Here is a 123,010-nt window from a genome sequence, read left to right on the forward strand (position 1 = left end):
GGCATGCATGGCTTCCAATGGCACTGGGTCATTTGTGTTTATTGATGATGTGGCAGAAGATAGAAGCAGCTGGATGAATTCTGCAGTGTTTAGAGATATACTGTCAGCCCAGATTCAGCCAAATGCAGCAAAGTTGATTGGATGGCGCTTCAAAGTATAGATGGACAATGATCCAAAACACACTGCAAAAGCAACCCAGGACCTTTTGAAGGGAAAGAAGTGGAATATTTTGCAATGGCTGAGTCAATCACCTGGTCTCGACCCCATTGAACATGCATTTCACTTGCTGAGGGCAAAACTAAAGGCAGAAAGACCCACAAAGAACAACTGAAGACAGCTGCAGTTGAAGCCTGACAAAGCATCAGAAAGGAGGAAACCCAGTCTTTGGTAATGTCCATGAGTTCCAGACTTCAGGCAGTCATTGCCAGTAAAGGATTCTCAACAAAATATTAACATTTTGTTTATGATCATATTCAATTGTCCAATTACTTTTGGTCCCTTGAAAAAGGGTGGATGGCTACTCTTAAGAGCTGTAATTCCTAAACCCTTCCTCCAATGTGGATGTATGTGCCCTCAAATTAAACCTGAGAGTGTGCACTTTCAGCCCATATCCATCATATAACTAGAGCTTGAATATGTTTTGGTAAATACCTGAAAAACCTAAAATTGAGCCTGTGCACAAATATATATATGGACCTAACTGTACTAAGCTCTGCAGCAACTACACTTGTAGAGTGTGACTGTACTTTGAACAGTGCAAGGTCTGTTTGCCTTTAGTAAATCAACCCCTATGTGTTCATGGACAAATAGGCTTTTATTGAGTTGAATTGAGGGGCTTTGTTAAAAAAAATTCTAAAAGCTTCTGAACTCACGTTTAGGAGCAGCAGTGTATGAGGCCTAAGGGAGATTCACCCATTCCACTTATCACCACACCTGAAAGTAAAAGAAAATCCCAAATTATGGGTTGTCCCCAGAACAGGAATTGTGGGGATATCTTCCAATGTGGACACTAGTTCTGAGGGACTCCCTCACTTTGGAGGGATTTTCTCTCACTTCCTGTTTTGGCTATGGGACAGGAAGTGAAGGGAAACCTCCCAATTGGACACAAGTGGCAAAAATAAACCTTACAGGGGTTCTAACCTTCCTTTATTCTATGTAATAAAAAGAAAAAAAGGTTCGGACATTAGTTCTATTTCACCTAATGGATGTAGGGCAATTTCTTCTCAGCAGGCAGAGCTGTATGCCAGTGTGATGTTTAGGGAAAAGGAGGGAAAAGTCTGCTGTGAGATTTCTCAGCCCTTCCTTGGACTAGTCCCAGATTTGGGACAGAAGTCCAGTAATATTATGGGAAATGGTCCCTATGAGAGGAAAAAGGTCAGAACAGAGGTGTCCCTCCCATTGGTGTGATGTCCAGCCTCCAGAGGGAAGTTGATGTCCAGCCCTCTTTGTACACATGCCAAGTATGTGAGAGCCAGGCACTGCTCCCCCTCCTAATAATGACTGGAGTTATTTTGGAACTTCCATGTCGGATTGTGGTGTGCAGGAAAGAAGAAGGGAAGAGGGTGTGAGGTGAAGAAGAAGAAGAGGAAGGCTTCCAGGAAGAGGAGCTGAGGAATGAGAGCATGCTATGGCTGGCCCATATCACAAGACGGTATTAGCTGGGCTGTTTTCTGTCTGATCAGGTTTCCAGCCTCCCCCCTCTTCCAGCACTGCTGCTACCCTCCCCTTCCCAATGATGTCTCTGCCAGTGCTGCTTCCTGGCTCCTGTTGTCCCATGGCCGGGCTATCCTCCTCCATGGGCAATGCAGCCCCCACTTCTTCCCCGGGCGGGGACCCCTCTCAGCACCGGACACGTAGGGCCCGGGGGGTACTGCAGCCCCCGAGATGTTCAGCCTCCCTGGGGCTGTGCCCCCCTCCTCCTGTCAGCAGTAGGCGCCGAGCGGCTTCTGGACTCACTCTGCCTGGCAGACCTCTGCTCTCCCTCGGCTTGTTACAGCTCATCCTGGGCTGCTGCACGGTGGCCCTCAGTTTTGGGGCCCTCTCACTCAGCAAGAACCCCCAGATCAGGAGCTCGTGCCCTTTCTGGGCTGGCTCTTCGGTAAGTAGTCCTGCCTTTATCTCAGATAACCAACCTTTCCTCTCTGGGGCTTGGGGCTCATCTCTGCACTTGTTGGAATGAACTTTTCATTGTTGGACTCGGGCTGCTGCTACTACTACGGCTGCTGGGTTGTTTTTATAGAAATACCAGAGATGGACTAATAAGGACACATACATGACACCCCAGGACCGTCTACACACATACATACATACATACATACACACATACATACATACATGGGAGAATAGTGCACCCCTGCATTTGTTACATTATTACATAGAGTCATTGAGAGTTATAGAGAGTGATTGTTACACTGACACTGTGCAGGGACCCACACAAGTCACACATAAAGTAGGCATAAGGGCAGTCTATGTATCTACAAATCTGTCTACTTACCAATCTATCTACTAATATCTAGCTATCTATTTATCACTCTCTCCCCCCATACATGTATCTGTCTGTCCATCTACCCATTTATTTATCTGTCTATCTACCCATCTATCTATCAAACTATTAATATCTATATATATTTCTATTTGTCTATTTACATATTTATTAAACTTCTATCTATCTACCCATCTATCTATCTATCTATCTATCTATCTATCTATCTATCTATCTACCCATCTATCTACCCATCTATCTACCCATCTATCTACCCATCTATCTACCCATCTATCTACCCATCTATCTACCCATCTATCTATCTATCTATCTATCTATCTATCTATCTATCTATCTATCTATCTATCTATCTATCTATCTATCTATCTATCTATCTACCCATCTATCTACCCATCTATCTATCTATCTATCTATCTATCTATCTATCTATCTATCTATCTATCTATCTATCTATCTACCTATCTATCTATCTACCCATCTATCTATCTACCCATCTATCTATCTACCCATCTATCTAACTATTAATATCTATCTACTCACCCATCAGCTATCTATCTATCTATCTATCTATCTATCTATCTATCTATCTATCTATCTATCCAACTATTAATATCTATCTACTCACCCATCAGCTATCTATTAATATCTATCTATCTACCAACCAATCTATTTATCTAACTATTAATGTCTATCTATTTACATATCTATCCAACTATTAATATCTATCTACTTACCCATATCTATCTAGTAATATCTATCTATCTATCTATCTATCTATCTATCTATCTATCTATCTACATCTATCTATCTACATCTATCTACCCATCTATATATTTATTGAACTATATCTCTCTATCTATCTATTAATATCTATCTTTCTATCTATTTTTTTGTCTATCTATTTACATATCGATTTATCCAACTATTAATATCCATCTATACACCCATCTATCTATCTATCTATCTATCTATCTATCTATCTATCTATCTATCTATTATTATTTATGTCATGTACTTATATAGCGCCATCAATTTACACAGCACTTTACATATATATTGTATATTCACATCAGTCCCTAACCCTCAAGGGGTGTACAATCTAAGGTCCCTAACTCACATTCATACATACACATACTAGGGCCAATTTGACAGGAGCTAATTAACCTACCAGCATGTCTTTGGAGTGTGGGAGGAAACAGGAGTACCCGGAGGAAACCCACGCAGGCACAGGGAGAACATGCCATGGTTGGGATTCGAGCCGGCGACCCTAGTACTGCCAGGCAGAATTGCTAACAACTTAGCCACTGTGATGCCCATCTATCTAACTATTAATATCTATCTTTCTATTTGTCTGTCTATCTATTTACAGATCTATTTATTTAACTATTAAGATCTATCTATCTATCTACCCACCTTTCTATCTATCTATCTATTCCCCTCCCTCCTAGGTTGTAAGCTCGAAAGAGCAGGTCCCTCGAACCCCTCGTGTATTGTATTGTTACTTTCTTGTCTCATGTTCTGTCCCCCCTGCTACTGTACAGCGCTGAGCATACCCATTGGCGCTATATAAATACTGTATATTAATAATAATTATTATGTATCTCTCTATCTATCTATCTATCTATCTATCTATCTATCTATCTATCTAGCCATAGAACAGAGAATAGTAAGACATGCCACAAGTGAGTTTACTGTAAGTTAGGTGAGTGTTCATATAAACCCCAGCGTCTGTTAGACAATATTAAAGGACGACTGTTCTGCTGATTTATAAAAGAACCCTCTCAGCATTTCCTTTTATTGCGAAAAATAGCTCATGAGCTTTTTTTGTTTTGATGTCCATGAGTCATTGTTAAAATTGGAATACAGGTCAACTTTCCTCATTGTTTCTTTTGTTTTGTTGTTAGGGTCACTGATAGTACGTAATGATTGGTAGTCAGAGAGGCCCATGGTGAATGTTAGTATGAGGTCAACACAGCACATTGATCACTATGAGGAATGGAGAGTCAGTATTGACAGTGGGGTGAGCAGTGTTTACTTCTGTATGGTATCAATCTCTATACATAAAAGATCACTGTGTTCACTATAATACATCATTATCTTAGGTTGATAGCATTATCGTTTTAGACAACATTGCATAATTATCTTTTTTTATACATTTGAACAACGATTAGCAGTGACAAACCTGTGCTTTTTTTCCAATTAGAACAAAGCAACAGGTTTTCCTAATGTGTAGTCAAATTATTTTAGCTGTTGATAGTGTAAAGCCAGCCATAGATGGTTCAAATCTCAGCGATTTCAGCAGGCACCAGCTGAGATTCGAACTGACTGTGTTGATGGGGGAATCAAGCGATTTTCTTTCTCACTGTTGAAGGAACAAAAATCATATTGTCTATGGCCTGCTTAAGTAAGGTTTAAAGCCCCTGTCACTTTACCTTTTGCTGTGGGCAGTAAGTGCCAGATCTAGTCTGTCTGATGTGGGGGTGCAGTAAAAATGTTGGGGGGTGGAGGATGGGAGGGCAGAAGACAGGCAGTACAGTGGAGGCTAGGGTTGGCTTTGTGGGGGTTGCACAACTAAAATCTGGGGGGGCATAGCCCACCCCAGCACCCCCCTAGATCCAGTCATGTATGCAGTTGGGGAACACAGGCAGTCAGAGCAATTTCTACAAAGTGAGGGTAATCCCCACTGGGACAGGTGTACCCATTAGAAGATATGCTCTGTGGTGACAACTTCAAAATGTTGAATTTTCCCTTTATTTCTGTCTCAGTGACAATGGTAACCAGGACAAATGGAGAAGGTAAATTTACCCAGTTGGGACACAGGGAGCCCTATAAAATTTCTGGGAGTTCTAATCCTTTCCTACACTGTCCTAAATAGAAAATAATTGGCAATATGGCCACTGTATAGGCTAACTTTTTAGATCCAGTTACAGTCATATTTAAGGTGAAACGTGCAGCATGGTTGTGGGTGGACTCCCACCCCTAAAATGACCTCCCATGACAGCATACAAAGGTTCTTTCCCCTTTACCCCTCCCCCCTTCCTGGTAGCTGTCAGCTTTGAATTTTGCATGTCTGTGCAGGACTCTACTCACAATCCACTGATCATGGTTGCAATGCTTTTCAGGCTCATTAAAGAAAAAATAATAAATGCACAATTTTTGGTGCAAATTTAGGTGAATTGGATTGAGCCTTTTGTTGCTACCCAATTCCTTAGTGTTGGAAACCCTTGTAACCTCTCGCTGCCAGGTCCATACAGGATACATTGTGCAAATATCACGGGGCCTTAAAAATCAGTAGCACCTTCTTTTCATTTTACTGGTCCTATGCTTTCAGAAAATGCATGGTTTGGGGTGTCTTTTACAAACTGAAAGCTGTAAGGGAAAAAAAAGCAACGGAAAAATTGCAAAAATGGCCTTGCCACATAGGTTTAAAAATGGAGCGCAGGGCCTGTCAGCGAAAAAGTTAAAGTATAAAAAAAATTGGGCTGATTCCTCCATCCACACAAACTAGGTTGATGAAGGCATTTCCTTCTCTCCCCAGGATATTGTATTCCTGGACTTCTATTGAGTGGAGACGATCACACACTAAGGCTGGCCATACATTATACAATTTTCTTTAGAAAATTGCTTTAGATTTAAAAAAAATCATATAATATGAGGTCAAACCTAAACAACACTTTCAATTGTATCCAATTAGGCGGGCCCTTGCGCTACATAGTTGAAGGTAAATCTAAAGGAAATTGGGCAGAAATTGGACAGAAAATGGGAAGAAAATTGTATAGTGTATGGCCAGCCTAAGTGAAATTTGTCCAGTCCGTGCTGAACCAGACACATTTTAATCGGTCTATGGCCAGATTAACCACTTCAAGTCCGCACACTTTCACCCCCTTCCTGTCCAGGCCAATTTTCAGCTTTCAGTGCTATCACACTTTGAATGACAATTGCGCAGTCATGCAACACTGTACCCATATGAATTTTGTAGCATTTTTTTTGAGACAGATAAAAGTTTATTTTGGTGGTATTTATTCGCCACTGGGATTTTAATTTTTATGCTACATAAATGAAAAAGTACAAACATTTTGAAAAAAAGTGTTTTTCATATACAATTTTGAAAATAAATAATCTTGCTTCATAAATCTTGGCCAAAATGTATTCAGCTATCTTTTTAGTACAAAAAAAAATAACCCACATTAGTTTATAACCAAAAATTTTAATTTTTCGAAACATTTTTATATTTTTATTTTATTTTTTTATATTATTATGTTTTTTTTTTTTAACATACTGTCACCCTAGCAGTACAGTCTCACCATAGTGACACTGCACTACTTGTGGGGGGTGATGAAGATTTTTTTTTCTTTTTTTACACTGATTGCTTTTACACCCATAAAGGCTGTAAAAACATTCATTTTCCTTCTCTCTGGCTGCATTCTTGCAGCCTTTCAGAAATACTGAAATTGATTGGTCACAGCTTGTCACATGGTACAAGACTGTTGTGAATAGCTTTGTACTAGATGACCTCTGTGATCATTCACAGATTTTACAAATAGTAAGCAATAATGTCAGGAAGTGACATCTTGTTTACTACTGCTCTCGAAAGAGCAGGGCCCTCGAACCCCTCGTGTATCGCATTGTATTGTTACTGTATTGTTGCATGTTCTGTCCCCCTTTGTAATGTACAGCGCTGAGTGAACTGTTGGCGCTTTATAAATACTGTATAATAATAATGTGATCACTGGCCAATCAGGGATCACATGAATCGGGGCCTCGTTTTGGTGTGCAGGTAGGGGAGGTCCCAGGATACCTACCCTCCAAATCCGGAGGACACAGCGGGCACCGGATCGCGGTGCCCAGGGAGCGTGCAAAGGCAGTGAATGCGGGGGCCATTTATAAACTGGAACCCGCTTTGGCACTGCTCCCGTCTATCCGTTTATGTACATGGGCCGGACGGGAAGTGGTTAAAGGTCATCACACACATTACAATTAGGGCTGCCACCTTATCCCTTTAAAACTGAACACATATTAATTACACAGGCTCTGAGGCTAATTTAATGCAGATAAGGCAGTAAGTGAGTTTAATTACCACCTTAATCAGCCACAGAACCTGGGTAATTAATGTGTATCCGGGTTTAAAGGGGATGAGGTTGCAATCCTAGTTACAATCTGACTGTACAATCAATTTTAGATTAACCAAAACTATATACCAGGAAAAAATTACCTAAATTATTCAATCAATCTGCATCTAAACAGGCAGAACCTTGTACAACATAGCTGTTGGTAGATCTAAAGAAGAGTCTACAGAAAAATTGTAATGTATGTGGTGAGCTTAAAGCCAACAATTTTATTTTTTATTTCAAAAAGAGCAGGGAGGGGTGTCTCATTTGGTAGATTTCTCTACACTTCCTTCACTGTAGATACACAAATTGCAATCAAAACCCAGCAGCAGTTCTAACTCTTCACCGGTCTGTCTAAAACTTTAATAAAAATAAAAGTTTGGGGTTTAGATACAATTTAAAGTGAACCTGTTTCTTTGCTTTTTGTTTTGTTTTAGAAACTATGGGGAAGGGTTTCAACTACTTGCAGCCTGTCCACAGTAGTTATACTTTGGGTGAGCAGCACAGCCCCGCCAAATCATGTACCTTTACGTCAGTGGGACGATTTTGTCAACAGGTTCAATGATTCATGTTTGAGACCTGCTGATCAGCTGTGTCCAATCACAGTACAGAGCCCTGTGTTTTTAAAAACACTCAAGGCTTTGTACATTGATCAGCGATCTGGATGTTTCTCTTCCTGCAAAGCAGAGAGAAAAAACATTAAGATAGAAAAGTAAAAGCAGCACACATTACACATTGTTAGGCAGATATTTAACCTCTTGATTGCCCCTAGATGTTAACCCCTTCCCAGCCAGATTGCCTGCCACCCTATCACAGTCACTTTATAAGTTGCTGATCACCTCATTATCAGTATATCGTCATAGCTGTGTAAATTCCAGTATATGTACCACAGTTTGTAGACTCTATGACTTTCGCACAAACCAGTTCATATACTCTTAGGCTACGTTCACACTAGCGTTGTGTGCAGGCGGCAGAGAGGCGTTTGGGAAGCGTTTTTACCGCTTCCCAAACGCCTCTGCCAATTCTGCACATTACAGCACATGGTGCTGTTCTAACAGGAGCGTTTGCGTCACGTTGCGTCGTGGCAAAACGGACGCCTCTGGTCGAGTCAGGAAGCTTTGAAGCCTCCTATTCTCATCTATGGTGCCGCTCCGCAAACGCCCGGCCGGCGTTTGCGGTGCGGTTGCGACGCGTTTGCGGGGCGTTTGCGGAGCGGTAACACCACTCAAACTGCATTATAGGCGTTTGTGGGGCGTTATTAATGCTCGGAAAACGCCTAGCAACCACCGCTAAACCGCGCATGCTGCGTTTGCCGAACGTTAAAAAACGCTCCGCAAACGCCGGACCAACGCTTGCCAAACGCTATAGGGGCGTTTGGCAAGCGTTGGTAAAACAGCCTAGTGTGAACGAGCCCTAATTGGGATTTTTTTTGCCAAAGACATTTAGCAGAATACACTTTGGCCTAAATTTATGAAGAAATGTGATTTTTACATTTTTTTTCAGTGGATGTTTTATAACTGAAAATAGAACTTTTTTTTTTTTCAAAATGTTGTTTAACCTCCCTCCAAGGTAAGTGCAGAAGGGATCCCAGAGCAGCGCCGCAGGGTATTCCCGAGTGTAGCTCGGGGTAAAATTTCAGTACCACAAGCGGTAACCCCGAGCTACACTCGGGAATACCCTGCGGCGCTGCTCCGGGATCTCTTCTGCACTTACCTTGTCCTGCGCTCCCGTGATGTCCCTCCTGCAGTGTCCCCTGTAATGTAATCCGGCCGATGCCGGCATCTGTCTTCTGGGTTCCGTCCCCTGCGACGTCAGGACGTACGGGGGATGGAACTAGCGGGAAATTTAAAAATGACAAAAAGTGACATTCACTAAAATCACATAGTAAAACATTACTGTATCAAACCATTTCACATACATTTTGTCCCTACTGCTTTGTCCTGTGTCCTGCCTGCATTTTTACTGTTCTTTCTGCCTGGAAACTGAGAAAAGTCCATGGCGTCCAAAAAGCGTCCCTTTAGGTCAAAAGTGGTTTTAGACCAGCTAGAGAACAGCGATAGTAAATTAGAACCACTTGCAAAATTGAGTGATAATGATTCGTGGGGAAATTCGTCATCAGACACTGAAAACGATTTTGAGACTTTGCTCAGTGATGTGCGAACTTGGCGCTATATTTCAAATTTCAGTGTTTTTGGTTTGATTATATTATTGAATTAAATTTATTATTATTATATTATTTTTTATGATTATTTATTAAATTATAATTTATGATTTCGTGTTTCAAATTTTAACATACCTGGGATATTTACTAGACTCTTGTTCGGACAGATTTCAGTGAGTTATTCCTAAGAATTACAGGCCTACAATAAAAAAAAAACATATTTCCATGCAAAAAAATGTACCGCTTTGAGCACAGAAATATGGACATAATCAGACCGTTAGGGAGGTTAAATCACAAAAAAATAACCCATTGGTGATCAAATACCACCAAAAGAAAGCTCTAGTTGTGTGAAAAAATTATAAAAATGTAATTTGCATTCAGTGGTCATGAAGGGGGTAAAACCTTCTGGAGCGCAAGTGGTTAATATTTGTGAAATTTGAATACTGCTATCTAAATTGCCCTTAGGGAGATCTTCCTTCACTTTCCCCTCACAGAGACTTTCCTAATCTGTCCAAAGCTAAATGAACATATTTCCAATCTAAGGCTAAGTGCAACGCAGAATCAGGCCTGATCCCATTTCTTCAGTGATAATAGAAAGCTGATATTTTATCACATGCACTTGGTTATATATAGAATTGTGTGGCCGTAGTCATGAGGCAATATGAAAAGTAGCCTTTTAGGTCACGTGACTGAAATCTGGCCCTAGATATGAGACACCTGGGAGGATTTTAATTGATAAGTAAACTAATGAAAAAAAAAAGGCCATTTATTTTAATTTAATAAGAATAGGGTTGGATTAGAACCCTTGTCAGGTTTGTATTGGTATCCGTGTCCTGCTTAGGTAGATGCACCTTCCCTATTTGTCTTGGCGATCATTATCACAAAGACAGATATAAAGGGAAAATTCTAAGTTTTACAGCTGTCACCAGAACAAGAGGTGAGGGGAAAACTTCTGAAAGGGGCATTAGTTCTGGTGACAACTGTCTAAGGCAGTAGTTGTCAACATATGAGCTAAAGGGTGCCTCACATGCAGCCCCTGACATCACCAAAGGGCCGCACATGTTATTCAGTATTTGTAATGCATGAGAGGACTGTCAGAGACTGCAGACCTAATAGAGGAAACGAGGGTCAGACAGTGTGGACAGGATACATTTTTGGCTGGGGATATGCTGCAGAATACAAAATAAAATTGGGAACATGATACATGAGGCTAGTAGAGATCAATGATATTATCCTAATCAATGTTCCCAGTATAAATTGCTGAGGTCCATGGGCCACACATCAAATACCAAAGGGCCACAGGTTGGGCACCGGGGGTCTAAGAGGTGATTTCCTCTACCTATAGATTTTTCTCTTACATCATTTAGCATCTATAGGACAGGAAGCAAAGGGCAATCTTCCCATACCAAAATATTTGTTTTTTTGTGGCATGGCCTTTTAAATTAATATTGTAAAGCTTTGCTCAATAATGATTCTAACTGTAAATCTTATATGTATTGCAGGTTATTTTGTCGGGGATTATAGGACTAACCACATGGAAAAAGCCTATGGTTCTTCTGGTAAGGTAAAACACACAGATACAGATTAAAATTTATGCAAATCCTAGAACAGAACTTTTCTGCTCTCTTTTGGTCTGTGAATACACTATCGAAAGCATTTTTTAATTCTGTTTGATAAGTGCATAAATACCTGTAGATTTTGCCAGAAATTCTGTAGGGGTTATGTGGTCAGTGTTCTCTGGAATTAATTAGAAATTAAGTAGGCAGAGCTGACACCACATGCCTATGCTTTCAGAGGTAAAAATTCACTGTGTTGTCAGCTCAAACAGGAAGGTAGAAATACTCTGGCACATCAACAGGTATTTTTCTGTATTTGCAGCATGTTTAAAGGGATAAAACAAGGGGACATGTGCATGTATTGTAGAGATATAATGAATATGTTCCTTTTTTATTTTTCCTTAGGTCCATATATATTTGGACACAGGCACAATTTTAGATTTTTTCAGGTATTTCCCAAAACATATTCAAGCTATAGTTATATAATGGATATGGGCTGAAAGTGCACACTCTCAGGTTTAATTTTGAGGGTATGTACATCCAAATTGGAGGAAGGGTTTAGGAATTACAGCTCTTAAGAGTAGCCATCCTACCTTTTTCAAGGGACCAAAAGTAATTGGACACTTGAATATAATCATAAATAAAATATTCATTTTTAATATTTTGTTGAGAATCCTTTACTGGCAATGACTGCCTGAAGTTTGGAACCCATGGACATTACCAAAACTGGGTTTCCCCCTTTTTGATGCTTTGCCAGGGTCTAACTGCAGCTCTTTACAGTTGTTCTTTGTTTGTGGGTCTTTCTGCCTTTAGTTTTGCCTTCATCAAGTGAAATTGTTTTACAGATGACGTTGTGTGCTTTGGATCATGAGCTGTTCCAAGCCTTCTCCACTGTTTTCTTCTCGTCATTCTGGTACAGATTAATCTTAGTTTCATCAGTCCAAAGAATGCTTTTCCAGAACTGGTCTGGCTTTTTTGGATGTTTTTTGGCAAAGTCTAATCTGGCTTTTCTATTGTTCAGGCTTATTAATGGTTTGCACCTTGTGGTGAACCCTCTGTATTTGCTCTCGTGAAGTCTTCTCTTGATTGTAGACTTTGACAATGATATGCCCACCTCCTGGAGAGTGTCCTTCACTTGTCTGGATGTTGTGAATGGGTTTTTCTTTACCATAGAGAGGATCCTGCGCTCATCCACCACTGTTCTCTTCCGTGGACGTCCATGCCTTTTTGTGTTGCTGAGCTCACCAGTGTGTTCTTCTTTGCTCAGAATGTACCAAACTGTTGATTTGGCCACTCCTAATGTTGCTGCTATCTCTCTGATGGATTTGTTTTGTTTCTGAAGCCTTACAATGGCCTGTTTCACTTGCATGGACAGCTCCTTTGAATGCATGATGTAAGTTCACAGCAATAGAGTCCAAATGCAAATACCACACTTAGAATCAAATCCAGACCTTTTACCTGCTTAATTGATTAAGACATAACAAAGGAGTAGCCCACACCTGGCCATGAAACAACTTTTGATTCAATTGTCCAATTATTTTTGATCCCTTGAACAAGGGGGATGGCTAATCTTAAGAGCTGTAATTCCTAAACCCTTCCTCCAATTTGGATGTACATACCTTCAAATTAAACCTGAGAGTGTGCACTTTCAGCCCATATCCATTATAGAACTATAGCTTGAATATGTTTTGGTAAATACCTGAAAAAATCTAAAATTGTGTCCAAATATATATGGACCTAACTGTATGCTTTCAAAAAACAGAAGGAAAGGCAAATGCTTCCTTTCATTGTCTAGGCTAGTATTACTTTGCCCAAATGTTTTTAAATCAACTTCAGTGTCATTATTAAATGAAAAATGTAAAAGAACCAAACTTATGCAACAGAATGTAAATGGATTGTCAAAGCTTAAAAAAAGTTGGTCCTACTCACTCCTACCTTGTCTATCAACTAGACTGTATGAATGGTATCCTGATGTGCTATGATGATTGCATCCCTGGACACTCTTTTTCCAGGTGTGCCTCCACTGCCCTTAAAATGTATCTAAAGGCATATTTTTTGTTTTGGATACAGTGTTAATTGATTAGGACTTCTGGCAGGTTTTATTGGCGTTCATATTCCCTATTTGGAATTTTGCTATCCAAAGTAAAAATCAAGTTTTGGCTTTACACTGGTCACACAAGTTATAATATTATTATGCACTCTTCTTTTAAAGGTACAGTCTACGTTTTTAAAAATTAATAAATGCACCCACATAAAATAAATAAATGTGCATTTATTAAAGGATAAATTAATCTTTTGAAAAAAAATAATAAATGCACATTTTTGCAGGTAAATAAATGAGCAGATCGCAGGTGCATTGTCAGGCTCCTGCAAACTCGCAGGATAGCTGTCTGCCCACGACACATATCAATGTTGCATCTGTCCCCTGCTGGCACTGCACTGAGATCTGAGCGATCAAACAACACAGATTGTTCAGTTCTCCCCTCCGCTTTGAGCAGAGAGCTGTGATTGTTATTCATTGGAGTGCTGGGCTGTGGAGGCGGCCGGAGGGGCTGGCTTAGGCTCTCAGTGGTTTGCTGAGAAGCTGAGCCAGCTTCTGGCCCTGGTATTTGACTGTAAAGTCAGTTGAAAACAGGTCACAGGAGTGTAGAACAAACTGCACTCCTGTGATCCTTATGAGAAATAGGGCAAAAAAGCTTTGGCTATAATGTCTCCTTTGAATAGAAGCACAGAAAAATAGGAAAGTCAGAGGTGAAATGCCAGTGCAATAGAGCACAGAATTCAAAACCTGAATACTATTTCATAAAATAAATAATGATCAGTTTATGAAACGTGCAGCGAACAAAATTGTTGATGTTGCCAATAAATACCAAATCCAAAGCTTTGTTTCACTATTTAAAGTGTTTCAAAATGAAATCCTGCATCTGGTTGATGTGGAAAAATTATTTTGTTTGCAGATACTGTTACAATTATGAAGTTACACATATTATCATTACAGTTACTTATATCATTAGATATGTTTATTTATATAGTGCTTTAAGTAGTTTACAATCTAATGGAAGAAGAGATAGATACTGAAATGAAGGGAAAGTTGTTGAAAAATTGTTCAGTTATGTCTTTTGTCCCTTTTTTATGGGCTACCATACTACTGCAAGACTGGTTTATGAAAACTAACCCAAAGTATAAATATTATTTACAGTTAGCAGTTAAAAAAAAGCTGTAAATAAAATAAAAACTATGCCATGTGCAGTAGCTCCAGGTGAAAGCCATTTTCTGTGTAGGAGCCATAGAACTGCTTCTGAGATTCCCCCTTCCAGTGCACCATAATTGTCATCTGTGATTAATCATACCAGCATTACAGTATACTCAGAAAAGAAGTTGGCAGCTCTAGCTGTCAAAAAAGCTGTCTCAATCAGTGTTTATAAACAGCAACACTGTTTATAAGCTCCAGACGCCATTATACAAGGATACATGTTGTTACTTTTGTATCTTTCTGTTCATTCATCTGTAGATCAAAGGTATGAACTGAGATCTGCAGATGATGTCATTTAAAGCAACCTGACAAGTAAAAACATTTTTTTTGCTTTTTTTTTAAATGTTCATCTGTTTACTCCTTTATTAAATTTACTCTAAATAGTCCTAATGAACTCTTTAGTCTCCTTTTCTCTTCAACTATTATTTTCTTACTAAGTTTTTTTTTTGTTTCTATTTTAATAACTTAATACTTAAACTTTTTTTGGTTTTGTTTTGTTTGTTAACATTTTTACACATTTAACATATAATTGCACATTTCCCATTTTAAAAGTTCAAAACTTAAAAAAAACCCCACTTTATTTCATTTGCAAATAACTTTGCAATGCTTTGTAATAGAATCATAATTTTTGTGTCATTTTAAACAGGACAGACTACAGAATACAATTTTATTTGCAGTAACACTATTTTTAAACTAATTGCTCAAAAAAAAGGAAAAAGTGCATTTTGTTTAGTTTTGTTGTGTTTTGTCATCTAAGGATTGGGGAAAATCACTGTTGAAAGACAATATCATGAAAACAAAGTATTGCTTGTCCTTAAAAAAACAAAATATGTATTATCTTATTATCTTTAGTAATGACAAAGTTATTGCTGAATAAACAGGTCCATAGCGGAATTGTAAAAAATTATCTGGTCCATAGGGGGTGAACAAATGTGAGAGATGAAGTTCATACTTTTATTGCCGTTGCTCAGACACTACTCACATTCAGCTGCTGAGAACAAGGAAAGGATGAGTAAACTTCGATTTCTTCTACGTGACAGCACTGAACCAATCACCAAGCATTAGCACTGTCATATGACAGGAAGGATAGTGAGTCACGTGCTCCTCCACGCCTCCATACCTAGAAATACCATAACAAGGGGGAGGGAGGGAAAAGCAAATACAGATGTGCTTAAAACTTTGCATACCCTGGCAGAAATTTTGGCTCCGATATTTAAAATATGACTGATCATACCAAAAAACGTTTATTTAAGATTAGTGATCCAAATCCACACCTACCTATCATCTAACAGTACACGATCAACAGAAACCCTCTGGCTGAATGTCTATTTACAATGCTGTAGAGGGAAATACCCTGATAACTGAAAACACCTCCCTCACACATAAGGATGGTCTGTGGATCTACACCTCAATATACCTTTTGGTTCGATCCTGTATATATATTTTAAGCTCTAATAATACCTGTCTGGCTTGGCTAATACATGAGGAGGTAATCCCTTCTTTACCTCTTCCCCCCCCCCCTTTTTTTTTTTTTTTTCCTTCCCCAACCTCTTTCTTACTGCCTTTCTTTTTAACCTCCTTTTTTCACACCTGTTATTTACTTGTATCACTTAGTCTCTACCAGCCAAATAGAACATTTACCTGTACACAGTTATGACTAACTTTATCCATAGCATATACTCTAGTGTGAATATGTAAACAATGAACCTCACGATATCCAATGCTTTCCCCGCCCCTATCATCACACTACCTCACCATTAAAAAGTTGACGAGAGTCAAGACGAGATAACACTCACCAACACTACTTCACCCATTTGCCTCTTGTTATCCACCATTTTGCATTGTATGATTGATGTAATGTTTTACACCACTTCGTCTTGTATGACTGTTTACAATTTGCCCCGTCTGCGAAACGGGAAGCAACATGTTATGTTGCTGTTTTGACTGTGATCTATGGCTGTACATGCTCTAAATGCTTTTTTTTGTCTTCTCTTATAACAATAAAGTATTTTTGGAAGAAAAAAAAAAAGATTAGTGATCATATGAAGGCATTTATTATCACATAGTTGTTTGGCTCCTTCTAAAACCATAATGATAATGGAAATCACCAAAATGGCCCTAATCAAAATGTACATAATCTTGGTTGGGCCTTGGTACAGACACACAAGGAGACAAACATGGGTTAAAATGGCAATTAAAGGTTAATTTCCCACATCTGTGCCTTTTTAAATTGTCATTAGTGTCTGTGTATAAATAGTCAATGAGTTTATTAGCTCTCACGTGGATGCACTGTGCAGGCTAGATACTGAGCCATGGGGAGCAGAAAAGAACTGTAAAAAGACCTGCATAATGAGGTAATGGAACTTTATAAAGATGGAAAGGATATAACAAGATATCCAAAGCCTTGAGTATGTCAGTCAGTACTGTTGAATCACTTATTAAGAAGTGGAAAATTCAGGGATCTCTTGATATGAAGGTCAGGTATACCAAGAAAGATTGCAGCCACAACTACCAGAAGAATTGTTCAGGATACAAAGAAAAATCCACAGATAACCACAAGAGAAATACAGGCTGCTATGGAAAACGTCAGTGTGGTTGTTTCTAGGAGCACAATAAAATGACACTTGAGAAAAAATACAAAAATGAGCTACATGGTCGAGTTGCCAGAAAGAAGCCTTTACTGCGCTAAAGCCACAAAAAAGCTGGCTACAATATGGCTGACAACACTTTGACACGCCTCACAGCTTCTGACATACTGTAATCTGGAGTGACAAGACCAAAATAGAGCTTTATAGTCTCAACCATAAGCGCTATGTTTGAAGAGGGGCCAGTAAGGCCTATAGCAGCAAGAATACCATCTTCACCGTGAACCACTGTGGTGGCTGACTGATATTTTGGGGGTGTGTGGGCTCTAAAGGTATGGGGGCTTGTGAAAGTTGCTGACAAGGTGAATGCAGCAAGTTATTTGAAAATACTAGCAGACCATTTACATTCTTCTGCACAAAAGCTGCACATTGGATGCTCTTGGACTTTCCAGCATGACAACGACCCTAAGCACAAGGCCAAGTTGCCCCTCCAGTGGTTACAGCAGAAAAAGGTGAAGGTTTTGGAATGGCCATCACAGTCTCCTGACTTTAGTATCATAGAGCAACTCTGGGGAGATCTCAAACGTGCGGTTCATGCAGGACGACCAAAGACTTTGCATGACATGGAGGCAGTTTGCCATGACAAATGGGCAGCTATACCACCTGTAAGACTTTGGGGATTCATAGACAACTATTACAAAAACTGCACACTGTCATGGAGGCTAATAGGGGCAATACAGAGTATTAAAGAGTAACATTTTTGTTGAGAAAAAACATTTCCCTCTGGGTGAGCTATGCACATTACAAGGATTATAACAAACCTTGTTGCAGATTCCTACCTTTTGCTATTCTGAAGAAAGAGTTGTTTTGTTTGTCTGTGCCCATGTGGAAAGTGAATTTAATAAGAGTATCTTTATAATAATCAGCTGCTGCATTTGCAGGGCTCTAATGAGGAAAATTGCAGGGTCTGCATTCCTTTATTAGTGCTTTCCTATTGGAAATATCTCACCAAAAGATTACATTTTTGTTGCAGGGGATACCAGAAATCCGATTTGTTTCTTAGTGCAAACTCAGTGAGCCAATCACACAAGCAGGAAATTATGTTTCTGGGGGGGAGGGGGAGGGTGCTCTGTACACAATCTGTGTACAAAACGCCTCCTGGCTGCCATATTGAATTGCATTTTACAGAAAATTTCAGTGCTGCAGACTGAAAAGAAAAGGTCATTTTAATAACATTCAATTACAATATGACTTGTGTCGCGATTTTACATTCTGTTATTTTTTTCATTTGCTATTTTTTTTTCCCACGGAAGTGGAGTTACCCTTTGAAAACTAAGAGTATGCAGACTTTTGATCAGGGGTCATTTCAGTTTACTTGTTGCCATATTTTGTTTTATGATTGTGCCATTCTGTTATGACCTACAGTTGAATATGAATCCCATAAGAAATAAAAGAAATGTGTTTTTCTTTAAAAATTTCCAAGGGTATGCAAACTTTTGAGCACAACTGTATTTGCTGCTATGGAGAGGTGATTAAAGAGAACCTGTTATTTTGGCCTGCATGGACAAAGTACAGTCTCTTTTGGTCATAAAAATATTTTGTTAATTATGCTGTTGCTGTTATTTGTGAATTGTCATAAATGTAATCATGCAGACTTTTAAATTATTATTAGGTCCGCTTTAGTGAGAAGCTATGGTGATAAACTAGCCTGTAGTTAGCATGAGCATTTTAGCACTGTTTGTGAATATTTCTAGTTGCCAGTTCAAACATATATTTGCATTATTCGGTATAATTGACATTCACATAAGTCTGCATTCCTTCTTTATGTTAGACTGAATTGGAAGTTATGTAGTACTGAAATTTAAATCTATATTCCCTGCAGATTTGTAAAACTCTCAGACTTATTCATAATTATGTTGTAGAATATTTATCTCTGATTGCGGTGTTGATTTGATTTTTAGCAGCTCTTCCACTTCGTAGTGATTTTCTGCTAGACACTCTTCTGTACTGTGTCTGTCAGTACACTGTGTATGTGTCTGATGTAGATTCTGCATGACCCAGATTGTTAAAGCTCTACATCTGCACTTTTATGTAGTTTAGCTTACTAAATCACTAGATTCTAAACCCAGATAATCAAGTCTACATGCCTAATGTGGCAGGATTGTTCAGTACATCATACAATCATCACAGTCTGTGCAGCAGTTAAAATGTTCAAAAATCCTAAGGTTGCTATTTGACACCAAGAAATTCCAGATGGTGGATGATCATGGAGTGACTAATCCCTGACCAATAGTCAAAGTTTACAAGTAGATACATGCAAAAAGTTCCACAAGTCTTCTTTGGTGTGTGAATGACCAGTGTTTTTGCTGAACAGTGTGTACGCATGGACAAACCCTGATTGTCAATACGTGCATTATTGGTTTTCAGCATGCACTGAAGTTTTTGTTGTCAAGAATCTTTGCACAAATAAATTATTAGTGATATTATTTATGCAGCAGTATTTTCTTGATTATTAAAATTCAGCCTGCATAAAATGAGATTTATATTTCCCTTTAGAAAACCCATAGTGCTATGGAAATCTTCTATGATATAGAAACATATACACGTTTTGTCAGGCAATCTGAGCAGAAAAGGATTGTGAAGGGCATGGTGGTATGCAAATGGGTGGATTATATAGGGTTTTAGGGTGAGCAATATGTGCAGGATTTGCATATTAAGGGTATGCCCATGGCCAGTATGTGCAGGAGAGGAGAGCCAGGGGGTATGACAGCAGGCAGTGCAGGACAAAACTGCCAGAGAGTATGGTACACAGCAGTATGTGCAGAAGAGGAGTTTGAAAAGTATGAACATGAGCATACATAGAAATGCAGTTACTGTTGCAGATCATTCTTTAAAGCTTCTGCTAACATGGGTACCAATCCATGTACTGCTAATGTATTGGTTCAAAAAGATAAGGTCACAAACCGATCATTGCCGCAAAAAAACTTTAATTAAAAACTTTAATTACAATCCAACAAAGTACATCAGATATCCTAGACTTCTTTAAGACATTTTTTTTATACTATAGCACTCATTCATAAATGTAATAAATCTAATCAGTCTATATAGAGTATCATCAACCCTCAAGACAAGTCTGACAAGTTATCCACTTGAAATCAAAATGTAGCTAAAACATCAAAAGTGCTAAAACATGAATTAAGAGCATTTACATGCACATATACAAAAGTTCTCAAATATATTGGTATCCTTTATACACTGCTCAAAAAAATTAAAGGAACACTTTTTAATCAGAGTATAGCATCAAGTCAATTAAACTCCTGGGATATTGATCAGGTCAGTTAGGTAGCAGAGGGGGTTGTTAATCAGTTTCAGCTGCTTTGGTGTTAATGAAATTAACTACAGGTGCACTAGATGGGCAACAATGAGACAACCCCCAAAACAGGAATGGGTTTACATTTGGATGCCACTGACATTTTTTCCCTACTCATCTTTTCTGACTGTTTTTCACTAGTTTTGTGTTTGGCTAGAGTCACTGTCACTACTGGTAGCATGAGGCGATACCTGGACCCTACAGAGGTTGCACAGGCAGTCCAACTCCTCCAGGATGGCACGGTGTCTTTGAATTTAGTCCTCTGCAGGTTGATAATTTTCATTTCCTTCAAACGATGGGGCATCCTTACGTTCCTAACACATTACCCAGTCCATATCAGTATGGATATCCAGCATGATTTTTTTCCCCATTGAGATCTGATGTGTTTTCAAAGTGTTTCTTTCATTTTGTTGAGCAGTGTACTACTCATGCCAGTTCCTTAATGAAGACTTCACTGTTTTCTGTCTCACATAATGATCTATTAACTTTATAAAACAGCCCTTAAGGCAGATCCATCCTAAGCTGTGCAAGAGTGTGCACATCATTTATAGATGTAAATAATGTCCCATTATTGGTTTTATCCAGGAGGAATTCTTGTGTACAATGTGAAACTCCAGTACATCTCTCTCCTACACAACTGGAAAAAAACATCCTCCTTTCTTACCAGGCTAGATTTTCTCTATTCCCTGAGGATACATTTAAGTCATAGTGCTCCACTAAGTGTTGTTCTACATCCATGCTCCTCTCTTAGGCTGGGTTCACACTTATGGGTGTTTGGGACATGTGTGTAAATCATATGCTTTCCTGCACCTGCAGCAAAAATGGGCTGCTGGTAGTAGATGTGCGGGGGTACCATTAAGAATTAATGGCTCACTGGAAAATTTATAGCACTATCATGTGGTTTCCTTGTGGCTGTGATTTTAGACACAGTGCAGGTACATTTTCCATACATTTTCCACAAGCAGTCTATTCAAATGAATGTTCTGCTGTGTTCACATAAATGCAGCCGCAGGGAAACCGCAACAGTGTGAACCTAGCCTTAGTAGCCTTAGATGGTATGATATAAATAATCCCTCAGTCTGTCTATAATCGTTCTTTAGGTTCTTCACAAAATGTGAGAAATAAAACACAATGTCTTATGTAAACATGCTGTAGAAATGTATCCTAGTTACTGTCCTTTTGCTTATTCAAGGTCAACCTGTTTGTAATGCTGTCTGTGGTCTGTGTCCTTCTAAACTTGGCTGGCTTCATCTTGGGATGTCAAGGTGCGCAATTTGTGTCCAGTGTCCCCAGCTGTCAAGAGGTAAGCCAGCTTCTTTAATTCTTGGTTGAGAATGGTAATCGTAGTCAAGTGTGAACGAAACCCAAATTGTGAAGAATTTTGCTTTTTTTCTTTCTTCTTTTTGCAAACACAACCTATTGGAAGATTGTCTTTTTATATGAACAATATAGTAATTCAATCAAAAACTGCATAGTCTGCCTGCTGTGGGTTGGATATTTTGAATCAAATCCTCATATTAGGTTTAGAGTTGAGCTTGTCATCTCAGTTCACTGTCTATCTTCGGTAAGTAACCAGCTGGCATCTGTGTAGCCTGAAGAATTTGCCTTTGTGTCTCCAAAACAGCACTAGAAAGCTGTGCTACATCTAATTCTGAATCCTAACCTGAGCCATGGGCAGAATTTCAGAGGTCGCAGTGGCAACCACACCTATATTCCAGGAGGCCAGTGCACCCTCGCTGTCACATTAGGTTTTACACTGCATCACTGGAAAAAAGTGCTTGCTTGCTGCATAGGTAATTCAGTAAACTCAGAGGGCCTGGGCTGGCCGGGCAGGGGCCCTCTCGAGCCTGTCCCAGGCCCTCTGAGCTTCTTGTTTCACCTACACAGGGTGACAGGGTAAGCCCATTCTCCCAGTGGTACACTCTCTGCTTAGCCCCTCCGCCCAGCCCAGTACAGCCCCTCCCCACCCTGCTTATCTGTGCACACAGGAACACATTACTAGGGCGGAGAAGCGAATGGGCAGGGTATCCCAGCTGCCCTTGGCTCTCACTGTGGAGGGGAGATCACCCATCCTGCCCAGCATGGGCTTTACACCAGACACCAAGAAAAAGTTTACTTGTGGCTACCAGGTCCCCTTCACTCTGTGGATATGAGATGACTAAGAGCCCAGCAATAGGACATGGTGGAAACAGGACATGAAGGAGGGTGCAGGACATAAAGGTGGGCATAGGACTTGAAAGATGAGCCCATGATTATAAAAAGGGCTCAGGACATAAATGTGGGCACAAGACATGAAAGTGGACAAAGTAGGCATGAAGGTGGGCACAGAACATGAACAAGAGTACAGGACATGGAGGGTACAGAACATGGTGGGTACAAGACATGAACGAGGATGAAGATGGGCATAGGACTTAAGGATGAGCATAATACAGGCAGGAATGCACAATCTGCAAACTTTGTGTACAGGTATTCAAAAGAATTGGAGAAGTATGTAAAAATCTGAACAGTTTCCCTAAAATCTTTTGAATTACCCTATGAATATGTAAATAAAGATACGAAATATCTTGTAAGCCACTTGGAGTATTTTGGCGAGCGATGGAAGTACCATGGCACGGTGGAAGCAGTGGGTGGTAGTTTTTATTATGTTTTCCCTACATATTGCTGCCTTTAACAAGGTTCACCCCTCTCCAGCAGCTTTTTTTCTTCCTCCAACCCTATGTCATTGCTGTGTCCTGTAGTAATGTAAGGATCTAAAGATGAAACTACAGTGCACAACAGGGGACATCCCTGGAAGTGTTGAATGCTCAAGCGCCTGACTAATGCAGGCCATAGATGGGTCGAAAGTCGGCCAATTTTTCGGCTGAAAAAAAAATCAGCTGATTTTCGCACTGTTGATGGGTTAATTGGTCGGCCGTTTTTCTGGATTTTGTCAGATTTTTTTTGATTGGTAAAGTTGGAAAAAAATTGTCTGATTTTGCCGATCGGCCGATTTTCGTGGCAATGATAGGCTAATCGGCCGATCTTTTTACCGATAAAAAATCTGCGCATGAGCCATGACCTGCAAGAAAAAGAAGAGGAGGAAGAAGAGGAAGAAGAAGAGAAAGAAGAAGAAGAGGAAGAAGAAGAGAAAGAAGAAGAAGAAGAAGAGGAAGAGGAAGAAGAAGAGAAAGAAGAAGAAGAAGAAAAGAAAGAAGAAGAGAAAGAAGAAGAATTCCAGTCCTCTATTATATTTGACATTAAAAAGTATTGCGGTTGCAACAATGTATCCATTTGTATCCGAAAAAACCCATCTGTATCTGAAATGGATACAAATAGATACAATGTTGCAACCGCAATACTTTTTAATGTCAAATATAATAGCGGGCTCTCTGCAGGGACAGAAGTAATTAAATGTCGGCCGTAGACGGGAAGAAAATCGGCCGATTTTTTTTTACTGTTGGTGGTAACGTCGGCCTATTAAACGACCGATTTTTCGTTTTTTTGTTAAAAAAACGGCCGGTTTTCTCCCGGTCTATGGCCTGCATAAAGCCTAGAAAATACCACTTTCAAAGAAATCTTATGATAATCTGATCGTTAGTACACAGCTTTGATCAAAGGGGCAAGCACAAAAAATTTTCTCATACGATACCAAATTGTACGATTTTTGTTTAATCAGTACAGTTTTCGTCTGAAAATACAACACAAATGCATTACATCTCTTCTGAGTTTTATTCTGTCGTACAAGAGTTTTTGTACCTTTAGTAACCTCTTCACTTTTGATATGAGACTAGCATGCAAAAAAAAAAAAAAAAATGGATGATCATTCGTCCAATATTTTCATCGTGTGTATGGGGCTTAAGGCTGCACATTGAAACAGAAGGTAGGAGACATGGGCTGCTGAAGAGGTGAGTATAGTAGCTCTATTTATTGCAGATAATTATTATCTGGGATTGTTTAGGCCAGCAGTGTCCAATCTGTGTCCCAAGACGGCTATGAATGCGGCCCAACACAAAATTATAAACTTGCAAAAAATTTAGATTTTTTTTTAATTTATTTTTTTTAAATATGTTTACACTTAGTGAGCACATGCAGCTGAAGAAAAAATTGACAGTGTCTCTTTACCAGACTTGTATAAGTTTTAACTTCTCAAAGAAAAATATCCCACTTTTCACAATCACGTCTTATTCAGGTCATCAGTTTTCAGCAGCACCTATTTTTGTGAGCAACTATTTTCAAGGATGAAGCACACAAAGGACAAAATTAGACCGGAAATATCTGATAAGTACCTTGAAAATTCATTGAAAATTGCTACTACATCCATCGAACCAGATATTGATGTGTTAGTTTATCAAAAGCAGTGTCAAAAATCAGTAGTTTTATGTTGCGCTCTTTACTTTTTAATAAAACATATTACAAAAAAATGCAGTTTTATTACTTAGATAGGTACATTATCTATATCAGTGATCATTAACTTGTGATCTGCCTGACTTTTTCTGCTCATCACCTTTCCTAGTGTATTTTATGTGTAGCCCAAGACAATTCCTCTTCTTCCAGTGTGGCCCAGGAAGGTCAAAAGGTTGGACACCCCTGTTTTTTTTTTTTATAACAAACATGTCAATAGTTATGCATCGTGGAGCCCCGACCCTCCTTTTCTGTGGTCCCCCGCCAGTGCTCCTAGCCCCCCCCCTTGCTGAGTGCCCCCATAGCAAGTCACTTGACATACAGAATGTGGCCCTACCCCCGCTCCCTCCTCACTGGCTGTGATGGTTCCCAATGACTCTCACTGCTGTCTCTGAGCCAATGGGTAGGGAGAGAGAAGATAGAGCCACTGGTATTGGGAATATCACTGGATCGCGATTGGCCTCAGGTAAGTAAAGGGGGGGGGGTCCACACAGAAGTTTTTTTACCTTCATGGAAAGAATACATGAAGGTAAAAAAATAAATCTTCAGCCTTTAGAACTACTTTAAGAATAAATGGCAATGTACATTTACATTTACCATTCAGTGTGATAATGTGCATTAAACATGGGTTTTATCACTTGTGATCGAAAGCCAAAAGTTGTGAATTTAGCCATAGGGCACTTTCACATTGATCCATTGTTGATGCATTTTGGGGTTAAAGTGCAGAAGAAAAATGCATGAAAAATGTATTACTTTAAATCCTTTGGAACTCTTCAGGTGCAGTGCATTTTTAAAAGTCCTGCGTACTGCATTTTTGGTGCATTTTTAATAATTGCACCTCCCCATTGAAATAAAAGGAAAACGTATTAAAAAATGCACCCATGGTCTGTTTTTGGTGCGTTCTTTGAGTAACATGTCCAAGTTTCACAGGTGCGGGATTGGAGTCAGGAAAAAATTCATTAAAAACGCAGCACAAACGCATATACATTCTTACCATTTTTTTTTAACGGAGCAGTGTGAAAAAACCCTGAAGCAACCTTTACACACAGGTCTCTCCCCTGTGTGTAAAGGTTGCTTCAGGGCTACCGATCGACGTACCAGCAGCTTGAACCGATTGTTACTGGGTCAGGTTAATTATGCAATTAACCCCTTCACACTGCCACCACCTCCTTTTGGTTCAGAGAAAGAGGAAACTCGCAATATCGCTATAACACTATAATAATTGAAATAATTGTCAGCATAACCCGGTCATTGACACAGGCCGGTTATACAGAGAGTTAAACCAACAGTAGCGTCTCTTTAAAGGCAGGGATTCGTAAATTGCAATTAAGAGTTATAGAAACAGTTCAACACTTTCAGAAGAAAGATTTATTACTAAAAGGGTCAAACAGGTGCAGTAAAATATTTACAGAGAAGATGTAACTAAGATATATATCTATATACATAGAAAACAGCACAGCAAAGAGATAACAGGGAGAAGTTAAAGGGTTAAGTTACTTGCCAATAAGCCTTAGATGGAAGCAGATCACGTTTCAGAGCGAAAGGTCTCCCCAGGTGGTATATTGATGTTAAGAATGGGAGATGTCTTTAACTTAAACTTCCTTAGGCTTGACAGCCTGTTTTAAAGTTTCCCAGCAGGGGGTGGTTCTGAAGTGAAAGACCAATCCCCTGTTTAGGGAGGGATCATCAGGCGGAACCCTAAACTGGAACCAACATCTTTCGTAATTCATATTCTGGTCTATAACTTTCCATCTGCACAAGCGACAGTCCTCCCGCGGGTATATTATTATGCAGACAAGTCTGAGGATTATTTAGATATGAATTATGAAATTATATAATGCACGGTTCACACGTTCTATTTTTCGGCTTCCCTGATGGTCTGGGATAATCGAGTGACCCGTCAAACTGTTCGCCTGCTCATTGGCCATCTGATGAGGTGTCCGGTTTTTATGTAAGTCTCTCATATTCCAAGATATGAGACATAGGGGAGAAATTGATTTGAGAAGTGTTCATCTAATTCTGTCACCGACACTGAGCTAGGTTTATTAGCACAGAGACCCTTCAACTCCTGGGAAGGCTCCTTATCTTGTTATGAGGTGTGAAATTATACAGGTACTTTGGCCAGGGAGACTCCAGCTCTCTGGGGAAAACTGGTCCTATCTCTTCCTAGGTGAGAAAGGATACAGCTTTCACAGACAGCTCGGCACCAGCTAGAAATGCCTTGCCCGCCAGTGACCCATAAACAGTACACATACACACACTGGCCAGATGTCTCCTCTCAGTGAGAGGGATGGGTGGAAAGATGAGGGGAGAAAATGGAGATGCCTAACAAAATGGTTGAACCGCGTCCATCTCTGAGGCGCACGTTTGCGACAGAGACATACCCAAAAAGACTGTAGTTGTAACTGCAGCAAAAGGTTGTTCTATAAAGTATTGATTCAGGGGGGCTGAATACAAATGCATGGCCCACTTTTCAGATATTTATTTGTAAAAAAAAGTTTGAAACCATTTATCATATTCCTTCCACTTCCAAATCATGTGCCACTTTGTGTTGGTCTATTACATAAAATCCCAATAAAATACATTTATGTTTTTGATTGTAATATGACAAAATGTGGAAAATTTCATGGGGTATGAATACTTTTTAAAGGCACTGTATGTTGTTTTATATTGTCTTGATATCTTATGCACAGCTGCTCCTAAATAAAGAATTTGTAAAAAAAAAAAAAAAAATTATACCAACTTTATTGACTTAACACAAAAAAGAAGATTTTCCGTTTCTAACCATAAGCATTATACATTTAGGGTTATATTTCTATTCTATTTTTATTTTTCTTGTTATGTACCAGTTTAAAAATAGAGTCTTCATCTTCCTGAAAAGCTAAACATAAATAATGTGTATATATATATATATATATATATATATATAGAGAGAGAGAGAGAGAGAGAGAGAGAGAGAGATAGAGAGAGAGAGAGAGAGAGAGAAAGTGCTCAGCATAAATGAGTGCACCTCAACAGATTTGTCAGAAAACCTTTACTTTCCTTTCAGAATCCACATTTTCTATGGGACACTATACTACAAAATACTCCCACAAATGCGGGCCATTGATTGCAAACTAGATTTGTTCATTTGCACACACAAAAAAGTATTTTTCCTAACAAATTCATTCAAGACCATGTTGCAAAAATGAATACACCCCAATTAAAGTCTTAGGCTGGCCATACATTATACAATTATCTTCCAATTTTCTGCCCAATTTCCTTTAGATTTACCTTCAACTGTGTAGTGCAAGTGCCTGCCTAATTGAATACAACTGAAAGTGTTGTTTAGGTTTGTCCTCCTATTATATGGTTTTTGGTAAATCTAAACCAAAAATCTCCAGATAATTGTATAATGTATGGCCAGCCTAAGGAGCAAAGCTAAACTTTAGACGACAAAATCCTAATTAACAAGAATTCAACTACAGGTGAGTCTAATTATTCATTAAACAGGTGTCCAACAGACAGTTGATTATAAAAGGGCGTTACTTAACAAAGAAAACCCCTTCCCAATTCATGCTGTCAGCAATGGCACAACATGAAAGAGAAATGTCACAAGGCTGAGAAAGAAAATAATTTCTTTACACAAGAAAGGTGAAGGCTACAAGAAGATCAGCAAAGCTTTACTTATCAGTCAGAATACTGTAGCAAAAGTGATACAAAAATTTAAAGAAGATGGAACTGCAACCATCTCATGGAGACATCCAGGCGTCCACGGAAGTTAACATCTTGACGGGAGCGTCTTCAGATGAGAAGGGTTGAAGAAAATCACCATGTAAGCTCACTGCAGTTAGCTAAAGAAGTAGAAAGCCAAACTGGGGTGATTGTTTCCTGTAACACAATGCAGCTTACAATGCAGAGGAATGGCATGCATGGGTGTCATTAATGAGGAAAACCTCTCCTAAAGCCCATGCACAAAAAAGCTAAAATTTGCCAGGGCCCATGCTGAAAAAGAAGAAGACTACTGGGACTCTGTACTCTGGAGTGATGAGACCAAGATAAATGTTTTTGGAACTGATGGCTTCAAAACTGTATGGGGTCGAAAGGTGAGGAGTACAAAGAAAAAGGCATGATGCCTAAAGTGAAACATGGTGGTGGCAGTGTCCTTCTGTGGGGCTGCATGAGTGCTGTTGGTGTTGGGGAGCTGCATTTCATTGATAGAATCATGAATTCACAGATTTACTACTCTATATTGAAAGAGAAGATGCTACCATCACTATGTGCCCTATGTGGTCGTTGTGCACTTTTCCAACATGAAATTTATCCAAAACACACATCTAAGGCCACTGTTGCATTTCTGAAGAAGAACAGGGTGAAACTGATTCAGTGGCCAAGTATGTCTTGTGATCTGAACCCAATCCAACACCTATGGGGAATTCTGAAGAGACAAGTTGAGCATCACTCTCCATCCAGCATCCAAGCTCTAAAACAGGTCATTCTTAAAAAATGGAAAAAGATCAATGTTGTAATATGTCGCCAACTTGTTCATTCCATGCCTAAAAGACTTGGTGCTGTCCCTTCAAATCATGGAGGTCATACAAAATACTAGATGGAGTAGTGTTTGTTGTGGGGTGTATTCATTTTTGCATCAACTAATGTGAGTAAAAGTGAAGATTTTGTAATCCAAGTTATATTATTAATTTTACTTTCATGTAATGAGCTAAACAAATGTTCTTTGAAACTCAAAAATTTGGAAATTGTTCTTGTGTTCATTGAGAGATTGATAAAATCTTACTTTTCAAAAGGGGTTTAGTCATTTATGCTGAGCTTTGTGTGTGTGTGTGTATGTGTATATATATATATATATATATATATATACACACACACACACACACACTGTATATAGTCTCTGGACATTGGGCATAAATAATGTGCACTTAGATAACTATCACAAGACTATAAATTGTAAGGCAAACACACCAGTGCAGATTGTTAACTAGATGTGTATATTAAAAACGTGTTGTCATTGTTGTGGCACTTTGCTTTAAAAGCATCAATAAAAATGAACAATTAACAATGTGAACTGTACATGGTTTCCGTACTCAAGCACTCATGATGTAAATGTTGGGCTCACCAGCATCCTGTGAAGACATGTTATATTGTGATTGTTTTTCCAGTTGGGCCAAGCGGATCTTCATCTCCTGTTATCCATTAGCTGACTTGCATTATAATGAGCACTTTACTTACAGGAAGAATAGATTAAGTGCATTAATGTATTATTTCCTCATCTATTTAAAGAGGAATCCGAGCTCCCATCAATGTTCCTAAACAACAAAAAAAAGTACTTGAACCTCCACATTGTAATATGTTACTTTCACAAGATATAAGATTTACAGCACAGATCCATTTATTTTTATTCTACGAAGCCCTGGACCTTTTCTTCATTAGTTTGATATATATTGCGAAAGTGCGGGGCCCTGCCACTGTGGAAATGTAGGAAAAAATTACACAGGATTTGCATTAAGGTTTATAGCAAAGTTTCAGAGTATAATTTCTCAGTGGAGAAAGCTGTGTTTTTGTCTTTCTCTAAATTCTGTAGACTCGGATTGGGGCCTTGAGTTTGAAGGTTTCAAAGTGTCTTGGGTAGGAAGGAACACAGGTGTGCAGTTTATACGCTAAGCTTGAAGATAGCTCAGGGCCCCTATTTTGGAGACAGGGCTCCACAGAGGATGTCTCTGCCAGGGATCAGAGGTGTCCTGGTCAGGAGTCAAGAGACAGGAGGTCTCAACCTGGAGGCAGAGGTGCCGCAGCCAGAAGTTAGGTTGGCTCCTATCGGGGTGTCGGCAGAACCCCTACCCAGAGTCCAGGAGTGGGCTGTGCAGCAAGGCCATGCAAATAAAGGCTGAGTGAGCCGAGAGAATACAGTCAGAGGGACTGGTAAGAAGAGCAGTGGTGCTGCTGACAAGGGAGCCAGGTGACTCGTCATGTTCAGTTGACTATACATGTTGATGTGGAAGAAGCCCTGCATGGGCTACTGATGTGTATGTGAGCTTTCCATTTTGTTTAACAAGTTCCCGCCCAGCCTATAGTCAAATGACAGTTGGGCAGGACTGCTTTAAATCTGGGTGGACGTCATATGATATCCTCTCAGAACACTCCTCACGCAGGCCCAATGGGCTGTGCTGCGGCACGATCTGTCAACAGATCAGTGTACTGGGCCGCTGCCTGTACCATGTGATCAATGAGACCAATCATAGCAGATCACATGACAGTTGTACACAATGGATGGTGTTCATTCATGCCATTCATTGTGTACTATTGTGTTGTTTTCTATGATTGGCCACGATGATTATATTGTACATACAGGGGCTTTCGCAACCCATCTGTACCATGTGATTAGTTTGTGCCAACCACAGCTAATCACCATAGTACACACTGAATGAATAGATTTCATTTAGAAAAAAATTATCATTTCTAACAGTGAGTATCACCGTTATAAGCAATCATAGTGTGTAAAGAAAAAAAAAATCTTGATCACTTCCCCAGAGTAGAACAGTGTTACTATGTGAAATGAATACGGGGTGGTTTTTGGATTTCCCCCCTACATATAATAAAATATGTACTATCTTGTCGGTCCCTATAATAGCATATCTAACCTCTGACAATACTGATGGTACTAATATATTACAATATTTACTGTAATAATAAACACATGTTGAAAGAAGTAAAGTCTTATTTATTTACAAAGAAAATACAATTCTACAATCTAAATGATTATTATAGAGCATAAAGAAAAAAGCAGAGCAGAGATAATGTTACGTAAGTCCGTCCTAAGTGTTTCAGTATCTGGCTGGGCTCTGGGTAGAAATAGAACACAGGCAGGGCCAGACCTTGAATTTAAAACACTCACAGACACAACCCACATGAACACACTTGACCCTCCCTGTGTAGTCCACCGTCCAATGAATGACAATCCATAAATTATAAGGAGCTGTCAATTCTAATGAGCAGGAAGTAATGTGCTACCCTGAATCCTCCAGGAAGTATGTTGTTGTCTCCACCCTGGGGCTCTGCTATATTGCCAAAAATGATCAACATTCCAGTCCACATCTGGTTTCTTCCTTCTTGCTAGAAGGAATGCAATCAGTTATTATATTTTTTGCATCACCAGGGAATCTGGGTTGAGGCTTTCTTATCTCCATGCCCCACCACTAGGGGGGGGGGGGGGTATGTGTGATCTCCCAAGACCAGGATTTTGATATGCAATCTTTTGTTACACACACCCTGTTGTAAATTCTTGTGTTACTGACATTCCAAGGTAATATCCAACAGGCCATCTTTGTTAACCAGGCAGTAAGAATCCATAACGTCTGATATAAAAACATGTTGCCTTCCAACACTATGGTAACACTGTATTGTTCTGGTCACAGTATATATATATCATAAAAAGTTTAAATAAATATTTAAAAAATTATGTAAACATTTTTGTTTTTTTTACTTACTGTTACTAGTCAGTAGCCTCGATCAACGCCACACCAGTTATACTATGACGCTGTACTACACTGTTGACAGTATGTTAAAAAAAAAGTGAAAAAAACAATTTATTTGAATCCAAAAAATTGTGACAAAAAAAAATGGCTTCAAAAACTCGCCATGCCGCTCATTAAATACCTCAGACTGTCTACTTTCCAAAAAGGGGTCATTGGAGGATATTTGGACTGTCCTGGCATTTTCAGGACTCGGAATTAATTGATTTTCAGATATATTGATTACCGTATTTTTCGCCGTATAAGACGCACTTTTTCTTCCCCAAAACTGGGGGGGAAATGTCAGTGCGTCTTATAAGGCGAATATGGAGCGGCCGGTCCGGTATTTCCACCGCGGCCGTGTCAGAATACCGGGCCGGCCGCTCAGCTCTGCAGCGGGACCTTACCTGTTCCTCTATCCAGCGGCGTGCTGTCTTCCCGGCTTCTGTAGTGTGGGCGCTGGGCATGACAGCCGGGTGCCAAGTGCGCATGCACAAGAAGCGGTGCTTTTTGTGAATGGTAAGGCGGTACCTGGGACACATGACAGATCCCAGAAGCCGCCGGACCAATCACAAAGCGCAAGTGCTTCTCGCTCATGCGCACTGGGCACCCGGCTGTCATGCCGAGCGCCATTACAGAAGCCGGGAAGACAGCGCGCGGCTGGATCGAGGAACAGGTAAGATAAAAAAAAAACTCTGCGGAAGTAAGAGCGGGTACCTGTCAAATTCAGGTACCCGCTCCCCACCTCCCCAAAGGTCAGCAGTCACAATGAGCAGGTGATCAGGAACCAGTTTCTGGTTCCAGATCATTTATGTCAGACTTGGGGCTCTCAGTAAGAGCCTGTTTCCTGTGTTAGGAGCGCGATGTGCTTCCAGCACAAATATATTTATACATACGGCCTCACGGAAGAAGACCCACTTCAGTGAGGCTGCATATATGTGTACATGCAGCAGCAAGGGGTTAAATAAGGTGTATTATTTATTAAGTATTACACAGTGCATATCATAGCTAGTGGTGCACCAAAATGAAAATTCTGGTGCCGAAACCGAAAATTCAGGATGCACTTGGCCAAAAATCGAAACCGAAATGGGCAGTTTTTAAAAATGAAATATTAATTAAAAAATTTAATATTCTAATTAAATATATACCCCAATTTTTTGGTAAAATATGAAAGAGGATGTTACGGCAAGTAAATAAATAACCAACATGTCATGCTTTAAAATTGCGAACGCTCGTCGAATGTTACTTAAAAATCTCCATGGGTGATGCTTTAAAAATTTCCACAGGTTAGCAGTATAAAGTTACAGAGGAGTTCTAGTGTGAGAATTATTGCTCTTGCTCTGACGTTCGTGGCGATACCTCACATGTGTGGTTTGAACACTGTACATATGTGGGCATGGCCTACGTATGTGTTCACCACTTCATGCGAGCATGGGGGGACGGGGGGCACTTTAAACTTGTATTTTTTATTTATTTTTTTTTACACTGTCCCTTTAAAAAGAAATTTAATCACTTTTATTCCTATCACAAGGAATGCGTTCATCCCTTGTGATAGAAATAATCAGTGACAGGTCCTCTTTATGGAGAGATATGGGGTCAATAAGACCCCACATCTCTCCTACAATGTAAAGTATTAGATCAAAAAAAGCATTGATCTAGTGCTTTCAAAAGAAAAAAAATGGTATTGTTTACAAGGCAACAGAAGTACATCGCTCCAGTCCTCCAAGGGCTTATAGTGGAGGCCATCTTTCCTTCACTAATCACTATGCCCAGCGTCAGGATCGTTTGGTGGTTTCTCAGGTAAGGAAAACTACCGAGCGGCGCCCAGTGATGGCAGCGGCTGGCTGTGGCGAGGGGGGTGGGGTTATTTTCGGCACCTGTATCAGTGCTTTTTTTCATATCGGCCAACGGCAATCGGCGGAGCTCTGTGTCCCTCGGACACAGCGGATCACCGATCCACGGAAAGAGCCGAAGATGTCGGCTCAGTCTTGTGATCAGCTGTGTCCAATCACAAATGTAAAAGATGTAGTGAGCGCTTCTTGTATAACGGTAAAAATAAGCAGCTAAAAGCACTAAAAGGAGATCACAACAGCCTCAAGTAAAAGTAGATAAATATAGTGCAGCGCTAAAAATAACAAGCAGAAAATTCGATCTAGAAAATTCTGATCTAGAAAGTTCGATCTAAATAGTTCGTTCTGAAATTGGTTATCAAAAGTTCATTTAATCAACGATATAGTAGATTGGACACAGCTTATGAGAAATCCGGAACAAATGGCAGAAATGCGCACTCACCGACCGCGCATAGGAAATGCGCATGTGTATATTAAATTCCACAGAGTATCGATCTCCCTCAGGAAGGGGTGTTATCAAGCGATGGTCAGCTGGGCTCACAGAACCTCCCAAGGATCGGGATGGATCGGCCGGATAAAGACTCCAGGTGAAGGCTTCCCTCCTCTGGATGAAGTTGGAAGCTGTGTCTGCTGACCCCTCAATAAGGGGCAAAGAGTGGGAGAGTACCCATAGTGTAGTATGTCAAAAAAGAACTTTATTGGTAATAGACTTAGTGCAGGGTATATCAGTAATAATGCTGGCAGATGACCAAACATATGGGGTAAATTGAAATAAAAAGCAAAACCACTGACCCTGAATGAAGTGGCCGCCAGACCTCCTCGTGATCTGGGCGGCAATAAGGCGTCACAGGCTGTGTCCAATCACAGCTGATCACATGTAAACAGGGAAATGCCGGTTATTGAGAGGAGAGCCGGTAATCGGCATTCCACGGAGGGGACATGTACACAGATCATCAGGGCACTGATGATCAGTGTGGCCCCAGAAGTGCCACCTGTCAGTGTCCATCAGTGCCAGCTGTCAGTGCTGAACAGTGCCAGTGCCACATCAATGCCACATATCAGTGCCTACCAGTGCACATCAATGCCACATATCAGTGCCCATCTTAGCTGCCCTTCAGTGTCACCCATCAGTGCCAATCAGTGCCGCCTATCAGTGCGCATCAGTGCCGCTTATCAGTGCCAGTTAGTGCCGCCTATCAGTGCCAGTCAGTGCCACCTATCAGTACCATATATCAGTGCTGCCTTTCAGTGCCCATCAGTGATGCCTGTCAATGCCCATCAGTGCCACCTACCAGTGCCTCCTCATCAGTGCCCATCAGTGCATCTTATCAGTGCCCATCACTACAGCCTCATTAGCGCACATCAGTGAAGGAGAAAAATCACTTATTTACAAAATGTTATAACAAAAACTAAGAAAAAATGTTTTTTTTCCCAAAATTTTAAGTGGTTTTTGGTTTGTTTAAGAAAAAATAAAAAACCCAGAGGTGATTAAATAACACCAAAATAAAGCTCAATCTGTCACAAATGTTTTTAAAAATATTTCATATGGGTACAGTGTTGCATGACTGCGCAATTGTCATTCAAAGTGTGACAGCGCTGAGAGCTGGAAATTGGCCTGGGCAGGAAGGGGGTATAAGTGCCCTGTAGGTAAGCGGTTAACAGTGCTCAGGACCATGGGCTTCAACAAAATGGCAGCCTCCAGTAAGAAGAAAAAGAAGCAATGCTAGAATCAATTTACAGCACATATTAATTTTGGTAGTATAATTGTTTTGAGTAAAGTTCCACTAACTGCATCAAAACCGCACCGGAACAGAGTGTGGTGTGAAATGTAAGCAAAAATGTATCCAGAATGCATCCGGAGTGCGTTTTTGGGGTGTGAACTGGACCTTAATAAAAAAATATTAATTTTAACAACTGTAGCATCAGGCTGCAACATAACAAGATTGAACAAGCGAAGGGGGTCTGAATACTTTATGAATGCATTCTAGTCTAGAGTTTCAAAATTGGACTGTAAGTCCTTTGTTAAAAATGTCAATTTTCTTTTTATTAGCAGTACATTTAAGTGGAGAATTATATTCTCTGTGCTAACAATGAGACAGTAACTTTATAACATATAAAATTTTAATTCATGTATTTACTCCAAAGCGTGTTGCTACATGCAGAGTTTAAAAGCAGGAGGTCAAATTTACTTTAATCTGGGAAATTCCTTTTAAAAGGAGGTCTTCAGCAGATATGTGGTGTTCATATACTGAAAATAAAAGAAAGGCAAGGATCCTCTACCTTATGCCTTTTCAGCTTACTGTAACAAGGAGTAGATTATGCTCACATTTTTTAAGGAACTCTTTGACTTACAGATTTGTCTTTACAGGTAGGACTGGCAGACGATAAAATGTGTATATGCTGTGAAGAATCTCACGCTAACAAGTGTCCTGAGAATGGAAATGTTCTGAAGCTTGTCAAGATCCATTCCTGTAATGCAGTTCATCTCTTATTAAAGGTATCACTAACGGGCAAATGGAATAAAAGTTATATTATGTACATTTTAAATAAAATGTATCAAACTAGCTACGTTTTTGGGTCAGTTTTACTATATACACCAAGGGTCGGCAACCCTCGGCACGCGTGCCAGAGGTGGCACGCAGCCGCATTTATGGTGGTAGGCGAAGGGAAACTTGAGAGGCCTATCTCCCACACAACAAAACCGGCTGGTGGCAGCAGTTCTATGCATAGAAGCTAGCACAGATGGCTGCCACCAGCCTCAGTTCCCACCCCCCACTTTAGCTGCCAACCACTGCACTAAAAACAGGGATGCTTCCCGCTGGCTACAGTTCCCCCCTATCCACTTCTGCTCCGGCCCCCCACTTCAGCTCCCACCCACCTCACTCTGCCGCATTGAGCCTGAAGCACTGTGGAGAGTAACACCTCAGGTTTCCTGCTCTGGCTTAGGACAGGTAATTACAGGACAGCAGCACTCTTTTAGCCTGAGCATTCCTGTAAGCCTGCCTGCTCACACCCTGAGGGCCATTCCTCTTTTTCGGCAGCAGCATTAAAGAGGACCTGTGGTAGCTGCTGTATCTGTTCTAGTTTTGAGACACAACTATTTGAATAGCTATTGGGAACTACTACTTTAGAACAAGGTTCAGAAACTACTACTTAGAACCAATAGAAGTTCCAAAGTAGTAGTTACCAAAACTTGTTTTAAAGTAGTAGTTCCCAATAGAAGGAACTACTACTTTAGAAGAGGGTTTGGTAACTACTTTTTATCTTCTCTGGTAACTACTACTTTTAGAAAACACTAAAAAAAGGCTGGTTCATACAAAAATGCAGTGCGGAAAAGGTGCATCCAGTGTGCATTTTCTGCATTGCATTCGATTCTGCCTCCCTTTCAGTCTGCATGTGGGTGCCTATGTATTGTTAATGGCTCCCCAAATGCATATTGCAAACGCAGTACCATGTGGTTTTGGTGCAATGCGTTTTTGCACAATCCAGTGCACTACTTTTCACGTGGTCTACATGCATTGGGACTGATTTAAGGTCTAAAGGTGCAGAATTTGGGGCTCATTTGAGACCTGAAGGTGAAGAAATTGGTCTGAGGTATTGGGCCTGATCTAAGATTTGAAGATGTAGAAATTGGTCCTGATCTGTGGTGTAAAGTTACATGCAGTGAGGCTCATATGAGATCTGGAGGCACAGAAATTGGGCCTGATCTAAGATCTAAAGGTACAGAAATTGGGTTTGATCTGAGGGGTGAAGGTGCAGAAGTTGGGCCTGATCTGAGGTGTGAAGGAGCAGAAATTGGGGCTGATCTGAAGTGTAAAGGTGCATGCACTGGGTCTTATGGGATCTGAAGGTTCAGAAATTGGATCTGATCTGAGATCTGAAGGTGCAGAAGTTGGGCCTGATCTGAGATCTGAAGGTGTGGAATTTGAGCCTGATCTGAGTTCTGAAGGTGCAGAAATTGGACCTGATCTGAGGTGTGAAGGTGTATTTATTATGGCTCATTTGATATCTGAAGGTGCAAAAACTAGGCCTAAGCTGAGTTGTGGAGGTGGGGAAAAAGCTCTGAGGTTTGAAGGTGCAGAAATTTGGTTTGATCTGAGGTGTGAAGGTGCATAAACTGTGCCTTATCTAAGGTGTGAAGGAGCATGAACTGGGAGATCTGAAGGTGCAAACATTGGGCCTGATCTTAGATCTGAAGGTGTATTCATTATGGCTCATTTGACAACTGGAAATTAAACCTAACCTGTGAAGTTGCAAAAATTGGGTCGGATCTGAGATGTGAAGGTGCATAGGTTGGACCTGAACTTAAGTGGGAAAGTGAAAAATTGGGGCACATATGAGATCTGAAAGGTGCAAAAATTGGGCTCTGAGGTGTGAAGGTGTATTCATTATGGCTCGTTTGACATCTGAAGGTGCGGAAATTGGGTCTAATCTGAGGTGTGGAGGTGCAGAAACTGGGCCTACTCTGAGGTTTGAAGGTGCAGAAATTGGGCCTTATCTTAGGTGTGAAGGTGTATGCACTAGGTTTCATATGACATCTGAAGAAATTGGGTATTATGGTGTTTGGGTATTATGGGTATTGGGTATTAGGTGTGAATGAGCATGTTCTGTGGCTCAAAAGAGACCTGAAGGTGTAAAAATTGGGTGTGAGCTGGGGTGTGAAGGTGAAGGGATGGGGGATTGATCTAGAGTGTTAAGGTGCATGTAATGGGTCTCATTGGATCTGAAGGTGCAGAAATTGGGTCTGATCTGAGATCTGAAGGTGCAGAAATTGGGCCTGATCTAAGATCTGAAGGTGTGGAATTTGAGCCAGATCTGAGTTCTGAAGGTGCAAAAATTAGGCCTGATTTGAAGTGTGATGCATGCACTGGGCCTCATTTGAGCTCTGAAGGTGCAGAAATTGGGCCCGGCCTGAGGTGTGAAGGTGCAGAAATTGGGCCTGATCTGAAGCGTGAAGGTCCATGCACTGGGGCTCAGGCCTCAGGGTGTGAAGGTGAAGGGATGGGGGATTGATCTAGAGTGTTAAGGTGCATGTAATGGGTCTCATTGGATCTGAAGGTGCAGAAATTGGGTCTGATCTGAGATCTGAAGGTGCAGAAATTGGGCCTGATCTAAGATCTGAAGGTGTGGAATTTGAGCCAGATCTGAGTTCTGAAGGTGCAAAAATTAGGCCTGATTTGAAGTGTGATGCATGCACTGGGCCTCATTTGAGCTCTGAAGGTGCAGAAATTGGGCCCGGCCTGAGATCTGAAGGTGCGAAATTGGGCCTAATCTGAGATCTGAAAGTGCAGAAATGGTGTGGAATTTGATCCTGTTCTGAAGTGTGAATGTGCAGTAATTGGGCCTGGTCTGAAGTGTGAATGTGCAGAAATTGGGGCTAATCTGAGGTGTAAAGGTGCAGAAATTGGGGCTGATCTGAGGTGTGAATTTGCAGAAAATGGGGCTGATCTGAGGTGTGAAGGTGCAGAAAATGGGGCTGATCTGAGGTGTGAAGGTGCAGAAATTGGGGCTGGTCTGAGGTGTGAAGGTGCAGAAATTGGGGCTGGTCTGAGGTGTGAAGGTGCAGAAATTGGGACTGGTTTGAAGTGTGAAGGAGCATAAATTGGGGCTGATCTGAGGTGTGAAGGTGCATGCATTGGGGCACACGTGAGAGCTGAAGGTGCAGGATTTGGGCTGAACCAAGGTGTGAAGGTGAAGAAATTGATGAAAGTAGCCTTGGCAATGCTCTCTGCATTTGGATCTGTGTGTTTATTTCTTATTATTCAAGTAGCTGACAGCATTTACTTTATAAAAATTCCTTTTCGTAATTGAGAGTGTGAAATTGACATTTATTTTTATGTAGCCGGCACTCTATGCTCAAAAGGTTGCCTACCTCTGATATACACTATTAGCCAATAGAGGGAGACACTACATTACTGTTACTATAATGTACTGTTAGCCGCTAAAGGGAGACTGTACAAATCTTTGTTTCTTTCTAATCCATTGAGGGACAAGGGAAGCCTTCAACCTTCAGGTAATAACTCAGACTACAGGAAGATTGACCACTGGCAAGAAAAAAAACGGTTAACTCTTTACGCCCCATTAACTCAACTGCGCGAAAGCAAAAAGCTATGCTTTAATGACCACACACCGCATGTATGCAGCAATGTTTTAGCGCTGGGAGCACACTCACAACACAAAGACCAAGCTGCTGAAAATTGCTCTTGTCCTGAGTAAACATCAGTAGCTAGAGCGGGTCAGTTTTTTTTTTTTGCTATCTATGTCTCAATGGGAAGATTTTCCTTCCATTCCTGTCCCATAAGCAAAATAGGAAGTGAGATGAAATCCCTGCATATTATTTCCCTGGGCCCCCACAAGTAACCAGAATTAGTGTCCCCATTGGAAGATTTCCCCTCTATTACTTTTCTGGGGACAAACCAAAATGTGGGATTTTCTTTTACTTTTGCTTTCAAAGATAATGATAAACAGAACAAATCTCCCTAACGGGCACAGGCAGCAATACAACTGTTCCAGTCCCTCTCCACTCTGTCCAAAACTAAACAAAAAGTTTTGCCTTTAGTTACACTTTAAGAACCTCCCTTTAACTTAAGTAAAGGTTTAGGAGTGTTCAGACTAAGCTCCCTAATGTTGGCGAGTTGGACCTTCCTCTTGGCATGCTATATCTGTTAAAACGTTCTCTCCATGAAGTCAAGGGTCAGATATGCTAGGCTTAATTTTTTTCTGCAGTCAATTATTTTTTCCTATTGAACATGGTAAGATTGTTCATACGTCTCCATAGGAGCTGCTTTTTTCTGGCAGCATTACTTGCCTGTTAAACATAAATAAAACAATGCTGCACTGCAAATAAATAAATGAATAAAAAGCATATACAGTGAGGAACAGAAGTATTTGAACACCTAAGAAACAGCAGAATTCTGGCTCACAAAGACCTGTTACTGTGCCTTTAAAATGTCCACCTCTACTCCACTCATTAATCTAACTTAGTAGCAGCTGTCTGAGCTCTTTAAAGACACCTGTCCACCACACAGTCAGTTAGACGCCAACTAGTACCATGGGCAAGACCAAAGAGCTGTCAAAAGACACCAGAGACAAAATTGTGGACCTCCACAAGGCTGTAAAGGGTTACGGGGCAATTGCCAAGCAGCTTGGTGAAAATAGATCAACTGTTGGAGCAATTGTTAGAAAATGGAAGGGGGTAAAGACGACTGTCAGTCTCCCTCGGACTGGGGCTCCATGCAAGATCTCACCTCGTGGGGTATCACTGATAAGAAAGGTGAGGAATCAGTCCAGAACTACAAGGGAGGAGCTGGTCAATGACATGAGAGCTGGGACCACAGTTTCAAAGGCACTGTCGGTAGAACACTACGCCGTCATGGTTTCAAATCATGCATTGCACGGAAGGTTCCCCTGATCAAGTCATCACATGTCCAGGCCCGTCTGAAGTTTGCCAATGACCATCTGGATGATCCAGAGGAGGCATGGGAGAAAGTCATGTGGTCAGATGAGACCAAAGTAGAACTTTTTAGTCTAAACTTCACTGTTTGGAGGAAAAAAGATGAGTTGCATCCCAAGAACACCATCCCTACTGTGAAGCATGGGGATGGTAACATCATGCTTTGGGGGTGCTTTTCTGTGAAGGGGACAGGACGACTGCACTGTATTAAGGAGAGGATGAATGGGGCCATTTATTGTGAGATTTTGAGCAACAACCTCCTTCCCTCAGTCAGAGCATTGAAGATGGGTCGTGGCTGGGTCTTCCAACATGACAACGACCCGAAGCTCACAGCCAGGATAACCAAGGAGTGGCTCCGTAAGAAGCATATCAAGGTTCTGGAGTGGCCTAGCCAGTCTCCAGACCTAAATCCAATAGAACATCTTTGGAGGGAGCTGAAACTCCGTGTTGCTCAGCGACAAAATCCCTGTTGCAGTGTGTGCAAACCTGGTCAAGAACTACAGGAAACGTTTGACCTCTGTAATTGCAAACAAAGGCTTCTGTACCAAATATTAACACTGATTTTCTCAGGTGTTCAAATACATACGTTCAGCAGTGCAAGACAAATAAATTCTTTAAAAATCATACAATGTGATTTCCTGATTTTTTTTTTAAATTCTGTCTCTCAGAGTGGGAATGCACCTACAATGTGAATTGCAGACCCCTCGATGATTTCTAAGTGGGAGAACTTGCAAAATCGCAGGGTGTTCAAATACTTCTGTTCCTCACTGTATGAAGGTGTACAGGGTGTAGTATACACTAAATATTAAATGAATGTCCATAAACCAAGTCCATACTAAGTGAAATAATCAGTGATATTGTGACCAATCCAACTCTTCACAGCTCATTTGCTTCTTCATGTGCTCAAAACCTGCACCATTAGATAAGTGCTATAACTTAGCTTTGATCAAAAAATGTTGTACTTTAAAACAGCATCAAGCCAGATATGGGATCCGGTTTAAGGGGGGGGGGGGTTGTTGGAGGTCTGAGATAATCACCCTTAATAGAGGAGAGAAAAGGACACTCCAGTATGTACTAACGAGGGTATCTTTATGATGTTAAAAAGTATTGCGCTCACATGTAAATATATTTAAAAACGCCATAACCCAGATAAGAAACATCACCAGATAAGCTGCACTTCCAGGTAGTGTTAGACACAGTTCACATCTGCCCATGGCCATGCCCTTACGCGTTACATCACGCCCACTCTTCATCAGAGGGATTACTTTCCTGTTGAAAACACTAGTTGTTAGTCTGGTTTTCTCCAGTTCAGGTAGCATGTTTGTTCAACCTTGTTCAACCTGCTCGATGCCAATCATTGCTTTTCGTAGCAGTTTCCTCTTAGCTTTGACTATCTGTCCTGATCTGGAACACCAGGTTGATCGTTGGTGCTCCCTTTTAGTTTTGCTTTGGCCTTTTTTTCATCTAGCCTGGATTCAGATTTTGATTCCTTCAGATACATTTAGTTTTCTTTAGTTACATAGTTAGTCTGGCTAGAAAAAGACAAAAGTCCATCCAGTTCAACCATTAAAAAAAAAAAAGTTATAATCCTATACCAACAGTTGATCCAGAGAAAGGCAAAAAACCCAGCAAAGCATGATCCAATTTGCTCCTTTAGTAGAATTATCTCGACATCTGTTGGACCGTGCAGTGGCTGTCGCCCAGCTCTAAAAGTTGGACTTATTTTAGCTGTCCAATTTGGTTGAATGTTCTTAATTTCTCAGGTCCCTCAATGGACAATAAGGAAAATTAGATTTTTAATTTACTGTAAAATCTTTTTGAGGGACACTGTTCCCACCCCCTGTGTTATTGGCTCTCTTTACTGCTAGCTCACAAAACTGAGGGACGATGGTTAAAGGCAGTTATACAGGAACTGGCTTTTTGATTGCCAGTATCCGAGCATCCTATGGGCAGTAGTATTACCTGATTGGGAATTTTTAATTCTCTTTCTTCAATGGGCTTCAATAAAAAGAATGTATGGTTGCTTTTCAAGCATACATTCTTTAACAAGAAAAACTTGTCTTTGAATGGTATGTACAGTTAGTTTCATTAAATATACTGTATCTACAAGTTGATAATAAGTCATATAGACTGTAATAGATTGTGCGCCCCTTGAGGGTTAGGGACTGATGTGAATGTACAATATATATATGTAAAGCGCTGCGTAAATTGACAGCTATATATAAGTACCTGAAATAAACAAATAATAGAACTGTGCAACTCAGGGCACTTCAAATTGCAAATAGACATGTTTACACATAGTAAATGTTCTTCCTTGAGGCTTTCATCAGCGCTCTGCTTTGAATAAAATTGATCCTGACAGGATGTGACATAATTTGAAAAACAGAAAATATATTTGCTAAAATCCTCATGCACACTGGACATTTTTACAGCTGCTGTTTTTGGCTTTTGACATTTTTTTCTATAGCCAGTAAACTCCCCAGCAAGTTATCCTATGTCTCTATGCACACATAGACTGTAATCAACGTTTTTTGGCTGGGACGTTTTTTCGCTGGAAAAAAAACCCAGGACTAGTGGATTTCTAGAGGAGTTTTTTTAGCTGTAAAAACCCTTGAAAGCTGAAAAACGCAGTAAATCGCGGAAAACCAGCATTTTTGGACTTTTTTTTGACCAATAAATTAATTTTTTGGGGGTTAAAAAAGAGGCAAAACGCAAACGTGGCAAAACACCGCTAAACTGCTAAAAAACTCACGTTTTTTACGTGACTTTACACAGCTAACGTTACCAGCTTTATTAAAACTCCCGTGTGCATGGAGCCTTAGGAGGACCTTTTATCTTAGAAATTAAGCTGTTAGGACTTCTCAACTTTCTGTGTGGAAGAAGGTTTAGATTATTAAACACAAATGCAGTTCCAGTCCAGCATGACATGGCTGCATACATTTTGAAGACATGGACACTCCGTAAACAGTAAATGTTTTTTACAGAAAGGATGTATGTTTACTGAAGTTATACATATATGCTGAGTGGGTTTTTCTTTGAGGAAATCATTTTTGTTGGATAATTTGCCTAGAAAACTTTACTGATTGTCTTCATTCACAGATAAAGGGTCATTCACTGACATAAAAACTAAGAGAACACAGCCAAATATTGGCTCAGGGCCCCATTATCCACACACAGGGCCATGATTGGAGCCCCTGGGTAAAAAAGCATGAAGATTACAACTAAAAGATAACCCTCTACATCTGGTGCTACAACAGTCCCCTGAATGAAACTGAACAAAGGTAACCTATTGCAACAAACACTAATCGCCAGAAGAAACCATATGTATAGGTTGCCACTGCACACATACAGTATCAGTGAGATGGGCCTGAGTGCGCTGCAGAGCCTGTAGTACATATAGGCCAACAGAGAGAGCGACACTCGCAAGTCTTGAGAGGTGAACACACAGTGAAGGTTTTATTTTGACATTTCAGCGAGGCACAATCTTGTCTTCCTCAGGTCCTGAGGAAGACAAGCTTGTGCCTCGTCGAAACATCGAAATAAAATCCTCACTGTGTGTTCACCTCTCAAGACCCATCTTCACATCTGTGTGTTGGGGGGAATGCAGATCACGCAAACAAAATCGCATTCTGCAGAACACAGAAGCGCAGGTTCTTATCATTGTTGCTGTGCAGTAAAATTAGTTTCCATGACACTCCAATGCACGCTGTATATCCACTTGTTCCTGCGCCTATATGATATGAGGATTATACACACACTGTACAATTGCTTGTTAATACAAATTGCTTATCAGCCAATCACATGGCAGCAACTCAATGCATTTAGACATCTAGATGTGGTGAAGATGATTTGGTGAAGTTCAAACCGAGCATCAGAATGGGGAAGAGAGGGGATTTAAGTGACTTGGAACGTGGCATGATGGTGCGAGGTGGGCTGATCTGAGTATTTCAGAAACTGCTGATCTACTGGGATTTTCACACACAACCATCTCTAGGGTTTACAGAGAATGGTCCGAAAACGAGAAAATATTCAGTGAGCGGCAGCTGTATAGACGAAAATACCTTGTTGGTGTCAGAGGAGAGTGGGCATTCAAATTCAGCAGCGACATTCAGATGGTAGGGTCAGAATTTGGCATAAACAACATGAAAGCATGGATCCATCCTGCCTTGTATCAACAGATCAGGCTGGTGGTGGTGTTGTAATGGTGTGGAAGGATATTTTCTTGGCAGTAGCAAGGTGTACCTAATAAAGTGGCCGGTGAGTGTATATTACATTAACTAATTGAACTGTATTATATTTGGGATTCTCCCATGTCTGGATGGATCAAATTCTATAAAACGTTACAACTGATTGAATGCAGGAATAGCTAGATGTTACAGTAAAACAGGGGTCTCCAAACTATGGCCCTCCAGCTGTTGATTAACTGCAAGTCCCATGAGGCCTTGCAAACTCTGACAGCCACAGGCAAGACTCCCAGAGGCGGAGGTATGATGGGACTTGTAGTACTTCAACAGCTGTAGGGCCATAGTTTGGAGATCCCTGCAGTAAAATATACAATTTGCCATTGGTACAGGCTATTCCTAGAAAGCAGCTTAGTGCACAGCAACATCATTCCTGTCTGGTGGCAGACCAGTGGGACCTTTCATCTTTGGTCCATGGGCTGTGACCATACTGGGGTGATCACTCTGAATGTGGATTTCACATGGATATGGAGTGTGGGCTGTTTGTTTTAAAATATGTTTAAAGTGTCAAATAAAGCTTTTCTTCTATATATATATATATATATATGTATAAATGTATATATTACGATTAGCGTTTGATACAATGGCTATATACGTTTGTTCAGTTTCTTTCATGGAACTGTTGTAGCATCAGATATAGAGGGTTATCTTTTAGTTGTAAGTCACTGACATGGTGCCATTGTTTCAGGATTTCTGGCAAGGAGGTCTGTGTTTTGTTGTAGCATACATTAACATTGTCAGGGACAGGGTGACCTTCCAGTAATATAAGACAAAGAGGTTGATTTGTGCTGTAATGTTCCAGGAATTTAGTAGTCGTCTTAATTTACCAATTGACTATGCTGACACTGCACACTTCAAAGTCTAATAAAGGTTGAAGGGGTGTAAAGCAAAGACTATGTTCATTCTTTATGTTCCAGCAAGAATCTACCTGCTTCCCATTTTACAGATTATAATTTAGCAATTTTCCGTATCAAATAATACCAGGTTTTTAAACTTTTTTTCATCTTTTTATTTGCTCGTCTGTACCCAAGTAGAAAACTCTTAAAGTAAATGGAAGGTCATTTTATAATTCAAGCAATAAAAAGGTGCATTTTAAACGTTATGTACATATATGCATAAAAAAAAAAAATACTAAATAGGTTTATTTTATTTTTTGTATTGTCTTATTTACTTGGCTTAATGTTACATTTAAGCTCTGGATCAGTTATTCTGTAGTTGTCACGGTTTGTGTCTTCAAATCAAAAGTTGAGGACCGTACTCCTTTCAGTGTTCGAGCTTGGCGATGCACAAATCACATTAAAACAATTGTAGTACTACCCCCTTAGGAGACTCTAGAAGATTTGGGTCCCTCTATAGTCCTGCACAGCCAGGCATCACACATCTTCACACAAACTTGCATCCAGAGTCAAAAATCAGTCCTTGCGATTTGCTTCTGTTGTTTTGTTTAGAGGATTTAACCTGGGATAGGGTTAGGGGTATACAGGATGCCCAAGGGTACCGATAAACTGAGGACAACTTCCTGAAACTATTTACAAGTTTTCACCACTACACAATCTGAGTTGAAGAGCTAGCCAGCGTCTCCTTAGTGTACCACCCCAGACCTTAGATGAACTTCTCCTCTTCACCCAGCAATCTGGAGGTATCCCTGAACAGGGGATCCAGTTCCTGTCACTTTAAGAGATGAACAGTCACTGGCAGGTGGCTAATCTGGTTTTCCACCAGAGTGCTCCTTCCTCTATCCACCCAGGGGGTGTAGGTGTACTCACTCAGATCCTCTCCTGTACCACTTGTGTGTTGGTGGCTGCTACCAGGCCTATCAGCTAGGCTGCACCTTCCCTGCCATACAGGTGTTCCTCTTTTAGGGGGCCGGTGAGCTCTGAGCTTTCCTCCTTTCCAGCTCCAGGCCTACATGTAGGTCCCATCCCACTGGGCCTCTTCGCAGCCTCCTTCCTTCAGCCTCACATCCTCCTCTCTGTCTTCCACCCGAACTCTCCTGCTACTGAGCAGGCTCCAACATTTTTAAGGGTGTCCCAGTCCCTTGCCAACATCTTGTTGGGGATTGGCTAGGATCCCTCAAAGTGCAACCAGCCACTCCTCAGATCTACCCACTGCCTCCAGGGCCTTCCTCCAAAATCCCTAGAGCAGGGAGGAATTCCAGGAGAGCTGGCCTGCAGAGCATCCCAGCACTGACCACAATTTGACCCCCCTCTGGCTATTACACCCAGACTGCTACTCATCCTCTAACCATTGAAGTCTAGCTCCCTTTAATTCAATCCCCACTGAAAGACAGCCATGTCCTCATTGGCTGGGGGAAAAAAAGAACAAAATGGCTCCTGAGCCCAGGAGCAGGGCATCCTATACAAAAAATATGTAAGGGGAAAAAGGGTACAAAAACTGGGAAGGGGAAATAAAATATATACAAATAGGTTAGTCAGTAGAAAAATAGATTTCAATATGCAAAGTTACATTTTTACAACCTAGCTACCTCTCTGCAGCTAATGGCAAAGGCCAATTTTTTTTTTGGAAACATATATACAATGACATATATACACAATTAGAGCAAACAATCGAGTGCCTCAACTTCAAGGGAAACCCTCCACAAGCTTAATAGAGGTCTTCTGTGCTGCCAACAGGAAAGACGGCCGCCTTGAGTAATCTGCAAACAATAAGGTAGAAGACACCATAACAAACATAGCCTAGATACTGGCAAGATAGATAATAAAGCACTTCAGCATTGCATTCTAAATGAGCGTTACTTTAAGTCCTTAATTGATTTGAGGAGGAGCCCCTCCTAGGAAAATAGTGGCACTGAGCGGTCTCCTTGCAATCACCCCTAGACCAGCATATCTGGGAGTTAAGAGTCGGGCAAAGTCCGTAATACGCAGGACACAAAGGCCTACTAGACTGGGATCCCGCTTTGGTATTAGTAGTATTTCTATGGGCTGGGCAGTCTTACCATGGTGCCATCAGGTTTCCGGGTGGCCACAGAGTAGCTTCGGTTAAGCTGGCCAGTCTACACAACTACCACCGAGTCCCTGTAAATAGCCCAGCCTTTGCTCCATTCTTGCTTGATATCCTGAAAGCGGGCCCAAGCTTCCTTCAAATGAGGTCCTCTCAAGTGTTTCGGGACATGCATGTAGTCCCAGATCAAGTCCAACTCCCATTGAGCCCTGGACTCCTCAACTGTGTCCATAACTTGTACGGGTAATCTAGTCCCCACTCCAAGTTCACCCTCTTCTGTATATCCCTTTACAAATGGGAGAAGTGAGGAAGAAACTTTTTGTCCCCCAGTCCTGGCTGCACACAGGACTGAGGAGAATGGATGACCCACCTCTGCAGATCAGTAGACTTGGCTTTGACCTTAGGCCAGGGTGAGGAGAAGAATTTGGGTGGTTGGGCTTGGGTAGGTATCCCTACAGACTCTGATGTGCTGGAACATCCAGCAGAGTCTGGTGTGTAAGGGGCTTCTGACGTTCCCATCAGCGAATCCAGCTCTTCTGTGGTTCCCCCCCAGTCCCATTCTTCCTCTGTTAACTCTATAGACCACCCTTCTTGCTCGATCTCTAAAGGTCCAAACTCTGCCAACAGCCTGGGTGACTCACAATCTACCGCTGACACTGTCCGCTGGCTCACCTGACGATTGTGTGTACTTGCAGCTATGCTCTTTCCAGGCAGACCGGTCAGGGCTGGTGGGTGAAGCCAGTTGTTCCAGGGCATCTGCTGATTCCAACAGGGCAGCACATGTGGGCACCACCCCTCCAGCAACATCTTCGGGCAAAGGGTGGATAGTGGTTGGTGACCCTCCTCCTCTGTAAGGGTCCGCCAAAGGGGCAGGGGAGTCGCGGTCCCGGGACTTGACCCTGCTCTGAGATTCAGAAATCAATCTTTCTCCATCCTTCTGATTCAGGCCCTCTGGTCTCTCTGTATACTGTACCGTTAGCAGGTCCACACTGTGTATGGGACGCAGCTGGTTAAGTGGCTCTTTACTGATTACAGCAGGAACATTTGAAGCATAGTCTTTTGTTGAGGACACCTGTTAAGCAGTCAATAGACATTTGCAACCTAAAGGGCCATCTCGGTTGCTCCGAGTAACAGCAAAGCACAATGTTCTGACTTTAAGCAGGTTAATCAAAGCACAGTCCATTGACCGGCCATCTGTAGAGCAGCAGGGAGATCTTAAGTTAAGCCCGGCGTGGCTGCCAAGAGCGACAGCAGTAACATAAACTCTTTCTTGGTTAATCAGTTGACAGGAGTAATGGCAGGCAGGTTGCTAAAGGAAAATCCCGTTGTGGCCCAAAACATAGGCTTATTTGACTAACGTGCCATTGCAGTAATTAATGTGTGTATATTTATTTATTTCAGGTACTTATATAGCGCCCAGGGTGGATTTGATTTAAATCAAACTGATTTAAATCACGATTTAAATCACTAGTCAGTAAGGCTTGATTTAAATCCTAGTTTTCTACATAAAGACTAATTCTTGCTGGTATAACTTTAATATGCAAGTAGATGAAGATTTTTAGAATAACAACTTTTCATATTAGTTTTTTTATCCCCAGTTTAATAGGTTAATCATTCATATTTGGACAACTTTTCTGTTGTACTTAGGAAGGAGAAAAATAATCATTACCTTAATAATAACAATTTAAATAGATTTATTCAACTAAAACAATAACATTACAGCATATGTTATTTGCTTAAACAAACATCCATGTTTGTTAACTAATTTGGCTAAACAAAATATCTATATTTTAAGAAACTTAGACTGTCAGCCCCTTCCTCCTCACACTTAGTTTCACTTTTTTCTTGTGCAGGTCTATTCCACTCCAAACAATCAGAAAAATATTGTTTCTATTCTATTCACTGAACTTCTTGAAACTTAGCACTGAAGGGGTTGAATCTGTATTCATAGGTTTGTAGAAGTTAGGATTAAGGTCTTTTTCTTAACTCTGTTCATGTTATAACATTTTTGCTGTGAAAAAGAGGCATGTGATCTCCGCTGAGTCAAATTCAGTTTTGAGAACTGCAAAAGTAAACCAAGCATCTGTGATAATATCTTGTAGGCAGAGAAACTGCCCAATAATCTTACAGAAACCTCTGGAAGAGCATGACATTGTGAATGGATTAATGGAATTTATTTACCAAAAAAATTAAAAAATTAAACATATACAGCCTTATTCTACATAATAAAAAACTAATCGTTATTTCATGATAGAATAACCTTTGGATGGTAATATATTTTCCTCAAAAAGCATTTTATTTAAAAAAATCCGATTTAAATTAAAAAAAATCCGATTTAAATAAAAAAATTCTGTTTTTTTTGATTTTTTAAAAAAAATCATTGATTTTTATCCACCCTGATAGCGCCGTCAATTTACGCAGCGCTTTACACATATATATTGTACATTCACATCAGTACCTAACCCTCAAGGGGTGTACAATCTAAGGTCCCTAACTCACATTCATACATACACATAGGGCCAATTTAGACAGGATCCAATTAACCTACCAGCATGTCTTTGGAGTGTTGGAGGAAACCGGAGTACCCGGAGGAAACCCACGCAGGCACAGGGAGAACATGCAAACTCCAGGCAGGTGGTGCAGTGGCTGGAATTCAAACCAACGACCCTAGTACTGCCAGGCGGAAGTGCTAACCATTTAGCCACTGTGCTGCCCAACATATATGTTTGCAGTAGACTGCTGGCAACGTCTCATCATTTTTGTGTTTGTGTTCATTTACGCTATTGTGTTGTGTCAGTCCCCTCATGTTAATTTTCATTGCATTAAGGCAGTTTTTTCATTTGAATGGACTGCCTACTGCACCAAAAAAGGTTCATGTTGCTTTTTTGGCAGCTCAATGCTCATCTGTTGGTTAGGTTAATTGGGGTACTACTCAGAATGGTACCAATGCAACATAGTGCAGTAATGTGAATAAGTCTTTAAACCAGTTATTAAACTATGAAATGTATCTGAAGGATATACTAAGAAATTAGTCTGTCTTGAAGTGGCAGAGCCTATGTAAACAATTTTAAGATTGCTCAGTCATCAGATATCTAACCCAAAACTTTCAGTAAATGTTAAAACTATGCTATAGTTTAGTCGTTTTCAATGTTCTTTTGTCTGTTCATAAAAAACACAAAACATTTCAATCCTGATGGCATTAGCACGTTAATTAACTGGTTTAGTATTTTGACAACTTTATTAACTACAGCATAGTATATACTGTATGAGGTTAGCATTCCTGTCTCTCTTCTTTGAAATGTGGCTTTAAAGCACACTTGGGACTGAGTGTGTTCTCTCTGTGTTTTATGGCTTTCCTCCCACTATCCAAAGTTGAAAAAAAATGTTTTAGTTCAGTTCATTAGTACAACCTTCTTTTGTACTCCTCTGAGTTCTGAAAAATGATGCACTGTTGGAAAAGGTTCCAAAACAGTGCTTGGATTTTGTTTCTATAGACCAGTGTTTCCCAACCTTTTTTCAGTCAATGCACCCTTTAAAATTATGGCCAGTCTTGAGGCACCCCAATCTAAAATGGGGTGCCTCTAGCCTGTCCATAATTTTAATAGGGCACCCCATTCTAAAATGTGAAAAACTATTCTAATAGCAGCAGCAACATCCACACGTGTAGGACACCCAACATTAGAGGTGATTTATTCTTCCACATCAAATACACTTTTTCACACTGGTACAAATACTGGTACTGGTAGTATTCCAGTGTTTCTCTTCTCCCTCAGTTTTCTCCATCACTGAGCTAATGAGACCCCAGCACTGATGAAGAAGGGCGGGGGAGGGTCAAACTAGGATGCTGTGCAGGCAGCTGACATCCTCCTTATCTGATGATGTCATTGGTTTTTAGAACACTGGTGGCTAGAATGTCGCAATGGTTCACAATGAAAACCTGTGGCTTTGTGTAACAAAAAGGCAGGCTTGTTCTACCTGCTGGCTTCTATACATATTTTGGGATTTTTTTTAGACATTTTGCCAAGGTACCCCTGAAGAAACCTCAAGGCACCCACCCGGGGCACCCTGGTTGAGAAAGGCTGCTACAGGCAACAGCTAATGTTAGATAAAATTAAGGTGGAAAATTTAGTCCTGATAGATTACTTCAGGCTGGCCCCTTATGTATAGCTATGTAAAACATTAAAAATAAGTTCCTACACTTTTTAAATCCAGTAATGTACTCTCTCGCCCTGTTCTGCGCATGCTCAGTTGCTCTCTCTTCACAGTCCTGTGTCTAAAATCAGAGTCAGTAAAGGCGGATCGACTGACAGCTTTAAGATTTACTGTGGCTAAAGGGAGGAGAAAGCAACAGAAATGGTACAGACTGCGCTGAGGGAACATAGAGGGAGAAAAGAAAATCAGGAGAGATGAAAGGACAAACTCTGGTGTGCAAAAAAGCTAAACTTACAAGGATAGTGTCTTATCTTATTACCCTGATTTTCTCTCTATTCTTCCTGATCAGCAGCCTTTGAACTTCAAGTGGTTTTAAAAGGCAAAAGGTTTACCTTACTGCATTCTTTGACTGCTGCTGCTGTCAATCAGAGCCAAGAATGAGGAGCAGGAGGCGGTGCCGAGCCCCTTTTTGTGTGTCCTATGCTCTGGGGGCACTAGCAGGGGGAGTGGAGCCAGGAACACAAGTGATGAATCCAAGAAGGGGAGCATTGGGGCTGCTCTGTCAAAACCATTGTACAGAGCAGGTAAGTATGACATATTTGTTATTTTAAGAAAAGAAAAAAGTTAAGTATCACTTTTAGCACTGTTAAACTTCTCTTAGCCTTCCTTTTTATCTCAGCCAAGACATACACCCAAGGCTGGAAATGTACATATTTTAATTGAAGAACGTGACATACAGTTTTTGACACCAAGGAGAGAGGAAGAGTTACCAATAGAAATTGAATGCTCTGGGCTTCAACAAAATGGTGGCTTCCAGCAAGAAGAAGCAGGAGCAAAGCTGTAGACATTTTACAGCACACACTAATTTTGGTAGCATAATTATTAATGTGGAATGCATGTTCTTTTGTTAAAGAACATTACTTGTTATCAAACTGCTATGGGTAAAGTTTCTTTTTAACATTTGTAGTTAGCTTAATAAGAATTTCTCTGTCTAGATTTTACAAGGATGCAGTAGGAGCTCATTTATCAACAAGGGGCATTCTCGCCAGTATGAGTTGCTTGACTGTCCTCAGAAAACCAAAGGTGGATCTGGAGCCTGTTTATACTAGTGCAGTGGTGGGCAACCTTTTTTTTCAACTGAGCCAAATCTCGCCAAAACCACGATTGAAATTTATTTTGAGAGCCACATTTTTAAAACTGAAAATACATAGGATGGTACACTGTTTTTAGTTTCAATAAGTTTTTATAGTAATTCATCCCCCATATAGTAATTCATCCCGCATAGTAATTCATCCCCCATAGTAATTCATCCCCCATAGTAATTCATCCCCCATATAGTAATTCATCCCCCATAGTAATTCATCCCCCATATAGTAATTCATCCCCCATAATAATTCATCCCCCCTATAGTAATTCATCCCCCATAGTAATTCATCCCCCATATAGTAATTCATCCCCCATAGTAATTCATCCCCCCTATAAATTCATCCCTCATATAGTAGTAGTAAGTAAGTAGCAAGTAGTAAGCCAAGTCCCCCGTGTCAATTCACTTACCTTTGCTCCGCGCGTTCCTCTCGCCGTGTTCCCGCGCCGTTCCGGTCTTCAGGGCAGACTGTGAGAGGAGCCTAGCTCCTCTCACGTTCGTCACGCTGCCCCGCCTACACACATCCTGACAGCCAATCACTGGCTATCAGGATGTGAGTGGCAGCGAGACTGGCCAATCATTGCATTTGAGCGCGCTGCCCTGGCTGTTTTTTTTTGGATCACGCTGCAGAGTCCCTGCCGCCCGAGAGGAGGGAGGGGAGCAGGCGCTCGGCACACAAGAGCCGCATTAAAGCGTGTAAAGAGCCGCATGTGGCTCGCGAGCCGCGGCTTGCCGACCACTGTACTAGTGCATTGGAAAATATATATGTGTTATGTTAAAGTTCATAAAAACATTTTAACATTGTGTGGCGAAATCTAACACACCTCAAGATGCACTTTATGTGCATTTTACATGATTAATTCCTCTTTTTTTGTTCAATTTACTCCCTGCAAACATTTGAAATTGTGGATATGTGACTGAAAATGCCCTAATTTGCAGTGAGTTTTTAAAAACTAAAGGTTGTTGCAAGCGGGTTTTTAAATAAAAATCTACACACTGTACAATACTGTGCATTGCATTAATGTGAAAAGCTTTGGACATCATAATGGAAACTATTTTACCTGCTCTTTTGGGCTACTGTAAATGGGCGTTGTAGTGAAGTGGTGTGAACTGGCCCTATTATCAGACAAGAATACACATTTCAGGTGTAAGTCACAGCTAATTGTAGCTAAATATTATTCTCTTATTCTGCCTTTAGAAAGTGTTTTTTGCTCTTTGTGCCCTGAACGCTTTGACAACCACTGTGTGCCTAGTAGCAGCAGCCCTGCGATACCTACAGCTCCTCACCACTAGAAGACCCTGCACAGTAAGTGAGTGAAATGTTTACTAACATATATCAAGTTCTTATATGGTCAACTGAAAGGACATGAAAAGAAACCAGATTATTTAGAATTCATACAGTTAGGTCCATAAATATTTGGACACAGGCACAATTTTAGATTTTTCAGGTATTTACAAAAATATATTCAAGCTATAGTTATATAATGGATATGGGCTGAAAGTGCACACTCTCAGGTTTACGTTGAGGGTATGTACATCCAAATTGGATGAATGGTTTAGGAATTACAGCTCTTAAGAGTAGCCATCCACCCTTTTTCAGGGGACCAAAAGTAATTGGACAGTTGAATCAAAAGCTGTTTCATGGCCAGGTGTAGGCTACTCCTTCATTATTTCTTCATCAATTAAGCAGAATGTACCAAACTGTTGATTTGTCCACTCCTAATGTTGCTGCTAGACTTTTTAGACTTTGCCAAAAAACATCTAAAAAGCCAGACCAGTTCTGGAAAAGCATTCTTTGGATGGATGAAACTAAGACTAATCTGTACCAGAAAGATGGGAAGAAAAAGAGTGGAGAAGGCTTGGAACAGCTCATGATCCAAAGCACACAACGTCATCTGTAAAACATGGTGGAGGCGATGTGATGGCATGGGCATGCATGGCTTTCAGTGGCACTGGGTCATTGGTGTTTATTGATGATGTGACAGAAGCAGCCGGATGAATTCTGCAGTGTTTAGAGATATACTGTCAGCTCAGATTCAGCCAAATGCAGGAAAGTTGATTGGACAGCGCTTCACAGTACTTTATTATTATTATAATACAGGATTTATATAGCGCCAATGGTTTGCTCAGCGCTTTACATTATAGTGGGAGACAATACAGTAACAATACAGTACAATACAAGAGGGATTAGAGGACCCTGATCCTTGGAGTTTACAATCTAGGAGGGCGGGGTGAGTGGTACAGTAGGTAGTCACTGTGGGGGATGGAGTGGTTGGAAGAATAGAGGATACCAGAATTAGCAGAGGGCGGGATAGGCTTCCCTGAAGAGAAAGGTTTTCAGTGAACGCAGAAAGGCAAGTAGAGTAGGTGATCTGATAGATTGGGGTAGGGGGTTCCAGAGGATGGGTGACGCCCTGGAGAAGTCTTGGAGACGAGCATGGGAGGAGAAGATAAGGGAGCTAGAGAGTAAGAGGTCTTGCGAGGAGCGGAGTGTGCGGTTTGGGTGATATTTAGAGATAAGATCGGTTATGTAAGTTGGGGCATTGTTGTGGATGGCTTTATATGTCATTGTCAGAGTTTTGAATTTTATCCGTTGGGCAACTGGGAGCCAGTGGAGGGATTGGCAGAGAGGGGTGGCAGATACGGAACGGTTAGTGAGGTGGATGAGTCTGGCAGCAGCGTTCATGATAGACTGGAGGGGGGATAGTCTACGATGAGGTAAGCCAATGAGGAGGGAGTTACAATAGTCGAGGCGTGATATGACAAGGGAGTGAATGAGTTGCTTAATGGTTTCCGGGGTTAGGAACGGTCGTATCTTGGAGGTGTTGCGGAGATGAAGTCTACGTGATTTTGTCAGCGATTGGATCTGGGCCTGGAAGGACAGATGGGAGTCTAGGATTACCCCTAGTAGCCTGGCGTGAGGGGATGGACTGAGGATGATGTTAGCGATAGTTATGGTGAATTCAGTGGGGGTAGCGCAGGCAGGGGGGAATACTAGGAGCTCAGTTTTGGAGAAGTTGAGTCTGACAGTTATCGAAAACACACTGCAAAAGCAACCCAGGAGCATTTGAAGGAAAAGAAGTGGAATAATCTGCAATGGCCGAGTCAATTACCTGATCTCAACCCAATTGAGAATGCATTTCACTTGCTGAGGGCACAACTAAAGGCAGAAAGACCCACAAAGAACAACTGAAGACAGCTGCAGTTAGAGCCTGGCAAAGCATCAGAAAGGAGGAAACCCAGTCTTTGGTAAAGTCTATGGGTTCCAGACTTCAGGCAGTCATTGCCAGTAAAGGATTCTCAACAAAATATTAAAAATTAACATTTTATTTATGATTATATTCATTTGCCCAATTACATTTGACCCCTGAAAATGGAGGGAATGTGTATAAAAATGGTTGCAGTTCCTATAATTTGTACTTGATATTTATGTTTAACCCCTTGAATTAAAGCTGAAAGTCTGCATTCAAATTCATTTGTATGGTTTCATTTTAACTTATTCTGGTGGTATACAGAGCCAAAAGTATTAAAAGTGTGCCTGTGTCCAAATAAAAATGGACCTAACTGGATATCTGTTCCTTTAAATATGATACATAGCGATTAACCCTTTAGAGGAAGCTAAGCAAAGCTCGGTAAGCCTATGTGGTAAATGTGTTTGCTCAGTCTCTTAAGGCCTAGTGACAGCTGTATGTTTTCCTGCATTGAAACACAGGAATTTTACAGCTTGAAAATGCATTTCAAGTATAAATATTTTAGTGGCTGATTCATATCTATGTACTACATTGTGTTTGAAAGGTAAACTACATGAATTCATTTATACATACCCCAATGCATGCAAAAATGTGTAAATGAGCTCAACATATACATGGAAATGCTTTCTGATCTATCATTTATCAAATTACTTGTGCAACAAGATGACAGCATAATAGCATGACTTTTTTTTTTTTTTTATTCAAATATTTATTAAATTTTCACATTTATAATTACATATAAAAAGAGAAAGGAAAAAAAAAAAAAGAAAAAAAAAACAGGGGAACATGAAAGAAGAGCATAATGCATTTCATCTACATTCTCATATAATATTTTTACTCTTATTTTCTTTCTGTTACCTCCTTTTTCTTCCTTTCCCTTCCCTCTACCCTTATGCCCTACCCCATCCCTCCTCCCTCCCACTCTGCATTTTTCTCTTACTTCCATCTATATAAAATTAAGAATCTTCTCCTGGCATTTCTTCATATATATTCCTATGGTGTACAAAATCTTCCCATTTTTCCCATCTCCTGTTATATATCTCCATCTTATCTTCCTGGGTATAGTATAGTTTCTCCATCCTACTAATCTGATTTACTCTTTCTACCCAATCCTTCTCTTTCGGAACTTCCAAGCTATGCCAGAATTTGGGTATCAACCCCTTCGCTGCGTTCACAAAGTACCATATACCCGAGTTTTTATATTTATTCACTGGTAAATCTGTTTTATGTAATAAACACACTTGTGGGTCTAATCCTATCTTTATTCCTGAGATTTTCTCAATTAAGTTGACTGTTATCTTCCAAAAATTTTGTATCCTTGGGCACTCCCACCAGATGTGAAACCATGTACCAATCTTTCCACAACCACGCCAACACTCTTGTGTTTTCTCTATATCTATTTTGTGCTCTAGAATTGGTGTAATGTGCCATCTTACTAAACTTTTATAGTTTACCTCCACCTCTCTCATACTAGTGTTCTCGTGCGTGAGTCTATATATCTTCCTCTGTTTATCCTCATCTATCTCCACTCCTAAATCCCTTTCCCATTTTTCTATATAGCTTGGTTTTAATTCCGTAGCTAACTCGGTAAGAATTTTATAAATTTTTGCCGTGCCCCGTTTTCCGTCTCCCCGTGATTCCAGCAACCTCTCAAACATGTTCCACTCCTTTCTCCCTCTTATGGGTTTCGGAAGACTCTCAACAAAGTGATTTAATTGGTGATATTTCCACTCATCAATCTTAATAAAAAGTTCCCTTCCACTCTCTTTTAAGTCTTTCAATGTTTTCAACTTCTTTCCATCCATAATATCCCTTAGTTGAATGTCTTCCTTTTTAATCCATTTTCCCATACTCCCTTCAATACCTGGTGGGAAGTATTCTATATTCCTTAGTGACATTAATTGTGAATTAAAATCCCAGTGCATATACTTGTGTAAATTGTCCCAAACCCTTAAAACGTTCAATGTAAACACGCTCGTGGTTTCTTTTAAACCTCTATATTGTGTTGGTGCCCATATGTTTCTACTCAGGTCAACTCCGCTCAAGTCATTCTCTATCTTTACCCATCTTTTCCCCCTTTTATTGTGTGTCCAATCATAAATTCTTGCTAAAACTACAGCATTATAGTATCTCCCAAAGTCTGGCACTCCCAGTCCCCCTCTCTCTTTTCGTCTACTTATCAAATCATACGATATTCTAGGTTTTTTATTTTTCCATATAAATTTTGTTATCATCCTTTTAATTTCTTTAAAAAATGCTTCTGGGAGTTTTATTGGGATCATTTGATATTTATACAAAACTTTGGGTACAATTATCATTTTTATCAGATTTATTCGTCCTAACCAGGAGGGGATTCCTCCTCCCAATTTCTTCAGTTCCTCCTTAATCTCGTTTAAAAGGGAAATATAATTTAATTTATACAATTTTGAATATGAAGCAGAAAGTTTGACTCCTAAATATTTTATCTCTCTATCTCTCCATGTAAAAGGGAATTCTTTTTTTATCTTTTCTTTCTCACCATTCGGGAGATTTATATTCAAGATCTCAGTTTTTGTCAGGTTGATTTTTAGGTTTGATATTTCTCCATATTCCTTTAAGCTTTTCATTAAATTCGGGAGTGTTATCCTAGGATTACCCACATAGAACAACAGATCGTCTGCGAAAGCTGCCACCTTATGTTCCGTTTCCCCTATTTGTATTCCCTTTATATCTGCATTCCTCCTAATTGTTTCTAGTAAGGGTTCCAATGTTAACACATACAACAAAGGGGACAGTGGACATCCCTGTCTAGTGCCATTTGACATCCTTATAGGTGCCGATTTTTCACCATTGACCAAAATAACCGCGGATGGCATTTTATACAATTTTCCTATCCATTCCCTCATTCTACTACCTACCCCCATGATCTCTAGGGTGTCCATCATAAAGCTCCAGTTTACTCTATCAAAAGCTTTTTCAGCGTCGATCGAGAGAATCACTGCCGGGGTTTTCCCTTTCTTAGCTTTCTGGATCAACAACAGAGTTCTAATTCCGTTATCTCTACCCTCCCTCCCTGACACAAAGCCAACCTGATCTCCCTGGATCCATTCTGGCATTAAGTCTTTGATCCTATTTGCTAAGACCTTCGCATATAACTTTGTATCTACATTTAGGAGTGCAATTGGCCTATAACTTGAACATTGAGTAGGATCCTTCCCTTCCTTGTGTATAAGTGTTACATGAGCTTGTAGGGATTCCTGTCTAATCTCCATTTCTCCCCCCAGGGCATTCATATATTCCTTCAACTTTGGTATCAATAGTTCACTATATTTTTTATAGTACCTCACGGTGTATCCGTCCGGGCCAGGACTTTTCCCCACCTTAGTGTCTTTTAGTGCTATTTTTATTTCCTCCTGTGTGATTTCTAATTCCAGGGATTTCAATAGATCTTTATCTATCCTTGGTAGTTCTGCATTTTTTAGATATGCCTTTCTTTTTTCTCTGTTCTCATTTTCACTATTATTTACTAAGTTTTGAGACTTAATATTATACAACTTATTGTAATACTCCTCAAACACCTTCCCAATCTCTTTAGTAGAGTGAGCCATTTCTCCCTTGGGGTTTCTTATTTTTTCTATGTAATTTCTAGTTTTCTTTTTTCTCAGGGCCTTCATTATATATTTTCCTGGACGATCTCCCCATCTGTACCTCTCCACTGCAACTTTATTAAGTACTCTCCTCATCTCTTCTTCCATTAATATCTCCAATTCTTTCTTCTTTCCTATTATCTTCTGTCTTATCTCACATGTTATTCTATTTTTATGGATCTGTTCCAGGTCATTTATATCTTTTAAGAGCCCTGTCATTTTCTTACTCCTTTCTCTTTTCTTTTTTGCTCCTAACGCAATCAATATACCCCTAATATATACCTTATGGGACTCCCAGACAGTGGCCATTGAAACATCTCCTGTTTCATTCTCCTGAAAATATCTTTCCATTTCCCGTCTGATCTGCTGATCGATCTCTTGATCTAATAGAAGGGCCTCGTTTAATCTCCATCCCACCCCCCTTGTCAGTTGTCTCCCCCATCTCACCTTCATTATAACTGGGGCATGGTCTGAGAGAGTCATTGTCTCTATTTCTACTTTGGCCACCCTCTCGATAAGTTGATGTTCTACCATTATATAGTCCAGTCTTGAATAAATCTCGTGTGCATTAGAGAAGAAAGTATAGTCTTTTTCCTTTCCATGCATTATCCTCCATATATCCACTAGTTGCCCTTCATATATCTCCTTCTTCAAAGTCTTCATAGACCTACCTCCCTCTCGTTGCACACGAGATGTTGTATCCATCTGTGGATCTAAACATAAATTCAAGTCTCCCGCCATTATCAGTCTTCCCTTTTTAAAGTCCCTCAATTTTCTTAATATCCCTTTCAGGTATACCTCCGGTCTCTTATTTGGGCAATAAACATTCGCCACTGTACACTCTATTTCCTGTAATCTGCCCCTCAGAAACAAGAATCTCCCCTCAGGATCTGTCTCTCTCTCTTCCACCTCCCACCTTACGTTTTTAGCGAACCCAATTGCCACCCCTTTGGCTCTCTTAATTGGGGAGTCTGCATAAAACCATGTTGGATAGTTTCTAGTATTTAATTTGATATTTGACTTAATCTCAAAATGCGTCTCCTGTAAAAAAACTACCGAGGCTTCTCTGTGTTGTAACTCCTTAAATAGCTTAAATCTCTTCCCAGGACTATTCAACCCTTTTACATTATATGTTATAAATTTTATATCTTCCATAATTCTTGAGTACATCTCGTCCCTATGCAGAGTATTTTTAAAACCTTCCCCCTATACCATCTTTTACCTCCTCCCCCCCCCCTACCCTCCCTCTTCACCTCCCCCCTCCCCTGCCCCTCCCTCCTCCCTCCCCCCTCGAACCCCCCCCTCCCATCAGGCCTATTTTTTACCATCTAATCCTTTGTGAGCTTACTGTCACATTTGGATCTTGGCCCTGAGGTTGAACTCTAACCTTGTACGGTTCACCGTCCCTCCATTTCCCTCAATGTTCCCCTTTCTATCCCTTCTTTATTCTTTCTTCTAATTTGCTGCCATTGCTCTTTTCCCTCGACGTTTTCCCCTCCCTCAACCCCCCAACCTGGAACCTCTACTTTTTGAATGTTAAGTTTGTCAAAAAAGTCTCTCAAATCCTCAGGAAATCTCAGGTATGCAGTAACTCCATTCTTCCATCCGATTAGACACATTGAGCCGCTCCATCTATACTGTATGTTTTGTTTTTTCATCTGTTCTATTAAGGGTCTCAGTGATCTCTTTCTCCATAATGTCTCAGGTGTCAAGTCTGCAAAGATTTGTATATTTTTCCCTTCATACTCAATATTATATCTTCCTTTTGTCTTCTTCCATATTTCTTCTCTCTCTCCAATTTTATTAAATTGAACCACTACATCTCTCGGTCTCTCTTCCGCCCGATCTCGTTGGGCCTTTCCTGATCTATATATATTGTCCAATATGCATGTCTCTGTTCTAGGTCTACCCATAATGGAGTTTAAGATTTTTTGTATCGTCTCTCTTAATTCTTTATCTTGTATAAGCTCCGGAATTCCTTTTATCCTGAGATTTTTTCCTGTGTATGTTACCTTGTATCTCCAGTTTATATCCCAGTTTTTTTTGTTCTTGCCTAATCTCTAGTATCTGATTATTCAGTTCAGAAAGAGTTTGAGCATGTTTATTGATTTTTTCTTCTGTATCTTCTACTCTAGTCAAGAGATGTCCCAGATCTTTCCGAATAATTCCCATTTCCTGTTTAATTGATTTTTCCAAATTTTTAAACATTTCCGCCATTTCCTTTTTATTTGGGATTTGTAGTTCTCCTTCATTTTCCTTTGACTCTATTTCTCCTGATATTTGTTGATTATTATCCATTTCTACTGGAGATCTGGCGCTTTTATCCATACTGTTCTCCATTATACTTTTTTCACCTGCCCCCTGAGTTCTTTCTGGGGTCACATTACCTTGAGATGTAAATTTTCTAATTGTTCCTGATTGGGCGTGTTTAGGGGCATTCCCTTTACTATTTTTGCTCTTCATATTTTTAACTGTATCCGAGTTCTCTTTTTAAACTTTAAGATATATACTGATAATAAGTCCTTTAGGTAAATTCTACTTTCTTCAAACTATTTGGTGGTTCCCCCTTTTTCTCTATATATATTTCTTCTGCCACACCAAGAAGCTATCCATAAATAGATTTAATATATAATCCAGATAGTCTCACTCACCCTCCTTCCCGCTGCTTCGTTCCAGTGAGGCTGTCAGCATTCTGGTGTGGCTCTGCTCCTTTTCCCTTCAGCTCAGGAGGGGAGGGGGGGGAGAGGGGTTAGAAGAGGAGGGGGGGGAGAGGTGAAGGGGGGGTTTTCCGAGGCTCTTTTCTTCTCTCTCTCTCCGTTTCTCTCGTGGGTACCGACGGTCATGTAAATCTCTCTGCCCGAGCGGCTTCAGTTTCAAAGGAAGCCAGCCGTTTCTCTCTCCCTCCTCTTCTGTTGGGTCGGAAAGCCGGGGTCTCCCTCTGCTTCAGGAAGCCGGCCGGCTTCTCCGTCTCCCAGTACTGCCCTTCGGCGGGTCACGTGACCACCTCCCGTCACCCGCACTCCCAGCAGTCAGAGGTGAGAGATTCCCAGCCGTCTCACCGTCCAGAACTCCCGCAGCTCCGTCTCCTCCACTTCACTCTCAGGACCCCCCCTCTGCCGTAAGATCTCAGGCGGGGAGTTTAGCAGCTTCCATGGGGAACGTCAAGGGAAGGAGGGCGGTTATCCTGCGGAGAGCGCTCACATCGCTCTCTCTCACACCGCCACGATTAGGCTCCTCCGCATGACTTAAACCATAATGCTTGTTCTTATCGTTGTAACAGTTTATTAAAGTGTAAAGGCAGGCCATACATTATGCTGTTTTCTTTCCTTCAACAACGGGTTGAAGGAAAGAAAATATCTCTATTACCAGTGTGTAGGGGAGAATCCCTCCCGCTGTGCTATTTTGTGATAGCAGAAGGTTTCCCTACTGTTAGAATACAATGATCACTGCCGCTGGCTATAGCCACCGGCAGTGATCATACAAAAAAAAAAAAACCCGACAGGCCCGTGTTACAGAAGTAGAAAGATAGATCGCGTTCAGTACAACCAGCCTGCCTATAGATGGATCATGGTTTTCCTGATGAACCCGCTGAATTTCAATCTGTCTATGTTCGGCATAAAGCACACAGGCTGCAACAAGTGCATAATCCTTCATAAAAAAATGCAGTGTATTGAGCCACCAAACAAGCTATTTTTTAATCATGGAGTACAAATAATGAATATCCTAATCACCTTTAAATGGTCATAGCTATCACCAAACAGTCACTTTAAAACACACCTTTTTGTAATATGCAGTTAGATGTTAGTAATAGTAACTGAATAAAACTGTCTGAAACAATGATACATTATATGTGTGTGTGTATACACATATAGTTATGGCCCAAAAAATTGGCACCCCTGCATTTCTGTCAGATAATGCACCACTTCACCCAGAAAATTGTTGCAATTACAAATGTTTAGGCATTCTCATGTTTATTTTCTTTGTTTTGGAATGACACAAAAAAGCGGAGAAAAAAAAATAAACAAATCTGACACATTCCACGCAAAACTCCAAAAATGGACTGGACAAAATTATTGGCATATTCAATTTAATATTTGGTAGCACACCCCTTGGAAAAAATAACTGAAATCATTCGCTTCCTGTGACCATCAGTGAGTTTCTTCCACCTCTCTTCTGGAATTTTGGAGCACTTTTCTTTCACCAACTGCCCCAGGTCTCTCAGATTGGAAGGGTTCCTTTTCCCAACTGCTGTCTTGAGATCTCTACACAGGTGCTCTATGGGATCTGGACTCATTGCTGGCCAGTTCAGTACTCTTTGTCTTAAACCATGTCGGGGTGCTTTTTGACATGTGCTTTGGGTCCTTGTCCTGCTGTAACTTCTGATGGAGACCCAGCTTTATGACAGTGGGCCCTACATTGCACCGCAGAATTCTTTGGTAGTCTTCAGATTTCATAATTCCATGCACAAGGTCAAGACATCCAGTGCCTGCAAAGCAACCCCAAAACATCAGTGAACCTCCACCATGTTTGACTGTAGGGACTGTTTTCTTTTTTTTTAAAGGCCTCATTTTCTCTGAAAACAGTAGAATGATGGGCTTTACCAAAAAGCTAATTTTGTTTCATCTGTCCATAGCACATTCTCCCAAAACAATTTGGTTTCCTCAGGTAAGTTTTGGCAAACTCCAATCTGGCTTTTTTATGTTTGTGTCAACAGTGGGGTCCTCCTGGGTCTCTTACCGTGTCCCTTTTCATTCAAATGGCGACATATAGTGTGAGCTGAGACAGTTGTATCTTGTGCTTGAAGGTCAGCGTGACTTTGTCTGGAAGTTGATCGAGGTTCTTAATCCACTATTCAAACAATCCTTCATTGCAATGTTTGATCAAGTATTTCTCTTTCGTCCACGTCCAGGGAGATCAGCTACAGTACTATGGGCTGTAAAATTATTGCGCACAGTGGACACAGGAACATTATGATCTGTTCATTGATACAGGTGAGTATAATTACAAGTTACAGGAGCATCACAAACTTGGAATGCAATTAATTCTTATAATTTTGAGAAGGTGCCAATTTTGTCCAGTCCATTTTTGGGGTTTTGCATGGAATGTGTCAGATTTGGATTTTTATTTCTCCACTATTTTGTGTCATACCAATTCAAACAAAAGTAATAAAAATGAGAATGTCTAAACATTTGTAATTGCAACAATTTTCTGGGCGAAGTGGTGCATTATCTGACAGAAATGCAGCGGTGCCAATATTTTGGGCCATGACTGTATCTGTGTATATATATATATATATATATATATATATATATATATATATATATATATATATATTAGTAATTTTAAAGCTCATCACATGACTTTAGAGTATCAATAAATAACTACACAATATAGCAAGCTAGTTAAAAATACTGATTACAGTAATTTACCTATTTTATTATTAAAAATGTAATGGATTAATTTCATGTCCTGGCAAAAACTGTATTGTGGAAGGAAGAAACAGAAAAAATAGGTCCATCCCTTGAGCTATCAAGACTGGATTTTACATATATATATACGGTGCACCTAATGCTATCATTTATCATTAATATTTATACCATAAAAACACTCTCCCAGAACACGAAAAAATAAAAATAAAAAACATTGATAAACAAAAAGTCATAATAAAGGTAGCATATTCCCTCTTAGGATCGCAAAGTGTCTAGGTCTCCAGTTTCTTAAATCAAGTGGCTTACTTCTTTACCTTCTTTGACTATTTTTTCTTCCCTATTGCTACACCTTAATTGAGGAACATAATCCAAAACCTGAAAGCAAAACTGTGAAAAGGAATGTCTCTCATGCACAAAATTGCAAGCAACAGCCTGATTAATCAAATGATTATGCATGGCAGACTTGTGAGAGGAGATTCTACCTTCAAGTCCTGATGCACATTGGTTGTTTTTACAGCTGCTGTTTTTGGCTTTTGACATTTTTTTCTACAAACTCCCCAGCATGTTATCCTATGTGTCCATGCACACATAGACTGTAATCAATGTTTTTTGGCTGAAAAAAAAACCCAGGACTAGTGGGTTTCTAGAGGAGTTTTTTAGCTGCAAAAATGCTCTAACACTAAAAAATGCTGCAAAATACGGTAAAACGCCACAAACTTGGTAAAAAAAATAAATGCAAATGCAGAAAAACGCCGCTAATCGCGGCAAAACGCAGTTATACACTAATGCAGAAACGCTAAAAATAGCTGAAAAACTCATGTTTTTAATGTGACTTTACACAGCTAATATTACCAGCATTATCAAAATGCCCAGTGTACATGAGGATTAAAGAATAAGTTCACCTTTTAACAAAAAATAATAAATGTAAATTTTTTTGCATTATTTGTTTTAGAAGCCTGGAAAGCATTGCATCAGCAAACAGCAGATCGCTGGTGCCATGCAGGTCTTCTGCAGACTTCAAGTGTAATCTGTCTGCTTCCACCTTGTACAAGCATACAGTTTTACAGACAGGAAGAAGAATCAAATGAACTACCGCAGCGCTTGACAGTGCCCTGGTAGTTCACTGAAAACTACAAGCCAACTTGTAGTCTTCCCATTCACAGAACACTGTGAATGGATGACGGGGCCATGCAGGACTCTGGCTGCACAGCCATGTCATCCATTCAGCTAGCTGTCACAATGCGGGGGCTGGTACAATTGTAACATGTTATACCCTGAATGGGTGTAACATGTTACAGAAGGCGAATTTATCCTTTAATCTGGATTGTCTCCCCAACCTAGACAACCTGGACACTTCAAGCAATATACTATATACTCAAAGGGGCAGAAACCTTTGATTTTAAAGGATAGGTTCACCCATATTCAGAGTGTAACATGTTGCTGTTGCAGCAGCTCCCGGAACCCCCCACCCCCTTTCCCTGACTCTCCTGTTATGACAGTGAGATGGGGATCCTCTTCCCACATGCAGTCACAATTTAAAAAAAAAAGGTGCCCGTGAGGGGCTCCATCCATCCGGCCACATCATTCATTAACTAGAGTTCTGTGAATGGGAGAACTACAAGTACCGACAACCAAAAAGGCTTGTAGTTCTCTGAACTCCCTAAAATCGTGGGCCTTTTGAGCCAATGTCAGCTTTATCAGGTTTGTCATGAACAGAAGGTTCTTTCTAATGGTACAAAACTATGCTGATCAGTGCATTCTGACAGTGGGGGAGTCCCCCACTATCAGAATACAATAGAGCAGCAGAGAGCAATCCCTCATCCACCTCAAATGTAAGGATGGGGGAATCAGTTAATTTCTGGCTTATTCTCAAATCATTTTAGGTCTGAAGATTACACAGCACCCCCTAACATGATATATTTTCTGAAAGCAGAGACCCTAGAGCAGTGGTGGGCAACCTTTTTTTTCAACTGAGCCAAATCTCGCCAAAACCACGATTGAAATTTATTTTGAGAGCCACATTTTTAAAACTGAAAATACATCCCCCATATAGTAATTCATCCCCCATAGTAATTCATCCCCCATATAGTAATTCATCCCCCATATAGTAATTCATCCCCCATAGTAATTCATCCCCCATATAGTAATTCATCCCCCCTATAGTAATTCATCCCCCCTATAGTAATTCATTCCCCATATTGTGTCAATTCACTTACCTTTGCTCCGCGCGTTCCTCTCGCCGTGTTCCCGTGCCGTTCCGGTCTTCAGGGCGGACTGTGAGAGGAGAGGTGTTCGTCACGCTGCCCCGCCTACATCCTGACAGCCAATGTTTGCCACGCTCCGCGGGCCGGATTAAAAGGTCCGCCGGGCCGTAGTTTGCCCATTGCTGGGCTAGCTGCAGAGTCCTGACTTTTGGGGCGGCCACCTGAGAGGAGGGAGGGGAGCGGGCGCCCGGCACACAGAAGAGCCGCATTAAAGTGTGTAAAGAGCCGCATGTGGCTCGCGAGCCGCGGCTTGCCGACCACTGCCCTAGAGTATAACATTTTTTAATGTTGCATGATATAACCGCAAAATTTCAGTAACAAATACAAGTACGTTCATTTTAGGGCACAAATAATCAATAAATTACCCTATTTTTTTGTAAAATATAAAAGACGAGGTTGCACCGAGTAAATAGATATCCAACTTGTCAAACCTTAAATTTGTGCGCGCACGTGAAACAGCGATGAACTTCAGTACACTATATTTTCTATAGGTCAACACTTTTAAAGCTCCTTATTGGTCATCAGTTTAGTGTTATGGAGGAGGTCTGGTGTTAGAATTATTGCTCTCATTCTGGCATGCACGGCAATATGTGACATGTGTATCGCAATCTACATTTTCATGCGTAGGTGCCCCAGTGTGTGCTTTTATATTTGTACGTGCGTATGTTTTTTTTGGGAAGGGATGGTATGTGCTTGGGTGTAACTTTTTTTTGTTTCATCATTTAGGGGACAAAGTCCCCTATGTGATGATTTTTTGGTTGAAGGTTCTTTATATTGTGGCATCCAGGGTCTAAAAGACCCTGCATGTCTCCCCTGTGCTCCACTGAATGTAATGCGGTGCACATCGCACCGCATTACATTCTTTACCAGCTTCCATGGAATGTTTCAAAGGGGTCCCGGAAGTGACATCATAACATCACTTCTGGGTCAGGACTAGAAGAGGAGGGGAGCGGACGTGTCCGCTCTCCTCCCTCCTGTCTAGCCGATGGTGATGAGCCAGTCCCGGGCTCGCAGATGGGCAAGCAGAGCCCAGGAGACCTCACGGGGGGGAGACGCTGACATTGTGTGGAAGCAATTGGGCGGCAGCGCTGCCAACCAAATGCTTCCACCTGACAGGTGAGCCCGCTGCTTGCCCGCAGCAGAGCTAAAGGTAGAAAAAAAACTACCTGCCCGACGCCTGGAACTACATGTCCCGGGAGTCCTTCAATAGGAATCAAACATCCCTGACAGTATGTCTTTCATCTGTATATTTAGCTGTATGTCTGCAATTCAGCTTTGAAGTCTTTGATTCTGCTGTTAAGGGTTAAGCGATTCTTTCTTTTTTTAGGATGAATCCCAGGTGTCTGCAGAGGAAGTAGAAGAGCAAGAGCGGGTGCCAGACCCTGAAGATTTTGTTCCACCTGCACCCCCACCTTCATATTTTTCAACATTTTATTCCTACACTCCTAGAATGACACCAAGGTAAATTTTATGGGTTTCTACTAGTGATGTTACAGAATAAAATAAGTCCCCCTAGTATTAGTTCTAGGTAACATTTGGCTGTCTGCAGACCCACTTTGTGCCTCAGAAGCCGCTGCTGCAGATCCTGTGTATGCTTGCTAACATTGTATTGTTACAACATATTTACACTGGTTTTTTTATGTGCAGGCAAAAAAAGTATTATTTCTAAATAATGTAATTTAAAGAAACCACACAGATTAAAAAAAAACAGTACACTGCAGTACCTTGTGAAGAAATCAGTTTGGCCTGTTTGCTAAAACTTCACTCTGTAGCAGTGCTGTTTGACATCTTGGGCTGCTTGAACAGTGTCTCCCACTGCTGGCTGCTGTGGATCCTGCTGCTGATCCCTAGTCACTACAGGACACTATAGTGACATAAGGGTTTGCAGGAGGAACCATACTGATTAGCAGAGAACATGCCATTTTACATACCCCACACCCAGACGTTTTGAATGAATGGTGGTTTCCAGTCAAGTGATCACTGTCAGCTCCGACATAAAGATCACATGCAGTGCTTCACTGATTAGAAATAAAGCCTTCAGCCTGCAGATGAACACTTCCATCTTATGGCTGCAATGTTCATCTGCAGTGCCATGTTTTTAATAGTTCAACTGTTGGTTACAGTTATATTATGAAAAAATAACACATTTAAAATAGAAAAAAAAACATACTTTTGTGCTTTTTACATGTTTGCAGACAGCCTGTAATGACAGCAGAGTTTACACCAAAAGACGGAGCTCCAGACAAAATTCATAGGTTTAATGATTTACTATTGGTTTCTTGTAGCTGTTTCACAGGCATAATTCTGCACCATCTTTGCAAGCAATTCAGACATTTGCAAACATCACTAAACCCTGATCAAGGGGGAGCATGCTTTGCCCTAAAACATGTTGCCTGTTTTGTGAATCATTAATTGAAAACTTCTGTCTCCTTTCATTTGGCTCCACACGTCATCCCTCACTGCTATTTTTATTATTATGATTGTGCTGAAGGGCATACAGGTCTTAGCAGAGCCCTTCAGTATATTTGGACAAATGCAGGAGATTTTCCATCTTTTGTGCATGCACATGGTAAAAATCCGTGTGTATGCAGATGTGCCGCAGGGCTCCATTGGGACCGAAGTCCTGTGGCACACCTGCACAGAATGGAGGAGGGAAGGGAGGCATGGGGCATGAACATTATGCTTGCTTATGTAAGAAATGTGGAAATGCTGTTTTGAAGCACTAAAAAAACCCAATGAATAGCCAAATGTGAGAGAGGGAGGGGGAGGAGGCAGAGCAAAATTGTTAGTTTCAGGTGAAGGTCTGCTTTAAAGCTATTTTGGACTCCTTTGAGAATTTATTCTGGCACTTCTTATTTTATTTTAAGCTGTGAGTGTCATTATAGGGTGTCCAATAAAGGTTAGCCCTGGTTACATGTGAGCCACCTAACCAAAGCCAGGGATCTTTTCGAATGATTGTTGTCCTTCCCTTTACTACTCTGTGGGATTGATTTACTAAAACTGGAGAGTGCAAAATCTGGTGCAGCTCTGCATAGACACCAATCAGCTTTCAGGTTTTTTTGCCAAAGCCTAATTGAACAAGCTTAAGTTAGAAGCTAATTGGCTATCATACACAGCTGCACGAAATTCTGCACTCTGCAGTTTTAGTAAATTAACCTCTGTATAAACCTGCATTGAAATCCCAGCACCTCTTAGTTGTATCCCCTTATAATAAAAAAACAGTATTTTTATTACAATATATTATATGTTCATGAAAATATACATAAAATTGTACTAATTAGTCACATGGGTCTTGTTAAATTAACAGACACATGTTGATGCTGTAAACTTTGGCTTGAACATCTAGGCATCAATGACTGCAGCTCAGGGTTATATATCAGTATAGGTTTGCTTCAGCATAATTGCATTATTCAAACATATTGAACGCTCATATGTTTTTATCAATACTCCCAGCTTATTAAATTCCTTTCTGTGAAATTGTACTGGCTTTTCTTGGCTTTAGAAATCTGCACGGTTGTATTTTCACTGCTAGTGATGAAAACTGTTTAGAGAACACTCATTTGTCTGCAACATCATCATAAGAGGATTGCTATAGTGAAAGTTCAATTTTCCTTGCTGTTAAGATCAGAGCAGATGTTTGTGTATCCTGAGCGTTTAATTATTTGTAATTGATTTTACTGGCAAAGAATACATTTTCCACTGCTTTCTGAGTACTTTTTGGCAAAGTCCTATTTAACCATAAAAGTGACAAAAAAGGAAACATTTGAAAGATGATTAGCATTAAACCATTTGCCTGTCTATCACAGATGACAGTTTTTTACTGAAGAAATGAGACATTTCCCTGGAAGCAGTATCATCATTTTTAAAGCTGAAGTTTAATCTGTATTAATTTTTCCTTCCCCAGGTCCTCCCTCTCCCCTTCACGAACATGCAAATTGCATTTTTAAATACAATCTATCAATTTTCATTACATACATTATATTCAACCCAGTTACATCATCAATGGGCATTTGTGCTTTTCTTTGCAGTGCAGGAAGATCATGGCTGGGGGCCAGCAGGGTGCTGTACATAGATCCCTGAAAAAGCACCCTGCCTCAGTACTCCTCAGCTCTGATGCAAGCAGTGTGCTTCCTCTTGAACAGTTAGGTAAATCTAAAAATGCTTTTATGAGTGGGAGTCAGTGGAGAAGTGGTCATTACTAGGCAGGCTTGCATACACTTTATTGCCATAAGTATTGCCTGCCTTTACACGCACATTAACTTCAATGGCATCCCAGTCTTAATCTGTAGGGTTCAATATTGCGTTGGTCCAACCTTTGACACTATAACAGCTTCCACTTTTCTGGGAAGGCTGTCCACAAGATTTAGGAGTCAGTTCATGAGAATCTTTGACCATTCTTCCAGAAGCGCATTTGTGAGGTCAGGCACTGATGTCAGATGAGGATTCCTGGCTCGCAGTCTCCGCTCTAATTCATCCCAATGGTGTTCTATTGGGTTGAGATCAGGACTCTGTGCAGGCCATTCAAGATTCTCCATCCCAAACTCACTCAGCCATGTCTTTATGGACCTTGCTTTGTGCACTGGTACGTAGTCATGTTGGAACAGGAAGGGGCCAACCACAAACTGTTCCCACAAAGTTGGGAGCATGACATTGTCCAAAATTGGCCCCTTAAGCGTTCCCTTCACTGGAACTAAGGGGCCAAGCCCAACCCCTGAAAAACAACCCCAACCGTAATCCCCCCTCCTGCAACGTTAGACATGGCACAATGCAGTCAGGCAAGCACCATTCTCCTGGCAACTGCCAAACTCAGACACATTCATTGGATTGCAAGACAGAAAAGCGTGATTTTTCACTCCAGAGAACATGTCTGCACTGCTCTAGAGTCCAGTAGCGGTGTGCTTTACATCACTGCATCCGACGCTTTGCACTGCACTTGGTGATGTAAGGCTTGGATGCAACTGCTCGACCATGGAAACCCATTCCATGAAGCTCTCTACGCACTGTTGTGCTGAAGGCCATATGAAGATTGGAGGTCTTTAGCTATAGACTCTGCAGACGGTGCCTTCTGCACACTGTGTGCTTCAGCATGCGCTGACCCCGCTCTGTCATTTTATTTGGCCTACCAGTTGCTGTTGTTCCCAGTTGCTTCCACTTTGTTATAATACTATTAACAGCTGACCGTGAAATATTTAGTAGCAAGGAAATTTCATGGATGGACTTATTGCACAGGTGGCAACCTATCACGGTACCGCGCTTGAATTCACTGAGCTCCTGAGAGCGACCCATTCTTTCACAAATGTTTGTAGAAGCAGTCTGCATGGCTAGGTGCTTGATTTTATCCACCTGTGGCCATGGAGGTGATTGGAACACCTGAATCCAATGATTTGGAGGGGTGTCCTAGTACTTTTGGCAATATATTGTATGTCCTAGGTAACTCCTACCTGTGATACTGCCCTGCCATGATTGAAGGAACTGAAATCAAATGAATGAAAGGGGTGAGGAAGGGACAAGTAAAGTTGGGGTGTATAAGTCTAGATGAAGCAATGAAGCAAGCTCTAGCTGACTTGCTGCAGCTAATCTATACTATGAGAAGCTTACAGTGTGCAGTGAAATCAGAGTACAGAAGCAGTAACTTTACAAGTGAGCAAGACTGAAGGTATGGCTAGAGTTTAACTTTAACCCTTTAATTGTCAGGCTTTTTCTCCCATTTTGCACTTTACAAGGCTTGACTAATTGTGCGTCTTTTCTTTTCCAATAATCTTTATTGAAAAATGTCAGTATTCATGCAGAGGAGGTATTAGAAGAACACACAAATGTCCTCAGTTAGCATTGTACACAGTAAAAGGGTGGTGTCCACCGGTAACAAAACAGCATAATAAGTGATGAGAACATATGAAAACTGGATGTCATTGAGAAAACATTATATGTGGTCATATATGTTCCCTGGGGCAGCAACTGACTAAGGGGAGGGGGAGGGGGAGGGAGGGAAGGGAATCCAATAGCCCCAGACAGGTTTGCCATCTGTTTACTATAAAAGAAATTTGGAGGTCCACCCATGATGGCATAACATCAAAAAAGAACAGTAGAAGAGTCCATCTTAGCACAGAAAATACAAGGGTCCCAACCAACTATATAGGAGAATATGAGACCTTATGACTTGCAGACTCATTGGGAATATGCTTAGAAAGGGTCCATATAACCTTCTGGTCATATAAAGGCTTGAAAGAGAAACCCGAAAAAAAAAGGAGACGAGGAAAAAAAAAGGAGACCAGGAAAAAAAAGAAAGGGAGAGAGTCAAGGGGAGAGTGGTACCCTAAAAGAGGAAAGGGAACAATAGAGAAGAAAGAGTACCCTCCCATTATGTAGGTGACTGTAAATATTAAGCCATGGATTCCACACCCTATTGAATTTGGCTTGTTCACTCTGTAAAATGCTCACCAGTTTCTCATGGAGCATGATCCATGATATAATTCAGTGTTGGGGATTTCCAAGCCCAAGCTAGTCATTTTTGCAGTCAATAGAATATTAAAAATTAGACTGGGATTGGGAGTCCCCTCTAGTATATCATTAAACAAGGCTGTTTTGGTATTCTTGGGGATACCAATTCCTGTCACAAAGCAAATCAGGGTAAATATCCGTATCCAAAATAATCGGGCTCTTTGGCATGTCCACCAAATGTGGTACATTGTGCCTTCACCCCACATCTGCGGAAACAAAAGGACAACTCTCCCTGCAATATCATGGTGATTTTACATGGTAGCAAATGCCATCTAGAAAACATCTTATAATTAGCCTCCACCAATATAGTGTTCATAATTCCCCTGTGCATCGTGTCTGACCATCGAATCCAATCTGATTCCTTTTCACATGCACATTACAGCCAGGAAAGTTTGAAAACAATGCCATTGGTTTTTTAAAGGGGCGGGAATTATCAAATTGAAAGATGGCACTGTGGATTCTGTATGTCTCATGCTCAAATGTTTACAAAAACAATATTTTCAATACAAATACACTAAAATCTTTATTGGCATATACAAACACCACATAATTGCTACAATTCCTGCATTATACAAGACAAAACTGTTTCCAGTTCATAAATAAATGTGTAAATTATTTGATTATCATGATATGTAGCATTCCATATGTTATTTGTTACCTAAAATAATGTACCATCATGGTGTTGGAGGGGAGCTTATTGGGGATAATGCAGGGTGTGTTTGGTACTGGAAGCATGACTTGGTGCAGAGGTATAAGGCAGAGGCGGGCATTCCAATCATGTGATTGCTGTGATTGGCTGTCACCGCAGTCACATGATTGGAAAGCTCTCAATCGCAGTTATTTATCGGCAGCGTTCTGCAACATGTTAGTTACTGTGCTAGTTGCGCATGCTCTCAGCACAGTAAGATGTTTACATACAGATGCATATATGTGGCCATTCGGCATCAAACCCACCGGCCGAGAAGTTGCATATATGCGTGCGGCTGGCAGGAAGAGGTTAACATTATGGTAAAAGTTATACCCTTTACTGGCTAACTTAAAGTCCAACTAAATCCAAAAACAAAACATTTTAAAAATTGTAGCTTGCCAGTCATTGGAGGTGGTAGCTGCATTAGGTTTCCTGTTTTCAAGCTTGACTGCATTTATTTTCAGATTGTGATCAGCCAGTAACAGACCTAGGGGTTTATTTACTAAAGCTGGAGTTTGCAGGATCAAGCTCACTTCTGCATAGAAACCAATCAGCTTCCAGGTTTTATTGCCACATCTTAATTGAACAAGCTGAGGTTAGAAGCTGATTGGTTTCTAAGCAGAAGTGAGCCAGATTTTGTACTCTCCATCTTTAGACTGGCAAAGGGATCTAAGGAATTCTGAAAGCTTGCATCTATAATAACATAATAAAGTCTCCATTTAAAAAATGTGTACAGGCAGGCTGTTTATTGCATTGAGGCCTGAAATGTCTCCAGCAACAAAATAAACCTACTGTCATGCTCGCAGTCTTCCTTGGAATGTACACTGAGCTGTGCATGCACAGCTCAGTTTTCATTACGGCACAGATTCTGTGTGCCAGGATGACTGAACTCCTGCACACTGCCTGTAGTGAAGCATCCCGTTCCGGTCAAAGAGGACGGACACAGACACATTTGATCTGCAAAAATACATAAGGGAGTTTTTGTAAACCATATAACAGCTAGGGTTTTGTTCAGTTTATACAGAGGAGCCACATGTGGCTTAAAGTGTTACTAAACCCACAACAGTAAATTCAGTCTGTATATGCAGTAAAGCATGCTTGTTATACTCACTGTGGAACCTAAGAGGTAAATGCTGTTTGATCCTGATTTCTCTGATCCTCCCCTTCTTCCAGTGTCCGCCTCGTATCTCCTGATAAGACATATCGTGAGGAGTCACTCTGCACATGCTTAGTTTGGTGTGTATTGCTAGAGATTTTTTTTTTTTCTTGAGAGAGTGCATGTGATCAGCACAGGGCCAATTAGCACTGTCCATAAAGAGGTAAGGGGTCCTGCATCTTCCTAGAGCAGAATGAAAGCTCCTCCTACAAGCTTTAACATGTTCTCGGCTGGACACTGATAGAAGACGCAACACTGCTTTAACTGCTAATGAAAAAAGGTATTTAGCAATTTATATTTACTAAAATAATTGCATAACAATGTTCTGTATGCTGTGGGAGACCAGATATAGTAAATGCAGGGTCCTGGGTTTAGTAACACTTTAACAATACCGCTTTAACTTTCAAAACCTAAACAGGAAGTACATTGTTTTCTCCAAAATAATAGGTGCACTTTAAGAAAAATTAAAGAGGAACTTCACGGCCCCTCTCCCCCACTCTTTCCCCCTCTTACTTCTATAGCTGGGCTCTGCACAGATAACATACTCACACACCCACCAGGGATCCACCGCTTCATACAGAGTTCCATGCCACCATCGTATTCTGGTGTCATCTGGGTTTCCGCAGCCCCCTCCTTTCTGATAACATGCATGCACTGTTGGCTGGCCGAGAAGAGACGGCTAGCCCCCCTGATGATGTGACGCAGCCCCATGGGCTCCTGGGATGCATGACATGAGTATTCCAGAAGCCTGCAAGCAACTGCAACATCATTCTCGCCTAAGGAAAATACAGGAAACACAGGGATGTGTTCCCCAGAAAAAGGTACAAAATAATACAAAATATTCAAATGTTACAGAAGAGGGTGTAGGAGGTGAATTAGAGAAAGTGGGTGAGAGGGCAGTGTTCTGCGTTAAGTGTCCAACACCCCCTGTCAAATATTACCTGTTTAACAATGGTGTAATGTTGCACAATTATCAAATATGTTAAAAGAAATAAACAAAATGATCTTGCCAATAGACTGTTCTTGTCCTCTCTGCAGAATGTCTGGTAATGAGGTGATTCCTCTACCACATATCTATGGATCCAGATTCAAAGGGGTTGAAGTGTTTTGTCCCATGGAACCACCTCCATCTTATGAATCTGTGGTTGGCCAGAGTAATTTACAAGAGGTACTTGTTTATCTACTCTATTATCATTTAGTTTATTTTTAGATGTTTAAAAAGCTCTGATATCAGAATCTACAGATAGAATATGCTTACAATCATCTGGTCTGTTGTACTGCATTGCAACAAACATGCTTTCAACAAAAACTTTTCAACAGAAACTACAGGAAGGTTGTATTTGGATGTCAGTTCTTCAAAAAAAATTATGTGTGTACTATATTTGAGAGCTTCACAGTGATCAGTTAAGAAGTCAAATGGTCAGCTAAGATGTCACATTTTTAAAGGATATATCAAGCTCAGATATCATATTCCTGATATGTGCCTGCAGTACCATGTATTTGTATGAAAAAGTATCATGTTCTCTTTGTATTGCTTGCTTTGTGTGAAATCCCTGGTGTTCCTGCCAATTCCTCTGCTTTATTATTAAAAACTGACCACAATAGGCATGAGAGCACACCATGGTCAGTTATATAGCTGTGCTGGGAACACTGCGTGCACTCCTCCAATGATCAGACTTTTGCTGAAATGCCCTTTCCCACGCACACAGCCATTTACTGGAAAGATCAGTGTGCTGCTGCTTCCTCTCCCCTAGCTCTCTAGGATCCTTATGCAGCTGAGAACAGAGGGTATATGATCGCTTATAAAAAAGGGAGAAAAAGGTATTCATGATTTTTTTTTATATGTATAAATGTTTTGCCTTTCATTTTAAACTAAATGGATTGAATTACAGGGTGAAGGTTTACATATACTTTGACTTTGCTGCTAATTTGTTAGTGTAGTGTTTGTGTCAGATTGTTGGAGGTTGTGTTTAGCAGGGAGATTCTACTGTAAACCAGACCCTTGAGGGGCAGTTTTAGAAGGGCTGAGAGAGACTAATGGAGATTTTTGGAAAGGTAAATTTACTGGTATAGTAATTAAGACATTGCATTGCAATATATAGTGCTATTGAGCTTATTTATTTAGATTTAGGGCTCTTCCACACGGAGCAAAGTCCGCTCCAATGAGAAGAGGATCTATGAGCAGATCCCCTGCTGATTGGAGACAAGAGGGACAGATGTCACATCTGTGGCCCTTCAATTTATGCAGAGCAGACACGGGCAGGCCACATTGAGCTGTATAGGCAACTGGGTGTAAATAGACTGCTCGGTTTCCATCAGGCTACCTCCCATTCTGTACACCAGAATGGAAAAAAGATGCAGTTCTTTTCCATTTTTTTTTACCGGACCTGGTTGGACACAGGTAGACGGGTGTAATCAGACACAAGTTTGTTACATCTGCCAGTCCATAGAACTCCATGGGTCTTTGAACAGGTCCACCTGCAAAAAACTGACAGGCAGACCTAATCGGAGCACCCGTGTGAAAAGGTCTGTAAGGTTTACAACCACTTTAAATACAGTGCTGAAAAAAATTAAAGAAACACTTTGAAAACACATCAGATCCCAATGGGGAAAAAATATCATGCTGGATATCTATACTGATATGGACTGGGTAAAGTGTTAGGAATGTAAGGATTCCCCATCGTTTGACTGAATTCAAAGACACCCCGAAAAATCAAAGTGAAAAAATGATGCAGCAGGCTAGTCCATTTTGCTGAAATTTCATTGCAGCAACATAAAATAGTACTCAGTAGTTTGTATGGCACCCAGGTGCTTGTATGCATGCCTGACAATGTCAGGGCATGCTCCTAATGAGACAACGGATGGTGTCCTGAGGTATTTCCTCCTAGATCTGGACCAGGGCAACACTGAGCTCCTGGATAGTCTGAGGTGCAACCTGGTGGCATCAGATGGACTGAAACATAATATCCCAGAGATGTTCTATTGGATTTGGGTCAGGCGAGCATGGGGGCCATTCAGTGGTATCAATTCCTTTATCCTCCAGGAACTGCCTGCATACTCTGAGGCCGGGCATTGACGTGCACCAGGAGAAACCCAGGACCCACTGCACCAGCGTAGGGTCTGACAATGGGTCCAAGGATTTCATCCCAATACCTAATGACAGTCAGGGTGCCATTGTCTAGCCTGTAGAGATCTGTGCATCCCTCCATGGATATGCCTCCCCAGACCATCTGACCCACCATCAAAACGGTCATGCTGAACGATGTTATGGGCAGCATAACGTTCTCCACGGCTTCTCCAGACCCTTTCATGTCTGTTACTTGTGCTCAGGTTGAACCTGCTCTCATCTGTAAAAACCACAGGGCACCAGTGGAAGACCTGCCAATTCTGGTGTTCAATGCCAAATGCCAGTTGAGCTCTATGGTGCCGGGCAGTGAGCACAGGGCCCATGAGAGGACGTCGGACCCTCAGGCTACCCTCATGAAGTCTGTTTCTGATTGGTCAGAGATAATCACACTAGTGGCCTGCTGGAGGTAATTTTGTAGGGCTCTGGCAGGGCTCATCCTGTTCCTCCTTGCACAAAGGAGGAGGTACTGGTCCTGCTGATGGGTTAAGGACCTGCTAAGGCCTCTCCAGCTCTCCTAGAGTAACTGCCTGTCTCCTGGAATCTCCTCCATGCTCTTGAGACTGTGCTGGGGAACACAGAAAACCTTCTGACAATGGCACATATTGATGTGCCATCCTGGAGGAATTGGACTGCCTGTGCAACCTCTATAGGGTCCAGTATCGCCTCATGCTACCAGTAGTGACACTGATCCTAAAACCATTCCTGTTTTGGGGCTTGTCTCATTGTTGCCCATCTAGTGCACCCATTGTTAATTTCATTAAAGTAGCTGAAACTGATTAACAACCCCCTCTGCTACTCAACTCACCAGATCAATATCCTAGGAGTTTATTTGACTTGATGCTATACTCTGATTAACCACTTGCCGCCCTGCCACTGCATATATACGTGTGCAGGGCTGCACTGGGGCGCAAAAGCACGTTTTAAAACGAGCTCCGTACTCCCGACGTTTTCGCCGGCAGGGGGCGCGCGCTCCCGCCGACCCGCGGGTGACACCATTTGATCCCGGATGGATCAATCATTCGATTTCAGCCAGTGATGTCTGGCTGAAATCAGATGATCGGTCCCTGTCCTATGTTGACATTTACACAGGACATGATATGATGTCATTCTTCTCTGCCTGGACACATGCCGTTCCAGACAGAGAAGAAGACATGCAAACAGTGAGTAAAACAGCACATACCCACAGTTAGAACACACCTAGGACACATTTAACCCCCTGATCGCCCCCCCCAGTTAACCCCTTCACTGCCCTGTCACCAGTGTCACTGATCAGTGAACCGATTTTTACTGATCACTGTATCAGTGTCGCTGGCGACTTCCAATAGTGTTAGCGCCCCTCCCAGATAGCGCCAGTTTGCTCGCCAGTACACCAGTAATCCCATTTAACCCCTTAATCCCCCCCCCCAGTTAACCCCTTCACTGCCCTGTCACCAGTGTCACTAATCAGTGAACCGATTTTTACTGATCACTGTATCAGTGTTGCTGGAGACTTCCGATAGTGTTAGCGCCCCTCCCAGATAGCGCCAGATTGCCCGCTAATTACACCAGTAATCCTGTCTAACCCCCCCCAATCGCCCCCCCCCCCAAGTTAACCCCTTCACTGCCCTGTCACCAGTGTCATTGATCAGTGAACAGATTTTTACTGATCACTGTATCAGTGTCGCTGGCGACTTCCAATAGTGTTAGCGCCCCTCCCAGATAGCGCCAGTTTGCCCGCCAGTACACCAGTGATCCCATTTAACCCCTTGATCGACCCCCCCCCCAGTTAACCCCTTCACTGCCCTGTCACCAGTGTCATTGATTACAGTGAACAGATTTTTACTGATCACTGTATTAGTGTCACTGGTGACTTCCAATAGTGTTAGCACCCCTCCCAGATAGCGCCAGTTTGCCCGCTAATGCACGGGATTTTTTTTACCAAAAACATGTAGCAGAATACATTTTGGCTTAAATTTATGACTAACTTTGAGTTTACGATATATTTTTTATAGCTGAAAGTAGAAAATATTGTTTTTTTTCAAAATTTTTGTGTTTTGTTTGTTTATAGCGCAAAAAATAAAAAGCGCACAGGTGATAAAATACCACTAAAAGAAAGCTCTATTTGTGTGAAAAAAAGGACGTAAATTTAGTTTGGGTACAGCATTGCATGACCGCGCAATTATCATTTGAATTAGTGCAGCGCTGAATAGCAAAAAAAGGCATAAATTACAGTATCTATACCATAGTTTGTAGACGCTATAACTTTCACACAAAGCAATCAATATACACTTATTGGGATTTTTTTTTACCAAAAACATGTAGCAGAATACATTTTGGCTTAAATTTATGACTAACTTTGAGTTTACGATATATTTTTTATAGCTGAAAGTAAAAAATATAGTTTTTTTCAAAATTTTCGTGTTTTTTTGTTTATAGGGCAAAAAATAAAAAGCGCACAGGTGATAAAATACCACCAAAAGAAAGCTCTATTTGTGTGAAAAAAAGGACGTAAATTTAGTTTGGGTACAGCAATTATCATTTGAATTAGTGCAGCGCCAAACAGCAAAAAAAGGCCTGGTCATTAAGGGGGGTAAATCCTCAGGAGCTCAAGTGGTTAAAAAAGTGTTCCTTTAATTTTTTTGAGCAGTGTACAAAATATCAGGGGCATTACTATAGTTTCCGCTGAAAAACTTATCATTAATATTCACAGGAAACAGATGAACAAATACTAGACCTTGTCCCCAGCTCTGAAGTAGAACCGGACAGTGTTCAAACTATTTCAGGTAAGTGTCTTATGTTACAATAGTATTATTTGTCACTGTTGTTTAAAAACAAAACAAACAAAACACATTTCCTTGAATTTGATATAGCAAGAAAAGCAATTAAATATTCAATTTTAAATTGAAAGCAGCCTGAAAAAGAAGAATACTCACTTTTCCATCACAGCTGGTAATATTGTATGTACCCACTTAAAAGCCTCCTACACATGATGAGAATATCAGGCAAATGATCATCTGTTTTTTTTTTTTTGCATGCTAGTCTCCATAGCAAAAATTAAGAGGTTATTCAACTTACGAAAATGCTTGTACGACAGAATAGAATTTCAGAAGTGATGTAATGTATTGTATTTTATTTTCTGATAAAAACAATATGGATTAAATGAAAGTCTTACGATCGGGTATCATTCGAGAAAAATGTTCATGTTTGTCCCTTCGGATAATCGCAGATGAACTGTCGTCATTGGTTGTCGAAAGCTGCGTACTAACAATCAGATTATCATACGATCGCTTTGAAAACGGTATTTTTCATATGATTTTCTGATCATTTGTACGAGGCTAAAGAGCTAAGGGCACTGCTATTGTTGATAATTGTGGGTGTAACAGCATGTCTTTCGCTGGACACAGCAGATTCCTCCACTGACCACATTGATACTACAGGACATAGTAGAATTCCTTGTTACCTGCCAGAGAGATGAGTATTTATCTACTTTTGCAGGGTGCTTATAGTTTTATTTGTTATGCTTGGTACTCATGGGCCGAATATTGGCTGGTTCAACAGAAACTAGCTGACATTCTGCCCATGTGTACAGCAGCCTGTCTGGCTTCTGTAGAACAGGCATGCTGGAAAAACATCTGCCGACCGGCATCTGGTCAGCACTCGCAGCAGGGCAGGGGTGCAGTCCCCTTGTCAGAACACAATAGCTCAGCAGGAAGATCGCTGTACTAACATCACATAGTACAGAGACCTCCTCACAAGCTCCTCAGGTTTTTTTCATTTATCCACTGGGCTGAACAAAAAAACTCAGTGTGTACCAGGCTTTAAATAGGAAGTTCCCAAATTTGTTTACCATTCTGCGGGATCTGTGGATGTTCTCAATGTGCTTTTGGATTCCCCTATGTTAACAAGCAAAATAGTTTGAAATGTTAATATTTAATTATTTGTCTTTGCCCTGCTTCACACTGTCCCCACTTGTCTGGGGTGTTTGTAATCTTCCTTTGTTTATGTAATGGTGTGTATCCATTTGGTGTTTTGTGGAACAAGCTCATCTGTTCCAAATCCTTGGTGTAATCCACCATAGGACTTCTGCTTCCTCCTACCTTGTGATTTCTGTCTTCTTAAGCTTTTGCCTTCCCTTGCTTTGCCCTAGTCAATTCCTTGTGTCAACATTTAGTTTCTGTGTCCAGCTTGCTTTCATTATGGTCCTGTTGGTGTAATTTTTATTTATTTTCTCATCATTACCACTATGGCTTACCTGCTTTGCTCTGGTCTTGTTCTGTATTGCTCCCCTGTAGTTGCTCCTTTCTTAGTTTCACCTTTTATTATACTATGCCCTTGTCATTCTCTGCTTCATTGTCTGTCTTTGTCATTTCTTTAGCAAATGCTGCAGACATTACTAGGGGCTGGTGGCCTTTATATTATGACCCATAGGAATGTACAGAGAATGCACTGTAAAGACAGTAACTAGGCAGTTCAGGAGAGAAAACACTGCACCACGCAAGACAAACCAAAAGTAGAATGGCTTATGAGTTCTTAGTGACCCTTCAGAACTGAAGGGGATGCTATTTCATACAACATAAATACACTTGCAAGCAGGGGCGGACTGACCATTTGGAAACTCGGGTACTGCCCGAGGGCCCGGGGTTAGTAGGGGGCCCCATTTGATGCCCCTGGTACCTTTTTCATAGGCTTTTTTGAGTTTTGGCAAGGACACAGGGGCCCCATGATCCCCTATTGCCTGGGGGCTCCATGAGTTTTCAGTCCGCCACTGCTTGCAAGTATAATCATGGTTAAGCCTGAGCTTCCTATTTGGAATATCAAGGCTGTGGCATGCCCACAGGATCGATCCAACCTAGTGTACTTGTTGATTCAAAGCCTTAGCAGGTTTTGAATTTTGCTTTTTGAAACCCACCCTAATCACACTTGGTTATGCAAGGCTCTGTTATAGGTTTTCTCCAGTGTTCTAGCATGGAGAAAATAAAAAAATATGGTATTTCACGAAAGATGTTTATTATGCATGCTCCGTAGCAAAGTAATATACTGTATGTCCACTTTTGGGGTCCTTTTTTTGTAAAAGTATCTGTTGATTAAAATATTGGTCTTCAAATAAGAATATGTTTCTAAAATGGATGATAATGAAAAGTTTAAATCTCTGATGATAAACTATTGATAAAAATGGCATTCTCTTAAGGTTAACCTAAACTGAACCATCTTTTTAATTACAGATGCCCCCTGCTGTTCCAATGCAGAAATTATACCTACACAAGAATGCAATGAACAACCACCTACAGAAAATACCCCAGTCAGTGTGCCTCAACGCAAGAGGTCACACAGCGATCCTGTCATTCATGATGTTCCTTCTAAAGGTAATGTCTTATCTGTGAGTTTCTTTTATAATGTTGATGTGCAATATAATACAACCAAATCTAAACACCATAGTGAGCCTAATCATTACTTGCACATTTGATATTAACAGCAAAAGCATGCCTATTTCAAGCACTGGAGGGATGATGATTGCCATAATTTAATATTTGTACAGCAGTCTAACAGAGTTGTCAAAAACTCCTCAGTTTAGCTTAGCTTTCCCTCAGTATGGGCTGGTGGCAGGACATAGGTGAATGACTGAAATACATAGGCATTTGCTCTAGGTCTCTCCCCAGATGCCCAGAGTCTGCAATGCCCAGTATTGCTGTTCAGTAGGTAGTCTCTACAGAGCTGAGAGTGGTGCCTTATGTGGGTCTGTGTTATCCCTCATAGTAGCAATCTTTGATAAATTAAGGCTCCGCATCAGAACCCTTCATCAGAGTGGATCAGCTTGAAGAGGAGTTTCCCCCTAGTTTTTTTTTTCATCATTGAGTTGTTCATATAATTAAACCTGGAAGGGCTTCCTCTCTTCTGCTTTGGGCACTGTTTTGATGAAGAGGTATGATAGGATACAGAGGCAGTGAGGGTGAAGTATGCCTACGGCTTGTATAGATATATTGTATGGTTATGCATATGTATGCGTATATCAATCATCATATACAGTGGGGATCGAAGGTTTGGGCACCCCAGCTAAAAATTTGTATTAATGTGCATAAAGAAGCCAAGGAAAGATGGAAAAATCTCCAAAAGGCATCAAATTACAGATTAGACATTCTTATATGTCAACAAAAGTTAGATTTTATTTCCATCATTTACACTTTCAAAATAACAGAAAACAAAAATATGGCGTCTGCAAAAGTTTGGGCACCCTGCAGAATTTATAGCATGCACTGCCCCCTTTGCCAAGCTGAGACCTGCCAGTGTCATGGATTGTTCTCAATCATCGTCTGGGAAGACCAGGTGATGTCAATCTCAAAGGTTTTAAATGCCCAGACTCATCTGACCTTGCCCCAACAATCAGCACCATGGGTTCTTCTAAGCAGTTGTCTAGAAAACTGAAACTGAAAATAGTTTCGCTCACAAAGCTGGAGAAGGCTATAAGAAGATAGCAAAGCGTTTTCAGATGTCAATATCCTCTGTTTGGAATGTAATTAAGAAATGGCAGTCATCAGGAACAGTGGAAGTTAAAGCAAGATCTGGAAGACCAAGAAAAATATCAGACAGAACAGCTCGCAGGATTGTGAGAAAAACAATTCAAAACCCACGTTTGACTGCACGATCCCTCCAGAAAGATCTGGCAGACACTGGGGTTGTGGTACACTATTCCACTATAAAGAGATACTTGTACAAATATGGTCTTCATGGAAGAGTCATCAGAAGAAAACCTCTTCTACGTCCTCACCACAAAAATCATAGTTTGAACTTTGCAAATGAACATATAGACAAGCCTGATGCATTTTGGAAACAAGTTCTGTGGACCGATGAGGTTAAAATTGAACTTTTTGGCCGGAATGAGCAAAGGTACGTTTGGAGAAGAAGGGGCACAGAATTTAATGAAAAGAACCTCTGTCCAACTGTTAAGCATGGGGTTGGATCAATCATGCTTTGGGGTTGTGTTGCAGCCAGTGGCACAGGGAACATCTCACGAGTAGAAGGAAAAATGGATTCAATAAAATTTCAGCAAATTTTGGATGGTAACTTGATGCCATCTGCGAAAAAGCTGAAGTTAAAGAGAGGATGGCTTCTACAAATGGATAATGATCCTAAACACACCTCGAAATCCACGGGGATTACATCAAGAGGCGTAAGCTGAAGGTTTTGCCATGGCCTTCACAATCTCCTGACCTCAACATAATTGAAAATCTATGGATAGACCTTAAAAGAGCAGTGCGTGACAGACAGCCCAGAAATCTCAAAGAACTGGAAGACTTTTGTAAGGAAGAATGGGCAAAGATACCTCAAACAAGAATTGAAAGACTCTTGGCTGGCTACAAAAAGCGTTTACAAGCTGTGATACTTGCCAAAGGGGGCAGTACAAGATATTAACTCTGCAGGGTGCCCAAACTTTTGCAGACACCATTTTTTGTTTTCTGTTATTTTGAAAGTGTAAATGATGGAAATAAAATCTAACTTTTGTTGACATATTATAAGAATGTCTAATCTGTAATTTGATGCCTTTTGGAGATTTTTCCATCTTTCCTTGGCTTCTTTATGCACATTAATACAAATCTTTAGCTGGGGTGCCCAAACTTTCGATCCCCACTGTACTTACCTTACCTTTATACTAACGTGCCCCACTGCCTGTGCTTTGGATCTTAATTGACACATCTTGCCTGCCTGAATCTTTAGCATCCAATACTTCTGGGTGTGTTGCATGCCTGTACTCCCCACGCTGGGTGCTGTGGCATTTTCATTGGCAGCCATGTCACTGGATCATCCCAGATATAGTGTCAGATGCTAAAGATTCCATTGGCAGCTGTAACTGTGCAAAAGAAGGAAGATAAAAGGGATGAGTGTCAGGATTTTTTTTTACATCGGCAGTATGAAACAAATGTAACAAAACCAATGTAATCAAGTAAGTTGTTTGTACACTAAAGATAAAAAATTAAAAGCAATATAAAGATTGGTGAAAAAATATTTAATACTAGAAGGGAAGAAAGGGGCTATTAGAGGCTAATTGTGGGTTAATTAGGGGTTATCCAAGAGGGAATCTCACTCTAAGTTTTCTGTAAAGTACAGGATAATAGACCTTATAACACCTTGAAGGGTTTTCTTACATTCTCAAGAAGATTGAGAAGCTGTTCGTAGGCTACTTCCTGACTACTGAATGATGTGCATGAATTTTAGTGATTCTGGAAGGTACATCACCTGACAGAGCTAGAAGTGCTAAAAACGTTCAACATCCATTGGGGGGGGGGGGGGGTCTGTGAGGTGCTTTCTTGTGGAGTCAGCAGTAAGAATTCTAATGTACTTGGCAGTGGTCATTTCTCTTTGCTGCTAGCAGTGCCTTCACACCATAGTTTAAATGTTTCTCTAACACCCTATACAGCATTTATAAGCAAAGATGCTTCATATAAAGTGATTTAAGATGATAGTATAGGAATTATACTAACATGTTTCTGTGTGTCCGTCTCTAGGAGCAACTCCAAGCTGTGAAGCTGCTACACAAACAGAACTAAGACCACCAATGGCAGCTGCCACATTAAGACGGGCTTTAAGAGCAAAAGCTATTCGATCACGGCCAAGATCTCTAGTGGATTACAAATCTTACATTGACACTAAACTTTTGGTGGCCAGGTTCCTAGAGGAGCCATCTGGTCATATGTCTGCTGATATTCGGGACCTAGTAGAAAGCATCAAAACTGTACTGAAGTCTGATGAAGAACACATGGATGAAGCCATTTTAAGTGCCAACATCCTTGATCAGGTTGGTCACTATATTAGAAAGATAAGAAACATAAAAATACATATCATATTCTCAATACCACAATGTATCACAAGAAAATCTAGTATAGATAGTGTTGTCACAGAAAATGTGTTTCATAATGACAGCTACTATTCAAAGATGAATGATTTGGCATAAGAAGACTTGTAATTAACAAACAACGAGTCATGTGGAAATGATGGGTTAATTGGAAATTGATTTATTGAATAAAACAGACAGAAGTTGATGTTCGAATAAGCAGTTTTCTTTTGTCAAAGAAGATAGAAGGTTTGAGTACAGTGCAACACAGTGACAATAGCAACTCCTTGTGGAGGGAACAGTAGATCTGTGCTATAACCCTCCAGAAACCATCATTTAACATGCTAAATGCTGTCATTTCCAAGCTTATGCCTCTAATCCTGTATAATCCTTAGCTTGAGTCTGTCAGGATAGGAAAATATGGAAAGCTCTATTCTTATTCATGAAAGGTTCTCTTTAAATGTGACTAAACACTACAAAGTGGCCATCCTCTTCTGTTTAGAGATTAGCTTACAGCAACTCTATCCACGTTTAGAGAGAGCTAAGCTAATGATCACTGCACTAGACCCAGGCTTGCAGATTGTGGCATATCACAAATGGTTAAAAAAAAGTTCTTATGTTTTTAACAATTGGGTAAAATCCCTGTGGTAGTAGAAGTCAGCTGACTGGCAGCTATTGGTGTAAAAGGTGGCACTTCTATTCCATCATTTACAATTTTTATATAATTGTATAGACTGTAATTTGTGTTAACTTTTGTCAAGGTGATGTCACCAAACCAGGGATCCATAACAAGAACTCGCAACGTCCCAAGCAGACGGTATCCAGGAATACTTCACTTGAATAGCTGCGGGGACATAAGCACTTTTAGTACTGTACAGAGGCAGAGGGATGAGAGAACAAGGAGCCAGAGGACTGCTAGACCTCACAGTCTCATTGGAGTTGTTCGGGAAACCATTTTATGAGAAAAACATGACAACCAAACCGAGAATGGACAAGTGAATGTATGTAGCCTCCAATTACAGGGCAGACCACTGTTCTGTGAGCTCACACATTTATGCAATACTCGTAAGTAGCTCGTGTTTACAGAATGAGTAAGCTTTACAACGTAGTGGCAGAATATGCCTCCTTCCATCGCCAAAGATCAATCAGCATATGGATAATTCTGAACTGAGCTTTATATTGATGGAACTGATTTATGTGGTTGTGAGGGAATGAACTACAAAATCAGGAAAATGAAAGTCTAATATAATGTGTGTGTACCTGGTAGAACTCTGTGGAAGAGGAGCCTCAGGGGTTTGCAAAACTGTGAGATATCTTGCACTATAAGTACAAGTCTGCAGTCTTCAGCAGACATTGCAATTTGATTGATAACGGGCACTGTTCATTTAATAAACTGATGTATTTTAAACTCATGGAGTGGTAGTAAACTATGACTGTGTGCATTTCTTTTTGTGTTACTTAATAAAATATAGCTTTTTAACATGTATCATTAGAGTGGATCAGAGTGTTAACTGATCCTATAATCATTTGACTGAAGGGCAGGCAGCAGATATGGTCATCAACCATAACCTTATGAAGGGGAGAGGGGACATAGTACACCTAACCAGAAACGTAGGACCCACAGTTTAGGGAGAGCTTGTAGTAATAGTCAAATGACCTGCTGAAGGAGAAAAACTCAGGTTCCAAAGCAACGGTGCCCAACCTGCTATTTGGGGGCTCTTATTAGAGGGAATTCAGTAACTATGTTACAACAAACTTTTGGTGGTATGGCTTCTTGCATATAATTCAGGAAAGTCTTAGGACAGTTTTGCAAAGCTGTTAGTCAGTCATAGCAACCATTGACTCATCCTTGGCCCCATTTAACTGCCCACCAGGAGATTCTCAGGCTGACAGCTGAAGGTAAATATTTGGACAGTAATGTCAGCAACATCCCCACTGATGCTGTACAATAAAAATGGCATCCTCTCCTAACCTTTCCCCCTCCCAGCAAGCAGTGGAAATGAGTGTTCTAGCACCAGGCTCTAGGACATGGGATGATGTCACCAGCATTGTTCACTATCAGCTGTCAACTGGGGAATCTCTCATCTGGCAGCTAAATGGATGGGTCATCTATTGTTATGATGATGTTGGCTGCACAGCCCACAGATCCGAAGTAGCAAGAGGCTGAACACGTACTAAGGACAGAGTGCCTGTGGTATGGATACTCCATCCTCAGTGCTGCACCCCTCCATTCAGCAAATTTATGTACCTATTCCTGACAAGCGACACAAGTAAAGAGGAAGCACTGAAGGGGATGTAATAGCATTGATCTCTAGCAGTTTGATGAAATTTGCCTTCATTCTATGAAACCTCATTATAAAATCATCCTGGTATTTAACAATGCCCTTTTAAGACCACCAGTGCAATTTGGCTACACCCACCATTTGATGTGGCCACCTTGGCGCTGCGCCCAGGTAGCCCATAGAAGTGTATGCCGATGCAGGGGTGAATAGACATAGTCACATATCAAAATTTTGCATGTGAATGTGTCTGTGCAGCCACTGCATCTGTATACAGGGTCAGCACAGAGGATGGGTGTCAGCACCCTAAATTTAAATCCAGGAGAGTGATCTAGGAAAATTTCTCTCTATCTGTACTCTGCTGTCTCTCTCCCTCCCATAGACACATGTAAATTAGTTCATTTCTGATGTAATACAGACTTATAGGGACATACTTCTATTTTCAATACTACAGCTCTGTTCCATGTTATGTGATCACTTAGCTCCTTCTCAATGTCAGGGTAGGAGCTGAGGAACGGACAGGCAGGCCTAAACAATGTAACGCACTGGCTGGCGACAACCACCACCCACAGACCGAAGTCCCCCAGGGCACGGAGTCTAAGTCCCAGGCTGCCCTTCACCGGGGCCCCTGATGGCGGGGATGGACTTGACGCAGCCAGGAACCAGGCCGTGGCCCCCGAGACACCTCAGTTGCGGTAATGGCCGCCGCCAATGGCGTGTAGCTGGTGGAAAAGACAATAGAGTAGTCGGGCAGGCCGGGTCGACAACAAGGGAACAAAATGGTACAGGACAGTAGACGAGAATCACGGGTCATGGGCCGAGTTCAGCAACGGAAGGTCAGATCAAAGGAGAACACAAAGAATGGTCAGGTCACAAGCCGAGTCAGATTCTAGGAGATTCACGAGAGTCAGAACAGAGTTATAGCGACACAAAGACACAAGTGCAAAGGGCATGTGCGGACCACAGGCTTATATGTAATCAGCCACACCCCTCTGGACCAGAAGGCATAAAAGATTCCCACCATGCTCTGCAGAAATCCAACATGGATGCCAGCACATGGAGAAACATAACCTCTGGGAAAAGGTAGGACCTTGACACTCCTGCTCCAGCGTGCACAATGTCAAATGAAACATCTGTGAAGGGAGCAGAGGTACAAAACAATCAGCAGAGGAGAACACTGGCTATGTATTGAGAGAGAATGGTGCCCACTGAAAATGACTGCAGAATGCACGTAACTACAGAGGTGAGCGGAAAATATATAATGGAGCAAAGCTGTAGTAGATAGAGCTGTGGGTGGGGCTGATGCACTTGAGCTGTGGGCTGGTTTTATAAAGCATTGCAGCACTGGGGAGAACTAAGGTAGTAGAGAGGTGGGTGGGAGAAATCTCCTGGAGGAGGAGGGCAGTAGCATGGTGTGTTTCAAGAAGGTCAGCTGCTGAAGAACTTCCTCACTCTACTAGCTGCTCTGGCTTCCTACAGGAAGACATGAAGAAGTTTTCTATAGAAGAAAGCAGAGGCTGAGGTGATGCCTGCTCCATACATAGTGACAGCTTTTTCTTTTCTACAACACAGGTACATTAATGGTAAATTGGTACATAGAAAAGCTGTACATTACCAAAAAAAAGTGAATTTCGCCTTTAATGGAATTTTTTCCTAGAACAAACGCACTATGTGTTCTTTATTTGCTCGGTTTAATTTAATGATCTTTTCACTTTTTTTTTTCTTGGTTGTCTGTGTTGCTGTGTCCATCTCTCCTCCGGATCTATAAAAATATTGGTTGCAGTGGGTGATCAGTGCACACCTTTCCCTTATGTGCCCATAAAATAGATTGCTGGAATTAATGTTTCCCTGCACAGTATTCTGTGAAGACATAATGCCTGAAAATGGAGGAATACATCTGTTTATTATAGTAATTGTCAGATACAATTACAGTATAAGAATATTGCTTTAAACATTTTTAAAATGTACAGTTCTATTATTTACATTTTTGTCTATATGTCAGCCTATAATAAGAAACACAACAGGCTGTTTTTTTTAATTAAAATACTGATTAAAAGCCAAGCATATCCTTAAAAATTGTTATAGCCAAGTTAGTTTACACTGCTAAATTTAGCATTGACATATAGGATTCAATGATCCCTGGGTACAAAGTGGTTGGAGTAGAGAACAAAAAACAAAGCGCACCAACCTTGCGCATTACCTAAGTAAACAATTCGTAAATTTATTGATAAATTATACTCACAAGAGTAGCAGTAAAAAAAGGAGAAAGGGGGCTACATGGAGCCGTGAGTTCTCTCCTCTTCGTGTCCCAGATCGCACAAATGGCATTGATACTGAGTGCGCACGTGCAGGTTCTGACTACTTTCCTGCAGTGTGCCATCACCCAAATGGCCGCTGGAGCGCACGGCGCATGTGCACTAGTGTTCTAGATGCCGGCATGCGTTCCATTGCCACCTGCAGGCTCTCTGCAGTATTAATTCCCCTTTTCACCACCAGTTTTGCAAAACTGACATACACATTGGTACTTAGTGTTTGAATGCCTCCCGAAAATAACAAATGATTAGAGAATTTTGAAATAGTGAGGCTGCTAGTTATCACTGGAGCACTGAAAACAGATTAGCTTGTACACGTTTCCAACATAGATCATTGTTGCAAGTGATCTAGGTTCTCTTTGCAGACTCTTAAGGTAAAACTCCAGTTTGGGCTTTTTGTCACTTTTTGTCCTTTTCATTAGTTTCTATGTTTAATATGGACTGAGATATCCTATCTTGCTTTGATTTAATTTCCCCACATAGCATTTTAACTTTTAATCAATGATGCTTTTAATCTATTTACAATGTATCATTTATGCAAAAAATTGCATCATCTTTTTGCTTTTATCCATTTTTATTTGTGATCTAATTGTGATTTTATCTATGCTTTGTATGTTAATAATTGTTGTGACACGTTTGGCCCTACCTCCCTTAATGAGGCCGTCCTTGTGACGATCCCAGGATCACTGCCACCAATATGTGACGATCCCATGATCGCTGCCACCAATATTTGACGACCGTGGCGTCAGACCCCAGCCCTTCTCACCATACTCGTGACCGAAGGACTAGCCAATCTAAAACCACGATGTCACGTGTGTAACAATGCCACACCCAGCTGCACCCTGCACAACGATTTTCCAGCTAATTGGACCACAATCTATGTACCGGCAGCCTGAGCGATTGTTAGGTTAATTACGCAATTAATCCTTCACACTGCTACCACCTCCTTTTTGTACAGAGAAAGAGGAAACTCTGCGATATCAGCTATAACACTATAATGGTTGAGATAATCGTCTGTATAACACGGTCACCGCAGGCTGGTTATACAGAGGGTTAAACACAGTAGCGCTCTTTTAGAGGCAGGAATTCGTAAATTGCAATTAAGAGCTATAGAAACAGTTCAACACTTTCAGAAGGAAAGATTTATTACTGAAAGGTCAAAAAGGGTGTCATAAAAATATTTACAGGAAAAGATGTAACCAATATATATATAAATATACAGAGAACAGAACAGCAAAGAGGTAACAGAAGGAGGTTAAAGGGTTAAAGTACTTGCCAATCAGCCTTGGGTTTGCAGATCAAGTTTCAGAGCGAAAGGGTACAGGTCTCCCCAGGTGGTTCTGATGTTAATCGGGAGAGTTTTTTAACTTAGCGCTCTTTGGCCTGACAGTTCATTTTGTAGTTCCCCAGCAGGGGGTGTCTCTGAAGTCAAGGACCAATACCCCGTTTAGTGCGAGAAGGTCTGGGCGTAGACCTAAACTAGAGCCAAAATCTCTTCTGGTTCATATTTTGGCTCATAACTTTCCCTGTGCACAAGTGACACTCCACCCGCGGGTAGATTATTATGCAGACACGTCTGAGGATTGATTAGACATGAAATTCTACACTGAATGGTTCACGAGATCTACGTTTCTGCTTTCCTATGTATTCCAGCCAAGGAGAGTGCCCTACCAAACTGTTCGTCTCCTCTTGACCAATCTGATGATATGCCTGGTTTTTATGTAAGTCTCTCATATTCCAAGATATGAGACATAGGGGAAAAATGGATTTTTAAAAGTGTTATGTGGTCGTGCTTCTCTGGAATTCCTTTGAACTCCTGGGAAGGCTTGTGTTATCTTTTTACGAGGTGCAAGGTTGCACAGGTTCTTTGGACAGCGAGGCCCCAGCTCCCTTGGGGGTTTTATAACTCGTAGGCCCCTGCTGGGCTCTGGCCTCCTGTGACACTGCCAACACACATAACCAGATGTCACTGTGGCTGAACAGAGAGGAAGGGGGGAAGAATGAGGGAGACATGGAGAATTCTTAACAAAATGGAGGGTTGGAGCAAAATGGTTGGACCGCGTCCATCTCTGTGTACGCTTGCTACAGTCCTGCCCATAGGGGCAGGCCCACTGATAGAACAGTACTATATTTAGGGGTGGCTTATCTCTGTGTGATCAGCTCTGAGGAAGAAGGGACTCCCCCCTTTGAAACGCATCAGCTTGACCAAGAGTTTATCTCCCTTCCGGATGGAACTTGCACGTGTCTCCTAACCCTGTGTTGGCTTTGGATGTTATATGCCTTTTTTACTGCTACTCCTGTGAGTATAATTTATCAATACATTTACAAATTGTTTACTGAGGTAATGCGCAAGATTGGTGCATTTTGTTTTTTGTTCTCTACTACAGTCTATATTGAGCTTCCCCAGCTTCGTGTTAGAGCTACATAACCTTTGATCAGTGTTGGATGAACATTTATCATTTCATTCGATTGGCCTTCTTCTAATCTGAATCCCTGAGCACAGGAGGTGGTGGATGTGTGTACAAAGTGGTTGGGCCCCACTGTGATGTATAAAGGTTTTCAGCCTGTAAATAATTAAAAAATATGAAGGGGGAAGAAATGCAGAAAACAATACTGTAGCTAGCAGCACATGTGAGTAACTGTGATTTCTTTTCTTTTCAGAGGGGAAAATATAAATGGAAATCTTGTTAGGCTAAGGTAGGGTAAATGGAGTTGGGTTTAGTGACTCAAAAGTTTTTTAATCTCCAAAATTAAAAATTGATTATATGATGTAAGATTTCGTCCTGAGTGCTTAGCTGTGTGTATAACTCTTTGGCTATCACTTCAGTATCTTACCTGCTTGAGCTTTGTCTAATTGCTTAATTTATGATGTGGCCTGCTTTTAAAGAGAATGCTCAGCCTTTTTTAATTTATTTTTAAATTTTGTATGTCTTTAGCTGTACAGATTAATATATTAACTTCATGCTCTGTATAACTTCATCAATTAGTTCCAATAAACAAACCATGCAGCACTAACAATCCACGTGAATCCAGTGACTGTGTAAACAAATATAGACTATTCGCAGTGCCTTAAAGTATATTATAACCTTCTCTTCAACTTGTATAGGATCCACTCCTTTCAGGCCCAGTGTGAAATCACCATCATAGGAATTGTTTTGGCATCTTCTTTCATGTACTCCACCAAAATTTACCCACCCAGAATTAAAACCACACTCACTCACCATTTGCCTCACTAATTACAGAAAGGCAATAGTGTTCTGTTTATCCATTCACTGGGCTGGTTTCCATACCACTCCTTTGAATGTCTTGGCTCACAAACTCAAAAAGGTGTCTGTTCCTGACACCTGCTCCACCAGTCTTTCAGTATGTGTCCTCCAGCCACATATAGTGCATCCAGAAAGTATTCACAGCGCTTAACTTTTGCCAAATTTTGTTATGTTACAGCCTTATTCCAAAATGGATTAAATTCATTTTTTTCCTCAACATTCTACAAACAATACCCCATAATGACAGCGTGAAAGAAGTTCATTTTGAAATCTTTGCAATTTATTAAAAATAAAAAAAAAACACGTACACAAGTATTCACATCCTTTGCTCAATACTTTGTTGAAGCACCTTTAGCACCAATTACAGCCTCAAGTCATTTTGAGTATGATGCTACAAGCTTGGCACACCTATTTTTTGGTCAATTTCTCCCATTCTTCTTTGCAGTACCTATCAAGCTCCATCAGGATGGATGGGGAGTGTTGGTGCACAGCCATTTGCAGATCTCTCCAGAAATGTTCAATCGGGTTCAAGTCTGCGCACTGGCTGGGCCACTCTAGGACATTCACAGAGTTGGCCCATAGCCACTCCTTTGTTATGTGGGCTGTGAGCTTGGGCTCATTGTCCTGTTGAAAGATGAACCATCCCCCTAGTCTAAGGTCCACAGCGCTCTGGAACAGGTTTTCCTCAAGGATGTCTCTGTACATTGGTGCATTCATCTTTCCTTCAATCCTGATGAGTCTTCCAGTTCCTGCCACTGAAAAACATCCCCACAGCATGATGCTGCCACCACCATGCCTCACTGTAGGGGTGGTATTGGCCAGGTGGTGAGCGGTGCCTGGTTTCCTCCAGACATGACGCTTGGCATTCAGGCCAAAGAATTCATCATTTGTTTCATCAGACCAGAGAGTTTTGTTTCTCATGGTCTGAGAGTTCCTCGGGTGCCTTTTTGCAAACTCCAGGTGGGCTGCCATTTGCCTTTTACTGAGGAGTGGCTTCCGTCTGGCCACTCTACCATACAGGCCTGATTGGTGGAGTGCTGAAGAGATGGTTTTTCTTCTGGAAGGTTCTCCTCTCTCCACTGAGAAATGTTGGAGCTCTTTCAGAATGAACATCAGGTGCTTGGTTACCTCCCTGACTGAGGCCCTTCTCCCTCGATCGCTCATTTTGACTGGGCGGCATGCTCTAGAAAGATTCCTGGTGGTTCAAATCTTCTTCCATTTACGGATGATGGAGGCCACTGTGCTCATTGGGACCTTCAATGCTGCAGAAAATTTTCTGTACCCTTCCCCAGATCTGTGCCTTGATACAATCCTGTCTCGGAGGTCTACGGGCAATTCCTTGGACTTCATGGCTTGGTTTGTGCTCTGACATGCACTGTTAACTGTGGGACCTTATATAGACAGGTTTATGCCTTTCCTAATCCTGTCCAACTGAATTCCCCACAGGTGGAGTCCAATCAAGTTGTGGAAACATCTCACGGATGATCAGTGGGAACAGGATACACTAGAGCTCAATTTTGAGTGTCATGGCAAAGGCTGTGAATACTTATATACGTGTTTTTTTCAATTTTTTTATTTTTAATAAATCGCAAAGATTTCAAAATGTACTTCTTTCACATTGTCATTATGGGGTATTGTTTGTAGAATGTTGAGGAAAAAAATGAATGTAATCCATTTTGGAATAAGGCTGTAACATAACAAAATGTGGCAAACGATAAGCACTGTGAATACTTTCTGGTTGCTCTGTATATAGCCACCAAATGATAAAAAGCAGAAGAATCTCAGATAATGTAAAATCTAAATAACTGTAATAAACTTATATAGAAAACCATAAAAATGACTTAATCTTAGTGTATGTTAGCACTATACAAAACAGTTCAAATAAGCAAATGTGAATGCTGAGGCTTTTGCATAGGGAAAAGTTGGGTTGTTCTTGCAAGTCTATCTGTTTCAGCTATTTAAAAGAAAGCTGTATTGAGAAAAGTACTTAGGCTGCCATTATCGACTGACATTTACCTACGAACATGCTAGATGCCTGGCTGTTGTGCTTGTTGCAGTCTAAGTCAATGATTCAGAACTAGCATGCTTATTAGGAGCTTTCTACTAGACTTTGCTTGCCAACTGTTTGCTCTGGGTCAGTGAAATAAAATGGACTGAAGCCACAGACCTGCCATTATCCGAAGGATAGCAATGGCAGCTCCCATATTTCTCTTAGTAAATATTCCTTTAACCATAAAGTAAAGATTGTTTAGATGGCACATACCATATCAGAAGATTTGGTACAGCCTAATTAGAGAATAAAATATTTTACAGATATGCCATTGACCATTATACAGTAACTGCTTACAGTTTCATTTTTTACTGGAGATCTTCATTAAGCCCTGGATTCTCAATTTCTCGACAGTGACACAGGACAGTGCCTTTCAGCATATCTGTCCTGTAATGGTATCTGACTGCTACTCATTCTGCTATGTCTACAGCAATGGCATGCCACATATTGATCTCTTCTGCTAAAAAGCCAACTCAGAGCATTTAAATCTTTCATATTCAGGCACACATAAAGGTCAGCCTTCTGAGATCTGCAGCAGCACGATATACGCAGCAGTATAACGAATGCCTTCAGATCTTTAAACTTTAATGTCCTCTATGAAAAGACCATTTCACATCTTACATTATACATAAGGCAGTTATGCATGCTGAATGAAATCTATTGAATTTGTTAATTTTGTTATACTTGACATTTTATTATGGGAGGTAGCAGTGGGATCTCTGTATGTTGTCATTAACAATTTACTTCAAGGTGAAGCGTGTGTTTTTTGGAAAGTCTTGGTATACATTGTGAAAAATATGATTAGTCACTCTTCAACATTTGCTCTTTTCTTTTAACATTTCCATCTTTATAAATATTTACTGTCTGTTTGTGGAAATCCATTTTTTTTTGTAAATATACCTTTCCTTTACTGTATCAAAAGTAATCAGAAATCTGAAATGAGCATTTTTGGGGCTGAAATGTATCTAAGAACAAAAATGTAATATTTTCCCTTGCCATTCCTTACATGTGGTGACTATTAGGTTTTTTTTTTGTTATTGTAAGTCTTGTTTCATTATTTTTAACTGATGATCCTGCTAGTAAAACACTTCACGTCCTTGGGTGACAGTGCTTTAAAGACATAGTTTATCTTTACCAAAAAACTGACTATGCAGATAAAAGGATTCTGTAGATAAAAACAAGTTGTGCAGCTTTGCATAAAGTTGAATAATGCCCTTGCTATAGATGTAAGCCATTTCCATACTTCATGGAGATTGACTGGGAAACTTCTAGGACATTCATTGCTAAGAAAGGCCTCGTCTTTACTGTTTACCTATGCCATCACAGGAGTGAGCTCTCAAATACTGAGGTCAGAGATACTGCGTCAGGTGAGAGAATATGCATGAGAGGGGTTTGAAACAGAGAAAGAGCTCACTCCTGAAGGTGAATGGTAACAGCTGGGTCCCTCTTAGCAACATCCTGGAAGTTTTCCCCTTCAGGCTTCATGAGGTATGTAACTGGCCTACACATATGACAAGGGCATAATTCAGCTTTGGTCAAAGCTGCACAGCTTGTTTTTATCTACAGACATCCCTTATGTGCATAAGCATTTGTTTGGTAAAGGTGAATATGCCTTTAAAAGTATGAAAAATCATGAGGCAACTCCATCCTGAACTGTATTTATTGGGCTGAAGGAAATGTGCATCTGTACTGGATGATATCACCCTCTCCATGGTGCCACACAAGGGAGTCCCCTCCCGTTCACATCAGAGTCTCCCTTTTACACCAAAGTCCCCTTGTCAAATTAAATCCGCCATTCTTCACATCTGAACCCCCCATTACAATGGATTGCTCAGTCCCTCCTTGAGAAATAGCCCTACCTTCAAATCTTCACTGGAACTGTGGCATCATGGGAGAGGGATAGAGGAAAATCAATCCTTGATACAACATATCTGGCCCCACCTGGTAGAGGCCATGAAGTGATGGATAACAGATGACCGAGGTCAGAATAAAAACTTTCTCCAATGCCAGTTTAGAGCTATGAACAATGCCCTCAGCCTCAGTCAGTTGAACTAGAGCAGTGGTGGGCAACCTTTTTTTTCAACTGAGCCAAATCTCGCCAAAACCACGATTGAAATTTATTTTGAGAGCCACATTTTTAAAACTGAAAATACATAGGATGGTACACTGTTTTAAGTTTCAATAAGTTTTTATAGTAATTCATCCCCCATATAGTAATTAATCCCCCATAGTAATTCATCCCCCATAGTAATTAATCCCCCCTATAGTAATTCATCCCCCCTATAGTAATTCATCCCCCATATATTAATTCATACCCATATAGTAATTCATCCCCCATATAGTAATTCATCCCCCATATAGTAATTCATCCCCCATATAGTAATTAATCCCCCATATAGTAATTCATCCCCCCTATAGTAATTCACCCCCCATAGTAATTCATTCCCCATATAGTAATTCATCCCCCCTATAGTAATTCATCCCCCATATTAATTAATCCCTTATATAGTAGTAGTAAGTAAGTAGCAAGTAGTAAGCCAAGTCCCCCCTGTGTCAATTCACTTACCTTTGCTCCGCGCGTTCCTCTTGCCGTATTCCCGCGCCGTTCCGGTCTTCAGGGCGGACTGTGAGAGGGGCCTAGCTCCTCTCACGTTAGTCACGCTGCCCCGCCTACACACATCCTGACAGCCAATCACTAGCTATCAGGATGTGAGTGGCAGCAAGACTGGCCAATCATTGCATTTGAGCGCGCTGCCCTGGCTGTTTTTTTTTTGGATCACGCTGCAGAGTCCCTGCCGCCCGAGAGGAGGAAGGGGAGCGGGCGCCCGGCACACAAGAGCCGCATTAAAGCGTGTAAAGAGCCGCATGTGGCTCGCGAGCCGCGGCTTGCCGACCACTGAACTAGAGGAAGTAAAATCAAAGGAAATGCATAGCCCAGGGTAAACAGATTCCACAGCGCTACCAGGTCATGTACTATCAAGGACCTCATCTGGGAATCAAATTGTTCCAGTTTCTTGTTAAACCCAAACATTAGGAAGTCCATTTCCAACATTCCTCAATGCAGATAAATGTCCCAGAACACCTCCAGATGGAGAAACCATTCCCCTGGGTCCAGGCATTGTTTGCTAGGAAAATCTGCCTGGCAATTTTCAACCCTGCAAATGTGTACCATGGAAATTGTTGGAACATGAAGGTGAATTGCTCCTAAATCTATGATATTGATTGGAAGCTTCAAATTCTTCTGAAACCAACAACCCTGAACACAAGAGGGTACAGAATCCCGCCCCAACCCAAAATACTGGTGTCCATCAATCTTCAATGTGAAGGAGAAAAGAACCAACCCTTTGACAATGTGGAGGACAGAAGCCACCATGACAAAAACATCTTGGTTTGATGATGCAACCAGATCATGTTGTCCAGGTAAAAACTGGGTGAGTCCATTGCTCCATTGCAAATTTCTGGAGTGGAATTGAGCATTTGAGATGGTCTTGAAAATGGATGTAATCAGTCTTCGTGATCACAGGCAGCGCTGCAGGAAAGACAGAGGTCAGGACATGTTTCCGCATCTGCAGTTTTGTCAAGATAAATCCTAGTACTCCATATGATGCGATAGAACGAAGGACGACTTCTCGATTTTCAGGACCCATCATTAAAGACACATTGGAGTCCAAGGTCAGAAAAGTCTGCTCTTGTAGCAACAGATTGTTAAGATATGAGTTACCTGGAATACTTCTGAGAAAAAGATGATCCACAAATGGTACAAGGACCTTTGTGAATACTCGCAGGGCTGAGGCAAGCCTGAAAAAGGGCCAAAAACTGATAGCAGTTGCTGCCCAAGGAAATAAATCACTGAAGGGAATCTGTAAATACATATCCGTTATGTTGATGGATGCTAGGAAGTCTAAGTATTGAAGGAAGTCAATAACTGTATATATTCCATTTGAAAATGTCCTACCTTCCACATGCATGTGTCAGCTATGCGAGTTTCCTAAATCTCCATTAAAGCTTTCAAGTGTTCCACCATCTCAGATGGAGTTGGTAGTGGCAAACCTTCATGTGCAAGTGGAATTATCCTCAGGCTTTGGTCCCTTAGGTTGCTATGGATGTCTAGGTCTTCCTAATCTCAAGAGGGCAGGAAAAGTCTTGTGGGTCAGAAACTAGGACCTGACATGGAGGAGTGAAAGGAATGTTTTTACGCAAAATAAGAAAACATCAATTTGCATCGTTGATCCTTAACTATACATAACTGGAGCAAGTGGGGCCTTCTTACACTGTTGCTCCACCAGCCAGCATATAAGCCAAAAATGCCCTGCAGATCTGAACAGTAGGGTTACCAGAGACATAACCCTGCTAGCATCCAGCACTGTGTTGCACATACACAATAAAGTATGTAGAGACCCCATAGTACAGACTCCCCAGTACAGACACTCCCCATTAAAGATCTCCCCATCCCAGCATAACTCCTCAATACAGACTCTCCCACAGAAATCCCCCACAGCCTAGCCTGTCAGTACCCCCTAGTACAGACACTCCGCCAGTACAAACCCTCTTTCAAACCTAACCCCCCAGTACAGACACCTTTCACTACAGACTCCCTTAAATGCAGATCTCCTCCCTCAACATACCAGATGCAGGTGCTGTTCAGAATGAGGGGGAAGTCCTCCCCTCAGCTGCATCATGTGACTGGAGCCGAGGAGGAACCTCCCATTGTGTCAGGAATGGACTTGCCAATAGTGGTGGGACTCACCTGCCTTGTGGGCTGCAGTACCAGGGCTAGCCAGCGGGTGCTCTCAACAACCAGAGGCTCATTTCGGCAATTAGCCATCACCTGGGGCTGATTGCAGGTGGTGTATTTAAGGGAAGGCCAGACCTGCAGTCTGTGCCTTGTACGGTTTGCTTGGCCCTGGTTTCCTGATCCTGCTGTCCTGACGCTGCCTGAACTCTGCCTGTACTGACCTCGGCTAGTCCTGACCACTCTCCCACCTGCTCCTGGTACTCCGTTTGCTACCGACCCGGCCTGCCTGACTACTCTTGTATGGTATGTTTGTTATCTGTTGGAGGTTTGGTTCAGTTTGTTTGCACTGTGTTATGTTTAGTTTTGCACTGCGTTTGTATTATTAGTCTTAATAAATTATATTATTCACTATATCTGAAGCCTACGTTTCCCTGTGTCAGTCCACACTTCTGGTCACACCCGCATCCCTGACACATTGGTTATGAAACTGCCACTGTCAGGCAGACATGATGCTGAAGTACTAGTATTGTTTTGCACACAGTTTAGCACAAAGAAAAAAAAAATTATGTCTGGTTTGCACCCACCAGGTGTCAGTAATAAAATATACAGGTTTGAAGAAATGCTGTAAAGTAAGCTTTCAATGTTTGCAAAAATATATATTTTAATTGTTTATTTTTATCAATTTGCATCAATTTTCAAAATGCAACATGAGCCAACAGAAGAAAAATCTAAATCAAATCAATATTTGGTGTGTCTACCCTTTGTCTTCAAACCACCAGCATCAGTTCTTACAATTGCACACTTTGTACACTTGTACAAAGTCAGGGAATTTGTAGGATTAGAGTCAGGGGTATGATTAACCAATTATACCAAGCAGGTGCAAATGATCATCAATTTCATATTATTAATTCCCAATTTTAGAGCATAATGAATTGATGCCGCTTACGATCGGTCTTCCCGGAGGGTTAGTCATATTCTTATGTATTTTTGGCAAAATATAGAGAATTGGCACCTTTGGGCCTTTCGGACATAAATATTCCCTCTCCTTTTGGGTGATATTATTATCAAAGCCGAATTGGATGATATTTTTAAGGTTTTTTTTATAAGAGACTAAAGGGTTCTTACATAGAGGCTGATAGGTGGTGGTGTCGCCAAGAATCTTATTGACCTCCTCCACATAGTGTTGTTTATTCATCACTACTACACCTCCTCCCTTGTCCGCAGGGCGGATCACTAAATCTTTTCTGTCAAGTAGTGATTTCATAGCATTATTTAAGGAGTGGTCATTGTATGCCCTCTTGATTTGGAGATCGTTAAGATCCCTCGAAACTTGGTCCTTAAAAAAGCAAATAGACGAATTTGTTTGAGGGGGTGTATTAAAAGTCGATGGATTTCTAAGATTGGAATAATTGATAGTCCTTACAATATCTCTAGTAATCGGATTATTCAAGAAGTATCTTTTAATGGACAGTTTTCTGGTGAATTTTTGGACATCTATAAAGGTTTCGAACTTATTCAGAGAACGTTTAGGGGCATATTTAAGCCCCTTGTCAAGGAGTTTTAATTCATCGTGTCCACCGAGAAAGGGAGGTTCCCACTACAGTTAGAGCAACACCCACATATCCCTTAAGGGGAACTCTGTGACGGAGCCTAAATCCTTATACACCTGAACCTATGTGATCCAGAGAGGGACATCATTCTGTATGCTGATCCGGATGTCCATTTCCAGTGACACCAGGGGATAATTTATACTTACCGCACTATACCAAGTGTGGCTCTGGTGAGTGGGCACTGCTTCTATTTTTCCTTTAAGGAACATCCAATAACCATGAACTATGAAGGACTAAATTAAGCGCTGCACTATATTTATGATAGGTTCCATGCAAGTTTGAGAGAAATGAGAAATAGACAGAGAAAGAAAGGAAAGCAGAGAGAACATAGCCTCATATTGGGTCCAAAAGGGGTGCAGGAGATGAAGGGAATTCATTGTAAAGGTATATTACCTTTAAGCAATAAGTTTCATTTAGGCAATTTGTTTGGGTTGGGGGGTAGTAAAGCCATCTAGTGGGGCAGTGGGAGAGAGCAAAAGGAGGAAAGAGAGAGGGGTGGAGTGGGGGAGAAGAAAGAGAACAAGAGGGAGAGAAAAGATGGAAATAGAGAAGGGAAAAAAAGGCATGTCTAAGTGGAGGATGGAGTTAAAGAAAATTGGCCGTGCCCAAGTGCACCATGTAATCTATTGTATACAGGGTGTCACTGCTCGTAGACTCACAACGCTATTTGTATATTGCAGGTTATGGGAAAGTTATTAAGTATATTTGGATCTGACCCTACGATAGGCTGGAGTGCTAATGTAGTGAATCCAGGATGCCTCCTATGATTCCGAATTTTTCATTTGTATTTTTAAGAGATGTGGTCTTTCGTGTGCATGATATCTTTTACTTTCTTTAGCCTGAGCAATATGGTTGGTGGAGTTCTTTGTTTCCATGGGGCTGGTATACTGTATCTTGCTTGTTTATTATATTTCTAGCTAAGGAGTTCTCATACTTGCAAATTGGTAAATCATAAAGATGTAGGTGGTAAGTTACCATATTATTGCCCAGGGGGTAAGATGATCACACAGTCCCAGAATATGTAGAGCATAGTCCCTGGGGTTTTACCGCTGTGCCAAAAGATCTCCTTTTATAACATTTATGCAAGGTGTACAGGTACACTGCTTCACTTTACAATGGATACCCAATCACAGGAAAGAAAATAAAAAATAAAAAAAAAACAACAAAACAAAAAAACAACAAAACAGCACATAATTGGATGATGGTAGTAAGCAGAGCACATTTACTAAACTCTCAAGCAACTGCACTTGTAAAGTGCACAGTCTATTTGCCTTTAGTAAACCAACTCCCCTTGTATCTCTGTTCTTGATTTTTACTTGCTATGGAAGATTATGTGTGAGTAGGGTGACATTTTATATGCGTGCTTCGTCTGTAGAGTGGTCTACCTTTTCTTCATGTACAGGAAAATGTTTATCTGGATGGGCTGTGAGGCATTTGTGTATAGGGCAAATAAAGGTCTTGGTGGGTATCTGGGAATCTCACACAGCTTTGTAAGTAAGAAGTTGGCTGGGCTTGTATGTGTTGGAGATAGAGGTTAGAATATGGGGGAGATGTAGCAAGCTCCATGGAACAGGGGGGAGTCTATTAGGTTCCACGATTTCCTCCTGGGAGACCCTAACTTTCCAGCTGGAATATAGATCAAGAATCTTAATTGGCTTTAAATGTATCCTTACTGTGTAGTGAAAAACTTCCCAGCAGACAGCTGGGTCACACAGGAGGAAATTGTGGAACCTAATAGACTCTCCCCTGTTCCATGGAGCGAGTTGTGATAAAAGAATAGAGGGCATAAATGTATTTCTATCACTAAGTACTGGCATTCTTTTAGTGGGATGTTTCCTCACTACATGAAGAAAGGTGCATGAGGTCCAGAGGTGACCGTGGAGCACCAGAGGACAATCTTTTTTTGAGTGGCAGCATAAATCTATTGTGTGAGCTAGGTGTACATATTTGTTCCCACAAGAAGAATAGGCATGCCGAGCATAATTGTAAAAAAAAAAAAAAAAAAAAAAAAAGAGGAAGTATTAGTAATTCTAACAGGAAGAGTTTGCAGTAGACGTAGGATTCAGGGTAATACATTCATTTAACTTTCACCTGCCAAACCATATTAGAGTGAGATTCTGCCAAGGTTTTAAAACCCTTTTGAGGGACAGAAGTAGAGGCGCAAAATTAGCATCATATGGTTTATGTAAGTCAGCTGGTAAGTGTATTGATAGGTAATTAATATTGTTTAGTGCCTATTTGAGGGCAAAGTGTGGGTTGAGAGACATGAGGGTGTAAGTTAGGAGAGTTACACTTAGGAGTCAATTTGTTTCAAAGTTGGATAGTCATATATTTTTCTGAGTTGCAAGTAATTTGTTAGAGATTGAGATTAGAAGTTGTGAGACGAAAGAGATTAGATCATTTGCATAAGAAGCTATTTTGTGGTGGTCAGATGTGCCTGTCATGACACAACATCATAAATTGCCCAAGTCCAACATTTTGTAAGGTGAATTTCAGAAATTGCAAGTCCATCTGATCAAAAATTCTAGTTGTATTGCCCTAGGACTCATGGACCACTTGGTCGGGCTGATCGAGAGAAGTCTATTTGCAAATACACTGCTCAAAAGATATTAAAGGAACACATTTTAATCAGTGTATAGCATCGAGTTAAATAAACTCCTGGGATATTTATCAGGTTAGTGAAGTAGCAGAGGGGGTTGTTAATCAGTTTCAGCTGCTTTGGTGTTAATGATATTAACAACAGGTTCACTAGATGGGCAACAATGAGACGACCCCCAAAACAGGAATGGTTTTATAGGTGGAGGCCACTGACATTTTTTTCCATGCTCATCTTTTCTGACTGTTTTGCATTTGGCTAGGGTCAGTGTCACTACTGGTAGCATTAGGTGATACCTGGACCCTACAGAGGCTGTACAGGCAGTCCACCTTCAGGGTACAGAAAAATTTCTGCAGCATTGAAGGTCCCATTGAGCACAGTTGCCTCCATCATCCGTAAATGGAACCACCAGGAATCTTCCTAGAGTGGGCCAAGCGGCCAAAATGAGCGATCGAAGAAGGGCCTTAGCCAGGGAGGTAGCCAAGGCACCCGATGGTCACTCTGAAAGAGCTCCAGTGTTTCTCTGTGGAGAGAGGAGAACCTTCCAGAAGAAAAACCATCTCTGCAGCATTCCACTAATCAGGCCTGTATGTTAGAGTGGCCAGACAGAAGCCACTCCTCAGTAAAAGACAAATGGCAGCCTGCCTGGAGTTTGCCAAAAGGCACCTGAGGGACTCTCAGACTATGAGAAACAAAACTCTCTGGTCTGATGAAACAAAGATTGAACTCTTTGGCCTGAATGCCAAGCGTCATGTCTGGAGGAAACCAGGCACCGCTCACCACCTGGCCAATACCATCCCCTACAGTGAAGCATGGTGGTGGCAGCATCATGCTGTGGGGATGTTTTTCAGTGGCAGGAACTGGGAGACTAGTCTGGATTGAAGGAAAGATGAATGCAGCAATGTACAGAGACATCCTTGTTCCAGAGTGCTCTGGACCTTAGACTGGGGCAACGGTTCATCTTTCAACGGGACAACAACCCCAAGCACACAGCCCACATAACAAAGGAGTGGCTAACTCTGTGATTGTCCCAGCCAGAGCTCAGACTTGAACCCGATTGAGCATCTCTGGAGAGATCTGAAAATGGCTGTGCACCAATGCTCCCCATCCAACCTGATGGATCTTGAGAGGTACTGGAAAGAAGAATGGGAGAAATTGCCCACAAATAGGTGTGCCAAGCTTGTAGCATCATACTCAAAACGACTTGAGGCTGTAATTGGTGCTAAACGTGCTTCAACAAAGTATTGAGCAAGGGCTGTGAATACTTATGTACGTGTTTTTTTTTTTCATTTTTAATAAATTGCAAAGATTTCAAAACAAATTTCTTTCACGTTGTCATTATGGGGTATTGTTTGTAGAATGTTGAGGAAAAAAATTTATTTAATCCGTTTTGGAATAAGGCTGTAACATAACAAAATGTGGCAAAAGTTAAGAGCTGTGAATACTTTCTGGATGCACTGTATACCTGGGTAAATATAGTAATTAGTTACTACCAGATATACAGTCATGGCCGAAATTGTTGGCACCCTTGATATTTCTCCAGGAAATCATGTATTTCTCACGAAACGTATTGCATTAACACATGTTTTGCTATACACATGTTTATTCCCTTTGTGTGTATTGGGACAAAACAAAAAAAGGGAGGAAAGAAAGCAAATTCGACATAATGTCACACAAACCTCCAAAAATGGGCTGGACAAAAGTATTGGCACCCTTTCACAACTGCGGATAAATAAGAATGTTACAAGCATGTGATGCTCCTGTAAACTCACCTGGGGCAAGTAACAGGTGTGGGCAATATAGAAATCACACCTGAAAGCAGATAAAAAGGAGAGACGTTCACTTAACCTTTGCATTGTGTGTCTGTCTGTGCCACACTAAGCATGGACAACAGAAAGAGGAGACGAGAACTGTCTGAGGACCTGAGAACCAAAATTGTGGCAAAATATCAACAATCTCAAGGTTACAAGTCCATCTCCAGAGAACTAGATTTGCCTTTGTCCACAGTGCGCAACATTATCAAGAAGTTTGCAACCCATGGCACTGTAGCTAATCTCCCTGGTCGTGGACGGATGAGGAAAATTGATGAAAGATTGCAACGCAGAATAGTCCGGATGGTGGATAAGCAGCCCCAAACATGTTCCAAAGACATTCAAGCTGTCCTGCAGGCTCAGGGAGCATCAGTGTCAGCGCGAACTATCCGTCGACATTTAAATGAAATGAAACGCTATGGCAGGAGACCCAGGAGGACCCCACTGCTGACACAGAGACATAAAAAAGCAAGACTACAGTTTGCCAAAATGTACTTGAGTAAGCCAAAAGCCTTCTGGGAAAACGTCTTGTGGACAGATGAGACCAAGATAGAGCTTTTCGGTAAAGCACATCATTCTACTGTTTACCGAAAACGGAATGAGGCCTACAAAGAACAAAACACAGTACCTACGGTAAAATATGGTGGAGGTTCAATGATGTTTTGGGGTTGTTTTGCTGCCTCTGGCACTGGGTGCCTTGACTGTGTGCAAGGCATCATGAAATCTGAGGATTACCAAAGGATTTTGGGTCGCACTGTAGGGCCCAGTATCAGAAAGCTGGGTTTGCGTCCAAGATCCTGGGTCTTCCAGCAGGACAATGACCCCAAACATACGTCAAAAAGCACTCAGAAATGGATGGCAAAGAAGCGCTGGAGAGTTCTGAAGTGGCCAGCAATGAGCCCAGATCTAAATCCCATTGAACACCTGTGGAGAGATCTTAAAATTGCTGTTGGGAAAAGGTGTCCTTCCAATAAGAGAGACCTGGAGCTGTTTGCAAAGGAAGAGTGGTCCAAAATTCCGGGTGAGAGGTGTCAGAAGCTTATTGATGGTTATAGGAAGCGACTGATTTCAGTTATGTTTTCCAAAGGGTGTGCAACCAAATATTAAGTTAAGGGTGCCAATACTTTTGTCCAGCCCATTTTTGGGGTTTTGTGTGACATTATGTCATATTTGCTTTTCTGCCTCTGTTTTATATTTGTTCCAATACATACAAAGGGAATAAACATGTGTATAGCAAAACATGTGTTAATGCAATACCTTTTTTGTGTGAAATACTTGATTTTCAGGAAAAATATCAAGGGTGCCAACAATTTCGGCCATGACTGTATGTTGCAGCAAATTCCAGCTGCAGGAGCCCCTTAGAACAATCAAAATGTGGCATCTGTCTTGATGTTGAAGACATGATTAGCGATGATAGGGAGATCCTCAAACCATTGTCCAACCAGCCTGGAACATGTCTTCTCACCAGCAGATACCATGGTGTGATACAGGAACTCAACTTATCTACTATGCATCTAATCTGCCATTAAACCGGACCTCTAACTACCTGTGGGCTGTAGGATGCCTAATCTTGCTCAAGCACAGATGGACACTCTTAACATTCCTGCATCACCCTCTTCCCAATAAAGACCCCCCTCAGTACTTCCCTCTCCACTATAGATCTGCAGTACAGGACCAGAACCCTCACAATCAAACTCACTCAGATGATACACAGTGGAAGCTCAGAGGGGTCCAGAGCGAGAAATTAAAGTGATGGCTGGAGCTGGGGAAGAGACTCCCTTTAACTCTGAGCTCCTGCTGTAACTGAAGCATCAGGTGTGCACATTTTTCTTTTGTTATGGAGGGAGCTGCGGTTGGAGAACTGTTCAACACAAAACAGTGTCAGATGCAGCATGCCCTGCGAGTCTGCACCCCCCTAAGTACACCACTGCAGGCAGCCCTCATGAAAGGAGATTTTTCAAGGAAGCTTATATTGGATGGTCAAATTGTTTTTATTTTTATAGTTTGTATTGTTATTACAATGCTGATGTTATCAAATGAAAGTGTATGCTGTGACCGTAGATTTTCTTTTAACTTGAAAACTTTGCAACACAGAAGAGATAACTGAACAGGTACCACTGGAAACCATGTTTGCTTCATACATGTGATAATAGACTTAGGTGTAAAGAGTTCATAAAACCTTGCAAACCTTTACTGGATTCTACTGTATGCCTTTCATAAGTAATACATTTCCAACAGATACATCCCAATTGCATCTCTTGTAGTGATGTACTGTACTTCACTACAATTTTCCATTCAGAATTTTTCTCTTAGAACTATTTTAAGTTTGCCACAAGATGGCATATGTGCACTTTTTAGAGAATCTGTCAATTACTTTAAAGTTATTTACTGACAAAAAGTCATGCTGATATGAAACACTTTCGGTTGTCTTTGATACAAACACATGAGTGGCCAGGTCCTTAAAGAGTTGCTAAAGCAGTGTTACTGCAGGCAGAACTGTGACATTTCACAGCACTGAACCAAGTCATTGTAGTCAATTTAATATTCGCATAGAAAATGTTTACTGTGCAAAGTAAATTTTCACCTATGTTAGCAAATTATTTTTTTCTTGCACATTCTTGGATGGCAGCTTCCATTCACTACTAATCCAAGAAAATGTTTTCTTGCCAAGTATAAAAATGTTACTTTGCAAGATGAACACACACTACACCCAGCGGTCACAATTGCAACCGTGCTCCAGAGGGCCCTTGAGACTTCACTGTACACCTGCATAGGAGGAAGAAGCCAATCCCCTTCATTTTCCTCCTGCAGCTGTTGAAAGCCTGCTTCCCTTTGTGCAGGCATTCATTGCCTGTAGGAGGAAAATGGAGGGCATCGGTTCCTCTAAATGCTGCCCCTGCCACCCTCTTTCCTACTTTCTCTTCTTTCTGTTGGCCCTGGGCCCCTGTGCTCTCTCTCCTACTCCCCCTCCCCCCTGCAGTGCTGCTGGGTTCCCCTCTCCCATTGGCTGATGCGGGTGGTGTGTCAGGATGGAGAGTGGGAAAGGGGCAAGTTAAAAAAAAAAAAATAAAATAAAATGGTAACAAATAAAAAAATAAAACCTCAAAAATAAAATAACTACTGACATCAATGGCTACCAAAGGAACTACAAGGGTTGTAAAGGTCGCAGTTGTGACCGGGCCCTGGCATTCTTCCACTGGGCTCGGAGGGAAGGGTCCTGGGCTCTGAGGAAAGAGCTCAGGGGGGCCCTTCATGCTTTCTTGCAACAGGGCCCTGAAGGTCCCAGTTACACCTCTGGCTAGATCTTTGGTACATTTACCTTAATATGTAAGAAAACAGCCTCATCGTTGTAGAGCAGCTGAAGAACTGCTCAGAGTCTGCCTTGGATGTATAGATTTTGATAAATTTGCTTGTACCCTGCCACAAAAAAAGATCCACTTTCAAATACGGTAACTTGAAACTGACAAAAGTAATTGCCATTCAATACTTAATAACAATTAGATTTTGATTGTATGTAGGGCAGAGGCCAGAGGGGCACAGTACTGGGGGGTCAGGAGGGCACAGTGCAGGGGGGACAGGAGGAGGTAATGGTACTGGGGCATCAGAAGCACTGGGGTGTCAGGAGGGCACAGAAGTTGTTCTCTAATGCAGAGTGGCACAGGGAAGCTGCTGTGGCAAACCTACATTTTCTGGCACAAAAATGAAATGGATGGAAGGCCACACATGGACTTTTTAGGCACTCAACACGTATAAAATGCATAATTTTATTAATACATGATTAAAACAGACTCAATCACCATGATAATAAAAACTCATAAGTACCATTAGTATTAAAGCTTAATACTCCCACAAATATTCCTCAAGGCGTATATGGTGTTATATAGGGTTTGCATTATGTCTTAACATGTTTTGCGGAGGGCCGCTTCTTCAGGAGCTCTTGGGTGCAGAATTAAATGGCTAAATGCTAACAGAAGGCATACTATATTAGTGATCCAATTAAATTAACAGAATAAAATAAAAGCATATATATTTATTTACTCACACTGACAAATTAATTACAGCAACACAAATGCGAGCAAAAAAAAAAAATCCCAAGGTGGGTGTGGGGGCGCATAACCAGGACACCAGGCAGGATAGTATGTACCCTAAAACACATTATGGAAAAAAAAATATTGTATACACTGTACACCACAGCTATACACACGTCCAAAAATATTGGCACCCCTGCATTTCTGTCAGATAATGTGCCAATTCACCCAGAAAATTATGGCAATTACAAATGTTTAGGCATTCTCATGTTTATTTTCTTTTGTTTGTATTGATATTACACAAAAAAGTGGAGAAAACAAAAAGTCAAATCTAACACATTCCACACAAAACCCCAAAAATGTACTGGACATACTTATTGGCACCTTCTCAAAATTGTAAGAAATAATTGCAATCCAAATGTGTGATGCTCCTGTAATTTGTAATTAAACTCACCTGTATCAATTAACAGGTGCTGACAATATAGAAATCACACTGGCAACCACTTAAAATGGTGAAAAATTGAATCAGCCTTTCTGTTGTGTACCACATGGAGCATGGAGAAGAGGCAGTAAAGAATTGTCTGAGAATTTGAGCAAAAAAATGTGGAAAAGTATGGACAATCTCAAGGTTACAAGTCCATTTGCAAATGCAACAACTTTCTGGGCAAAGTGGTGCATTATCTGACAGAAATGAAGGCGTGCCAATATATATATAAAGTGCAGACAATTTTTTAAGACCATGTATATACAGTGGGGATCGAAAGTTTGGGCACCCCAGCTAAAAATTTGTATTAATGTGCATAAAGAAGCCAAGGAAAGATGGAAAAATCTCCAAAAGGCATCAAATTACAGATTAGACATTCTTATAATATGTCAACAAAAGTTAGATTTTATTTCCATCATTTACACTTTCAAAATAACAGAAAACAAAAAAATGGCGTCTGCAAAAGTTTGGGCACCCTGCAGAGTTAATATCTTGTACTGCCCCCTTTGCCAAGTATCACAGCTTGTAAATGCTTTTTGTAGCCAGCCAAGAGTCTTTCAATTCTTGTTTGAGGTATCTTTGCCCATTCTTCCCTACAAAAGTCTTCCAGTTCTTTGAGATTTCTGGGCTGTCTGTCACGCACTGCTCTTTTAAGGTCTATCCATAGATTTTCAATTATGTTGAGGTCAGGAGATTGTGAAGGCCATGGCAAAACCTTCAGTTTACGCCTCTTGATGTAATCCCCCGTGGATTTCGAGGTGTGTTTAGGATCATTATCCATTTGTAGAAGCCATCCTCTCTTTAACTTCGAAAGTTTGGGCACCCCAGCTAAAAATTTGTATTAATGTGCATAAAGAAGCCAAGGAAAGATGGAAAAATCTCCAAAAGGCATCAAATTACAGATTAGACATTCTTATAATATGTCAACAAAAGTTAGATTTTATTTCCATCATTTACACTTTCAAAATAACAGAAAACAAAAAAATGGCGTCTGCAAAAGTTTGGGCACCCTGCAGAATTTATAGCATGCACTGCCCCCTTTGCAAAGCTGAGACCTGCCAGTGTCATGGATTGTTCTCAATCATCGTCTGGGAAGACCAGGTGATGTCAATCGCAAAGGTTTTAAATGCCCAGACTCATCTGACCTTGCCCCAACAATCAGCACCATGGGTTCTTCTAAGCAGTTGTCTAGAAAACTGAAACTGAAAATAGTTGACGCTCACAAAGCTGGAGAAGGCTATAAGAAGATAGCAAAGCGTTTTCAGATGTCAATATCCTCTGTTCGGAATGTAATTAAGAAATGGCAGTCATCAGGAACAGTGGAAGTTAAAACAACATCTGGAAGACCAAGAAAAATATCAGACAGAACAGCTCGCAGGATTGTGAGAAAAACAATTCAAAACCCACGTTTGACTGCACGATCCCTCCAGAAAGATCTGGCAGACACTGGAGTTGTGGTACACTATTCCACTATAAAGAGATACTTGTAGAAATATGGTCTTCATGGAAGAGTCATCAGAAGAAAACCTCTTCTACGTCCTCACCACAAAAATCATCGTTTGAACTTTGCAAATGAACATATAGACAAGCCTGGTGCATTTTGGAAACTAGTTCTGTGGACCGATGAGGTTAAAATTGAACTTTTTGGCCAGAATGAGCAAAGGTACGTTTGGAGAAGAAGGGGCACAGAATTTAATGAAAAGAACCTCTGTCCAACTGTTAAGCATGGGGTTGGATCAATCATGTTTTGGGGTTGTGTTGCAGCCAGTGGCACAGGGAACATCTCACGAGTAGAAGGAAAAATGGATTCAATAAAATTTCAGCAAATTTTGGATGGTAACTTGATGCCATCTGTGAAAAAGCTGAAGTTAAAGAGAGGATGGCTTCTACAAATGGATAATGATCCTAAACACACCTCGAAATCCACGGGGATTACATCAAGAGGCGTAAACTGAAGGTTTTGCCATGGCCTTCACAATCTCCTGACCTCAACATAATTGAAAATCTATAGATAGACCTTAAAAGAGCAGTGCGTGACAGACAGCCCAGAAATCTCAAAGAACTGGAAGACTTTTGTAAGGAAGAATGGGAAAAGATACCTCAAACAAGAATTGAAAGACTCTTGGCTGGCTACAAAAAGCGTTTACAAGCTGTGATACTTGCCAAAGGGGGCAGTGCATGCTATAAATTCTGCAGGGTGCCCAAACTTTTGCAGATGCCATTTTTTTGTTTTCTGTTATTTTGAAAGTGTAAATGATGGAAATAAAATCTAACTTTTGTTGACATATTATAAGAATGTCTAATCTGTAACTTGATGCCTTTTGGAGATTTTTCCATCTTTCCTTGGCTTCTTTATGCACATTAATACAAATTTTTAGCTGGGGTGCCCAAACTTTCGATCCCCACTGTATGTATATATATATATATATATATATATATATATATATATATATATATATTTTTTTTTATATACACATACATACATACATACACACACAGCTCAGCATAAAGGAGTACACCCCAACAGATTTGTCAGAAAATCTTTACTCTCCTTTCAGAATCAACATTTTCTATGGGACAACCTACTACAAAATACTCCCCACAAATGAGGGCTATTGTTTGCAAACAAGATTTGTTAATTTGCGTACACATTAAAAAAAAAGGACTTTTCCTAACAAATTCATTCAACACCATGTTGTGAAAATGAATACACCCCAATGAAAGTCTTAGGCGTAAAGCTAAATTTTAGACAACAAAATCCTAATTAACAAGAATTCAACTACAGGTGAGTCTAATTACACTGTTCAACAAATTTTTATTTTTTGCCAGTTTTGGAAACAAAAGGATCCCTTTCTTAATGAATTTCACATTCTGAGTTCAAATATAACAATGAAATTTGTCAATTGGCTCTAGTTTTTCTGTAAACGGAAAGTTTTCTACTATAGGCGTAATGACTACATAATGCACAATAATTATATAGATAGATGTCTTTCCACAAATATAAAGCAAGTGATATTGACTACATAACAAAGCCTAAATGGCATAATATATTGCATAGGATTACCAAGAAAAATTATAGCCATAAGCTAAGTTGAATCATTTTAATACTTAGGATTCTCACTAGTTTTGTCTTCAGTTTGTGTCGGTTTTGCTTCTCTTGGCTTTTCTCTTGTATTCGAGGAAAGGGCTATCTCTTACAACTGCACGAGACTACACGCTTCAGGTTCTTCCTCACTTGACTCAACCACGAAGGATTCTGGTGCTTTAGGAATTGGTAGCCCCTCTCCATGAGGAACTGGACGTATTGCCAATGGAATATTTGGATAGTGCACAGATAACTTTTTCTTCTTATTTAGCCCTTTTACAATTGGAGGCACCATACAAAAGTAACAATTACTAACATGATCTGTTGGCTCTCTCCAAATCATTGGCACAGCGAAAGGCATAGATGCCTTTTTTCCATTCAACCATTGCTCCAGTGCCGTCCCACAAGAATTGCAGCATACATGTGGTGCCCAGCTCTTGTCCTGGTCTCCTATCTTGCAGCCAAAATACAAGTTGTAGGCTTTCTTAATCATTCCTGTTATCCTCCTTTTTTGTGAGATAAAAGTTATTTCACCGCAGATATAGCAGAAATTATCTGCTTTATTCACACAAGTTCGAGGCATTACTGAGTAGCCTATATAAGCATAAAACGAAATGTAAAGACGCTGTCGAACTACAATCAGCTACAGATACTGCAGCTTTTATGCAGTGAAGTGATGCAATTAAAGGCTAATATTGCATCATCTCAGTATACATGCAATTTTCTATTGGTCACCAGTATCAATTGCGCAATATGCAGCTGAAGTTGCATCATAATTTTGAATGGCTTACGTCATTAGATGGGTGAATATATCATGGAAACTAGAGCCAATCAACATTTTTTAGGGTCATTTTCGTTTTCAGCACCCCAAAATTATGTAAGATTAGCTAATTTTATGCCCAAAACTTTTTACCTGTTGAACAGTGTTATTCATTAAACAGGTGTACAGCAGAAAGTTGATTATAAAAGGGTGTTACTTAAAGAAAACCCCTTCCCATTTCATGCTGTCAGTAATGGCACCACATGGAAGAGAAATGTCACAAGACCTGAGAAAGAAAAAAATTTCTTTACACAAGAAAGGTGAAGGCTACAAGAAGATCAGCAAAGCTTTACTTATCATTCAAGAATACTATAGCAAAAGTGATACAAATATTTAACAAAGATGGAACTGCAACCATCTCAGAGATGTCCAGCCCATCCATGGAAGTTAACACTGGGGTGATTGTTTTCTGTGACACAATCTGACATACACTGCAGAGGAATGGCATGCATGGGTGTTGTCCACAAAGGAAGCCTCTCCTAAAACCCATGCACAAAAAAAACCTAGAATTTGCCAGGGCCCATGTTGAAAAAGAAGACTGGTGGGACTCTGTACTCTGGAGTCATGAGACTAAGATAAATGTTTTTGGAACTGATGGCTTCAAGTACAAAGAACAATGCATGGTGCCTACAGTGAAACGTGGTGGTGGCAGTGTCCTTCTGTGGGGTTGCATGAGTGCTGCTGGTGTCGGGGAACTGCATTTCATTGATGGTATTATGAATTCACAGATGTACTGCTCTGTATTGAAAAAGAAAATGCTACCATCACTCCATGCCCTTGGTCGTCGTGCACTTTTCCAACATGACAATAATCCAAAACACACATCTAAGGCCACTGTTGCATTTCTGAAGAAGAACAGGGTGAAAGTGATTCAGTGGCTAAGTATGTCTCCTGATCTGAACCCAATTGAACATCTATGGGGAATTCTGAAGTTGAGCATCACTCTCCATATAGCATCCAGGCTCTAAAAGAGGTTGTTCTTGAAGAAGAATGGAAAAAGGTAGATGTTGCAACTTGTTCATTCCATGCCTAGAAGACTTGGTGCTGTCATTACAAATCATGGAGGTTATACAAAATACTAGATGTAATAGTTTTTGTTGTGAGGTGTATTCATTTTTGCATCAACTCATTTGAGTAAAACTGAAGATTTTGTAATCTAAGTTATATTATTAACTCTACTTTCATGTAATGAGCTAAACCAAAGTTCTATAAAACTCAGTTTTGCCAAAATTGTGAAAATTGTTCTCGTTTTCATTGAGCTATTGAATCTTACTTTTCAAAAGGGGTGTACTCATTTATGCTGAGCACTCTATATGTGTGTGTATATATATATATATATATATATATAAATATGTACAGTTGTGTTCAAAATAATAGCAGTCAGATATTTCTACATGGCAAATAATTTACTAGCAGGTGTAGTAGAGTAATAGAAATCCAACAGACCCAACAGTCATGACATGCATGCTGATCATTCTGTGTAACTGAATCACTAATTGAAAGGGGCATGTTCAAAATAATAGCAGTGTGAAGTTCTATTAGTGAGGTCATTCATTCTTTGAAAAACAGGTGGCAATTATTGACCTTATTTAAGGAAGGAAGGCAGCAAATGTTGTACATGCTGGTTACAGTGCATTTCACTGTGAAATTCTGAGGAAAATGGGTTGTTCCAGACAGACATTGTTCAGAAGAACAGCGTACCTTGATTAAAAAGTTGATTGGAGAGGGGAAAACATAAAGAAGTGCAAAAAATGATAGGCTGCTCAGCTAAAATGATCGCAAATGCTTTAAAATGGCAACCAAAACCTGAAAGACGTGGAAGAAAGCGAAAAACTACCATTCGAATGGATAGAAGAATAGCCAAAATGGCAAGGACTCAGCCAACAATCAGCTCCAGGAAGATCAAAGGTGGTCTAAAGTTACTTGTGAGTACTGTTACAATTAAAAGACACCTATGTGAAGCCAAGCTATCTGCAAGAAGCCCCCGCAAAGTCCCACTGTTGAAAAAAAAACGTGCTGAAGAGGTTACAATTTGCCAAAGAGCACATTGACTGGCCTAAAGAGAAATGGCGCAACATTTTGTGGACTGATGAAAGTAAGATTGTTCTTTTTGGGTCTAGTGGCCGGAGACAGTTTGTCAGACGACCCTCAAACACTGAATTCAAGCCACAGTACACTGTGAAGACAGTGAAAACTTGTGGGGTGACATCAAAAACGCAGTTTCTGAGTCAAAACCAAGAAATAGAGAAGAACTGTGGAATGTAGTCCAATCATCCTGGGCTGGAATACCTGTTCACAGGTGCCAGAAGTTGGTTGACTCCATGCAACACAGATGTACAGCAGTTCTCAGAAACAGTGCTTATACAACTAAATATTAAGTGATTCAAAGGAAAGCAAAATCTTCAATCATTTTTCAGTTTATATAGTGCATGTTTGCTTTTGTAAAGAAGAATACAAACACTGCTAATTTTTTTGAACAGTCTAATATTCACTTTTCTTCAATTTTTTTTAGAGGAACAACACAAATTTGATATATTTTTCTTCATGTTTTGATTTGGAATAGAATGTGTAGTGTTCCCAATGCATTTGTGTGTATGGAAATAAAAGCTATTAGAAGGATTTTGAGCTTTATTCACTTTTTTCAACACACTGCTATTATTTTGAACACAACTGTGTGTATATATATATATATATATATATATATATATATATATATATATATATATATATATATATATATATACACATATACAGTCATGGCCGAAATTGTTGGCACCCTTGATATTTTTCCTGAAAATCAAGTATTTCACACAAAAAAGGTATTGCATTAACACATGTTTTGCTATACACATGTTTATTCCCTTTGTATGTATTGGAACAAATATAAAACAGAGGCAGAAAAGCAAATATGACATAATGTCACACAAAACCCCAAAAATGGGCTGGACAAAAGTATTGGCACCCTTAACTTAATATTTGGTTGCACACCCTTTGGAAAACATAACTGAAATCAGTCGCTTCCTATAACCATCAATAAGCTTCTGACACCTCTCACCCGGAATTTTGGACCACTCTTCCTTTGCAAACAGCTCCAGGTCTCTCTTATTGGAAGGACACCTTTTCCCAACAGCAATTTTAAGATCTCTCCACAGGTGTTCAATGGGATTTAGATCTGGGCTCATTGCTGGCCACTTCAGAACTCTCCAGCGCTTCTTTGCCATCCATTTCTGAGTGCTTTTTGACGTATGTTTGGGGTCATTGTCCTGCTGGAAGACCCAGGATCTTGGACGCAAACCCAGCTTTCTGACACTGGGCCCTACAGTGCGACCCAAAATCCTTTGGTAATCCTCAGATTTCATGATGCCTTGCACACAGTCAAGGCACCCAGTGCCAGAGGCAGCAAAACAACCCCAAAACATCATTGAACCTCCACCATATTTTACCGTAGGTACTGTGTTTTGTTCTTTGTAGGCCTCATTCCGTTTTCGGTAAACAGTAGAATGATGTGCTTTACCGAAAAGCTCTATCTTGGTCTCATCTGTCCACAAGACGTTTTCCCAGAAGGCTTTTGGCTTACTCAAGTACATTTTGGCAAACTGTAGTCTTGCTTTTTTATGTCTCTGTGTCAGCAGTGGGGTCCTCCTGGGTCTCCTGCCATAGCGTTTCATTTCATTTAAATGTCGACGGATAGTTCGCGCTGACACTGATGCTCCCTGAGCCTGCAGGACAGCTTGAATGTCTTTGGAACATGTTTGGGGCTGCTTATCCACCATCCGGACTATTCTGCGTTGCAATCTTTCATCAATTTTCCTCATCCGTCCACGACCAGGGAGATTAGCTACAGTGCCATGGGTTGCAAACTTCTTGATAATGTTGCGCACTGTGGACAAAGGCAAATCTAGTTCTCTGGAGATGGACTTGTAACCTTGAGATTGTTGATATTTTGCCACAATTTTGGTTCTCAGGTCCTCAGACAGTTCTCGTCTCCTCTTTCTGTTGTCCATGCTTAGTGTGGCACAGACAGACACACAATGCAAAGGTTAAGTGAACGTCTCTCCTTTTTATCTGCTTTCAGGTGTGATTTCTATATTGCCCACACCTGTTACTTGCCCCAGGTGAGTTTACAGGAGCATCACATGCTTGTAACATTCTTATTTATCCGCAGTTGTGAAAGGGTGCCAATACTTTTGTCCAGCCCATTTTTGGAGGTTTGTGTGACATTATGTCGAATTTGCTTTCTTTCCTCCCTTTTTTTGTTTTGTCCCAATACACACAAAGGGAATAAACATGTGTATAGCAAAACATGTGTTAATGCAATACGTTTCGTGAGAAATACATGATTTCCTGGAGAAATATCAAGGGTGCCAACAATTTCGGCCATGACTGTACATATACACACACACACACACACACACACACAATAAAGGAAATAAGTATTTGATCCCCTGCGGATTTTGAATGTTTGCCCACTCAAAGAAATGATCAGTCTAAAAATCGAATGGTAGGTGTGTTGTAACACAGAGACAGAATAGCAACAAAAATTTCAAAAGAACTGCATGTTTAACAAATTATGCACTGATTTGCATGTTCATGAGGGGAAAAAAGTATTTCATCCCCTTCACAAAACATGACTTAATACTTGGTGGCAAATCCCTTGTTGGCAATCACAGAGGTAAGACATTTCCTGTAGTTGGCCACCAGGTTTGCTCACATCTCAGGAGGGATTTTGGCCCACTCCTCTTGGCAGATCCTCTCCAAATCATTAAGGTTTGGTGGCTGACCTTTGGCAACTCGAACTTTCAGCTCCCTCCACAGATCGAATTAAGGTCTGGAGACTGGCTAGGCCACTCCAGGACCTTAATGTGCTTCT

At 40.8% G+C, this 123,010-nt stretch overlaps 1 protein-coding gene across 1 annotated transcript; it reads left to right on the top strand.

Moving 5' to 3' along the window:
• The first annotated feature begins 1,437 nt into the window (after nucleotides 1-1,437).
• ENTREP1 (endosomal transmembrane epsin interactor 1) lies at nucleotides 1,438-90,476 on the top strand. The gene is made up of 11 exons (XM_089691050.1): nucleotides 1,438-2,098; nucleotides 11,275-11,331; nucleotides 21,729-21,839; nucleotides 36,640-36,768; nucleotides 55,421-55,528; nucleotides 70,120-70,253; nucleotides 78,173-78,302; nucleotides 82,951-83,023; nucleotides 85,463-85,603; nucleotides 88,739-89,028; nucleotides 89,826-90,476. The coding sequence occupies exons 1-11, from the start codon at nucleotides 1,733-1,735 to the stop codon at nucleotides 90,024-90,026; spliced, it is 1,740 nt and encodes a 579-aa protein (XP_089547176.1). The 5' UTR covers nucleotides 1,438-1,732; the 3' UTR covers nucleotides 90,027-90,476.
• Nucleotides 90,477-123,010: the final 32,534 nt, after the last annotated feature.

The sequence above is a fragment of the Staurois parvus genome, unplaced genomic scaffold (assembly GCF_062004578.1).
Source record: "Staurois parvus isolate SC_StPar_1 unplaced genomic scaffold, SC_StPar_1.0 ptg000549l, whole genome shotgun sequence".
NCBI lineage: Eukaryota > Metazoa > Chordata > Amphibia > Anura > Ranidae > Staurois > Staurois parvus.

Bases quoted from the DNA above. Each gene is read 5' to 3' on its own strand.
- ENTREP1 (XM_089691050.1), top strand. From the start codon at position 1,733: ATGATGTCTCTGCCAGTGCTGCTTCCTGGCTCCTGTTGTCCCATGGCC. The intron at 55,529-70,119 runs GTAAGTGAGTGA...TTCTTTTTTTAG, and splicing joins CCACTAGAAGACCCTGCACA to GATGAATCCCAGGTGTCTGC. The intron at 78,303-82,950 runs GTACTTGTTTAT...TAATATTCACAG, and splicing joins GCCAGAGTAATTTACAAGAG to GAAACAGATGAACAAATACT.